Genomic DNA, 129,397 nt, shown 5'->3' on the forward strand with positions numbered 1-129,397 from the left:
TCATGTAGTTGGAACAGTGTTCCCTTATAATAAATAGTATACAACAGAGATTCTATTTTCATACAGACCACAAGAAGGTGGTGTTATAACAATTGGCAGCCTTTGCAGACTTAATTTGTATGCAATTATTGGGGAAAGTAATCACAATTAAATATCTTTGGTGGAAAATGCATAACATCCAAGCAGTGGCTATCAATAATACAATTTCTCTCCGTGCACAACCAATGTTCAGATGATGTCCTTTGTGTTCTCCAAAAGCTTGTTTAACCATTTGAATCATTAAGTGGATAGGACCAATTTTCATGCATTGTGTGTCTGTTGCTGTCATAAATGTTTTTTTGTTTGCAGCAAAATTTAAGTTTTTTTTTGATACCTTCCAGACATTGATTCTCTCACAATCTTTTCCATTTTTATGACTTTTCTTTTAACTCTGTCTGTTTTTTTTCCCTTGGTTAATCATTCTTTGATATTCCCTTCCTGGAATCGTTTTTCCTCACTGAGGAAACTGGGAGTCATGAACTATTTTCATAAAAGTGTGCAGTTGCTCATTAGTTGTCTTTTCTATTAAACTTCTTTCTGAGTCCACTCCAGTTAACTCTGCACAATGCCTACCTTCTTCGAGTTTATAGCACAGTTGTTTTCAACCCAAGTTTCTTACTCTTAACATGAATGCTAACTTCTATCATATTATGGTCACTGTAACCTTTAGAGTTTATTTTTACTTTGTGATCATGTATTAAACCTTCCTCAGTATATATTATCAGACGCAAAATAGCTTGATTCCCATTTGGATGTAGAACATATGATTCTAGAAAAGTGTCCTTCTGACTTCCTTAGGCAACTTGATTTTCCCAATCTACATGAAAATTAAAATCACCAGTGATAAATATACTGCCTGTTTTTTTACACACCTTATTTTCTCCCTGAACTATTCTGTCCCAAAGAAAGCTACTGTTGATGGGTCTGTGGACAACTCCCAGCAGCATCTTTACCCATTATTTTTATAAGCTCCCACTTATATGGATTTTACAACATATGTTTCAAAGATCATTTCCTGCTACTTATACTTATTCTATCTACAAATAACAAAACATACCCCAGCCCATCCCTTAATCGCCTTAGATCCCTTATTTCCCATTTCCGAGGACTTCATATTTCTCCCGTGATAATCTATCACAATGTAGCCAATTCCCGGACCTTCAGTCCCGTGATCGCCCAGGTTCCTTTGCAGGCACCCCCGGTCTTTGGATTCCTGTGTCCTACGTCTCTGTGAAACAGATCACAGGCACCCCGTAGGTACACGTTCCTCCGCAAACACGGTCTCTGCAAAATCCCTCACAGGCCAGCCCCGGTCTCTAGATACCTGAGTCCTACGTCTCTGTAGAAAAATCCACAGGCACCCCGTAGGTCCCCAGGCGTCCGGAAACACGGTCCCCGCAAGTTTTTCTTACCTGGGTTCGGTGCACCGAAATTACTCGATCGTTAACCGTCCCCACTGCCTCGGTTACACCCCTCCTTTGTTTTCTTGAGCCTCCCGGATATCACTCGCTCAAGCCGCGCGGGGCGACAAGCAAGGAATCAGGGACTGCTGAAATCAGCAGGGTGCACCTTCTCCGATGTCCTTCCTCAGCTCCCCCCGCGGCCGGAGTGTTGATCCCGGACGACGAGCCCCCAAGTTGTTAGAAACGAAAATCGCTTCTTAATAATCGCTCTAGACAAATTCAGGAAAACAAAGTTTTATTAGCAAGTCTGCAGAGTCGGGCAGCCTTCTGAGTAAAAGGCGCGCTGAGGCTTACAAAGTTTCTCATTATATACAGTACAAATCCCTCCCCTCCTTGGCTCTAACAAGCCATGAGGTTCACATTCTTAAAAACATCATTATTCTTCGATTTACACCCTTATCACAAAGTCTGCAACAAATGCCTCCAGACCCTCCCCTCCCTGGCTCTAACGAGCCATGAGGTTCACATTCTTAAAAACATCATTATTCTTTGATTTGCACCCTTATCACAAAGTCTTCAGAGTCTCCAAAGTTGTTTCTCTCACCCTGCAGTATTATCAGTCAAGGACTCATTCTTCCCTGCCTGTGTTAATGGTTTCATCAATCAAGGGCCTGTTTGTTTTTACTCTGCTCACAAATTGTCAGCATTCTGCACAATTTAAACTATTCTACTTTTGAGTATACAAAATGTTTTAGAAAAGAAACAAAAGTTTTGTCTTTTATTATAGATCAGTCTGTGGTCCAGGCACATCTTAAAGTTTAAACCGAAATTACCTCTCACAAGCCCCTCTGTTTCAGCCCCTCTGTTTCAGCCCCCTATTTCTCGCCCTCTGTTTCAGCCCCTCTGTTTCTCGCCCTCTGTTTCTCGCCCTCTGTTTCAGCCCCTCTGTTTCAGCCCCTCTGTTTCTCGCCCTCTGTTTCAGCCCCTCTGTTTCAGCCCCTCTGTTTCTCGCCCTCTGTTTCAGCCCCTCTGTTTCTCGCCCTCTGTTTCAGCCCCTCTGTTTCAGCCCCTCTGTTTCAGCCCCTCTGTTTCTAGCCCTCTGTTTCAGCCCCTCTGTTTCAGCCCCTCTGTTTCAGCCCCTCTGTTTCTAGCCCTCTGTTTCAGCCCCTCTGTTTCAGCCCCTCTGTTTCAGCCCCTCTGTTTCTAGCCCTCTGTTTCAGCCCCTCTGTTTCAGCCCCTCTGATTCTCGCCCTCTGTTTCAGCCCCTCTGTTTCTCGCTCTCTGTTTCAGCCCCTCTGTTTCAGCCCCTCTGTTTCAGCCCCACTGTTCCTGGCCCTCTGTTTCAGCCCCTCTGTTTCTCGCCCTCTGTTTCAGCCCCTCTGTTTCAGTCCCTGTGTTTCAGTCCCTCTGTTTCAGCCCCTCTGTTTCAGCCCCTCTGTTTCTCGCCCTCTGTTTCAGCACCTCTGTTTCTCGCCCTCTGTTTCAGCCCCTCTGTTTCAGCCCCACTGTTTCAAGCCCTCTGTTTATAGCCCTCTGTTTCAGCCACTCTGTTTCAGCCCCTCTGTTTCAGCCCCTCTGTTTGTCGCCCTCTGTTTCTCGGCCCCTGTTTCAGCCCCTCTGTTTCAGACCCTTGGTTTCTCGCCCACTGTTTCAGCCCCTATGTTTCAGCCCCTCTGTTTCAGCCCCACTGTTTCTCGCCCTCTGTTTCAGCCCCTCGGTTTCTCGCCCTCTGTTTCAGCCCCTCTGTTTCTCGCCCTCTGTTTCAGCCCCTCTGTTTCTCGCTCTCTGTTTCTCGCCCTCTGTTTCAGCCCCTCTGTTTCTCGCCCTCTGTTTCAGCCCCTCTGTTTCAGCCCCTCTGTTTCAGCCCTCTGTTTCTCGCCCTCTGTTTCAGCCCCTCTGTTTCAGCCCCTCTGTTTCTCGCCCTCTGTTTCAGCCCCTCTGTTTCAGCCCCTCTGTTTCAGCCCCTCTGTTTCAGCCCCTCTGTTTCTCGCCCCCTGTTTCAGCCCCTCTGTTTCAGCCCCTCTGATTCTCGCCCTCTGTTTCAGCCCCTCTGTTTCAGCCCCTCTGTTTCAGCCCCTCTGTTCAGCCCCTCGGTTTCTCGCCCTCTGTTTCAGCCCCTCGGTTTCTCGCCCTCTGTTTCAGCCCCTCTGTTTCATCCCCTCTGTTTCAGCCCCTCTGTTTCAGCCCCTCTGTTTCTCGCCCTCTGTTTCAGCCCCTCTGTTTCTCGCCCTCTGTTTCAGCCCCTCTGTTTCTCGCCCTCTGTTTCAGCCCCTCTGTTTCAGCCCCTCTGTTTCAGCCCCTCTGTTTCTCGCCCTCTGTATTAGCCCCTCTGTTTCTCGCCCTCTGTTTCAGCCCCTCTGTTTCAGCCCCTCTGTTTCAGCCCCTCTTTTTCTTGCCCTCTGTTTCAGCCCCACTGTTTCAGCCCCTCTGTTTCTCGCCCTCTGTTTCAGCCCCTCTGTTCCGGCCCCTCTTTTTCTCGCCCTCAGTTTCAGCCCCACTGTTTTAGCCCCACTGTTTCAGCCCCTCTGTTTCAGCCCCTCTGTTTCAGCTCCTCTGTTTCTCGCCCTCTGTTTCAGCCCCTCCGTTTCTCGCCCTCTGTTTCAGCCCCACTGTTGCAGCCCCTCTGTTTCTCGCCCTCTGTTTCAGCCCCTCATTCTCTCGCCCTCTGTCTCTCGCCCCCTGTTTCAGCCCCGCTGATTCAGCCCCTCAGTTTCTCGCCCGCTGTTTCAGCCCCTCTGTTTCAGCCGCTCTGTTTCTCGCCCTCTGTTTCAGCCCCTCTGTTTCTCGCCCTCTGTTTCTCACCCTCTGTTTCTCGCCCTCTGTTTCAGCCTCTCTGTTTCGGCCCCTCTGTTTCAGGCCCTCTGTTTCAGCCCCTCTGTTTCTCGACCACTGTTTCAGCCCCTCTGTTTCTCGCCCTCTGTATCAGCCCCTCTGTTTCAGCCCCTCTGTTTCAGCCCCTCTGTTTCTCGCCCTCTGTTTCAGCCCCTCTGTTTCTCGCCCTCTGTTTCAGCCCCTCTGTTTCAGCCCCTCTGTTTCAGCCCCTCTGTTTCTCGCCCCCTGTTTCTCCCCCTCTGTTTCAGCCCCTCTGTTTCAGCCCCTCTGTTTCTCGCTCCCTGTTCCAGCCCCTCTGTTTCAGCCCCTCTGTTTCTCGCCCCCTGTTTCAGCCCCTCTGTTTCAGCCCCTCTGTTTCTCGCCCTCTGTTTCAGCCCCTCTGTTTCTCGCCCTCTGTTTCTCGCCCTCTGTTTCTCGCCCTCTGTTTCAGCCCCTCTGTTTCAGTCCCTCTGTTTCTTGGCCTCTGTTTCAGCCCCTCTCTTTCTCGCCCTCTGTTTCAGCCCCTCTGTTTCAGCCCCTCTGTTTCAGCCCCTCTGTTTCTAGCCCTCTGTTTCAGCCCCTCTGTTTTAGCCCCTCTGTTTCAGCCCCTCTGTTTCAGCCCCTCTGTTTCAGCCCCCTATTTCTCGCCCTCTGTTTCAGCCCCTCTGTTTCAGCCCCCTATTTCTCGCCCTCTGTTTCAGCCCCTCTGTTTCTCGCCCTCTATTTCAGCCCCTCTGTTTCAGCCCCTCTGTTTCAGCCCTCTGTTTCTCGCCCTCTGTTTCAGCCCCTCTGTTTCAGCCCCTCTGTTTCTCGCCCACTGTTTCAGCCCCTCTGTTTCAGCCCCTCTGTTCAGCCCCTCTGTTTCAGCCCCTCTGTTTCTCGCCCCCTGTTTCAGCCCCTCTGTTTCAGCCCCTCTGTTTCTCGCCCTCTGTTTCAGCCCCTCGGTTTCTCGCCCTCTGTTTCAGCCCCTCTGTTTCAGCCCCTCTGTTTCAGCCCCACTGTTTCTCGCCCTCTGTTTCAGCCCCTCTGTTTCTCGCCCTCTGTTTCAGCCCCTCTGTTTCAGCCCCTCTGTTTCTCGCCCTCTGTTTCAGCCCCCCTGTTTCTCGCCCTCTGTTTCAGCCCATATGTTTCGGCCTCTCTGTTTCTCGCCCTCTGTTTCAGCCCCTCAGTTTCTCGCCCTCTTTTTTAGCCCCTCTGTTTCTCGCCCTCTGTTTCAGCCCCTCTGTTTCAGCTCCTCTGTTTCAGCCCCTCTTTTTCTCACCCACTGTTTCAGCCCCTCTGCTTCTCGCCCTCTGTTTCAGCCCCACTGTTTCAGCCCCTCTGTTTCTCGCCCTCTGTTTCAGCCCCTCTGTTCCGGCCCCTCTTTTTCTCGCCCTCTGTTTCAGCCCCACTGTTTCAGCCCCACTGTTTCAGCCCCTCTGTTTCAGCCCCTCTGTTTCAGCCCCTCTGTTTCTCGCCCTCTGTTTCAGCCCCTCGGTTTCTCGCCCTCTGTTTCAGCCCCTCTGTTTCAGCCCCTCAGTTTCTCGCCCTCTGTTTCAGCCCCACTGTTTCAGCCCCTCTGTTTCTCGCCCTCTGTTTCAGCCCCTCATTCTCTCGCCCTCTGTTTCAGCCCCTCTGTCTCTCGCCCCCTGTTTCAGCCCCGCTGATTCAGCCCCTCAGTTTCTCGCCCGCTGTTTCAGCCCCTCTGTTTCAGCCGCTCTGTTTCTCGCCCTCTGTTTCAGCCCCTCTGTTTCTCGCCCTCTGTTTCTCACCCTCTGTTTCTCGCCCTCCGTTTCAGCCTCTCGGTTTCGGCCCCTCTGTTTCAGGCCCTCTGTTTCAGCCCCTCTGTTTCTCGACCACTGTTTCAGCCCCTCTGTTTCTCGCCCTCTGTATCAGCCCCTCTGTTTCAGCCCCTCTGTTTCAGCCCCTCTGTTTCTCGCCCTCTGTTTCAGCCCCTCTGTTTCTCGCCCTCTGTTTCAGCCCCTCTGTTTCAGCCCCTCTGTTTCAGCCCCTCTGTTTCTCGCCCTCTGTTTCAGCCCCTCTGTTTCAGTCCCTGTGTTTCAGTCCCTCTGTTTCAGCCCCTCTGTTTCAGCCCCTCTGTTTCTCGCCCTCTGTTTCAGCACCTCTGTTTCTCGCCCTCTGTTTCAGCCCCTCTGTTTCAGCCCCACTGTTTCAAGCCCTCTGTTTATAGCCCTCTGTTTCAGCCACTCTGTTTCAGCCCCTCTGTTTCAGCCCCTCTGTTTGTCGCCCTCTGTTTCTCGGCCCCTGTTTCAGCCCCTCTGTTTCAGACCCTTGGTTTCTCGCCCACTGTTTCAGCCCCTATGTTTCAGCCCCTCTGTTTCAGCCCCACTGTTTCTCGCCCTCTGTTTCAGCCCCTCGGTTTCTCGCCCTCTGTTTCAGCCCCTCTGTTTCTCGCCCTCTGTTTCAGCCCCTCTGTTTCTCGCTCTCTGTTTCTCGCCCTCTGTTTCTCGCCCTCTGTTTCAGCCCCTCTGTTTCAGCCCCTCTGTTTCAGCCCTCTGTTTCTCGCCCTCTGTTTCAGCCCCTCTGTTTCAGCCCCTCTGTTTCTCGCCCTCTGTTTCAGCCCCTCTGTTTCAGCCCCTCTGTTTCAGCCCCTCTGTTTCAGCCCCTCTGTTTCTCGCCCCCTGTTTCAGCCCCTCTGTTTCAGCCCCTCTGATTCTCGCCCTCTGTTTCAGCCCCTCTGTTTCAGCCCCTCTGTTTCAGCCCCTCTGTTCAGCCCCTCGGTTTCTCGCCCTCTGTTTCAGCCCCTCGGTTTCTCGCCCTCTGTTTCAGCCCCTCTGTTTCATCCCCTCTGTTTCAGCCCCTCTGTTTCAGCCCCTCTGTTTCTCGCCCTCTGTTTCAGCCCCTCTGTTTCTCGCCCTCTGTTTCAGCCCCTCTGTTTCTCGCCCTCTGTTTCAGCCCCTCTGTTTCAGCCCCTCTGTTTCAGCCCCTCTGTTTCTCGCCCTCTGTATTAGCCCCTCTGTTTCTCGCCCTCTGTTTCAGCCCCTCTGTTTCAGCCCCTCTGTTTCAGCCCCTCTTTTTCTTGCCCTCTGTTTCAGCCCCACTGTTTCAGCCCCTCTGTTTCTCGCCCTCTGTTTCAGCCCCTCTGTTCCGGCCCCTCTTTTTCTCGCCCTCAGTTTCAGCCCCACTGTTTCAGCCCCACTGTTTCAGCCCCTCTGTTTCAGCCCCTCTGTTTCAGCTCCTCTGTTTCTCGCCCTCTGTTTCAGCCCCTCCGTTTCTCGCCCTCTGTTTCAGCCCCACTGTTGCAGCCCCTCTGTTTCTCGCCCTCTGTTTCAGCCCCTCATTCTCTCGCCCTCTGTCTCTCGCCCCCTGTTTCAGCCCCGCTGATTCAGCCCCTCAGTTTCTCGCCCGCTGTTTCAGCCCCTCTGTTTCAGCCGCTCTGTTTCTCGCCCTCTGTTTCAGCCCCTCTGTTTCTCGCCCTCTGTTTCTCACCCTCTGTTTCTCGCCCTCTGTTTCAGCCTCTCTGTTTCGGCCCCTCTGTTTCAGGCCCTCTGTTTCAGCCCCTCTGTTTCTCGACCACTGTTTCAGCCCCTCTGTTTCTCGCCCTCTGTATCAGCCCCTCTGTTTCAGCCCCTCTGTTTCAGCCCCTCTGTTTCTCGCCCTCTGTTTCAGCCCCTCTGTTTCTCGCCCTCTGTTTCAGCCCCTCTGTTTCAGCCCCTCTGTTTCAGCCCCTCTGTTTCTCGCCCCCTGTTTCTCCCCCTCTGTTTCAGCCCCTCTGTTTCAGCCCCTCTGTTTCTCGCTCCCTGTTCCAGCCCCTCTGTTTCAGCCCCTCTGTTTCTCGCCCCCTGTTTCAGCCCCTCTGTTTCAGCCCCTCTGTTTCTCGCCCTCTGTTTCAGCCCCTCTGTTTCTCGCCCTCTGTTTCTCGCCCTCTGTTTCTCGCCCTCTGTTTCAGCCCCTCTGTTTCAGTCCCTCTGTTTCTTGGCCTCTGTTTCAGCCCCTCTCTTTCTCGCCCTCTGTTTCAGCCCCTCTGTTTCAGCCCCTCTGTTTCAGCCCCTCTGTTTCTAGCCCTCTGTTTCAGCCCCTCTGTTTTAGCCCCTCTGTTTCAGCCCCTCTGTTTCAGCCCCTCTGTTTCAGCCCCCTATTTCTCGCCCTCTGTTTCAGCCCCTCTGTTTCAGCCCCCTATTTCTCGCCCTCTGTTTCAGCCCCTCTGTTTCTCGCCCTCTATTTCAGCCCCTCTGTTTCAGCCCCTCTGTTTCAGCCCTCTGTTTCTCGCCCTCTGTTTCAGCCCCTCTGTTTCAGCCCCTCTGTTTCTCGCCCTCTGTTTCAGCCCCTCTGTTTCAGCCCCTCTGTTCAGCCCCTCTGTTTCAGCCCCTCTGTTTCTCGCCCCCTGTTTCAGCCCCTCTGTTTCAGCCCCTCTGTTTCTCGCCCTCTGTTTCAGCCCCTCGGTTTCTCGCCCTCTGTTTCAGCCCCTCTGTTTCAGCCCCACTGTTTCTCGCCCTCTGTTTCAGCCCCTCTGTTTCTCGCCCTCTGTTTCAGCCCCTCTGTTTCAGCCCCTCTGTTTCTCGCCCTCTGTTTCAGCCCCCCTGTTTCTCGCCCTCTGTTTCAGCCCATATGTTTCGGCCTCTCTGTTTCTCGCCCTCTGTTTCAGCCCCTCAGTTTCTCGCCCTCTTTTTCAGCCCCTCTGTTTCTCGCCCTCTGTTTCAGCCCCTCAGTTTCAGCTCCTCTGTTTCAGCCCCTCTTTTTCTCACCCACTGTTTCAGCCCCTCTGCTTCTCGCCCTCTGTTTCAGCCCCACTGTTTCAGCCCCTCTGTTTCTCGCCCTCTGTTTCAGCCCCTCTGTTCCGGCCCCTCTTTTTCTCGCCCTCTGTTTCAGCCCCACTGTTTCAGCCCCACTGTTTCAGCCCCTCTGTTTCAGCCCCTCTGTTTCAGCCCCTCTGTTTCTCGCCCTCTGTTTCAGCCCCTCGGTTTCTCGCCCTCTGTTTCAGCCCCTCTGTTTCAGCCCCTCAGTTTCTCGCCCTCTGTTTCAGCCCCACTGTTTCAGACCCTCTGTTTCTCGCCCTCTGTTTCAGCCCCTCATTCTCTCGCCCTCTGTTTCAGCCCCTCTGTCTCTCGCCCCCTGTTTCAGCCCCGCTGATTCAGCCCCTCAGTTTCTCGCCCGCTGTTTCAGCCCCTCTGTTTCAGCCGCTCTGTTTCTCGCCCTCTGTTTCAGCCCCTCTGTTTCTCGCCCTCTGTTTCTCACCCTCTGTTTCTCGCCCTCCGTTTCAGCCTCTCGGTTTCGGCCCCTCTGTTTCAGGCCCTCTGTTTCAGCCCCTCTGTTTCTCGACCACTGTTTCAGCCCCTCTGTTTCTCGCCCTCTGTATCAGCCCCTCTGTTTCAGCCCCTCTGTTTCAGCCCCTCTGTTTCTCGCCCTCTGTTTCAGCCCCTCTGTTTCTCGCCCTCTGTTTCAGCCCCTCTGTTTCAGCCCCTCTGTTTCAGCCCCTCTGTTTCTCGCCCCCTGTTTCTCCCCCTCTGTTTCAGCCCCTCTGTTTCAGCCCCTCTGTTTCTCGCTCCCTGTTCCAGCCCCTCTGTTTCAGCCCCTCTGTTTCTCGCCCCCTGTTTCAGCCCCTCTGTTTCAGCCCCTCTGTTTCTCGCCCTCTGTTTCAGCCCCTCTGTTTCAGCCGCTCTGTTTCTCGCCCTCTGTTTCAGCCCCTCTGTTTCTCGCCCTCTGTTTCTCACCCTCTGTTTCTCGCCCTCCGTTTCAGCCTCTCGGTTTCGGCCCCTCTGTTTCAGGCCCTCTGTTTCAGCCCCTCTGTTTCTCGACCACTGTTTCAGCCCCTCTGTTTCTCGCCCTCTGTATCAGCCCCTCTGTTTCAGCCCCTCTGTTTCAGCCCCTCTGTTTCTCGCCCTCTGTTTCAGCCCCTCTGTTTCTCGCCCTCTGTTTCAGCCCCTCTGTTTCAGCCCCTCTGTTTCAGCCCCTCTGTTTCTCGCCCTCTGTTTCAGCCCCTCTGTTTCAGTCCCTGTGTTTCAGTCCCTCTGTTTCAGCCCCTCTGTTTCAGCCCCTCTGTTTCTCGCCCTCTGTTTCAGCACCTCTGTTTCTCGCCCTCTGTTTCAGCCCCTCTGTTTCAGCCCCACTGTTTCAAGCCCTCTGTTTATAGCCCTCTGTTTCAGCCACTCTGTTTCAGCCCCTCTGTTTCAGCCCCTCTGTTTGTCGCCCTCTGTTTCTCGGCCCCTGTTTCAGCCCCTCTGTTTCAGACCCTTGGTTTCTCGCCCACTGTTTCAGCCCCTATGTTTCAGCCCCTCTGTTTCAGCCCCACTGTTTCTCGCCCTCTGTTTCAGCCCCTCGGTTTCTCGCCCTCTGTTTCAGCCCCTCTGTTTCTCGCCCTCTGTTTCAGCCCCTCTGTTTCTCGCTCTCTGTTTCTCGCCCTCTGTTTCTCGCCCTCTGTTTCAGCCCCTCTGTTTCAGCCCCTCTGTTTCAGCCCTCTGTTTCTCGCCCTCTGTTTCAGCCCCTCTGTTTCAGCCCCTCTGTTTCTCGCCCTCTGTTTCAGCCCCTCTGTTTCAGCCCCTCTGTTTCAGCCCCTCTGTTTCAGCCCCTCTGTTTCTCGCCCCCTGTTTCAGCCCCTCTGTTTCAGCCCCTCTGATTCTCGCCCTCTGTTTCAGCCCCTCTGTTTCAGCCCCTCTGTTTCAGCCCCTCTGTTCAGCCCCTCGGTTTCTCGCCCTCTGTTTCAGCCCCTCGGTTTCTCGCCCTCTGTTTCAGCCCCTCTGTTTCATCCCCTCTGTTTCAGCCCCTCTGTTTCAGCCCCTCTGTTTCTCGCCCTCTGTTTCAGCCCCTCTGTTTCTCGCCCTCTGTTTCAGCCCCTCTGTTTCTCGCCCTCTGTTTCAGCCCCTCTGTTTCAGCCCCTCTGTTTCAGCCCCTCTGTTTCTCGCCCTCTGTATTAGCCCCTCTGTTTCTCGCCCTCTGTTTCAGCCCCTCTGTTTCAGCCCCTCTGTTTCAGCCCCTCTTTTTCTTGCCCTCTGTTTCAGCCCCACTGTTTCAGCCCCTCTGTTTCTCGCCCTCTGTTTCAGCCCCTCTGTTCCGGCCCCTCTTTTTCTCGCCCTCAGTTTCAGCCCCACTGTTTCAGCCCCACTGTTTCAGCCCCTCTGTTTCAGCCCCTCTGTTTCAGCTCCTCTGTTTCTCGCCCTCTGTTTCAGCCCCTCCGTTTCTCGCCCTCTGTTTCAGCCCCACTGTTGCAGCCCCTCTGTTTCTCGCCCTCTGTTTCAGCCCCTCATTCTCTCGCCCTCTGTCTCTCGCCCCCTGTTTCAGCCCCGCTGATTCAGCCCCTCAGTTTCTCGCCCGCTGTTTCAGCCCCTCTGTTTCAGCCGCTCTGTTTCTCGCCCTCTGTTTCAGCCCCTCTGTTTCTCGCCCTCTGTTTCTCACCCTCTGTTTCTCGCCCTCTGTTTCAGCCTCTCTGTTTCGGCCCCTCTGTTTCAGGCCCTCTGTTTCAGCCCCTCTGTTTCTCGACCACTGTTTCAGCCCCTCTGTTTCTCGCCCTCTGTATCAGCCCCTCTGTTTCAGCCCCTCTGTTTCAGCCCCTCTGTTTCTCGCCCTCTGTTTCAGCCCCTCTGTTTCTCGCCCTCTGTTTCAGCCCCTCTGTTTCAGCCCCTCTGTTTCAGCCCCTCTGTTTCTCGCCCCCTGTTTCTCCCCCTCTGTTTCAGCCCCTCTGTTTCAGCCCCTCTGTTTCTCGCTCCCTGTTCCAGCCCCTCTGTTTCAGCCCCTCTGTTTCTCGCCCCCTGTTTCAGCCCCTCTGTTTCAGCCCCTCTGTTTCTCGCCCTCTGTTTCAGCCCCTCTGTTTCTCGCCCTCTGTTTCTCGCCCTCTGTTTCTCGCCCTCTGTTTCAGCCCCTCTGTTTCAGTCCCTCTGTTTCTTGGCCTCTGTTTCAGCCCCTCTCTTTCTCGCCCTCTGTTTCAGCCCCTCTGTTTCAGCCCCTCTGTTTCAGCCCCTCTGTTTCTAGCCCTCTGTTTCAGCCCCTCTGTTTTAGCCCCTCTGTTTCAGCCCCTCTGTTTCAGCCCCTCTGTTTCAGCCCCCTATTTCTCGCCCTCTGTTTCAGCCCCTCTGTTTCAGCCCCCTATTTCTCGCCCTCTGTTTCAGCCCCTCTGTTTCTCGCCCTCTATTTCAGCCCCTCTGTTTCAGCCCCTCTGTTTCAGCCCTCTGTTTCTCGCCCTCTGTTTCAGCCCCTCTGTTTCAGCCCCTCTGTTTCTCGCCCTCTGTTTCAGCCCCTCTGTTTCAGCCCCTCTGTTCAGCCCCTCTGTTTCAGCCCCTCTGTTTCTCGCCCCCTGTTTCAGCCCCTCTGTTTCAGCCCCTCTGTTTCTCGCCCTCTGTTTCAGCCCCTCTGTTTCAGCCCCTCTGTTTCAGCCCCTCTGTTTCAGCCCCTCTGTTTCTCGCCCCCTGTTTCAGCCCCTCTGTTTCAGCCCCTCTGATTCTCGCCCTCTGTTTCAGCCCCTCTGTTTCAGCCCCTCTGTTTCAGCCCCTCTGTTCAGCCCCTCGGTTTCTCGCCCTCTGTTTCAGCCCCTCGGTTTCTCGCCCTCTGTTTCAGCCCCTCTGTTTCATCCCCTCTGTTTCAGCCCCTCTGTTTCAGCCCCTCTGTTTCTCGCCCTCTGTTTCAGCCCCTCTGTTTCTCGCCCTCTGTTTCAGCCCCTCTGTTTCTCGCCCTCTGTTTCAGCCCCTCTGTTTCAGCCCCTCTGTTTCAGCCCCTCTGTTTCTCGCCCTCTGTATTAGCCCCTCTGTTTCTCGCCCTCTGTTTCAGCCCCTCTGTTTCAGCCCCTCTGTTTCAGCCCCTCTTTTTCTTGCCCTCTGTTTCAGCCCCACTGTTTCAGCCCCTCTGTTTCTCGCCCTCTGTTTCAGCCCCTCTGTTCCGGCCCCTCTTTTTCTCGCCCTCAGTTTCAGCCCCACTGTTTCAGCCCCACTGTTTCAGCCCCTCTGTTTCAGCCCCTCTGTTTCAGCTCCTCTGTTTCTCGCCCTCTGTTTCAGCCCCTCCGTTTCTCGCCCTCTGTTTCAGCCCCACTGTTGCAGCCCCTCTGTTTCTCGCCCTCTGTTTCAGCCCCTCATTCTCTCGCCCTCTGTCTCTCGCCCCCTGTTTCAGCCCCGCTGATTCAGCCCCTCAGTTTCTCGCCCGCTGTTTCAGCCCCTCTGTTTCAGCCGCTCTGTTTCTCGCCCTCTGTTTCAGCCCCTCTGTTTCTCGCCCTCTGTTTCTCACCCTCTGTTTCTCGCCCTCTGTTTCAGCCTCTCTGTTTCGGCCCCTCTGTTTCAGGCCCTCTGTTTCAGCCCCTCTGTTTCTCGACCACTGTTTCAGCCCCTCTGTTTCTCGCCCTCTGTATCAGCCCCTCTGTTTCAGCCCCTCTGTTTCAGCCCCTCTGTTTCTCGCCCTCTGTTTCAGCCCCTCTGTTTCTCGCCCTCTGTTTCAGCCCCTCTGTTTCAGCCCCTCTGTTTCAGCCCCTCTGTTTCTCGCCCCCTGTTTCTCCCCCTCTGTTTCAGCCCCTCTGTTTCAGCCCCTCTGTTTCTCGCTCCCTGTTCCAGCCCCTCTGTTTCAGCCCCTCTGTTTCTCGCCCCCTGTTTCAGCCCCTCTGTTTCAGCCCCTCTGTTTCTCGCCCTCTGTTTCAGCCCCTCTGTTTCTCGCCCTCTGTTTCTCGCCCTCTGTTTCTCGCCCTCTGTTTCAGCCCCTCTGTTTCAGTCCCTCTGTTTCTTGGCCTCTGTTTCAGCCCCTCTCTTTCTCGCCCTCTGTTTCAGCCCCTCTGTTTCAGCCCCTCTGTTTCAGCCCCTCTGTTTCTAGCCCTCTGTTTCAGCCCCTCTGTTTTAGCCCCTCTGTTTCAGCCCCTCTGTTTCAGCCCCTCTGTTTCAGCCCCCTATTTCTCGCCCTCTGTTTCAGCCCCTCTGTTTCAGCCCCCTATTTCTCGCCCTCTGTTTCAGCCCCTCTGTTTCTCGCCCTCTATTTCAGCCCCTCTGTTTCAGCCCCTCTGTTTCAGCCCTCTGTTTCTCGCCCTCTGTTTCAGCCCCTCTGTTTCAGCCCCTCTGTTTCTCGCCCTCTGTTTCAGCCCCTCTGTTTCAGCCCCTCTGTTCAGCCCCTCTGTTTCAGCCCCTCTGTTTCTCGCCCCCTGTTTCAGCCCCTCTGTTTCAGCCCCTCTGTTTCTCGCCCTCTGTTTCAGCCCCTCGGTTTCTCGCCCTCTGTTTCAGCCCCTCTGTTTCAGCCCCACTGTTTCTCGCCCTCTGTTTCAGCCCCTCTGTTTCTCGCCCTCTGTTTCAGCCCCTCTGTTTCAGCCCCTCTGTTTCTCGCCCTCTGTTTCAGCCCCCCTGTTTCTCGCCCTCTGTTTCAGCCCATATGTTTCGGCCTCTCTGTTTCTCGCCCTCTGTTTCAGCCCCTCAGTTTCTCGCCCTCTTTTTCAGCCCCTCTGTTTCTCGCCCTCTGTTTCAGCCCCTCTGTTTCAGCTCCTCTGTTTCAGCCCCTCTTTTTCTCACCCACTGTTTCAGCCCCTCTGCTTCTCGCCCTCTGTTTCAGCCCCACTGTTTCAGCCCCTCTGTTTCTCGCCCTCTGTTTCAGCCCCTCTGTTCCGGCCCCTCTTTTTCTCGCCCTCTGTTTCAGCCCCACTGTTTCAGCCCCACTGTTTCAGCCCCTCTGTTTCAGCCCCTCTGTTTCAGCCCCTCTGTTTCTCGCCCTCTGTTTCAGCCCCTCGGTTTCTCGCCCTCTGTTTCAGCCCCTCTGTTTCAGCCCCTCAGTTTCTCGCCCTCTGTTTCAGCCCCACTGTTTCAGACCCTCTGTTTCTCGCCCTCTGTTTCAGCCCCTCATTCTCTCGCCCTCTGTTTCAGCCCCTCTGTCTCTCGCCCCCTGTTTCAGCCCCGCTGATTCAGCCCCTCAGTTTCTCGCCCGCTGTTTCAGCCCCTCTGTTTCAGCCGCTCTGTTTCTCGCCCTCTGTTTCAGCCCCTCTGTTTCTCGCCCTCTGTTTCTCACCCTCTGTTTCTCGCCCTCCGTTTCAGCCTCTCGGTTTCGGCCCCTCTGTTTCAGGCCCTCTGTTTCAGCCCCTCTGTTTCTCGACCACTGTTTCAGCCCCTCTGTTTCTCGCCCTCTGTATCAGCCCCTCTGTTTCAGCCCCTCTGTTTCAGCCCCTCTGTTTCTCGCCCTCTGTTTCAGCCCCTCTGTTTCTCGCCCTCTGTTTCAGCCCCTCTGTTTCAGCCCCTCTGTTTCAGCCCCTCTGTTTCTCGCCCCCTGTTTCTCCCCCTCTGTTTCAGCCCCTCTGTTTCAGCCCCTCTGTTTCTCGCTCCCTGTTCCAGCCCCTCTGTTTCAGCCCCTCTGTTTCTCGCCCCCTGTTTCAGCCCCTCTGTTTCAGCCCCTCTGTTTCTCGCCCTCTGTTTCAGCCCCTCTGTTTCTCGCCCTCTGTTTCTCGCCCTCTGTTTCTCGCCCTCTGTTTCAGCCCCTCTGTTTCAGTCCCTCTGTTTCTTGGCCTCTGTTTCAGCCCCTCTCTTTCTCGCCCTCTGTTTCAGCCCCTCTGTTTCAGCCCCTCTGTTTCAGCCCCTCTGTTTCTAGCCCTCTGTTTCAGCCCCTCTGTTTTAGCCCCTCTGTTTCAGCCCCTCTGTTTCAGCCCCTCTGGTTCAGCCCCCTATTTCTCGCCCTCTGTTTCAGCCCCTCTGTTTCAGCCCCCTATTTCTCGCCCTCTGTTTCAGCCCCTCTGTTTCTCGCCCTCTGTTTCAGCCCCTCTGTTTCAGCCCCTCTGTTTCAGCCCTCTGTTTCTCGCCCTCTGTTTCAGCCCCTCTGTTTCAGCCCCTCTGTTTCTCGCCCTCTGTTTCAGCCCCTCTGTTTCAGCCCCTCTGTTTCAGCCCTCTGTTTCTCGCCCTCTGTTTCAGCCCCTCTGTTTCAGCCCCTCTGTTTCTCGCCCTCTGTTTCAGCCCCTCTGTTTCAGCCCCTCTGTTCAGCCCCTCTGTTTCAGCCCCTCTGTTTCTCGCCCCCTGTTTCAGCCCCTCTGTTTCAGCCCCTCTGTTTCTCGCCCTCTGTTTCAGCCCCTCGGTTTCTCGCCCTCTGTTTCAGCCCCTCTGTTTCAGCCCCTCTGTTTCAGCCCACTGTTTCTCGCCCTCTGTTTCAGCCCCTCTGTTTCTCGCCCTCTGTTTCAGCCCCTCTGTTTCAGCCCCTCTGTTTCTCGCCCTCTGTTTCAGCCCCCCTGTTTCTCGCCCTCTGTTTCAGCCCATATTTTTCGGCCTCTCTGTTTCTCGCCCTCTGTTTCAGCCCCTCAGTTTCTCGCCCTCTTTTTCAGCCCCTCTGTTTCTCGCCCTCTGTTTCAGCCCCTCTGTTTCAGCTCCTCTGTTTCAGCCCCTCTTTTTCTCACCCACTGTTTCAGCCCCTCTGCTTCTCGCCCTCTGTTTCAGCCCCACTGTTTCAGCCCCTCTGTTTCTCGCCCTCTGTTTCAGCCCCTCTGTTCCGGCCCCTCTTTTTCTCGCCCTCTGTTTCAGCCCCACTGTTTCAGCCCCACTGTTTCAGCCCCTCTGTTTCAGCCCCTCTGTTTCAGCCCCTCTGTTTCTCGCCCTCTGTTTCAGCCCCTCGGTTTCTCGCCCTCTGTGTCAGCCCCACTGTTTCAGCCCCTCTGTTTCTCGCCCTCTGTTTCAGCCCCTCTGTCCCACGCCCTCTGTTTCAGCCCCTCTGTCTCTCGCCCCCTGTTTCAGCCCCGCTGATTCAGCCCCTCAGTTTCTCGCCCGCTGTTTCAGCCCCTCTGTTTCAGCCCCTCTGTTTCTCGCCCTCTGTTTCAGCCCCTCTGTTTCTCGCCCTCTGTTTCTCACCCTCTGTTTCTCGCCCTCTGTTTCAGCCTCTCTGTTTCGGCCTCTCTGTTTCAGCCCCTCTGTTTCAGCCCCTCTGTTTCTCGCCCACTGTTTCAGCCCCTCTGTTTCTCGCCCTCTGTATCAGCCCCTCTGTTTCAGCCCCTCTGTTTCAGCCCCTCTGTTTCTCGCCCTCTGTTTCAGCCCCTCTGTTTCTCGCCCTCTGTTTCAGCCCCTCTGAATCTCGCCCTCTGTTTCTCGCCCTCTGTTTCTCGCCCTCTGTTTCAGCCCCTCTGTTTCGGCCCCTCTGTTTCAGCCCCTCTGTTTCAGCCCCTCTGTTTCTCGCCCACTGTTTCAGCCCCTCTGTTTCTCGCCCTCTGTATCAGCCCCTCTGTTTCAGCCCCTCTGTTTCAGCCCCTCTGTTTCTCGCCCTCTGTTTCAGCCCCTCTGTTTATCGCCCTCTGTTTCAGCTCCTCTGTTTCTCGCCCTCTGTTTCTCGCCCTCTGTTTCTCGCCCTCTGTTTCAGCCCCTCTGTTTCAGACCCTCTGTTTCTTGCCCTCTGTTTCAGCCCCTCTCTTTCTCGCCCTCGGTTTCAGCCCCTCTGTTTCAGCCCCTCTGTTGCTCGCCCTCTGTTTCAGCCCCTCGGTTTCTCGCCCTCTGTTTCAGCCCCACTGTTTCAGCCCCTCTGTTTCTCGCCCTCTGTTTCAGCCCCTCTGTTTCAGCCCCTCTGTTTCAGCCCCTCTGTCTCTCGCCCCCTGTTTCAGCCCCTCTGATTCAGCCCCTCTGTTTCTCGCGCCCTTTTTCAGCCCCTCTGTTTCAGCCCCTCTGTTTCTCGCCCTCTGTTTCAGCCCCTCTGTTTCTCGCCCTCTGTTTCTCGCCCTCTGTTTCTCGCCCTGTGTTTCAGCCCCTCTGTTTCAGCCCCTCTGTTTCAGCCCCTCTGTTTCAGCCCCTCTGTTTCTCGCCCTCTGTTTCAGCTCCTCTGTTTCTCGCCCCCTGTTCCAGCCCCTCTGTTTCAGCCCCTCTGCTTCTCGCCCCCTGTTTCAGCCCCTCTGTTTCAGCCCCTCTGTTTCTCACCCTCTGTTTCATCCCCTCTGTTTCTCGCCCTCTGTTTCTCGCCCTCTGTTTCTCGCCCTCTGTTTCAGCCCCTCTGTTTCAGTCCCTGTGTTTCAGTCCCTCTGTTTCAGCCCCTCTGTTTCAGCCCCTCTGTTTCTCGCCCTCTGTTTCAGCCCCTCTGTTTCAGCCCCTCTGTTTCAGCCCCTCTGTTTCTAGCCCTCTGTTTCAGCCCATCTGTTTCAGCCCCTCTGTTTCAGCCCCTCTGTTTGTCGCCCTCTGTTTCTCGCCCCCTGTTTCAGCCCATCTGTTTCAGCCCCTTGGTTTCTCGCCCTCTGTTTCAGCCCCTCTGTTTCAGCCCCTCTGTTTCAGCCCCACTGTTTCTTGTCCTCTGTTTCAGACCCTCTGTTTCTCGCCCTCTGTTTCAGCCCCTCTGTTTCAGTCCCTGTGTTTCAGTCACTCTGTTTCAGCCCCTCTGTTTCAGCCCCTCTGTTTCTCGCCCTCTGTTTCAGCCCCTCTGTTTCTCGCCCCCTGTTTCAGCCCCTCTGTTTCAGCCCCTCTGTTTCAGCCCCTCTGTTTATAGCCCTCTGTTTCAGCCACTCTGTTTCAGCCCCTCTGTTTCAGCCCCTCTGTTTGTCGCCCTCTGTTTCTCGCCCCCTGTTTCAGCCACTCTGTTTCAGCCCCTTGGTTTCTCGCCCACTGTTTCAGCCCCTCTGTTTCAGCCCCTCTGTTTCAGCCCCACTGTTTCTCGCCCTCTGTTTCAGCCCCTCGGTTTCTCACCCACTGTTTCAGCCCCTCTGTTTCTCGCCCTCTGTTTCAGCCCCTCTGTTTCTCGCTCTCTGTTTCTCGCCCTCTGTTTCAGCCCCTCTGTTTCTCGCCCTCTGTTTCAGCCCCTCTGTTTCAGCCCCTCTGTTTCAGCCCTCTGTTTCTCGCCCTCTGTTTCAGCCCCTCTGTTTCAGCCCCTCTGTTTCTCGCCCTCTGTTTCAGCCCCTCTGTTTCAGCCCCTCTGTTTCAGCCCCTCTGTTTCTCGCCCCTTGTTTCAGCCCCTCTGTTTCAGCCCCTCTGTTTCTCGCCCTCTGTTTCAGCCCCTCTGTTTCTCGCCCTCTGTTTCAGCCCCTCTGTTTCTCGCCCTCTGTTTCTCGCCCTCTGTTTCTCGCCCTCTGTTTCAGCCCCTCTGTTTCAGTCCCTCTGTTTCTTGGCCTCTGTTTCAGCCCCTCTCTTTCTCGCCCTCTGTTTCAGCCCCTCTGTTTCAGCCCCTCTGTTTCAGCCCCTCTGTTTCTAGCCCTCTGTTTCAGCCCCTCTGTTTTAGCCCCTCTGTTTCAGCCCCTCTGTTTCAGCCCCTCTGTTTCAGCCCCCTATTTCTCGCCCTCTGTTTCAGCCCCTCTGTTTCAGCCCCCTATTTCTCGCCCTCTGTTTCAGCCCCTCTGTTTCTCGCCCTCTGTTTCAGCCCCTCTGTTTCAGCCCCTCTGTTTCAGCCCTCTGTTTCTCGCCCTCTGTTTCAGCCCCTCTGTTTCAGCCCCTCTGTTTCTCGCCCTCTGTTTCAGCCCCTCTGTTTCAGCCCCTCTGTTTCAGCCCTCTGTTTCTCGCCCTCTGTTTCAGCCCCTCTGTTTCAGCCCCTCTGTTTCTCGCCCTCTGTTTCAGCCCCTCTGTTTCAGCCCCTCTGTTCAGCCCCTCTGTTTCAGCCCCTCTGTTTCTCGCCCCCTGTTTCAGCCCCTCTGTTTCAGCCCCTCTGTTTCTCGCCCTCTGTTTCAGCCCCTCGGTTTCTCGCCCTCTGTTTCAGCCCCTCTGTTTCAGCCCCTCTGTTTCAGCCCCACTGTTTCTCGCCCTCTGTTTCAGCCCCTCTGTTTCTCGCCCTCTGTTTCAGCCCCTCTGTTTCAGCCCCTCTGTTTCTCGCCCTCTGTTTCAGCCCCCCTGTTTCTCGCCCTCTGTTTCAGCCCATATTTTTCGGCCTCTCTGTTTCTCGCCCTCTGTTTCAGCCCCTCAGTTTCTCGCCCTCTTTTTCAGCCCCTCTGTTTCTCGCCCTCTGTTTCAGCCCCTCTGTTTCAGCTCCTCTGTTTCAGCCCCTCTTTTTCTCACCCACTGTTTCAGCCCCTCTGCTTCTCGCCCTCTGTTTCAGCCCCACTGTTTCAGCCCCTCTGTTTCTCGCCCTCTGTTTCAGCCCCTCTGTTCCGGCCCCTCTTTTTCTCGCCCTCTGTTTCAGCCCCACTGTTTCAGCCCCACTGTTTCAGCCCCTCTGTTTCAGCCCCTCTGTTTCAGCCCCTCTGTTTCTCGCCCTCTGTTTCAGCCCCTCGGTTTCTCGCCCTCTGTGTCAGCCCCACTGTTTCAGCCCCTCTGTTTCTCGCCCTCTGTTTCAGCCCCTCTGTCCCACGCCCTCTGTTTCAGCCCCTCTGTCTCTCGCCCCCTGTTTCAGCCCCGCTGATTCAGCCCCTCAGTTTCTCGCCCGCTGTTTCAGCCCCTCTGTTTCAGCCCCTCTGTTTCTCGCCCTCTGTTTCAGCCCCTCTGTTTCTCGCCCTCTGTTTCTCACCCTCTGTTTCTCGCCCTCTGTTTCAGCCTCTCTGTTTCGGCCTCTCTGTTTCAGCCCCTCTGTTTCAGCCCCTCTGTTTCTCGCCCACTGTTTCAGCCCCTCTGTTTCTCGCCCTCTGTATCAGCCCCTCTGTTTCAGCCCCTCTGTTTCAGCCCCTCTGTTTCTCGCCCTCTGTTTCAGCCCCTCTGTTTCTCGCCCTCTGTTTCAGCCCCTCTGAATCTCGCCCTCTGTTTCTCGCCCTCTGTTTCTCGCCCTCTGTTTCAGCCCCTCTGTTTCGGCCCCTCTGTTTCAGCCCCTCTGTTTCAGCCCCTCTGTTTCTCGCCCACTGTTTCAGCCCCTCTGTTTCTCGCCCTCTGTATCAGCCCCTCTGTTTCAGCCCCTCTGTTTCAGCCCCTCTGTTTCTCGCCCTCTGTTTCAGCCCCTCTGTTTATCGCCCTCTGTTTCAGCTCCTCTGTTTCTCGCCCTCTGTTTCTCGCCCTCTGTTTCTCGCCCTCTGTTTCAGCCCCTCTGTTTCAGACCCTCTGTTTCTTGCCCTCTGTTTCAGCCCCTCTCTTTCTCGCCCTCGGTTTCAGCCCCTCTGTTTCAGCCCCTCTGTTGCTCGCCCTCTGTTTCAGCCCCTCGGTTTCTCGCCCTCTGTTTCAGCCCCACTGTTTCAGCCCCTCTGTTTCTCGCCCTCTGTTTCAGCCCCTCTGTTTCAGCCCCTCTGTTTCAGCCCCTCTGTCTCTCGCCCCCTGTTTCAGCCCCTCTGATTCAGCCCCTCTGTTTCTCGCGCCCTTTTTCAGCCCCTCTGTTTCAGCCCCTCTGTTTCTCGCCCTCTGTTTCAGCCCCTCTGTTTCTCGCCCTCTGTTTCTCGCCCTCTGTTTCTCGCCCTGTGTTTCAGCCCCTCTGTTTCAGCCCCTCTGTTTCAGCCCCTCTGTTTCAGCCCCTCTGTTTCTCGCCCTCTGTTTCAGCTCCTCTGTTTCTCGCCCCCTGTTCCAGCCCCTCTGTTTCAGCCCCTCTGCTTCTCGCCCCCTGTTTCAGCCCCTCTGTTTCAGCCCCTCTGTTTCTCACCCTCTGTTTCATCCCCTCTGTTTCTCGCCCTCTGTTTCTCGCCCTCTGTTTCTCGCCCTCTGTTTCAGCCCCTCTGTTTCAGTCCCTGTGTTTCAGTCCCTCTGTTTCAGCCCCTCTGTTTCAGCCCCTCTGTTTCTCGCCCTCTGTTTCAGCCCCTCTGTTTCAGCCCCTCTGTTTCAGCCCCTCTGTTTCTAGCCCTCTGTTTCAGCCCATCTGTTTCAGCCCCTCTGTTTCAGCCCCTCTGTTTGTCGCCCTCTGTTTCTCGCCCCCTGTTTCAGCCCATCTGTTTCAGCCCCTTGGTTTCTCGCCCTCTGTTTCAGCCCCTCTGTTTCAGCCCCTCTGTTTCAGCCCCACTGTTTCTTGTCCTCTGTTTCAGACCCTCTGTTTCTCGCCCTCTGTTTCAGCCCCTCTGTTTCAGTCCCTGTGTTTCAGTCACTCTGTTTCAGCCCCTCTGTTTCAGCCCCTCTGTTTCTCGCCCTCTGTTTCAGCCCCTCTGTTTCTCGCCCCCTGTTTCAGCCCCTCTGTTTCAGCCCCTCTGTTTCAGCCCCTCTGTTTATAGCCCTCTGTTTCAGCCACTCTGTTTCAGCCCCTCTGTTTCAGCCCCTCTGTTTGTCGCCCTCTGTTTCTCGCCCCCTGTTTCAGCCACTCTGTTTCAGCCCCTTGGTTTCTCGCCCACTGTTTCAGCCCCTCTGTTTCAGCCCCTCTGTTTCAGCCCCACTGTTTCTCGCCCTCTGTTTCAGCCCCTCGGTTTCTCACCCACTGTTTCAGCCCCTCTGTTTCTCGCCCTCTGTTTCAGCCCCTCTGTTTCTCGCTCTCTGTTTCTCGCCCTCTGTTTCAGCCCCTCTGTTTCTCGCCCTCTGTTTCAGCCCCTCTGTTTCAGCCCCTCTGTTTCAGCCCTCTGTTTCTCGCCCTCTGTTTCAGCCCCTCTGTTTCAGCCCCTCTGTTTCTCGCCCTCTGTTTCAGCCCCTCTGTTTCAGCCCCTCTGTTTCAGCCCCTCTGTTTCTCGCCCCTTGTTTCAGCCCCTCTGTTTCAGCCCCTCTGTTTCTCGCCCTCTGTTTCAGCCCCTCTGTTTCTCCCCCTCTGTTTCAGCCCCTCTGTTTCTCGCCCCCTGTTCCAGCCCCTCTGTTTCAGCCCTTCTGTTTCTCGCCCCCTGTTTCAGCCCCTCTGTTTCAGCCCCTCTGTTTCTCACCCTCTGTTTCAGCCCCTCTGTTTCTCGCCCTCTGTTTCTCGCCCTCTGTTTCTCGCCCTCTGTTTCAGCCCCTCTGTTTCAGTCCCTGTGTTTCAGTCCCTCTGTTTCAGCCCCTCTGTTTCAGCCCCTCTGTTTCTCGCCCTCTGTTTCAGCCCCTCTGTTTCAGCCCATCTGTTTCAGCCCCTCTGTTTCTCGCCCTCTGTTTCAGCCCATCTGTTTCAGCCCCTCTGTTTCAGCCCCTCTGTTTGTCGCCCTCTGTTTATCGCCCCCTGTTTCAGCCCATCTGTTTCAGCCCCTTGGTTTCTCGCCCTCTGTTTCAGCCCCTCTGTTTCAGCCCCTCTGTTTCAGCCCCACTGTTTCTTGCCCTCTGTTTCAGCCCCTCTGTTTCTCGCCCTTTGTTTCAGCCCCTCTGTTTCAGTCCCTGTGTTTCAGTACCTCTGTTTCAGCCCCTCTGTTTCTCGCCCCCTGTTTCAGCCCCTCTGTTTCAGCCCCTCTGTTTCTCACCCTCTGTTTCAGCCCCTCTGTTTGTCGCCCTCTGTTTCTCGCCCCCTGTTTCAGCCCATCTGTTTCAGCCCCTCTGTTTCAGCCCCACTGTTTCTCGCCCTCTGTTTCAGCCCCTCTGTTTCTCGCCCCCTGTTTCAGCCCCTCTGTTTCTCGCCCCCTGTTTCAGCCCCTCTGTTTCAGCCCCTCTGTTTCTCACCCTCTGTTTCAGCCCCTCTGTTTGTCGCCCTCTGTTTCTCGCCCTCTGTTTCAGCCCCTCTGTTTCAGCCCCTCTGTTTCAGCCCCACTGTTTCTCGCCCTCTGTTTCAGCCCCTCTGTTTCTCGCCCCCTGTTTCAGCCCCTCTGTTTCAGCCCCTCTGTTTCAGCCCCTCTGTTTATAGCCATCTGTTTCAGCCACTCTGTTTCAGCCCCTCTGTTTCTCGCCCTTTGTTTCAGCCCCTCTGTTTCAGTCCCTGTGTTTCAGTACCTCTGTTTCAGCCCCTCTGTTTCTCGCCCCCTGTTTCAGCCCCTCTGTTTCAGCCCCTCTGTTTCTCACCCTCTGTTTCAGCCCCTCTGTTTGTCGCCCTCTGTTTCTCGCCCCCTGTTTCAGCCCATCTGTTTCAGCCCCTCTGTTTCAGCCCCACTGTTTCTCGCCCTCTGTTTCAGCCCCTCTGTTTCTCGCCCCCAGTTTCAGCCCCTCTGTTTCTCGCCCCCTGTTTCAGCCCCTCTGTTTCAGCCCCTCTGTTTCTCACCCTCTGTTTCAGCCCCTCTGTTTGTCGCCCTCTGTTTCTCGCCCTCTGTTTCAGCCCCTCTGTTTCAGCCCCTCTGTTTCAGCCCCACTGTTTCTCGCCCTCTGTTTCAGCCCCTCTGTTTCTCGCCCCCTGTTTCAGCCCCTCTGTTTCAGCCCCTCTGTTTCAGCCCCTCTGTTTATAGCCATCTGTTTCAGCCACTCTGTTTCAGCCCCTCTGTTTCAGCCCCTCTGTTTGTCGCCCTCTGTTTCTCGCCCCCTGTTTCAGCCCCTCTGTTTCAGCCCCTTGGTTTCTCGCCCACTGTTTCAGCCCCTCTGTTTCAGCCCCTCTGTTTCAGCCCCACTGTTTCTCGCCCTCTGTTTCAGCCCTTCGGTTTCTCGCCCTCTGTTTCAGCCCCTCTGTTTCTCGCCCTCTGTTTCAGCCCCTCTGTTTCTCGCTCTCTGTTTCTCGCCCTCTGTTTCAGCCCCTCTGTTTCTCGCCCTCTGTTTCAGCCCCTCTGTTTCAGCCCCTCTGTTTCAGCCCTCTGTTTCTCGCCCTCTGTTTCAGACCCTCTGTTTCAGCCCCTCTGTTTCTCGCCCTCTGTTTCAGCCCCTCTGTTTCAGCCCCTCTGTTTCAGCCCCTCTGTTTCAGCCCCTCTGTTTCTCGCCCCCTGTTTCAGCCCCTCTGTTTCAGCCCCTCTGTTTCTCGCCCTCTGTTTCAGCCCCTTGGTTTCTCGCCCTCTGTTTCAGCCCCTCTGTTTCAGCCCCTCTGTTTCAGCCCCACAGTTTCTCGCCCTCTGTTTCAGCCCCTCTGTTTCTCGCCCTCTGTTTCAGACCCTCTGTTTCAGCCCCTCTGTTTCTCGCCCTCTGTTTCAGCCCCTCTGTTTCAGCCCCTCAGTTTCAGCCCCTCTGTTTCTAGCCCTCTGTTTCAGCCCCTCTGTTTCAGCCCCTCTGTTTCAGCCCCTCTGTTTCTCGCCCTCTGTTTCTCGCCCCCTGTTTCAGCCGCACGCTTTCAGCCCCTCGGTTTCTCGCCCTCTGTTTCAGCCCCTCTGTTTCAGCCCCTCTGTTTCAGCCCCTCTGTTTCTCGCCCTCTGTTTCAGCCCCTCTGTTTCAGCCCCTCTGTTTCAGCCCCACTGTTTCTTGACCTCTGTTTCAGCCCCTCTGTTTCTCGCCCTCTGTTTCAGCCCCTCTGTTTCAGCCCCTCTGTTTCAGCCCCTCTGTTTCTCGCCCTCTGTTTCAGCCCATCTGTTTCAGCCCCTCTGTTTCAGCCCCACTGTTTCTTGCCCTTTGTTTCAGCCCCTCTGTTTCTCGCCCTTTGTTTCAGCCCCTCTGTTTCAGTCCCTGTGTTTCAGTCCCTCTGTTTCAGCCCCTCTGTTTCTCGCCCCCTGTTTCAGCCCCTCTGTTTCAGCCCCTCTGTTTCTCACCCTCTGTTTCAGCCCCTCTGTTTGTCGCCCTCTGTTTCTCGCCCCCTGTTTCAGCCCATCTGTTTCAGCCCCTTGGTTTCTCGCCCTCTGTTTCAGCCCCTCTGTTTCAGCCCCTCTGTTTCAGCCCCACTGTTTCTCGCCCTCTGTTTCAGCCCCTCTGTTTCTCGCCCCCTGTTTCAGCCCCTCTGTTTCAGCCCCTCTGTTTCAGCCCCTCTGTTTATAGCCCTCTGTTTCAGCCACTCTGTTTCAGCCCCTCTGTTTCAGCCCCTCTGTTTGTCGCCCTCTGTTTCTCGCCCCCTGTTTCAGCCCCTCTGTTTCAGCCCCTTGGTTTCTCGCCCACTGTTTCAGCCCCTCAGTTTCAGCCCCTCTGTTTCAGCCCCACTCTTTCTCGCCCTCTGTTTCAGCCCTTCGGTTTCTCGCCCTCTGTTTCAGCCCCTCTGTTTCTCGCCCTCTGTTTCAGCCCCTCTGTTTCTCGCTCTCTGTTTCTCGCCCTCTGTTTCAGCCCCTCTGTTTCTCGCCCTCTGTTTCAGCCCCTCTGTTTCAGCCCCTCTGTTTCAGCCCTCTGTTTCTCGCCCTCTGTTTCAGCCCCTCTGTTTCTCGCCCTCTGTTTCAGCCCCTCTGTTTCAGCCCCTCTGTTTCAGCCCCTCTGTTTCAGCCCCTCTGTTTCTCGCCCCCTGTTTCAGCCGCTCTGTTTCAGCCCCTCTGTTTCTCGCCCTCTGTTTCAGCCCCTCGGTTTCTCGCCCTCTGTTTCAGCCCCTCTGTTTCAGCCCCTCTGTTTCAGCCCCACAGTTTCTCGCCCTCTGTTTCAGCCCCTCTGTTTCTCGCCCTCTGTTTCAGACCCTCTGTTTCAGCCCCTCTGTTTCTCGCCCTCTGTTTCAGCCCCTCTGTTTCAGCCCCTCTGTTTCAGCCCCTCTGTTTCTAGCCCTCTGTTTCAGCCCCTCTGTTTCAGCCCCTCTGTTTCAGCCCCTCTGTTTCCCGCCCTCTGTTTCTCGCCCCCTGTTTCAGCCCCTCGCTTTCAGCCCCTCGGTTTCTCGCCCTCTGTTTCAGCCCCTCTGTTTCAGCCCCTCTGTTTCAGCCCCTCTGTTTCTCGCCCTCTGTTTCAGCCCCTCTGTTTCAGCCCCTCTGTTTCAGCCCCACTGTTTCTTGACCTCTGTTTCAGCCCCTCTGTTTCTCGCCCTCTGTTTCAGCCCCTCTGTTTCAGCCCCTCTGTTTCAGCCCCTCTGTTTCTCGCCCTCTGTTTCAGCCCCTCTGTTTCAGCCCCTCTGTTTCTCGCCCTCTGTTTCAGCCCCTCTGTTTCTCGCCCTCTGTTTCAGCCCCTCTGTTTCTCACCCTCTGTTTCAGCCCCTCTGTTTCAGCCCCTCTGTTTCAGCCCCTCTGTTTCTCGCCCTCTGTTTCAGCCCCTCTGTTTCTCGCCCTCTGTTTCAGCCCCTCTGTTTCAGCCCCTCTGTTTCTCGCCCTCTGTTTCAGCCCCTCTGTTTCTCGCCCTCTGTTTCAGCCCCTCTGTTTCTCACCCTCTGTTTCAGCCCCTCTGTTTCAGCCCCTCTGTTTCAGCCCCTCTGTTTCTCGATCTCTGTATCAGCCCCTCAGTTTCTCGCCCTCTGTTTCAGCCCCACTGTTTCAGCCCCTCTGTTTCTCGCCCTCTGTTTCAGCCCCTCTGTCTCACGCCCTCTGTTTCAGCCCCTCTGTCTCTCGCCCCCTGTTTCAGCCCCGCTGATTCAGCCCCTCAGTTTCTCGCCCGCTGTTTCAGCCCCTCTCTTTCAGCCCCTCTGTTTCTCGCCCTCTGTTTCAGCCCCTCTGTTTCTCATCCTCTGTTTCTCACCCTCTGTTTCTCGCCCTCTGTTTCAGCCTCTCTGTTTCGGCCCCTCTGTTTCAGCCCCTCTGTTTCAGCCCCTCTGTTTCTCGACCACTGTTTCAGCCCCTCTGTTTCTCGCCCTCTGTATCAGCCCCTCTGTTTCAGCCCCTCTGTTTCTCGCCCTCTGTTTCAGCCCCCCTGTTTCTCGCCCTCTGTTTCAGCCCATATGTTTCGGCCTCTCTGTTTCTCGCCCTCTGTTTCAGCCCCTCAGTTTCTCGCCCTCTTTTTCAGCCCCTCTGTTTCTCGCCCTCTGTTTCAGCCCCTCTGTTTCAGCTCCTCTGTTTCAGCCCCTCTTTTTCTCACCCACTGTTTCAGCCCCTCTGCTTCTCGCCCTCTGTTTCAGCCCCACTGTTTCAGCCCCTCTGTTTCTCGCCCTCTGTTTCAGCCCCTCTGTTCCGGCCCCTCTTTTTCTCGCCCTCTGTTTCAGCCCCACTGTTTCAGCCCCACTGTTTCAGCCCCTCTGTTTCAGCCCCTCTGTTTCAGCCCCTCTGTTTCTCGCCCTCTGTTTCAGCCCCTCGGTTTCTCGCCCTCTGTGTCAGCCCCTCTGTTTCAGCCCCTCAGTTTCTCGCCCTCTGTTTCAGCCCCACTGTTTCAGCCCCTCTGTTTCTCGCCCTCTGTTTCAGCCCCTCTGTCTCTCGCCCTCTGTTTCAGCCCCTCTGTCTCTCGCCCCCTGTTTCAGCCCCGCTGATTCAGCCCCTCAGTTTCTCGCCCGCTGTTTCAGCCCCTCTGTTTCAGCCCCTCTGTTTCTCGCCCTCTGTTTCAGCCCCTCTGTTTCTCGCCCTCTGTTTCTCACCCTCTGTTTCTCGCCCTCTGTTTCAGCCTCTCTGTTTCGGCCCCTCTGTTTCAGCCCCTCTGTTTCTCGCCCTCTGTTTCAGCCCCTCTGTTTCTCGCCCCCTGTTTCAGCCCCTCTGTTTCAGCCCCTCTGTTTCAGCCCCTCTGTTTATAGCCCTCTGTTTCAGCCACTCTGTTTCAGCCCCTCTGTTTCTCGCCCTCTGTTTCAGCCCCTCTGAATCTCGCCCTCTGTTTCTCGCCCTCTGTTTCTCGCCCTCTGTTTCAGCCCCTCTGTTTCGGCCCCTCTGTTTCAGCCCCTCGGTTTCAGCCCCTCTGTTTCTCGCCCACTGTTTCAGCCCCTCTGTTTCTCGCCCTCTGTATCAGCCCCGCTGTTTCAGCCCCTCTGTTTCAGCCCCTCTGTTTCTCGCCCTCTGTTTCTCGCCCTCTGTTTCTCGCCCTCTGTTTCAGCCCCTCTGTTTCAGACCCTCTGTTTCTTGCCCTCTGTTTCAGCCCCTCTCTTTCTCGCCCTCTGTTTCAGCCCCTCTGTTTCAGCCCCTCTGTTGCTCGCCCTCTGTTTCAGCCCCTCGGTTTCTCGCCCTCTGTTTCAGCCCCACTGTTTCAGCCCCTCTGTTTCTCGCCCTCTGATTCAGCCCCTCTGTTTCAGCCCCTCGGTTTCAGCCCCTCTGTCTCTCGCCACCTGTTTCAGCCCCTCTGATTCAGCCCCTCTGTTTCTCGCGCCCTTTTTCAGCCCCTCTGTTTCAGCCCCTCTGTTTCTCGCCCTCTGTTTCAGCCCCTCTGTTTCTCGCCCTCTGTTTCAGCCCCTCTGTTTCAGCCCCTCTGTTTCAGCCCCTCTCTTTCAGCCCCTCTGTTTCTCGCCCCCTGTTTCAGCCCCTCTGTTTCAGCCCCTCTGTTTCTCGCCCTCTGTTTCAGCCCCTTGGTTTCTCGCCCTCTGTTTCAGCCCCTCTGTTTCAGCCCCTCTGTTTCAGCCCCACAGTTTCTCGCCCTCTGTTTCAGCCACTCTGTTTCTCGCCCTCTGTTTCAGACCCTCTGTTTCAGCCCCTCTGTTTCTCGCCCTCTGTTTCAGCCCCTCTGTTTCAGCCCCTCAGTTTCAGCCCCTCTGTTTCTAGCCCTCTGTTTCAGCCCCTCTGTTTCAGCCCCTCTGTTTCAGCCCCTCTGTTTCTCGCCCTGTGTTTCTCGCCCCCTGTTTCAGCCGCACGCTTTCAGCCCCTCGGTTTCTCGCCCTCTGTTTCAGCCCCTCTGTTTCAGCCCCTCTGTTTCAGCCCCTCTGTTTCTCGCCCTCTGTTTCAGCCCCTCTGTTTCAGCCCCTCTGTTTCAGCCCCACTGTTTCTTGACCTCTGTTTCAGCCCCTCTGTTTCTCGCCCTCTGTTTCAGCCCCTCTGTTTCAGCCCCTCTGTTTCAGCCCCTCTGTTTCTCGCCCTCTGTTTCAGCCCATCTGTTTCAGCCCCTCTGTTTCAGCCCCTCTGTTTGTCGCCCTCTGTTTCTCGCCCCCTGTTTCAGCCCATCTGTTTCAGCCCCTTGGTTTATCGCCCTCTGTTTCAGCCCCTCTGTTTCAGCCCCTCTGTTTCAGCCCCACTGTTTCTTGCCCTCTGTTTCAGCCCCTCTGTTTCTCGCCCTTTGTTTCAGCCCCTCTGTTTCAGTCCCTGTGTTTCAGTCCCTCTGTTTCAGCCCCTCTGTTTCTCGCCCCCTGTTTCAGCCCCTCTGTTTCAGCCCCTCTGTTTCTCACCCTCTGTTTCAGCCCCTCTGTTTGTCGCCCTCTGTTTCTCGGCCCCTGTTTCAGCCCATCTGTTTCAGCCCCTTGGTTTCTCGCCCTCTGTTTCAGCCCCTCTGTTTCAGCCCCTCTGTTTCAGCCCCACTGTTTCTCGCCCTCTGTTTCAGCCCCTCTGTTTCTCGCCCCCTGTTTCAGCCCCTCTGTTTCAGCCCCTCTGTTTATAGCCCTCTGTTTCAGCCACTCTGTTTCAGCCCCTCTGTTTCAGCCCCTCTGTTTGTCGCCCTCTGTTTCTCGCCCCCTGTTTCAGCCCCTCTGTTTCAGCCCCTTGGTTTCTCGCCCACTGTTTCAGCCCCTCTGTTTCAGCCCCTCTGTTTCAGCCCCACTGTTTCTCGCCCTCTGTTTCAGCCCTTCGGTTTCTCGCCCTCTGTTTCAGCCCCTCTGTTTCTCGCCCTCTGTTTCAGCCCCTCTGTTTCTCGCTCTCTGTTTCTCGCCCTCTGTTTCAGCCCCTCTGTTTCTCGCCCTCTGTTTCAGCCCCTCTGTTTCAGCCCCTCTGTTTCAGCCCTCTGTTTCTCGCCCTCTGTTTCAGCCCCTCTGTTTCTCGCCCTCTGTTTCAGCCCCTCTGTTTCAGCCCCTCTGTTTCAGCCCCTCTGTTTCTCGCCCCCTGTTTCAGCCGCTCTGTTTCAGCCCCTCTGTTTCTCGCCCTCTGTTTCAGCCCCTCGGTTTCTCGCCCTCTGTTTCAGCCCCTCTGTTTCAGCCCCTCTGTTTCAGCCCCACAGTTTCTCGCCCTCTGTTTCAGCCCCTCTGTTTCTCGCCCTCTGTTTCAGACCCTCTGTTTCAGCCCCTCTGTTTCTCGCCCTCTGTTTCAGCCCCTCTGTTTCAGCCCCTCAGTTTCAGCCCCTCTGTTTCTAGCCCTCTGTTTCAGCCCCTCTGTTTCAGCCCCTCTGTTTCAGCCCCTCTGTTTCCCGCCCTCTGTTTCTCGCCCCCTGTTTCAGCCCCTCACTTTCAGCCCCTCGGTTTCTCGCCCTCTGTTTCAGCCCCTCTGTTTCAGCCCCTCTGTTTCAGCCCCTCTGTTTCTCGCCCTCTGTTTCAGCCCCTCTGTTTCAGCCCCTCTGTTTCAGCCCCACTGTTTCTTGACCTCTGTTTCAGCCCCTCTGTTTCTCGCCCTCTGTTTCAGCCCCTCTGTTTCAGCCCCTCTGTTTCAGCCCCTCTGTTTCTCGCCCTCTGTTTCAGCCCCTCTGTTTCAGCCCCTCTGTTTCTCGCCCTCTGTTTCAGCCCCTCTGTTTCTCGCCCTCTGTTTCAGCCCCTCTGTTTCTCACCCTCTGTTTCAGCCCCTCTGTTTCAGCCCCTCTGTTTCAGCCCCTCTGTTTCTCGCCCTCTGTTTCAGCCCCTCTGTTTCTCGCCCTCTGTTTCAGCCCCTCTGTTTCAGCCCCTCTGTTTCTCGCCCTCTGTTTCAGCCCCTCTGTTTCTCGCCCTCTGTTTCAGCCCCTCTGTTTCTCACCCTCTGTTTCAGCCCCTCTGTTTCAGCCCCTCTGTTTCAGCCCCTCTGTTTCTCGATCTCTGTATCAGCCCCTCAGTTTCTCGCCCTCTGTTTCAGCCCCACTGTTTCAGCCCCTCTGTTTCTCGCCCTCTGTTTCAGCCCCTCTGTCTCACGCCCTCTGTTTCAGCCCCTCTGTCTCTCGCCCCCTGTTTCAGCCCCGCTGATTCAGCCCCTCAGTTTCTCGCCCGCTGTTTCAGCCCCTCTCTTTCAGCCTCTCTGTTTCTCGCCCTCTGTTTCAGCCCCTCTGTTTCTCATCCTCTGTTTCTCACCCTCTGTTTCTCGCCCTCTGTTTCAGCCTCTCTGTTTCGGCCCCTCTGTTTCAGCCCCTCTGTTTCAGCCCCTCTGTTTCTCGACCACTGTTTCAGCCCCTCTGTTTCTCGCCCTCTGTATCAGCCCCTCTGTTTCAGCCCCTCTGTTTCTCGCCCTCTGTTTCAGCCCCCCTGTTTCTCGCCCTCTGTTTCAGCCCATATGTTTCGGCCTCTCTGTTTCTCGCCCTCTGTTTCAGCCCCTCAGTTTCTCGCCTTCTTTTTCAGCCCCTCTGTTTCTCGCCCTCTGTTTCAGCCCCTCTGTTTCAGCTCCTCTGTTTCAGCCCCTCTTTTTCTCACCCACTGTTTCAGCCCCTCTGCTTCTCGCCCTCTGTTTCAGCCCCACTGTTTCAGCCCCTCTGTTTCTCGCCCTCTGTTTCAGCCCCTCTGTTCCGGCCGCTCTTTTTCTCGCCCTCTGTTTCAGCCCCACTGTTTCAGCCCCACTGTTTCAGCACCTCTGTTTCAGCCCCTCTGTTTCAGCCCCTCTGTTTCTCGCCCTCTGTTTCAGCCCCTCGGTTTCTCGCCCTCTGTGTCAGCCCCTCTGTTTCAGCCCCTCAGTTTCTCGCCCTCTGTTTCAGCCCCACTGTTTCAGCCCCTCTGTTTCTCGCCCTCTGTTTCAGCCCCTCTGTTCCGGCCCCTCTTTTTCTCGCCCTCTGTTTCAGCCCCACTGTTTCAGCCCCACTGTTTCAGCCCCTCTGTTTCAGCCCCTCTGTTTCAGCCCCTCTGTTTCTCGCCCTCTGTTTCAGCCCCTCGGTTTCTCGCCCTCTGTGTCAGCCCCTCTGTTTCAGCCCCTCAGTTTCTCGCCCTCTGTTTCAGCCCCACTGTTTCAGCCCCTCTGTTTCTCGCCCTCTGTTTCAGCCCCTCTGTCTCTCGCCCTCTGTTTCAGCCCCTCTGTCTCTCGCCCCCTGTTTCAGCCCCGCTGATTCAGCCCCTCAGTTTCTCGCCCGCTGTTTCAGCCCCTCTGTTTCAGCCCCTCTGTTTCTCGCCCTCTGTTTCAGCCCCTCTGTTTCTCGCCCTCTGTTTCTCACCCTCTGTTTCTCGCCCTCTGTTTCAGCCTCTCTGTTTCGGCCCCTCTGTTTCAGCCCCTCTGTTTCAGCCCCTCTGTTTCTCGCCCACTGTTTCAGCCCCTCTGTTTCTCGCCCTCTGTATCAGCCCCTCTGTTTCAGCCCCTCTGTTTCAGCCCCTCTGTTTCTCGCCCTCTGTTTCAGCCCCTCTGTTTCTCGCCCTCTGTTTCAGTCCCTCTGAATCTCGCCCTCTGTTTCTCGCCCTCTGTTTCTCGCCCTCTGTTTCAGCCCCTCTGTTTCGGCCCCTCTGTTTCAGCCCCTCTGTTTCAGCCCCTGTGTTTCTCGCCCACTGTTTCAGCCCCTCTGTATCAGCCCCTCTGTTTCAGCCCCTCTGTTTCAGCCCCTCTGTTTCTCGCCCTCTGTTTCAGCCCCTCTGTTTCTCGCCCTCTGTTTCAGCCCCTCTGTTTCTCGCCCTCTGTTTCTCGCCCTCTGTTTCTCGCCCTCTGTTTCAGCCCCTCTGTTTCAGACCCTCTGTTTCTTGCCCTCTGTTTCAGCCCCTCTCTTTCTCGCCCTCTGTTTCAGCCCCTCTGTTTCAGCCCCTCTGTTGCTCGCCCTCTGTTTCAGCCCCTCGGTTTCTCGCCCTCTGTTTCAGCCCCACTGTTTCAGCCCCTCTGTTTCTCACCCTCTGTTTCAGCCCCTCTGTTTGTCGCCCTCTGTTTCTCGCCCCCTGTTTCAGCCCATCTGTTTCAGCCCCTTGGTTTCTCGCCCTCTGTTTCAGCCCCTCTGTTTCAGCCCCTCTGTTTCAGCCCCACTGTTTCTCGCCCTCTGTTTCAGCCCCTCTGTTTCTCGCCCCCTGTTTCAGCCCCTCTGTTTCAGCCCCTCTGTTTCAGCCCCTCTGTTTATAGCCCTCTGTTTCAGCCACTCTGTTTCAGCCCCTCTGTTTCAGCCCCTCTGTTTGTCGCCCTCTGTTTCTCGCCCCCTGTTTCAGCCCCTCTGTTTCAGCCCCTTGGTTTCTCGCCCACTGTTTCAGCCCCTCAGTTTCAGCCCCTCTGTTTCAGCCCCACTCTTTCTCGCCCTCTGTTTCAGCCCTTCGGTTTCTCGCCCTCTGTTTCAGCCCCTCTGTTTCTCGCCCTCTGTTTCAGCCCCTCTGTTTCTCGCTCTCTGTTTCTCGCCCTCTGTTTCAGCCCCTCTGTTTCTCGCCCTCTGTTTCAGCCCCTCTGTTTCAGCCCCTCTGTTTCAGCCCTCTGTTTCTCGCCCTCTGTTTCAGCCCCTCTGTTTCTCGCCCTCTGTTTCAGCCCCTCTGTTTCAGCCCCTCTGTTTCAGCCCCTCTGTTTCAGCCCCTCTGTTTCTCGCCCCCTGTTTCAGCCGCTCTGTTTCAGCCCCTCTGTTTCTCGCCCTCTGTTTCAGCCCCTCGGTTTCTCGCCCTCTGTTTCAGCCCCTCTGTTTCAGCCCCTCTGTTTCAGCCCCACAGTTTCTCGCCCTCTGTTTCAGCCCCTCTGTTTCTCGCCCTCTGTTTCAGACCCTCTGTTTCAGCCCCTCTGTTTCTCGCCCTCTGTTTCAGCCCCTCTGTTTCAGCCCCTCAGTTTCAGCCCCTCTGTTTCTAGCCCTCTGTTTCAGCCCCTCTGTTTCAGCCCCTCTGTTTCAGCCCCTCTGTTTCCCGCCCTCTGTTTCTCGCCCCCTGTTTCAGCCCCTCGCTTTCAGCCCCTCGGTTTCTCGCCCTCTGTTTCAGCCCCTCTGTTTCAGCCCCTCTGTTTCAGCCCCTCTGTTTCTCGCCCTCTGTTTCAGCCCCTCTGTTTCAGCCCCTCTGTTTCAGCCCCACTGTTTCTTGACCTCTGTTTCAGCCCCTCTGTTTCTCGCCCTCTGTTTCAGCCCCTCTGTTTCAGCCCCTCTGTTTCAGCCCCTCTGTTTCTCGCCCTCTGTTTCAGCCCCTCTGTTTCAGCCCCTCTGTTTCTCGCCCTCTGTTTCAGCCCCTCTGTTTCTCGCCCTCTGTTTCAGCCCCTCTGTTTCTCACCCTCTGTTTCAGCCCCTCTGTTTCAGCCCCTCTGTTTCAGCCCCTCTGTTTCTCGCCCTCTGTTTCAGCCCCTCTGTTTCTCGCCCTCTGTTTCAGCCCCTCTGTTTCAGCCCCTCTGTTTCTCGCCCTCTGTTTCAGCCCCTCTGTTTCTCGCCCTCTGTTTCAGCCCCTCTGTTTCTCACCCTCTGTTTCAGCCCCTCTGTTTCAGCCCCTCTGTTTCAGCCCCTCTGTTTCTCGATCTCTGTATCAGCCCCTCAGTTTCTCGCCCTCTGTTTCAGCCCCACTGTTTCAGCCCCTCTGTTTCTCGCCCTCTGTTTCAGCCCCTCTGTCTCACGCCCTCTGTTTCAGCCCCTCTGTCTCTCGCCCCCTGTTTCAGCCCCGCTGATTCAGCCCCTCAGTTTCTCGCCCGCTGTTTCAGCCCCTCTCTTTCAGCCCCTCTGTTTCTCGCCCTCTGTTTCAGCCCCTCTGTTTCTCATCCTCTGTTTCTCACCCTCTGTTTCTCGCCCTCTGTTTCAGCCTCTCTGTTTCGGCCCCTCTGTTTCAGCCCCTCTGTTTCAGCCCCTCTGTTTCTCGACCACTGTTTCAGCCCCTCTGTTTCTCGCCCTCTGTATCAGCCCCTCTGTTTCAGCCCCTCTGTTTCTCGCCCTCTGTTTCAGCCCCCCTGTTTCTCGCCCTCTGTTTCAGCCCATATGTTTCGGCCTCTCTGTTTCTCGCCCTCTGTTTCAGCCCCTCAGTTTCTCGCCCTCTTTTTCAGCCCCTCTGTTTCTCGCCCTCTGTTTCAGCCCCTCTGTTTCAGCTCCTCTGTTTCAGCCCCTCTTTTTCTCACCCACTGTTTCAGCCCCTCTGCTTCTCGCCCTCTGTTTCAGCCCCACTGTTTCAGCCCCTCTGTTTCTCGCCCTCTGTTTCAGCCCCTCTGTTCCGGCCCCTCTTTTTCTCGCCCTCTGTTTCAGCCCCACTGTTTCAGCCCCACTGTTTCAGCCCCTCTGTTTCAGCCCCTCTGTTTCAGCCCCTCTGTTTCTCGCCCTCTGTTTCAGCCCCTCGGTTTCTCGCCCTCTGTGTCAGCCCCTCTGTTTCAGCCCCTCAGTTTCTCGCCCTCTGTTTCAGCCCCACTGTTTCAGCCCCTCTGTTTCTCGCCCTCTGTTTCAGCCCCTCTGTCTCTCGCCCTCTGTTTCAGCCCCTCTGTCTCTCGCCCCCTGTTTCAGCCCCGCTGATTCAGCCCCTCAGTTTCTCGCCCGCTGTTTCAGCCCCTCTGTTTCAGCCCCTCTGTTTCTCGCCCTCTGTTTCAGCCCCTCTGTTTCTCGCCCTCTGTTTCTCACCCTCTGTTTCTCGCCCTCTGTTTCAGCCTCTCTGTTTCGGCCCCTCTGTTTCAGCCCCTCTGTTTCTCGCCCTCTGTTTCAGCCCCTCTGTTTCTCGCCCCCTGTTTCAGCCCCTCTGTTTCAGCCCCTCTGTTTCAGCCCCTCTGTTTATAGCCCTCTGTTTCAGCCACTCTGTTTCAGCCCCTCTGTTTCTCGCCCTCTGTTTCAGCCCCTCTGAATCTCGCCCTCTGTTTCTCGCCCTCTGTTTCTCGCCCTCTGTTTCAGCCCCTCTGTTTCGGCCCCTCTGTTTCAGCCCCTCGGTTTCAGCCCCTCTGTTTCTCGCCCACTGTTTCAGCCCCTCTGTTTCTCGCCCTCTGTATCAGCCCCTCTGTTTCAGCCCCTCTGTTTCAGCCCCTCTGTTTCTCGCCCTCTGTTTCTCGCCCTCTGTTTCTCGCCCTCTGTTTCAGCCCCTCTGTTTCAGACCCTCTGTTTCTTGCCCTCTGTTTCAGCCCCTCTCTTTCTCGCCCTCTGTTTCAGCCCCTCTGTTTCAGCCCCTCTGTTGCTCGCCCTCTGTTTCAGCCCCTCGGTTTCTCGCCCTCTGTTTCAGCCCCACTGTTTCAGCCCCTCTGTTTCTCGCCCTCTGATTCAGCCCCTCTGTTTCAGCCCCTCTGTTTCAGCCCCTCTGTCTCTCGCCACCTGTTTCAGCCCCTCTGATTCAGCCCCTCTGTTTCTCGCGCCCTTTTTCAGCCCCTCTGTTTCAGCCCCTCTGTTTCTCGCCCTCTGTTTCAGCCCCTCTGTTTCTCGCCCTCTGTTTCAGCCCCTCTGTTTCAGCCCCTCTGTTTCAGCCCCTCTCTTTCAGCCCCTCTGTTTCTCGCCCCCTGTTTCAGCCCCTCTGTTTCAGCCCCTCTGTTTCTCGCCCTCTGTTTCAGCCCCTTGGTTTCTCGCCCTCTGTTTCAGCCCCTCTGTTTCAGCCCCTCTGTTTCAGCCCCACAGTTTCTCGCCCTCTGTTTCAGCCACTCTGTTTCTCGCCCTCTGTTTCAGACCCTCTGTTTCAGCCCCTCTGTTTCTCGCCCTCTGTTTCAGCCCCTCTGTTTCAGCCCCTCAGTTTCAGCCCCTCTGTTTCTAGCCCTCTGTTTCAGCCCCTCTGTTTCAGCCCCTCTGTTTCAGCCCCTCTGTTTCTCGCCCTGTGTTTCTCGCCCCCTGTTTCAGCCGCACGCTTTCAGCCCCTCGGTTTCTCGCCCTCTGTTTCAGCCCCTCTGTTTCAGCCCCTCTGTTTCAGCCCCTCTGTTTCTCGCCCTCTGTTTCAGCCCCTCTGTTTCAGCCCCTCTGTTTCAGCCCCACTGTTTCTTGACCTCTGTTTCAGCCCCTCTGTTTCTCGCCCTCTGTTTCAGCCCCTCTGTTTCAGCCCCTCTGTTTCAGCCCCTCTGTTTCTCGCCCTCTGTTTCAGCCCATCTGTTTCAGCCCCTCTGTTTCAGCCCCTCTGTTTGTCGCCCTCTGTTTCTCGCCCCCTGTTTCAGCCCATCTGTTTCAGCCCCTTGGTTTATCGCCCTCTGTTTCAGCCCCTCTGTTTCAGCCCCTCTGTTTCAGCCCCACTGTTTCTTGCCCTCTGTTTCAGCCCCTCTGTTTCTCGCCCTTTGTTTCAGCCCCTCTGTTTCAGTCCCTGTGTTTCAGTCCCTCTGTTTCAGCCCCTCTGTTTCTCGCCCCCTGTTTCAGCCCCTCTGTTTCAGCCCCTCTGTTTCTCACCCTCTGTTTCAGCCCCTCTGTTTGTCGCCCTCTGTTTCTCGGCCCCTGTTTCAGCCCATCTGTTTCAGCCCCTTGGTTTCTCGCCCTCTGTTTCAGCCCCTCTGTTTCAGCCCCTCTGTTTCAGCCCCACTGTTTCTCGCCCTCTGTTTCAGCCCCTCTGTTTCTCGCCCCCTGTTTCAGCCCCTCTGTTTCAGCCCCTCTGTTTATAGCCCTCTGTTTCAGCCACTCTGTTTCAGCCCCTCTGTTTCAGCCCCTCTGTTTGTCGCCCTCTGTTTCTCGCCCCCTGTTTCAGCCCCTCTGTTTCAGCCCCTTGGTTTCTCGCCCACTGTTTCAGCCCCTCTGTTTCAGCCCCTCTGTTTCAGCCCCACTGTTTCTCGCCCTCTGTTTCAGCCCTTCGGTTTCTCGCCCTCTGTTTCAGCCCCTCTGTTTCTCGCCCTCTGTTTCAGCCCCTCTGTTTCTCGCTCTCTGTTTCTCGCCCTCTGTTTCAGCCCCTCTGTTTCTCGCCCTCTGTTTCAGCCCCTCTGTTTCAGCCCCTCTGTTTCAGCCCTCTGTTTCTCGCCCTCTGTTTCAGCCCCTCTGTTTCTCGCCCTCTGTTTCAGCCCCTCTGTTTCAGCCCCTCTGTTTCAGCCCCTCTGTTTCTCGCCCCCTGTTTCAGCCGCTCTGTTTCAGCCCCTCTGTTTCTCGCCCTCTGTTTCAGCCCCTCGGTTTCTCGCCCTCTGTTTCAGCCCCTCTGTTTCAGCCCCTCTGTTTCAGCCCCACAGTTTCTCGCCCTCTGTTTCAGCCCCTCTGTTTCTCGCCCTCTGTTTCAGACCCTCTGTTTCAGCCCCTCTGTTTCTCGCCCTCTGTTTCAGCCCCTCTGTTTCAGCCCCTCAGTTTCAGCCCCTCTGTTTCTAGCCCTCTGTTTCAGCCCCTCTGTTTCAGCCCCTCTGTTTCAGCCCCTCTGTTTCCCGCCCTCTGTTTCTCGCCCCCTGTTTCAGCCCCTCACTTTCAGCCCCTCGGTTTCTCGCCCTCTGTTTCAGCCCCTCTGTTTCAGCCCCTCTGTTTCAGCCCCTCTGTTTCTCGCCCTCTGTTTCAGCCCCTCTGTTTCAGCCCCTCTGTTTCAGCCCCACTGTTTCTTGACCTCTGTTTCAGCCCCTCTGTTTCTCGCCCTCTGTTTCAGCCCCTCTGTTTCAGCCCCTCTGTTTCAGCCCCTCTGTTTCTCGCCCTCTGTTTCAGCCCCTCTGTTTCAGCCCCTCTGTTTCTCGCCCTCTGTTTCAGCCCCTCTGTTTCTCGCCCTCTGTTTCAGCCCCTCTGTTTCTCACCCTCTGTTTCAGCCCCTCTGTTTCAGCCCCTCTGTTTCAGCCCCTCTGTTTCTCGCCCTCTGTTTCAGCCCCTCTGTTTCTCGCCCTCTGTTTCAGCCCCTCTGTTTCAGCCCCTCTGTTTCTCGCCCTCTGTTTCAGCCCCTCTGTTTCTCGCCCTCTGTTTCAGCCCCTCTGTTTCTCACCCTCTGTTTCAGCCCCTCTGTTTCAGCCCCTCTGTTTCAGCCCCTCTGTTTCTCGATCTCTGTATCAGCCCCTCAGTTTCTCGCCCTCTGTTTCAGCCCCACTGTTTCAGCCCCTCTGTTTCTCGCCCTCTGTTTCAGCCCCTCTGTCTCACGCCCTCTGTTTCAGCCCCTCTGTCTCTCGCCCCCTGTTTCAGCCCCGCTGATTCAGCCCCTCAGTTTCTCGCCCGCTGTTTCAGCCCCTCTCTTTCAGCCTCTCTGTTTCTCGCCCTCTGTTTCAGCCCCTCTGTTTCTCATCCTCTGTTTCTCACCCTCTGTTTCTCGCCCTCTGTTTCAGCCTCTCTGTTTCGGCCCCTCTGTTTCAGCCCCTCTGTTTCAGCCCCTCTGTTTCTCGACCACTGTTTCAGCCCCTCTGTTTCTCGCCCTCTGTATCAGCCCCTCTGTTTCAGCCCCTCTGTTTCTCGCCCTCTGTTTCAGCCCCCCTGTTTCTCGCCCTCTGTTTCAGCCCATATGTTTCGGCCTCTCTGTTTCTCGCCCTCTGTTTCAGCCCCTCAGTTTCTCGCCTTCTTTTTCAGCCCCTCTGTTTCTCGCCCTCTGTTTCAGCCCCTCTGTTTCAGCTCCTCTGTTTCAGCCCCTCTTTTTCTCACCCACTGTTTCAGCCCCTCTGCTTCTCGCCCTCTGTTTCAGCCCCACTGTTTCAGCCCCTCTGTTTCTCGCCCTCTGTTTCAGCCCCTCTGTTCCGGCCGCTCTTTTTCTCGCCCTCTGTTTCAGCCCCACTGTTTCAGCCCCACTGTTTCAGCACCTCTGTTTCAGCCCCTCTGTTTCAGCCCCTCTGTTTCTCGCCCTCTGTTTCAGCCCCTCGGTTTCTCGCCCTCTGTGTCAGCCCCTCTGTTTCAGCCCCTCAGTTTCTCGCCCTCTGTTTCAGCCCCACTGTTTCAGCCCCTCTGTTTCTCGCCCTCTGTTTCAGCCCCTCTGTTCCGGCCCCTCTTTTTCTCGCCCTCTGTTTCAGCCCCACTGTTTCAGCCCCACTGTTTCAGCCCCTCTGTTTCAGCCCCTCTGTTTCAGCCCCTCTGTTTCTCGCCCTCTGTTTCAGCCCCTCGGTTTCTCGCCCTCTGTGTCAGCCCCTCTGTTTCAGCCCCTCAGTTTCTCGCCCTCTGTTTCAGCCCCACTGTTTCAGCCCCTCTGTTTCTCGCCCTCTGTTTCAGCCCCTCTGTCTCTCGCCCTCTGTTTCAGCCCCTCTGTCTCTCGCCCCCTGTTTCAGCCCCGCTGATTCAGCCCCTCAGTTTCTCGCCCTCTGTTTCAGCCCCTCTGTTTCTCGCCCTCTGTTTCTCACCCTCTGTTTCAGCCCCACTGTTTCAGCCCCTCTGTTTCTCGCCCTCTGTTTCAGCCCCTCTGTCTCTCGCCCTCTGTTTCAGCCCCTCTGTCTCTCGCCCCCTGTTTCAGCCCCGCTGATTCAGCCCCTCAGTTTCTCGCCCTCTGTTTCAGCCCCTCTGTTTCTCGCCCTCTGTTTCTCACCCTCTGTTTCTCGCCCTCTGTTTCAGCCTCTCTGTTTCGGCCCCTCTGTTTCAGCCCCTCTGTTTCAGCCCCTCTGTTTCTCGCCCACTGTTTCAGCCCCTCTGTTTCTCGCCCTCTGTATCAACCCCTCTGTTTCAGCCCCTCTGTTTCAGCCCCTCTGTTTCTCGCCCTCTGTTTCAGCCCCTCTGTTTCTCGCCCTCTGTTTCAGACCCTCTGAATCTCGCCCTCTGTTTCTCGCCCTCTGTTTCTCGCCCTCTGTTTCAGCCCCTCTGTTTCGGCCCCTCTGTTTCAGCCCCTCTGTTTCAGCCCCTGTGTTTCTCGCCCACTGTTTCAGCCCCTCTGTATCAGCCCCTCTGTTTCAGCCCCTCTGTTTCAGCCCCTCTGTTTCTCGCCCTCTGTTTCAGCCCCTCTGTTTCTCGCCCTCTGTTTCAGCCCCTCTGTTTCTCGCCCTCTGTTTCTCGCCCTCTGTTTCTCGCCCTCTGTTTCAGCCCCTCTGTTTCAGACCCTCTGTTTCTTGCCCTCTGTTTCAGCCCCTCTCTTTCTCGCCCTCTGTTTCAGCCCCTCTGTTTCAGCCCCTCTGTTGCTCGCCCTCTGTTTCAGCCCCTCGGTTTCTCGCCCTCTGTTTCAGCCCCACTGTTTCAGCCCCTCTGTTTCTCGCCCTCTGATTCAGCCCCTCTGTTTCAGCCCCTCTGTTTCAGCCCCTCTGTCTCTCGCCACCTGTTTCAGCCCCTCTGATTCAGCCCCTCTGTTTCTCGCGCCCTTTTTCAGCCCCTCTGTTTCAGCCCCTCTGTTTCTCGCCCTCTGTTTCAGCCCCTCTGTTTCTCGCCCTCTGTTTCTCGCCCTGTGTTTCAGCCCCTCTGTTTCAGCCCCTCTGTTTCAGCCCCTCTGTTTCAGCCCCTCTGTTTCTCGCCCTCTGTTTCAGCCCCTCTGTTTCTCGCCCCCTGTTCCAGCCCCTCTGTTTCAGCCCCTCTGCTTCTCGCCCCCTGTTTCAGCCCCTCTGTTTCAGCCCCTCTGTTTCTCACCCTCTGTTTCATCCCCTCTGTTTCTCACCCTCTGTTTCATCCCCTCTGTTTCTCGCCCTCTGTTTCAGCCCCACTGTTTCTTGCCCTCTGTTTCAGCCCCTCTGTTTCTCGCCCTTTGTTTCAGCCCCTCTGTTTCAGTCCCTGTGTTTCAGTCCCTCTGTTTCAGCCCCTCTGTTTCTCGCCCCCTGTTTCAGCCCCTCTGTTTCAGCCCCTCTGTTTCTCACCCTCTGTTTCAGCCCCTCTGTTTGTCGCCCTCTGTTTCTCGCCCCCTGTTTCAGCCCATCTGTTTCAGCCCCTTGGTTTCTCGCCCTCTGTTTCAGCCCCTCTGTTTCAGCCCCTCTGTTTCAGCCCCACTGTTTCTCGCCCTCTGTTTCAGCCCCTCTGTTTCTCGCCCCCTGTTTCAGCCCCTCTGTTTCAGCCCCTCTGTTTCAGCCCCTCTGTTTATAGCCCTCTGTTTCAGCCACTCTGTTTCAGCCCCTCTGTTTCAGCCCCTCTGTTTGTCGCCCTCTGTTTCTCGCCCCCTGTTTCAGCCCCTCTGTTTCAGCCCCTTGGTTTCTCGCCCACTGTTTCAGCCCCTCTGTTTCAGCCCCTCTGTTTCAGCCCCTCTGTTTCTCGCCCACTGTTTCAGCCCCTCTGTTTCTCGCCCTCTGTATCAGCCCCTCTGTTTCAGCCCCTCTGTTTCAGCCCCTCTGTTTCTCGCCCTCTGTTTCAGCCCCCCTGTTTCTCGCCCTCGGTTTCAGCCCCTCTGAATCTCGCCCTCTGTTTCTCGCCCTCTGTTTCTCGCCCTCTGTTTCAGCCCCTCTGTTTCGGCCCCTCTGTTTCAGCCCCTCTGTTTCAGCCCCTCTGTTTCTCGCCCACTGTTTCAGCCCCTCTGTTTCTCGCCCTCTGTATCAGCCCCTCTGTTTCAGCCCCTCTGTTTCAGCCCCTCTGTTTCTCGCCCTCTGTTTCAGCCCCTCTGTTTCTCGCCCTCTGTTTCTCGCCCTCTGTTTCTCGCCCTCTGTTTCAGCCCCTCTGTTTCAGACCCTCTGTTTCTTGCCCTCTGTTTCAGCCCCTCTCTTTCTCGCCCTCTGTTTCAGCCCCTCTGTTTCAGCCCCTCTGTTGCTCGCCCTCTGTTTCAGCCCCTCGGTTTCTCGCCCTCTGTTTCAGCCCCACTGTTTCAGCCCCTCTGTTTCTCGCCCTCTGTTTCAGCCCCTCTGTTTCAGCCCCTCTGTTTCAGCCCCTCTGTCTCTCGCCCCTCTGTTTCAGCCCCTCTGTTTCTCGCCCACTGTTTCAGCCCCTCTGTTTCTCGCCCTCTGTATCAGCCCCTCTGTTTCAGCCCCTCTGTTTCAGCCCCTCTGTTTCTCGCCCTCTGTTTCAGCCCCTCTGTTTCTCGCCCTCTGTATCAGCCCCTCTGTTTCAGCCCCTCTGTTTCAGCCCCTCTGTTTCTCGCCCTCTGTTTCAGCCCCTCTGTTTCTCGCCCTCTGTTTCAGCCCCTCTGAATCTCGCCCTCTGTTTCTCGCCCTCTGTTTCTCGCCCTCTGTTTCAGCCCCTCTGTTTCGGCCCCTCTGTTTCAGCCCCTCTGTTTCAGCCCCTCTGTTTCTCGCCCACTGTTTCAGCCCCTCTGTTTCTCGCCCTCTGTATCAGCCCCTCTGTTTCAGCCCCTCTGTTTCAGCCCCTTTATTTCAGCCCCTCTGTTTCAGCCCCTCTGTCTCTCGCCCTCTGTTTCAGCCCCTCTGTTTCTCGCCCCCTGTTTCAGCCCCTCTGATTCAGCCCCTCTGTTTCTCGCCCCCTGTTTCAGCCCCTCTGTTTGAGCCCCTCTGTTTCTCGCCCTCTGTTTCAACCCCTCGGTTTCTCGCCCTCTGTTTTAGCCCCTCTGTTTCAGCCCCTCTGTTTCTCACCCTCTGTTTCAGCCCCTTGGTTTCTCGCCCTCTGTTTCAGCCCCTCTGTTTCAGCCCCTCTGTTTCAGCCCCTCGGTTTCTCGCCCTCTGTTTCAGCCCCTCTGTTTCAGCCCCTCTGTTTCAGCCCCTCTGTTTCTCGCCCTCTGTTTCAGCCCCTCTGTTTCAGCCCCTCTGTTTCTCGCCCACTGTTTCAGCCCCTCTGTTTCTCGCCCTCTGTATCAGCCCCTCTGTTTCAGCCCCTCTGTTTCAGCCCCTCTGTTTCTCGCCCTCTGTTTCAGCCCCTCTGTTTCTCGCCCTCTGTTTCAGCCCCTCTGTTTCTCGCCCTCTGTTTCTCGCTCTCTGTTTCTCGCCCTCTGTTTCAGCCCCTCTGTTTCAGACCCTCTGTTTCTTGCCCTCTGTTTCAGCCCCTCTCTTTCTCGCCCTCTGTTTCAGCCCCTCTGTTTCAGCCCCTCTGTTGCTCGCCCTCTGTTTCAGCCCCTCGGTTTCTCGCCCTCTGTTTCAGCCCCACTGTTTCAGCCCCTCTGTTTCTCGCCCTCAGTTTCAGCCCCTCTGTTTCAGCCCCTCTGTTTCAGCCCCTCTGTCTCTCGCCCCCTGTTTCAGCCCCTCTGATTCAGCCCCTCTGTTTCTCGCGCCCTTTTTCAGCCCCTCTGTTTCAGCCCCTCTGTTTCTCGCCCTCTGTTTCAGCCCCTCTGTTTCTCGCCCTCTGTTTCTCGCCCTCTGTTTCTCGCCCTGTGTTTCAGCCCCTCTGTTTCAGCCCCTCTGTTTCAGCCCCTCTGTTTCAGCCCCTCTGTTTCTCGCCCTCTGTTTCAGCCCCTCTGTTTCTCGCCCCCTGTTCCAGCCCCTCTGTTTCAGCCCCTCTGCTTCTCGCCCCCTGTTTCAGCCCCTCTGTTTCAGCCCCTCTGTTTCTCACCCTCTGTTTCATCCCCTCTGTTTCTCGCCCTCTGTTTCTCGCCCTCTGTTTCTCGCCCTCTGTTTCAGCCCCTCTGTTTCAGTCCCTGTGTTTCAGTCCCTCTGTTTCAGCCCCTCTGTTTCAGCCCCTCTGTTTCTCGCCCTCTGTTTCAGCCCCTCTGTTTCAGCCCCTCTGTTTCAGCCCCTCTGTTTCTAGCCCTCTGTTTCAGCCCATCTGTTTCAGCCCCTCTGTTTCAGCCCCTCTGTTTGTCGCCCTCTGTTTCTCGCCCCCTGTTTCAGCCCATCTGTTTCAGCCCCTTGGTTTCTCGCCCTCTGTTTCAGCCCCTCTGTTTCAGCCCCTCTGTTTCAGCCCCACTGTTTCTTGCCCTCTGTTTCAGACCCTCTGTTTCTCGCCTTCTGTTTCAGCCCCTCTGTTTCAGTCCCTGTGTTTCAGTCACTCTGTTTCAGCCCCTCTGTTTCAGCCCCTCTGTTTCTCGCCCTCTGTTTCAGCCTCTCTGTTTCGGCCCCTCTGTTTCAGCCCCTCTGTTTCAGCCCCTCTGTTTCTCGCCCACTGTTTCAGCCCCTCTGTTTCTCGCCCTCTGTATCAGCCCCTCTGTTTCAGCCCCTCTGTTTCAGCCCTTCTGTTTCTCGCCCTCTGTTTCAGCCCCTCTGTTTCTCGCCCTCTGTTTCAGCCCCTCTGAATCTCGCCCTCTGTTTCTCGCCCTCTGTTTCTCGCCCTCTGTTTCAGCCCCTCTGTTTCGGCCCCTCTGTTTCAGCCCCTCTGTTTCAGCCCCTCTGTTTCTCGCCCACTGTTTCAGCCCCTCTGTTTCTCGCCCTCTGTATCAGCCCCTCTGTTTCAGCCCCTCTGTTTCAGCCCCTTTATTTCAGCCCCTCTGTTTCAGCCCCTCTGTCTCTCGCCCTCTGTTTCAGCCCCTCTGTTTCTCGCCCCCTGTTTCAGCCCCTCTGATTCAGCCCCTCTGTTTCTCGCCCCCTGTTTCAGCCCCTCTGTTTGAGCCCCTCTGTTTCTCGCCCTCTGTTTCAACCCCTCGGTTTCTCGCCCTCTGTTTTAGCCCCTCTGTTTCAGCCCCTCTGTTTCTCACCCTCTGTTTCAGCCCCTTGGTTTCTCGCCCTCTGTTTCAGCCCCTCTGTTTCAGCCCCTCTGTTTCAGCCCCTCGGTTTCTCGCCCTCTGTTTCAGCCCCACTGTTTCAGCCCTTCTGTTTCTCGCCCTCTGTTTCAGCCCCTCTGTTTCAGCCCCTCTGTTTCAGCCCCTCTGTTTCTCGCCCCCTGTTTCAGCCCCTCTGTTTCAGCCCCTGTGTTTCAGCCCCTCTGTTTCAGCCCCTCTGTTTCTCGCCCTCTGTTTCAGCCCCTCTGTTTCAGCCCCTCTGTTTCAGCCCCTCTGTTTCAGCCCTTCGGTTTCTCGCCCTCTGTTTCAGCCCCTCTGTTTCTCGCCCTCTGTTTCAGCCCCTCTGTTTCAGCCCTTCTGTTTCAGCCCCTCTGTTTCAGCCCCTCTGTTTCTCGCCCTCTGTTTCAGCCCCTCTGTTTCTCGCCATCTGTTTCAGCCCCTCTGTTTCAGCCCCTCTGTTTCAGCCCCTCTGTTTCTCTTCCTCTGTTTCAGCCCCTCTGTTTCAGCCCCTCTGTTTCAGCCCCTCTGTTTCAGTCCCTCTGTTTCAGCCCCTCTGTTTCTCGCCCACTGTTTCAGCCCCTCTGTTTCTCGCCCTCTGTATCAGCCCCTCTGTTTCAGCCCCTCTGTTTCAGCCCCTCTGTTTCTCGCCCTCTGTTTCAGCCCCTCTGTTTCTCGCCCTCTGTTTCAGCCCCTCTGAATCTCGCCCTCTGTTTCTCGCCCTCTGTTTCTCGCCCTCTGTTTCAGCCCCTCTGTTTCAGCCCCTCTGTTTCAGCCCCTCTGTTTCAGCCCCTCTGTTTCTCGCCCACTGTTTCAGCCCCTCTGTTTCTCGCCCTCTGTATCAGCCCCTCTGTTTCAGCCCCACTGTTTCAGCCCCTCTGTTTCTCGCCCTCTGTTTCCGCCCCTCTGTTTCTCGCCCTCTGTTTCAGCGCCTCTGTTTCTCGCCCTCTGTTTCTCGCCCTCTGTTTCTCGCCCTCTGTTTCAGCCCCTCTGTTTCAGACCCTCTGTTTCTTGCCCTCTGTTTCAGCCCCTCTCTTTCTCGCCCTCTGTTTAACCCCTCTGTTTCAGCCCCTCTGTTGCTCGCCCTCTGTTTCAGCCCCTCGGTTTCTCGCCCTCTGTTTCAGCCCCACTGTTTCAGCCCCTCTGTTTCTCGCCCTCTGTTTCAGCCCCTCTGTTTCAGCCCCTCTGTTTCAGCCCCTCTGTCTCTCGCCCCCTGTTTCAGCCCCTCTGATTCAGCCCCTCTGTTTCTCGCGCCCTTTTTCAGCCCCTCTGTTTCAGCCCCTCTGTTTCTCGCCCTCTGTTTCAGCCCCTCTGTTTCTCGCCCTCTGTTTCTCGCCCTCTGTTTCTCGCCCTGTGTTTCAGCCCCTCTGTTTCAGCCCCTCTGTTTCAGCCCCTCTGTTTCAGCCCCTCTGTTTCTCGCCCTCTGTTTCAGCCCCTCTGTTTCTCGCCCCCTGTTCCAGCCCCTCTGTTTCAGCCCCTCTGCTTCTCGCCCCCTGTTTCAGCCCCTCTGTTTCAGCCCCTCTGCTTCTCGCCCCCTGTTTCAGCCCCTCTGTTTCAGCCCCTCTGTTTCTCACCCTCTGTTTCATCCCCTCTGTTTCTCGCCCTCTGTTTCTCGCCCTCTGTTTCTCGCCCTCTGTTTCAGCCCCTCTGTTTCAGCCCCTCTGTTTCAGCCCCACTGTTTCTTGCCCTCTGTTTCAGCCCCTCTGTTTCTCGCCCTTTGTTTCAGCCCCTCTGTTTCAGTCCCTGTGTTTCAGTCCCTCTGTTTCAGCCCCTCTGTTTCTCGCCCCCTGTTTCAGCCCCTCTGTTTCAGCCCCTCTGTTTCTCACCCTCTGTTTCAGCCCCTCTGTTTGTCGCCCTCTGTTTCTCGCCCCCTGTTTCAGCCCATCTGTTTCAGCCCCTTGGTTTCTCGCCCTCTGTTTCAGCCCCTCTGTTTCAGCCACTCTGTTTCAGCCCCACTGTTTCTCGCCCTCTGTTTCAGCCCCTCTGTTTCTCGCCCCCTGTTTCAGCCCCTCTGTTTCAGCCCCTCTGTTTCAGCCACTCTGTTTATAGCCCTCTGTTTCAGCCACTCTGTTTCAGCCCCTCTGTTTCAGCCCCTCTGTTTGTCGCCCTCTGTTTCTCGCCCCCTGTTTCAGCCCCTCTGTTTCAGCCCCTTGGTTTCTCGCCCACTGTTTCAGCCCCTCTGTTTCAGCCCCTCTGTTTCAGCCCCACTGTTTCTCGCCCTCTGTTTCAGCCCTTCGGTTTTTCGCCCTCTGTTTCAGCCCCTCTGTTTCTCGCCCTCTGTTTCAGCCCCTCTGTTTCTCGCTCTCTGTTTCTCGCCCTCTGTTTCAGCCCCTCTGTTTCTCGCCCTCTGTTTCAGCCCCTCTGTTTCAGCCCCTCTGTTTCAGCCCTCTGTTTCTCGCCCTCTGTTTCAGCCCCTCTGTTTCAGCCCCTCTGTTTCTCGCCCTCTGTTTCAGCCCCTCGGTTTCAGCCCCTCTGTTTCAGCCCCTCTGTTTCAGCCCCTCTGTTTCTCGCCCCCTGTTTCAGCCGCTCTGTTTCAGCCCCTCTGTTTCTCGCCCTCTGTTTCAGCCCCTCGGTTTCTCGCCCTCTGTTTCAGCCCCTCTGTTTCAGCCCCACAGTTTCTCGCCCTCTGTTTCAGCCCCTCTGTTTCTCGCCCTCTGTTTCAGACCCTCTGTTTCAGCCCCTCTGTTTCTCGCCCTCTGTTTCAGCCCCTCTGTTTCAGCCCCTCAGTTTCAGCCCCTCTGTTTCTAGCCCTCTGTTTCAGCCCCTCTGTTTCAGCCCCTCTGTTTCAGCCCCTCTGTTTCTCGCCCTCTGTTTCTCGCCCCCTGTTTCAGCCCCTCGCTTTCAGCCCCTCGGTTTCTCGCCCTCTGTTTCAGCCCCTCTGTTTCAGCCCCTCTGTTTCAGCCCCTCTGTTTCTCGCCCTCTGTTTCAGCCCCTCTGTTTCAGCCCCTCTGTTTCAGCCCCACTGTTTCTTGACCTCTGTTTCAGCCCCTCTGTTTCTCGCCCTCTGTTTCAGCCCCTCTGTTTCAGCCCCTCTGTTTCAGCCCCTCTGTTTCTCGCCCTCTGTTTCAGCCCCTCTGTTTCAGCCCCTCTGTTTCAGCCCCTCTGTTTCAGCCCCTCTGTTTCTCGCCCTCTGTTTCAGCCCCTCTTTTTCTCACCCTCTGTTTCAGCCCCTCTGTTTCAGCCCCTCTGTTTCAGCCCCTCTGTTTCTCGCCCTCTGTTTCAGCCCCTCTGTTTCAGCCCCTCTGTTTCAGCCCCTCTGTTTCAGCCCCTCTGTTTCTCGCCCTCTGTTTCAGCCCCTCTTTTTCTCACCCTCTGTTTCAGCCCCTCTGTTTCAGCCCCTCTGTTTCAGCCCCTCTGTTTCTCGCCCTCTGTATCAGCCCCTCTGTTTCTCGCCCTCTGTTTCAGCCCCTCTGTTTCAGCCCCTCTGTTTCTCGCCCTCTGTTTCAGCCCCTCTGTTTCTCGCCCTCTGTTTCAGCCCCTCTGTTTCTCACCCTCTGTTTCAGCCCCTCTGTTTCAGCCCCTCTGTTTCAGCCCCGCTGTTTCTCGCCCTCTGTATCAGCCCCTCAGTTTCTCGCCCTCTGTTTCAGCCCCACTGTTTCAGCCCCTCTGTTTCTCGCCCTCTGTTTCAGCCCCTCTGTCTCACGCCCTCTGTTTCAGCCCCTCTGTGTCTCGCCCCGTGTTTCAGCCCCGCTGATTCAGCCCCTCAGTTTCTCGCCCACTGTTTCAGCCCCTCTCTTTCAGCCCCTCTGTTTCTCGCCCTCTGTTTCAGCCCCTCTGTTTCTCATCCTCTGTTTCTCACCCTCTGTTTCTCGCCCTCTGTTTCAGCCTCTCTGTTTCGGCCCCTCTGTTTCAGCCCCTCTGTTTCAGCCCCTCTGTTTCTCGACCACTGTTTCAGCTCCTCTGTTTCTCGCCCTCTGTATCAGCCCCTCTGTTTCAGCCCCTCTGTTTCTCGCCCTCTGTTTCAGCCCCCCTGTTTCTCGCCCTCTGTTTCAGCCCATATGTTTCGGCCTCTCTGTTTCTCGCCCTCTGTTTCAGCCCCTCAGTTTCTCGCCCTCTTTTTCAGCCCCTCTGTTTCTCGCCCTCTGTTTCAGCCCCTCTGTTTCAGCTCCTCTGTTTCAGCCCCTCTTTTTCTCACCCACTGTTTCAGCCCCTCTGCTTCTCGCCCTCTGTTTCAGCCCCACTGTTTCAGCCCCTCTGTTTCTCGCCCTCTGTTTCAGCCCCTCTGTTCCGGCCGCTCTTTTTCTCGCCCTCTGTTTCAGCCCCACTGTTTCAGCCCCACTGTTTCAGCCCCTCTGTTTCAGCCCCTCTGTTTCAGCCCCTCTGTTTCTCGCCCTCTGTTTCAGCCCCTCGGTTTCTCGCCCTCTGTGTCAGCCCCTCTGTTTCAGCCCCTCAGTTTCTCGCCCTCTGTTTCAGCCCCACTGTTTCAGCCCCTCTGTTTCTCGCCCTCTGTTTCAGCCCCTCTGTCTCTCGCCCTCTGTTTCAGCCCCTCTGTCTCTCGCCCCCTGTTTCAGCCCCGCTGATTCAGCCCCTCAGTTTCTCGCCCGTAGTTTCAGCCCCTCTGTTTCAGCCCCTCTGTTTCTCGCCCTCTGTTTCAGCCCCTCTGTTTCTCGCCCTCTGTTTCTCACCCTCTGTTTCTCGCCCTCTGTTTCAGCCTCTCTGTTTCGGCCCCTCTGTTTCAGCCCCTCTGTTTCAGCCCCTCTGTTTCTCGCCCACTGTTTCAGCCCCTCTGTTTCTCGCCCTCTGTATCAGCCCCTCTGTTTCAGCCCCTCTGTTTCAGCCCCTCTGTTTCTCGCCCTCTGTTTCAGCCCCTCTGTTTCTCGCCCTCTGTTTCAGCCCCTCTGAATCTCGCCCTCTGTTTCTCGCCCTCTGTTTCTCGCCCTCTGTTTCAGCCCCACTGTTTCAGCCCCTCTGTTTCTCGCCCTCTGTTTCAGCCCCTCTGTCTCTCGCCCTCTGTTTCAGCCCCTCTGTCTCTCGCCCCCTGTTTCAGCCCCTCTGATTCAGCCCCTCTGTTTCTCGCGCCCTTTTTCAGCCCCTCTGTTTCAGCCCCTCTGTTTCTCGCCCTCTGTTTCAGCCCCTCTGTTTCTCGCCCTCTGTTTCTCGCCCTCTGTTTCTCGCCCTGTGTTTCAGCCCCTCTGTTTCAGCCCCTCTGTTTCAGCCCCTCTGTTTCAGCCCCTCTGTTTCTCGCCCTCTGTTTCAGCCCCTCTGTTTCTCGCCCCCTGTTCCAGCCCCTCTGTTTCAGCCCCTCTGCTTCTCGCCCCCTGTTTCAGCCCCTCTGTTTCAGCCCCTCTGTTTCTCACCCTCTGTTTCATCCCCTCTGTTTCTCGCCCTCTGTTTCTCGCCCTCTGTTTCTCGCCCTCTGTTTCAGCCCCTCTGTTTCAGTCCCTGTGTTTCAGTCCCTCTGTTTCAGCCCCTCTGTTTCAGTCCCTCTGTTTCTCGCCCTCTGTTTCAGCCCCTCTGTTTCAGCCCCTCTGTTTCAGCCCCTCTGTTTCTAGCCCTCTGTTTCAGCCCATCTGTTTCAGCCCCTCTGTTTCAGCCCCTCTGTTTGTCGCCCTCTGTTTCTCGCCCCCTGTTTCAGCCCATCTGTTTCAGCCCCTTGGTTTCTCGCCCTCTGTTTCAGCCCCTCTGTTTCAGCCCCACTGTTTCTTGCCCTCTGTTTCAGACCCTCTGTTTCTCGCCCTCTGTTTCAGCCCCTCTGTTTCAGTCCCTGTGTTTCAGTCACTCTGTTTCAGCCCCTCTGTTTCAGCCCCTCTGTTTCTCGCCCTCTGTTTCAGCCCCTCTGTTTCTCGCCCCCTGTTTCAGCCCCTCTGTTTCAGCCCCTCTGTTTCAGCCCCTCTGTTTATAGCCCTCTGTTTCAGCCCCTCTGTTTCAGCCCCTCTGTTTCAGCCCCTCTGTTTGTCGCCCTCTGTTTCTCGCCCCCTGTTTCAGCCCCTCTGTTTCAGCCCCTTGGATTCTCGCCCACTGTTTCAGCCCCTCTGTTTCAGCCCCTCTGTTTCAGCCCCACTGTTTCTCGCCCTCTGTTTCAGCCCCTCGGTTTCTCGCCCTCTGTTTCAGCCCCTCTGTTTCTCGCCCTCTGTTTCAGCCCCTCTCTTTCTCGCTCTCTGTTTCTCGCCCTCTGTTTCAGCCCCTCTGTTTCTCGCCCTCTGTTTCAGCCCCTCTGTTTCAGCCCCTCTGTTTCAGCCCTCTGTTTCTCGCCCTCTGTTTCAGCCCCTCTGTTTCAGCCCCTCTGTTTCTCGCCCTCTGTTTCAGCCCCTCTGTTTCAGCCCCTCTGTTTCAGCCCCTCTGTTTCAGCCCCTCTGTTTCTCGCCCCTTGTTTCAGCCCCTCTGTTTCAGCCCCTCTGTTTCTCACCCTCTGTTTCAGCCCCTCTGTTTCTCCCCCTCTGTTTCAGCCCCTCTGTTTCAGCCCCTCTGTTTCAGCCACTCTGTTTATAGCCCTCTGTTTCAGCCACTCTGTTTCAGCCCCTCTGTTTCAGCCCCTCTGTTTGTCGCCCTCTGTTTCTCGCCCCCTGTTTCAGCCCCTCTGTTTCAGCCCCTTGGTTTCTCGCCCACTGTTTCAGCCCCTCTGTTTCAGCCCCTCTGTTTCAGCCCCACTGTTTCTCGCCCTCTGTTTCAGCCCTTCGGTTTCTCGCCCTCTGTTTCAGCCCCTCTGTTTCTCGCCCTCTGTTTCAGCCCCTCTGTTTCTCGCTCTCTGTTTCTCGCCCTCTGTTTCAGCCCCTCTGTTTCTCGCCCTCTGTTTCAGCCCCTCTGTTTCAGCCCCTCTGTTTCAGCCCTCTGTTTCTCGCCCTCTGTTTCAGCCCCTCTGTTTCAGCCCCTCTGTTTCTCGCCCTCTGTTTCAGCCCCTCTGTTTCAGCCCCTCTGTTTCAGCCCCTCTGTTTCAGCCCCTCTGTTTCTCGCCCCCTGTTTCAGCCGCTCTGTTTCAGCCCCTCTGTTTCTCGCCCTTTGTTTCAGCCCCTCGGTTTCTCGCCCTCTGTTTCAGCCCCTCTGTTTCAGCCCCTCTGTCTCAGCCCCACAGTTTCTCGCCCTCTGTTTCAGCCCCTCTGTTTCTCGCCCTCTGTTTCAGACCCTCTGTTTCAGCCCCTCTGTTTCTCGCCCTCTGTTTCAGCCCCTCTGTTTCAGCCCCTCAGTTTCAGCCCCTCTGTTTCTAGCCCTCTGTTTCAGCCCCTCTGTTTCAGCCCCTCTGTTTCAGCCCCTCTGTTTCTCGCCCTCTGTTTCTCGCCCCCTGTTTCAGCCCCTCGCTTTCAGCCCCTCGGTTTCTCGCCCTCTGTTTCAGCCCCTCTGTTTCAGCCCCTCTGTTTCAGCCCCTCTGTTTCTCGCCCTCTGTTTCAGCCCCTCTGTTTCAGCCCCTCTGTTTCAGCCCCACTGTTTATGACCTCTGTTTCAGCCCCTCTGTTTCTCGCCCTCTGTTTCAGCCCCTCTGTTTCAGCCCCTCTGTTTCAGCCCCTCTGTTTCTCGCCCTCTGTTTCAGCCCCTCTGTTTCAGCCCCTCTGTTTCAGCCCCTCTGTTTCAGCCCCTCTGTTTCTCGCCCTCTGTTTCAGCCCCTCTTTTTCTCACCCTCTGTTTCAGCCCCTCTGTTTCAGCCCCTCTGTTTCAGCCCCTCTGTTTCTCGCCCTCTGTATCAGCCCCTCTGTTTCTCGCCCTCTGTTTCAGCCCCTCTGTTTCAGCCCCTCTGTTTCTCGCCCTCTGTTTCAGCCCCTCTGTTTCTCGCCCTCTGTTTCAGCCCCTCTGTTTCTCACCCTCTGTTTCAGCCCCTCTGTTTCAGCCCCGCTGTTTCTCGCCCTCTGTATCAGCCCCTCAGTTTCTCGCCCTCTGTTTCAGCCCCACTGTTTCAGCCCCTCTGTTTCTCGCCCTCTGTTTCAGCCCCTCTGTCTCACGCCCTCTGTTTCAGCCCCTCTGTCTCTCGCCCCGTGTTTCAGCCCCGCTGATTCAGCCCCTCAGTTTCTCGCCCGCTGTTTCAGCCCCTCTCTTTCAGCCCCTCTGTTTCTCGCCCTCTGTTTCAGCCCCTCTGTTTCTCATCCTCTGTTTCTCACCCTCTGTTTCTCGCCCTCTGTTTCAGCCTCTCTGTTTCGGCCCCTCTGTTTCAGCCCCTCTGTTTCAGCCCCTCTGTTTCTCGACCACTGTTTCAGCCCCTCTGTTTCTCGCCCTCTGTATCAGCCCCTCTGTTTCAGCCCCTCTGTTTCTCGCCCTCTGTTTCAGCCCCCCTGTTTCTCGCCCTCTGTTTCAGCCCATATGTTTCGGCCTCTCTGTTTCTCGCCCTCTGTTTCAGCCCCTCTGTTTCAGCCCCTCTGTTTCAGCCCCTCTGTTTCTCGCCCCCTGTTTCAGCCGCTCTGTTTCAGCCCCTCTGTTTCTCGCCCTCTGTTTCAGCCCCTCGGTTTCTCGCCCTCTGTTTCAGCCCCTCTGTTTCAGCCCCACAGTTTCTCGCCCTCTGTTTCAGCCCCTCTGTTTCTCGCCCTCTGTTTCAGACCCTCTGTTTCAGCCCCTCTGTTTCTCGCCCTCTGTTTCAGCCCCTCTGTTTCAGCCCCTCAGTTTCAGCCCCTCTGTTTCTAGCCCTCTGTTTCAGCCCCTCTGTTTCAGCCCCTCTGTTTCAGCCCCTCTGTTTCTCGCCCTCTGTTTCTCGCCCCCTGTTTCAGCCCCTCGCTTTCAGCCCCTCGGTTTCTCGCCCTCTGTTTCAGCCCCTCTGTTTCAGCCCCTCTGTTTCAGCCCCTCTGTTTCTCGCCCTCTGTTTCAGCCCCTCTGTTTCAGCCCCTCTGTTTCAGCCCCACTGTTTCTTGACCTCTGTTTCAGCCCCTCTGTTTCTCGCCCTCTGTTTCAGCCCCTCTGTTTCAGCCCCTCTGTTTCAGCCCCTCTGTTTCTCGCCCTCTGTTTCAGCCCCTCTGTTTCAGCCCCTCTGTTTCAGCCCCTCTGTTTCAGCCCCTCTGTTTCTCGCCCTCTGTTTCAGCCCCTCTTTTTCTCACCCTCTGTTTCAGCCCCTCTGTTTCAGCCCCTCTGTTTCAGCCCCTCTGTTTCTCGCCCTCTGTTTCAGCCCCTCTGTTTCAGCCCCTCTGTTTCAGCCCCTCTGTTTCAGCACCTCTGTTTCTCGCCCTCTGTTTCAGCCCCTCTTTTTCTCACCCTCTGTTTCAGCCCCTCTGTTTCAGCCCCTCTGTTTCAGCCCCTCTGTTTCTCGCCCTCTGTATCAGCCCCTCTGTTTCTCGCCCTCTGTTTCAGCCCCTCTGTTTCAGCCCCTCTGTTTCTCGCCCTCTGTTTCAGCCCCTCTGTTTCTCGCCCTCTGTTTCAGCCCCTCTGTTTCTCACCCTCTGTTTCAGCCCCTCTGTTTCAGCCCCTCTGTTTCAGCCCCGCTGTTTCTCGCCCTCTGTATCAGCCCCTCAGTTTCTCGCCCTCTGTTTCAGCCCCACTGTTTCAGCCCCTCTGTTTCTCGCCCTCTGTTTCAGCCCCTCTGTCTCACGCCCTCTGTTTCAGCCCCTCTGTGTCTCGCCCCGTGTTTCAGCCCCGCTGATTCAGCCCCTCAGTTTCTCGCCCACTGTTTCAGCCCCTCTCTTTCAGCCCCTCTGTTTCTCGCCCTCTGTTTCAGCCCCTCTGTTTCTCATCCTCTGTTTCTCACCCTCTGTTTCTCGCCCTCTGTTTCAGCCTCTCTGTTTCGGCCCCTCTGTTTCAGCCCCTCTGTTTCAGCCCCTCTGTTTCTCGACCACTGTTTCAGCTCCTCTGTTTCTCGCCCTCTGTATCAGCCCCTCTGTTTCAGCCCCTCTGTTTCTCGCCCTCTGTTTCAGCCCCCCTGTTTCTCGTCCTCTGTTTCAGCCCATATGTTTCGGCCTCTCTGTTTCTCGCCCTCTGTTTCAGCCCCTCAGTTTCTCGCCCTCTTTTTCAGCCCCTCTGTTTCTCGCCCTCTGTTTCAGCCCCTCTGTTTCAGCTCCTCTGATTCAGCCCCTCTTTTTCTCACCCACTGTTTCAGCCCCTCTGCTTCTCGCCCTCTGTTTCAGCCCCACTGTTTCAGCCCCTCTGTTTCTCGCCCTCTGTTTCAGCCCCTCTGTTCCGGCCCCTCTTTTTCTCGCCCTCTGTTTCAGCCCCACTGTTTCAGCCCCACTGTTTCAGCCCCTCTGTTTCAGCCCCTCTGTTTCAGCCCCTCTGTTTCTCGCCCTCTGTTTCAGCCCCTCGGTTTCTCGCCCTCTGTGTCAGCCCCTCTGTTTCAGCCCCTCAGTTTCTCGCCCTCTGTTTCAGCCCCACTGTTCAGCCCCTCTGTTTCTCGCCCTCTGTTTCAGCCCCTCTGTCTCTCGCCCTCTGTTTCAGCCCCTCTGTCTCTCGCCCCCTGTTTCAGCCCCGCTGATTCAGCCCCTCAGTTTCTCGCCCGTAGTTTCAGCCCCTCTGTTTCAGCCCCTCTGTTTCTCGCCCTCTGTTTCAGCCCCTCTGTTTCTCGCCCTCTGTTTCTCACCCTCTGTTTCTCGCCCTCTGTTTCAGCCTCTCTGTTTCGGCCCCTCTGTTTCAGCCCCTCTGTTTCAGCCCCTCTGTTTCTCGCCCACTGTTTCAGCCCCTCTGTTTCTCGCCCTCTGTATCAGCCCCTCTGTTTCAGCCCCTCTGTTTCAGCCCCTCTGTTTCTCGCCCTCTGTTTCAGCCCCTCTGTTTCTCGCCCTCTGTTTCAGCCCCTCTGAATCTCGCCCTCTGTTTCTCGCCCTCTGTTTCTCGCCCTCTGTTTCAGCCCCTCTGTTTCGGCCCCTCTGTTTCAGCCCCTCTGTTTCAGCCCCTCTGTTTCTCGCCCACTGTTTCAGCCCCTCTGTTTCTCGCCCTCTGTATCAGCCCCTCTGTTTCAGCCCCTCTGTTTCAGCCCCTCTGTTTCTCGCCCTCTGTTTCAGCCACTCTGTTTCTCGCCCTCTGTTTCAGCCCCTCTGTTTCTCGCCCTCTGTTTCTCGCCCTCTGTTTCTCGCCCTCTGTTTCAGCCCCTCTGTTTCAGACCCTCTGTTTCTTGCCCTCTGTTTCAGCCCCTCTCTTTCTCGCCCTCTGTTTCAGCCCCTCTGTTTCAGCCCCTCTGTTGCTCGCCCTCTGTTTCAGCCCCTCGGTTTCTCGCCCTCTGTTTCAGCCCCACTGTTTCAGCCCCTCTGTTTCTCGCCCTCTGTTTCAGCCCCTCTGTTTCAGCCCCTCTGTTTCAGCCCCTCTGTCTCTCGCCCCCTGTTTCAGCCCCTCTGATTCAGCCCCTCTGTTTCTCGCGCCCTTTTTCAGCCCCTCTGTTTCAGCCCCTCTGTTTCTCGCCCTCTGTTTCAGCCCCTCTGTTTCTCGCCCTCTGTTTCTCGCCCTCTGTTTCTCGCCCTGTGTTTCAGCCCCTCTGTTTCAGCCCCTCTGTTTCAGCCCCTCTGTTTCAGCCCCTCTGTTTCTCGCCCTCTGTTTCAGCCCCTCTGTTTCTCGCCCCCTGTTCCAGCCCCTCTGTTTCAGCCCCTCTGCTTCTCGCCCCCTGTTTCAGCCCCTCTGTTTCAGCCCCTCTGTTTCTCACCCTCTGTTTCATCCCCTCTGTTTCTCGCCCTCTGTTTCTCGCCCTCTGTTTCTCGCCCTCTGTTTCAGCCCCTCTGTTTCAGTCCCTGTGTTTCAGTCCCTCTGTTTCAGCCCCTCTGTTTCAGTCCCTCTGTTTCTCGCCCTCTGTTTCAGCCCCTCTGTTTCAGCCCCTCTGTTTCAGCCCCTCTGTTTCTAGCCCTCTGTTTCAGCCCATCTGTTTCAGCCCCTCTGTTTCAGCCCCTCTGTTTGTCGCCCTCTGTTTCTCGCCCCCTGTTTCAGCCCATCTGTTTCAGCCCCTTGGTTTCTCGCCCTCTGTTTCAGCCCCTCTGTTTCAGCCCCACTGTTTCTTGCCCTCTGTTTCAGACCCTCTGTTTCTCGCCCTCTGTTTCAGCCCCTCTGTTTCAGTCCCTGTGTTTCAGTCACTCTGTTTCAGCCCCTCTGTTTCAGCCCCTCTGTTTCTCGCCCTCTGTTTCAGCCCCTCTGTTTCTCGCCCCCTGTTTCAGCCCCTCTGTTTCAGCCCCTCTGTTTCAGCCCCTCTGTTTATAGCCCTCTGTTTCAGCCCCTCTGTTTCAGCCCCTCTGTTTCAGCCCCTCTGTTTGTCGCCCTCTGTTTCTCGCCCCCTGTTTCAGCCCCTCTGTTTCAGCCCCTTGGTTTCTCGCCCACTGTTTCAGCCCCTCTGTTTCAGCCCCTCTGTTTCAGCCCCACTGTTTCTCGCCCTCTGTTTCAGCCCCTCGGTTTCTCGCCCTCTGTTTCAGCCCCTCTGTTTCTCGCCCTCTGTTTCAGCCCCTCTCTTTCTCGCTCTCTGTTTCTCGCCCTCTGTTTCAGCCCCTCTGTTTCTCGCCCTCTGTTTCAGCCCCTCTGTTTCAGCCCCTCTGTTTCAGCCCTCTGTTTCTCGCCCTCTGTTTCAGCCCCTCTGTTTCAGCCCCTCTGTTTCTCGCCCTCTGTTTCAGCCCCTCTGTTTCAGCCCCTCTGTTTCAGCCCCTCTGTTTCAGCCCCTCTGTTTCTCGCCCCTTGTTTCAGCCCCTCTGTTTCAGCCCCTCTGTTTCTCACCCTCTGTTTCAGCCCCTCTGTTTCTCCCCCTCTGTTTCAGCCCCTCTGTTTCAGCCCCTCTGTTTCAGCCACTCTGTTTATAGCCCTCTGTTTCAGCCACTCTGTTTCAGCCCCTCTGTTTCAGCCCCTCTGTTTGTCGCCCTCTGTTTCTCGCCCCCTGTTTCAGCCCCTCTGTTTCAGCCCCTTGGTTTCTCGCCCACTGTTTCAGCCCCTCTGTTTCAGCCCCTCTGTTTCAGCCCCACTGTTTCTCGCCCTCTGTTTCAGCCCTTCGGTTTCTCGCCCTCTGTTTCAGCCCCTCTGTTTCTCGCCCTCTGTTTCAGCCCCTCTGTTTCTCGCTCTCTGTTTCTCGCCCTCTGTTTCAGCCCCTCTGTTTCTCGCCCTCTGTTTCAGCCCCTCTGTTTCAGCCCCTCTGTTTCAGCCCTCTGTTTCTCGCCCTCTGTTTCAGCCCCTCTGTTTCAGCCCCTCTGTTTCTCGCCCTCTGTTTCAGCCCCTCTGTTTCAGCCCCTCTGTTTCAGCCCCTCTGTTTCAGCCCCTCTGTTTCTCGCCCCCTGTTTCAGCCGCTCTGTTTCAGCCCCTCTGTTTCTCGCCCTTTGTTTCAGCCCCTCGGTTTCTCGCCCTCTGTTTCAGCCCCTCTGTTTCAGCCCCTCTGTCTCAGCCCCACAGTTTCTCGCCCTCTGTTTCAGCCCCTCTGTTTCTCGCCCTCTGTTTCAGACCCTCTGTTTCAGCCCCTCTGTTTCTCGCCCTCTGTTTCAGCCCCTCTGTTTCAGCCCCTCAGTTTCAGCCCCTCTGTTTCTAGCCCTCTGTTTCAGCCCCTCTGTTTCAGCCCCTCTGTTTCAGCCCCTCTGTTTCTCGCCCTCTGTTTCTCGCCCCCTGTTTCAGCCCCTCGCTTTCAGCCCCTCGGTTTCTCGCCCTCTGTTTCAGCCCCTCTGTTTCAGCCCCTCTGTTTCAGCCCCTCTGTTTCTCGCCCTCTGTTTCAGCCCCTCTGTTTCAGCCCCTCTGTTTCAGCCCCACTGTTTATGACCTCTGTTTCAGCCCCTCTGTTTCTCGCCCTCTGTTTCAGCCCCTCTGTTTCAGCCCCTCTGTTTCAGCCCCTCTGTTTCTCGCCCTCTGTTTCAGCCCCTCTGTTTCAGCCCCTCTGTTTCAGCCCCTCTGTTTCAGCCCCTCTGTTTCTCGCCCTCTGTTTCAGCCCCTCTTTTTCTCACCCTCTGTTTCAGCCCCTCTGTTTCAGCCCCTCTGTTTCAGCCCCTCTGTTTCTCGCCCTCTGTATCAGCCCCTCTGTTTCTCGCCCTCTGTTTCAGCCCCTCTGTTTCAGCCCCTCTGTTTCTCGCCCTCTGTTTCAGCCCCTCTGTTTCTCGCCCTCTGTTTCAGCCCCTCTGTTTCTCACCCTCTGTTTCAGCCCCTCTGTTTCAGCCCCGCTGTTTCTCGCCCTCTGTATCAGCCCCTCAGTTTCTCGCCCTCTGTTTCAGCCCCACTGTTTCAGCCCCTCTGTTTCTCGCCCTCTGTTTCAGCCCCTCTGTCTCACGCCCTCTGTTTCAGCCCCTCTGTCTCTCGCCCCGTGTTTCAGCCCCGCTGATTCAGCCCCTCAGTTTCTCGCCCGCTGTTTCAGCCCCTCTCTTTCAGCCCCTCTGTTTCTCGCCCTCTGTTTCAGCCCCTCTGTTTCTCATCCTCTGTTTCTCACCCTCTGTTTCTCGCCCTCTGTTTCAGCCTCTCTGTTTCGGCCCCTCTGTTTCAGCCCCTCTGTTTCAGCCCCTCTGTTTCTCGACCACTGTATCAGCCCCTCTGTTTCAGCCCCTCTGTTTCTCGCCCTCTGTTTCAGCCCCCCTGTTTCTCGCCCTCTGTTTCAGCTCATATGTTTCGGCCTCTCTGTTTCTCGCCCTCTGTTTCAGCCCCTCAGTTTCTCGCCCTCTTTTTCAGCCCCTCTGTTTCTCGCCCTCTGTTTCAGCCCCTCTGTTTCAGCTCCTCTGTTTCAGCCCCTCTTTTTCTCACCCACTGTTTCAGCCCCTCTGCTTCTCGCCCTCTGTTTCAGCCCCACTGTTTCAGCCCCTCTGTTTCTCGCCCTCTGTTTCAGCCCCTCTGTTCCGGCCGCTCTTTTTCTCGCCCTCTGTTTCAGCCCCACTGTTTCAGCCCCACTGTTTCAGCACCTCTGTTTCAGCCCCTCTGTTTCAGCCCCTCTGTTTCTCGCCCTCTGTTTCAGCCCCTCGGTTTCTCGCCCTCTGTGTCAGCCCCTCTGTTTCAGCCCCTCAGTTTCTCGCCCTCTGTTTCAGCCCCACTGTTTCAGCCCCTCTGTTTCTCGCCCTCTGTTTCAGCCCCTCTGTCTCTCGCCCTCTGTTTCAGCCCCTCTGTCTCTCGCCCCCTGTTTCAGCCCCGCTGATTCAGCCCCTCAGTTTCTCGCCCGTAGTTTCAGCCCCTCTGTTTCAGCCCCTCTGTTTCTCGCCCTCTGTTTCAGCCCCTCTGTTTCTCGCCCTCTGTTTCTCACCCTCTGTTTCTCGCCCTCTGTTTCAGCCTCTCTGTTTCGGCCCCTCTGTTTCAGCCCCTCTGTTTCAGCCCCTCTGTTTCTCGCCCACTGTTTCAGCCCCTCTGTTTCTCGCCCTCTGTATCAGCCCCTCTGTTTCAGCCCCTCTGTTTCAGCCCCTCTGTTTCTCGCCCTCTGTTTCAGCCCCTCTGTTTCTCGCCCTCTGTTTCAGCCCCTCTGAATCTCGCCCTCTGTTTCTCGCCCTCTGTTTCTCGCCCTCTGTTTCAGCCCCTCTGTTTCGGCCCCTCTGTTTCAGCCCCTCTGTTTCAGCCCCTCTGTTTCTCGCCCACTGTTTCAGCCCCTCTGTTTCTCGCCCTCTGTATCAGCCCCTCTGTTTCAGCCCCTCTGTTTCAGCCCCTCTGTTTCTCGCCCTCTGTTTCAGCCCCTCTGTTTCTCGCCCTCTGTTTCAGCCCCTCTGTTTCTCGCCCTCTGTTTCTCGCCCTCTGTTTCTCGCCCTCTGTTTCAGCCCCTCTGTTTCAGACCCTCTGTTTCTTGCCCTCTGTTTCAGCCCCTCTCTTTCTCGCCCTCTGTTTCAGCCCCTCTGTTTCAGCCCCTCTGTTGCTCGCCCTCTGTTTCAGCCCCTCGGTTTCTCGCCCTCTGTTTCAGCCCCACTGTTTCAGCCCCTCTGTTTCTCGCCCTCTGTTTCAGCCCCTCTGTTTCAGCCCCTCTGTTTCAGCCCCTCTGTCTCTCGCCCCCTGTTTCAGCCCCTCTGATTCAGCCCCTCTGTTTCTCGCGCCCTTTTTCAGCCCCTCTGTTTCAGCCCCTCTGTTTCTCGCCCTCTGTTTCAGCCCCTCTGTTTCTCGCCCTCTGTTTCTCGCCCTCTGTTTCTCGCCCTGTGTTTCAGCCCCTCTGTTTCAGCCCCTCTGTTTCAGCCCCTCTGTTTCAGCCCCTCTGTTTCTCGCCCTCTGTTTCAGCCCCTCTGTTTCTCGCCCCCTGTTCCAGCCCCTCTGTTTCAGCCCCTCTGCTTCTCGCCCCCTGTTTCAGCCCCTCTGTTTCAGCCCCTCTGTTTCTCGCCCTCTGTTTCAGCCCCTCTGTTTCAGCCCCTCTGTTTCAGCCCCTCTGTTTCTAGCCCTCTGTTTCAGCCCATCTGTTTCAGCCCCTCTGTTTCAGCCCCTCTGTTTGTCGCCCTCTGTTTCTCGCCCCCTGTTTCAGCCCATCTGTTTCAGCCCCTTGGTTTCTCGCCCTCTGTTTCAGCCCCTCTGTTTCAGCCCCACTGTTTCTTGCCCTCTGTTTCAGACCCTCTGTTTCTCGCCCTCTGTTTCAGCCCCTCTGTTTCAGTCCCTGTGTTTCAGTCACTCTGTTTCAGCCCCTCTGTTTCAGCCCCTCTGTTTCTCGCCCTCTGTTTCAGCCCCTCTGTTTCTCGCTCCCTGTTTCAGCCCCTCTGTTTCAGCCCCTCTGTTTCAGCCCCTCTGTTTATAGCCCTCTGTTTCAGCCCCTCTGTTTCAGCCCCTCTGTTTCAGCCCCTCTGTTTGTCGCCCTCTGTTTCTCGCCCCCTGTTTCAGCCCCTCTGTTTCAGCCCCTTGGTTTCTCGCCCACTGTTTCAGCCCCTCTGTTTCAGCCCCTCTGTTTCAGCCCCACTGTTTCTCGCCCTCTGTTTCAGCCCCTCGGTTTCTCGCCCTCTGTTTCAGCCCCTCTGTTTCTCGCCCTCTGTTTCAGCCCCTCTGTTTCTCGCTCTCTGTTTCTCGCCCTTTGTTTCAGCCCCTCTGTTTCTCGCCCTCTGTTTCAGCCCCTCTGTTTCAGCCCCTCTGTTTCAGCCCTCTGTTTCTCGCCCTCTGTTTCAGCCCCTCTGTTTCAGCCCCTCTGTTTCTCGCCCTCTGTTTCAGCCCCTCTGTTTCAGCCCCTCTGTTTCAGCCCCTCTGTTTCTCGCCCCTTGTTTCAGCCCCTCTGTTTCAGCCCCTCTGTTTCTCGCCCTCTGTTTCAGCCCCTCTGTTTCTCCCCCTCTGTTTCAGCCCCTCTGTTTCTCGCCCCCTGTTCCAGCCCCTCTGTTTCAGCCCTTCTGTTTCTCGCCCCCTGTTTCAGCCCCTCTGTTTCAGCCCCTCTGTTTCTCACCCTCTGTTTCAGCCCCTCTGTTTCTCGCCCTCTGTTTCTCGCCCTCTGTTTCTCGCCCTCTGTTTCAGCCCCTCTGTTTCAGTCCCTGTGTTTCAGTCCCTCTGTTTCAGCCCCTCTGTTTCAGCCCCTCTGTTTCTCGCCCTCTGTTTCAGCCCCTCTGTTTCAGCCCCTCTGTTTCAGCCCCTCTGTTTCTCGCCCTCTGTTACAGCCCATCTGTTTCAGCCCCTCTGTTTCAGCCCCTCTGTTTGTCGCCCTCTGTTTCTCGCCCCCTGTTTCAGCCCATCTGTTTCAGCCCCTTGGTTTCTCGCCCTCTGTTTCAGCCCCTCTGTTTCAGCCCCTCTGTTTCAGCCCCACTGTTTCTTGCCCTCTGTTTCAGCCCCTCTGTTTCTCGCCCTTTGTTTCAGCCCCTCTGTTTCAGTCCCTGTGTTTCAGTCCCTCTGTTTCAGCCCCTCTGTTTCTCGCCCCCTGTTTCAGCCCCTCTGTTTCAGCCCCTCTGTTTCTCACCCTCTGTTTCAGCCCCTCTGTTTGTCGCCCTCTGTTGCTCGCCCCCTGTTTCAGCCCATCTGTTTCAGCCCCTTGGTTTCTCGCCCTCTGTTTCAGCCCCTCTGTTTCAGCCCCTCTGTTTCAGCCCCACTGTTTCTCGCCCTCTGTTTCAGCCCCTCTGTTTCTCGCCCCCTGTTTCAGCCCCTCTGTTTCAGCCCCTCTGTTTCAGCCCCTCTGTTTATAGCCATCTGTTTCAGCCACTCTGTTTCAGCCCCTCTGTTTCAGCCCCTCTGTTTGTCGCCCTCTGTTTCTCGCCCCCTGTTTCAGCCCCTCTGTTTCAGCCCCTTGGTTTCTCGCCCACTGTTTCAGCCCCTCTGTTTCAGCCCCTCTGTTTCAGCCCCACTGTTTCTCGCCCTCTGTTTCAGCCCTTCGGTTTCTCGCCCTCTGTTTCAGCCCCTCTGTTTCTCGCCCTCTGTTTCAGCCCCTCTGTTTCTCGCTCTCTGTTTCTCGCCCTCTGTTTCAGCCCCTCTGTTTCTCGCCCTCTCTTTCAGCCCCTCTGTTTCAGCCCTCTGTTTCTCGCCCTCTGTTTCAGACCCTCTGTTTCAGCCCCTCTGTTTCTCGCCCTCTGTTTCAGCCCCTCTGTTTCAGCCCCTCTGTTTCAGCCCCTCTGTTTCAGCCCCTCTGTTTCTCGCCCCCTGTTTCAGCCCCTCTGTTTCAGCCCCTCTGTTTCTCGCCCTCTGTTTCAGCCCCTCGGTTTCTCGCCCTCTGTTTCAGCCCCTCTGTTTCAGCCCCTCTGTTTCAGCCCCACAGTTTCTCGCCCTCTGTTTCAGCCCCTCTGTTTCTCGCCCTCTGTTTCAGACCCTCTGTTTCAGCCCCTCTGTTTCTCGCCCTCTGTTTCAGCCCCTCTGTTTCAGCCCCTCAGTTTCAGCCCCTCTGTTTCTAGCCCTCTGTTTCAGCCCCTCTGTTTCAGCCCCTCTGTTTCAGCCCCTCTGTTTCTCGCCCTCTGTTTCTCAACCCCTGTTTCAGCCGCACGCTTTCAGCCCCTCGGTTTCTCGCCCTCTGTTTCAGCCCCTCTGTTTCAGCCCCTCTGTTTCAGCCCCTCTGTTTCTCGCCCTCTGTTTCAGCCCCTCTGTTTCAGCCCCACTGTTTCTTGACCTCTGTTTCAGCCCCTCTGTTTCTCGCCCTCTGTTTCAGCCCCTCTGTTTCAGCCCCTCTGTTTCAGCCCCTCTGTTTCTCGCCCTCTGTTTCAGCCCATCTGTTTCAGCCCCTCTGTTTCAGCCCCTCTGTTTGTCGCCCTCTGTTTCTCGCCCCCTGTTTCAGCCCATCTGTTTCAGCCCCTTGGTTTCTCGCCCTCTGTTTCAGCCCCTCTGTTTCAGCCCCTCTGTTTCAGCCCCACTGTTTCTTGCCCTCTGTTTCAGCCCCTCTGTTTCTCGCTTTTTGTTTCAGCCCCTCTGTTTCAGTCCCTGTGTTTCAGTCCCTCTGTTTCAGCCCCTCTGTTTCTCGCCCCCTGTTTCAGCCCCTCTGTTTCAGCTACTCTGTTTCTCACCCTCTGTTTCAGCCCCTCTGTTTGTCGCCCTCTGTTTCTCGCCCCCTGTTTCAGCCCATCTGTTTCAGCCCCTTGGTTTCTCGCCCTCTGTTTCAGCCCCTCTGTTTCAGCCCCTCTGTTTCAGCCCCACTGTTTCTCGCCCTCTGTTTCAGCCCCTCTGTTTCTCGCCCCCTGTTTCAGCCACTCTGTTTCAGCCCCTCTGTTTCAGCCCCTCTCTTTATAGCCCTCTGTTTCAGCCACTCTGTTTCAGCCCCTCTGTTTCAGCCCCTCTGTTTGTCGCCCTCTGTTTCTCGCCCCCTGTTTCAGCCGCTGTGTTTCAGCCCCTTGGTTTCTCGCCCACTGTTTCAGCCCCTCTGTTTCAGCCCCTCTGTTTCAGCCCCACTGTTTCTCGCCCTCTGTTTCAGCCCTTCGGTTTCTCGCCCTCTGTTTCAGCCCCTCTGTTTCTCGCCCTCTGTTTCAGCCCCTCTGTTTCTCGCTCTCTGTTTCTCGCCCTCTGTTTCAGCCCCTCTGTTTCTCGCCCTCTGTTTCAGACCCTCTGTTTCAGCCCCTCTGTTTCAGCCCACTGTTTCTCGCCCTCTGTTTCAGCCCCTCTGTTTCAGCCCCTCTGTTTCTCGCCCTCTGTTTCAGCCCCTCTGTTTCAGCCCCTCTGTTTCAGCCCCTCTGTTTCTCGCCCCCTGTTTCAGCCGCTCTGTTTCAGCCCCTCTGTTTCTCGCCCTCTGTTTCAGCCCCTCGGTTTCTCGCCCTCTGTTTCAGCCCCTCTGTTTCAGCCCCTCTGTTTCAGCCCCACAGTTTCTCGCCCTCTGTTTCAGCCCCTCTGTTTCTCGCCCTCTGTTTCAGACCCTCTGTTTCAGCCCCTCTGTTTCTCGCCCTCTGTTTCAGCCCCTCTGTTTCAGCCCCTCAGTTTCAGCCCCTCTGTTTCTAGCCCTCTGTTTCAGCCCCTCTGTTTCAGCCCCTCTGTTTCAGACCCTCTGTTTCAGACCCTCTGTTTCTCGCCCCCTGTTTCAGCCCCTCGCTTTCAGCCCCTCGGTTTCTCGCCCTCTGTTTCAGCCCCTCTGTTTCAGCCCCTCTGTTTCAGCCCCTCTGTTTCTCGCCCTCTGTTTCAGCCCCTCTGTATCAGCCCCTCTGTTTCAGCCCCACTGTTTCTTGACCTCTGTTTCAGCCCCTCTGTTTCTCGCCCTCTGTTCAGCCCCTCTGTTTCAGCCCCTCTGTTTCAGCCCCTCTGTTTCTCGCCCTCTGTTTCAGCCCCTCTGTTTCAGCCCCTCTGTTTCTCGCCCTCTGTTTCAGCCCCTCTGTTTCTCGCCCTCTGTTTCAGCCCCTCTGTTTCTCACCCTCTGTTTCAGCCCCTCTGTTTCAGCCCCTCTGTTTCAGCCCCTCTGTTTCTCGCCCTCTGTATCAGCCCCTCTGTTTCTCGCCCTCTGTTTCAGCCCCTCTGTTTCAGCCCCTCTGTTTCTCGCCCTCTGTTTCAGCCCCTCTGTTTCTCGCCCTCTGTTTCAGCCCCTCTGTTTCTCACCCTCTGTTTCAGCCCCTCTGTTTCAGCCCCTCTGTTTCAGCCCCTCTGTTTCTCGCCCTCTGTATCAGCCCCTCAGTTTCTCGCCCTCTGTTTCAGCCCCACTGTTTCAGCCCCTCTGTTTCTCGCCCTCTGTTTCAGCCCCTCTGTCTCACGCCCTCTGTTTCAGCCCCTCTGTCTCTCGCCCCCTGTTTCAGCCCCGCTGATTCAGCCCCTCAGTTTCTCGCCCGCTGTTTCAGCCCCTCACTTTCAGCCCCTCTGTTTCTCGCCCTCTGTTTCAGCCCCTCTGTTTCTCATCCTCTGTTTCTCACCCTCTGTTTCTCGCCCTCTGTTTCAGCCTCTCTGTTTCGGCCCCTCTGTTTCAGCCCCTCTGTTTCAGCCCCTCTGTTTCTCGACCACTGTTTCAGCCCCTCGGTTTCTCGCCCTCTGTATCAGCCCCTCTGTTTCAGCCCCTCTGTTTCAGCCCCTCTGTTTCTCGCCCTCTGTTTCAGCCCCTCGGTTTCTCGCCCTCTGTTTCAGCCCCTCTGTTTCTCGCCCCCTGTTCCAGCCCCTCTGTTTCAGCCCCTCTGTTTCTCGCCCCCTGTTTCAGCCCCTCTGTTTCAGCCCCTCTGTTTCTCGCCCTCTGTTTCAGCCCCTCTGTTTCTCGCCCTCTGTTTCTCGCCCTCTGTTTCTCACCCTCTGTTTCAGCCCCTCTGTTTCAGCCCCTCTGTTTCTTGCCCTCTGTTTCAGCCCCTCTCTTTCTCGCCCTCTGTTTCAGCCCCTCGGTTTCAGCCCCTCTGTTTCAGCCCCTCTGTTTCTAGCCCTCTGTTTCAGCCCCTCTGTTTTAGCCCCTCTGTTTCAGCCCCTCTGTTTCAGCCCCTCTGTTTCAGCCCCCTATTTCTCGCCCTCTGTTTCAGCCCCTCTGTTTCTCGCCCTCTGTTTCTCGCCCTCTGTTTCAGCCCCTCTGTTTCTCGCCCTCTGTTTCCGCCCCTCTGTTTCAGCCCCTCTGTTTCAGCCCTCTGTTTCTCGCCCTCTGTTTCAGCCCCTCTGTTTCAGCCCCTCTGTTTCTCGCCCTCTGTTTCAGCCCCTCTGTTTCAGCCCCTCTGTTTCAGACCCTCTGTTTCTCGCTCCCTGTTTCAGCCCCTCTGTTTCTACCCCTCTGTTTCTCGCCCTCTGTTTCAGCCCCTCGGTTTCTCGCCCTCTGTTTCAGCCCCTCTGTTTCAGCCCCACTGTTTCTCGCCCTCTGTTTCAGCCCCTCTGTTTCTCGCCCTCTGTTTCAGCCCCTCTGTTTCAGCCCCTCTGTTTCTCGCCCTCTGTTTCAGCCCCCCTGTTTCTCGCCCTCTGTTTCAGCCCCTATGTTTCAGCCTCTCTGTTTCTCGCCCTCTGTTTCAGCCCCTCAGTTTCTCGCCCTCTCTTTCAGCCCCTCTGTTTCTCGCCCTCTGTTTCAGCCCCTCTGTTTCAGTTCCTCTGTTTCAGCCCCTCTTTTTCTCACCCACTGTTTCAGCCCCTCTGCTTCTCGCCCTCTGTTTCAGCCCCTCTGTTTCAGCCCATCTGTTTCACACCCTCTGTTTCAGCCCCTCTGTTTCAGCCCCTCTGTTTCAGCCCCTCTCTTTCAGCCCCTCTGTTTCAGCCCCCTATTTCTCGCTCTCTGTTTCAGCCCCTCTGTTTCTCGCCCTCTGTTTCTCGCCCTCTGTTTCAGCCCCTCTGTTTCTCGCCCTCTGTTTCAGCCCCTCTGTTTCAGCCCCTCTGTTTCAGCCCTCTGTTTCTCGCCCTCTGATTCAGCCCCTCTGTTTCAGCCCCTCTGTTTCTCGCCCTCTGTTTCAGCCCCTCTGTTTCAGCCCCTCTGTTTCAGCCCCTCTGTTTTAGCCCCTCTGTTTCTCGCCCCCTGTTTCAGCCCCTCTGTTTCTGCCCCTCTGTTTCTCGCCCTCTGTTTCAGACCCTCGGTTTCTCGCCCTCTGTTTCAGCCCGTCTGTTTCAGCCCCTCTGTTTCAGCCCCACTGTTTCTCGCCCTCTGTTTCAGCCCCTCTGTTTCTCGCCCTCTGTTTCAGCCCCTCTGTTTCAGCCCCTCTGTTTCTCGCCCTCTGTTTCAGCCCCCCTGTTTCTCGCCCTCGGTTTCAGCCCCTATGTTTCAGCCTCTCTGTTTCTCGCCCTCTGTTTCAGCCCCTCAGTTTCTCGCCCTCTGTTTCTCGCCCTCTGTTTCAGCCCCTCTGTTTCAGCTCCTCTGTTTCAGCCCCGCTTTTTCTCACCCACTGTTTCAGCCCCTCCTCTTCTCGCCTTCTTTTCAGCCCCTCTATTTCAGCCCCTCTGTTTCACACCCTCTGTTTCAGCCCCTCTGTTTCAGCCCCTCTGTTTCAGCCCCTCTGTTTCACGCTTTCTGTTTCAGCCCCTCTGTTTCAGCCGCTCTGTTTCAGCCCCTCTGTTTCTCGCCCCCTGTTTCTCGCCACCTGTTTCTTGCCCTCTGTTTCTCGCCCTCTGTTTCAGCCCCTCTGTTTCTCGCCGTCTGTTCCAGCCCCTCTGTTTCAGCCCCTCTGTTTCAGCCCCTCTGTTTCTCACCCTCTGTTTCAGCCCCTCTCTTTCTCGCCCTCTGTTTCAGCCCCTCTGTTTCTCGCCCTCTGTTTCAGCCCCTCTGTTTCAGTCCCTGTGTTTCAGTCCCTCTGTTTCAGCCCCTCTGTTTCAGCCCCTCTGTTTCTCGCCCTCTGTTTCAGCCCCTCTGTTTCTCGCCCTCTGTTTCAGCCCCTCTGTTTCAGCCCCTCTGTTTCAGCCCCTCTGTTTCTAGCCCTCTGTTTCAGCCCCTCTGTTTCAGCCCCTCTGTTTCAGCCCCTCTGTTTCTAGCCCTCTGTTTCAGCCCCTCTGTTTCAGCCCCTCTGTTTCTCGCCCTCTGTATCAGCCCCTCTGTTTCTCGCCCTCTGTTTCAGCCCCTCTGTTTCAGCCCCTTTGTTTCAGCCCCACTGTTTCTTGCCCTCTGTTTCAGCCCCTCTGTTTCTCGCCCTCTGTTTCAGCCCCCTGTTTCAGTCCCTGTGTTTCAGTCCCTCTGTTTCAGCCCCTCTGTTTCAGCCCCTCTGTTTCTCGCCCTCTGTTTCAGCCCCTCTGTTTCTCGCCCTCTGTTTCAGCCCCTCTGTTTCTCGCCCTCTGTTTCAGCCCCTCTGTTTCTCGCCCTCTGTTTCAGCCCCTCTGTTTCAGCCCCACTGTTTCAGCCCCTCTGTTTATAGCCCTCTGTTTCAGCCACTCTGTTTCAGCCCCTCTGTTTCAGCCCCTCTGTTTGTCGCCCTCTGTTTCTCGCCCCCTGTTTCAGCCCCTCTGTTTCAGCCCCTTGGTTTCTCGCTCACTGTTTCAGCCCCTCTGTTTCAGCCCCTCTGTTTCAGCCCCACTGTTTCTCGCCCTCTGTTTCAGCCCCTCGGTTTCTCGCCCTCTGTTTCAGCCCCTCTGTTTCAGCCCCTCTGTTTCTCGCCCTCTGTTTCAGCCCCTCTGTTTCAGCCCCTCTGTTTCAGCCCTCTGTTTCTCGCCCTCTGTTTCAGCCCCTCTGTTTCAGCCCCTCTGTTTCTCGCCCTCTGTTTCAGCCCCTCTGTTTCAGCCCCTCTGTTTCAGCCCCTCTGTTTCAGCCCCTCTGTTTCTCGCCCCCTGTTTCAGCCCCTCTGTTTCAGCCCCTCTGTTTCTCGCCCTCTGTTTCAGCCCCTCTGTTTCAGCCCCTCTGTTTCAGCCCCTCTGTTCAGCCCCTCGGTTTCTCGCCCTCTGTTTCAGCCCCTCGGTTTCTCGCCCTCTGTTTCAGCCCCTCTGTTTCAGCCCTTCTGTTTCAGCCCCTCTGTTTCAGCCCCTCTGTTTCCCGCCCTCTGTTTCAGCCCCTCTGTTTCAGCCCCTCTGTTTCTCGCCCTCTGTTTCAGCCCCTCTGTTTCTCGCCCTCTGTTTCAGCCCCTCTGTTTCTCACCCTCTGTTTAAGCCCCTCTGTTTCAGCCCCTCTGTTTCAGCCCCTCTGTTTCTCGCCCTCTGTATCAGCCCCTCTGTTTCTCGCTATCTGTTTCAGCCCCTCTGTTTCAGCCCCTCTGTTTCAGCCCCTCTTTTTCTCGCCCTCTGCTTCAGCCCCACTGTTTCAGCCCCTCTGTTTCTCGCCCTCTGTTTCAGCCCCTCTGTTCCGGCCCCTCTTTTTCTCGCCCTCTGTTTCAGCCCCTCGGTTTCTGGCCCTCTGTTTCAGCCCCTCTGTTTCAGCCCCACTGTTTCAGCCCCTCTGTCTCTCGCCCACTGTTTCAGCCCCTCTGTCTCTCGCCCTCTGTTTCAGCCCCTCTGTCTCTCGCCCCCTGATTCAGCCCTGCTGATTCAGCCCCTCAGTTTCTCGCCCGCTGTTTCAGCCCCTCTGTTTCAGCCCCTCTGTTTCTCGCCCTCTGTTTCAGCCCCTCTGTTTCTCGCCCTCTGTTTCAGCCCCTCTGTTTCTCGCCCTCTGTTTCAGCCTCTCTGTTTCGGCCCCTCTGTTTCAGGCCCTCTGTTTCAGCCCCTCTGTTTCTCGCCCACTGTTTCAGCCCCTCTGTTTCTCGCCCTCTGTATCAGCCCCTCTGTTTCAGCCCCTCTGTTTCAGCCCCTCTGTTTCTCGCCCTCTGTTTCAGCCCCTCTGTTTCTCGCCCTCTGTTTCAGCCCCTCTGTTTCAGCCCCTCTGTTTCAGCCCCTCTGTTTCTCGCCCCCTGTTTCTCCCCCTCTGTTTCAGCCCCTCTGTTTCAGCCCCTCTGTTTCTCGCCCCCTGTTCCAGCCCCTCTGTTTCAGCCCCTCTGTTTCTCGCCCCCTGTTTCAGCCCCTCTGTTTCAGCCCCTCTGTTTCTCGCCCTCTGTTTCAGCCCCTCTGTTTCTCGCCCTCTGTTTCTCGCCCTCTGTTTCAGCCCCTCTGTTTCAGCCCCTCTGTTTCTTGGCCTCTGTTTCAGCCCCTCTCTTTCTCGCCCTCTGTTTCAGCCCCTCTGTCTCAGCCCCTCTGTTTCAGCCCCTCTGTTTCTAGCCCTCTGTTTCAGCCCCTCTGTTTTAGCCCCTCTGTTTCAGCCCCTCTGTTTCAGCCCCTCTGTTTCAGCCCCCTATTTCTCGCCCTCTGTTTCAGCCCCTCTGTTTCTCGCCCTCTGTTTCACGCCCTCTGTTTCAGCCCCTCTGTTTCAGCCCCTCTGTTTCTCGCCCTCTGTTTCAGCCCCTCTGTTTCTCGCCCTCTGTTTCAGCCCCTCTGTTTCAGCCCCTCTGTTTCAGCCCCTCTGTTTCTAGCCCTCTGTTTCAGCCCCTCTGTTTCTCGCCCTCTGTTTCAGCCCCTCTGTTTCTCGACCTCTGTTTCAGCCCCTCTGTTTCTCGCCCTCTGTTTCAGCCCCTCTGTTTCAGCCCCTCTGTTTCAGCCCCTTTGTTTCTCGCCCCCTGTTTCTCCCCCTCTGTTTCAGCCCCTCTGTTTCAGCCCCTCTGTTTCTCGCCCCCTGTTCCAGCCCCTCTGTTTCAGCCCCTCTGTTTCTCGCCCCCTGTTTCAGCCCCTCTGTTTCAGCCCCTCTGTTTCTCGCCCTCTGTTTCAGCCCCTCTGTTTCTCGCCCTCTGTTTCTCGCCCTCTGTTTCAGCCCCTCTGTTTCAGCCCCTCTGTTTCTTGGCCTCTGTTTCAGCCCCTCTCTTTCTCGCCCTCTGTTTCAGCCCCTCTGTTTCAGGCCCTCTGTTTCAGCCCCTCTGTTTCTCGCCCTCTGTTTCTCGCCCTCTGTTTCAGCCCCTCTGTTTCAGCCCCTCTGTTTCTCGCCCTCTGTTTCAGCCCCTCTGTTTCTCGCCCTCTGTTTCAGCCCCTCTGTTTCAGCCCCTCTGTTTCAGCCCCTCTGTTTCTAGCCCTCTGTTTCAGCCCCTCTGTTTCAGCCCCTCTGTTTCAGCCCCTCTGTTTCTCGCCCTCTGTTTCAGCCCCTCTGTTTCAGTTCCTCTGTTTCAGCCCCTCTTTTTCTCACCCACTGTTTCAGCCCCTCTGCTTCTCGCCCTCTGTTTCAGCCCCTCTGTTTCAGCCCATCTGTTTCACACCCTCTGTTTCAGCCCCTCTGTTTCAGCCCCTCTGTTTCAGCCCCTCTCTTTCAGCCCCTCTGTTTCAGCCCCCTATTTCTCGCTCTCTGTTTCAGCCCCTCTGTTTCTCGCCCTCTGCTTCTCGCCCTCTGTTTCAGCCCCTCTGTTTCTCGCCCTCTGTTTCAGCCCCTCTGTTTCAGCCCCTCTGTTTCAGCCCTCTGTTTCTCGCCCTCTGATTCAGCCCCTCTGTTTCAGCCCCTCTGTTTCTCGCCCTCTGTTTCAGCCCCTCTGTTTCAGCCCCTCTGTTTCAGCCCCTCTGTTTTAGCCCCTCTGTTTCTCGCCCCCTGTTTCAGCCCCTCTGTTTCTGCCCCTCTGTTTCTCGCCCTCTGTTTCAGACCCTCGGTTTCTCGCCCTCTGTTTCAGCCCGTCTGTTTCAGCCCCTCTGTTTCAGCCCCACTGTTTCTCGCCCTCTGTTTCAGCCCCTCTGTTTCTCGCCCTCTGTTTCAGCCCCTCTGTTTCAGCCCCTCTGTTTCTCGCCCTCTGTTTCAGCCCCCCTGTTTCTCGCCCTCGGTTTCAGCCCCTATGTTTCAGCCTCTCTGTTTCTCGCCCTCTGTTTCAGCCCCTCAGTTTCTCGCCCTCTGTTTCTCGCCCTCTGTTTCAGCCCCTCTGTTTCAGCTCCTCTGTTTCAGCCCCGCTTTTTCTCACCCACTGTTTCAGCCCCTCCTCTTCTCGCCTTCTTTTCAGCCCCTCTATTTCAGCCCCTCTGTTTCACACCCTCTGTTTCAGCCCCTCTGTTTCAGCCCCTCTGTTTCAGCCCCTCTGTTTCACGCTTTCTGTTTCAGCCCCTCTGTTTCAGCCGCTCTGTTTCAGCCCCTCTGTTTCTCGCCCCCTGTTTCTCGCCACCTGTTTCTTGCCCTCTGTTTCTCGCCCTCTGTTTCAGCCCCTCTGTTTCTCGCCGTCTGTTCCAGCCCCTCTGTTTCAGCCCCTCTGTTTCAGCCCCTCTGTTTCTCACCCTCTGTTTCAGCCCCTCTCTTTCTCGCCCTCTGTTTCAGCCCCTCTCTTTCTCGCCCTCTGTTTCAGCCCCTCTGTTTCTCGCCCTCTGTTCCAGCCCCTCTGTTTCAGCCCCTCTGTTTCAGCCCCTCTGTTTCTCACCCTCTGTTTCAGCCCCTCTCTTTCTCGCCCTCTGTTTCAGCCCCTCTGTTTCTCGCCCTCTGTTTCAGCCCCTCTGTTTCAGTCCCTGTGTTTCAGTCCCTCTGTTTCAGCCCCTCTGTTTCAGCCCCTCTGTTTCTCGCCCTCTGTTTCAGCCCCTCTGTTTCTCGCCCTCTGTTTCAGCCCCTCTGTTTCAGCCCCTCTGTTTCAGCCCCTCTGTTTCTAGCCCTCTGTTTCAGCCCCTCTGTTTCAGCCCCTCTGTTTCAGCCCCTCTGTTTCTAGCCCTCTGTTTCAGCCCCTCTGTTTCAGCCCCTCTGTTTCTCGCCCTCTGTATCAGCCCCTCTGTTTCTCGCCCTCTGTTTCAGCCCCTCTGTTTCAGCCCCTTTGTTTCAGCCCCACTGTTTCTTGCCCTCTGTTTCAGCCCCTCTGTTTCTCGCCCTCTGTTTCAGCCCCCTGTTTCAGTCCCTGTGTTTCAGTCCCTCTGTTTCAGCCCCTCTGTTTCAGCCCCTCTGTTTCTCGCCCTCTGTTTCAGCCCCTCTGTTTCTCGCCCTCTGTTTCAGCCCCTCTGTTTCTCGCCCTCTGTTTCAGCCCCTCTGTTTCTCGCCCTCTGTTTCAGCCCCTCTGTTTCAGCCCCACTGTTTCAGCCCCTCTGTTTATAGCCCTCTGTTTCAGCCACTCTGTTTCAGCCCCTCTGTTTCAGCCCCTCTGTTTGTCGCCCTCTGTTTCTCGCCCCCTGTTTCAGCCCCTCTGTTTCAGCCCCTTGGTTTCTCGCTCACTGTTTCAGCCCCTCTGTTTCAGCCCCTCTGTTTCAGCCCCACTGTTTCTCGCCCTCTGTTTCAGCCCCTCGGTTTCTCGCCCTCTGTTTCAGCCCCTCTGTTTCAGCCCCTCTGTTTCTCGCCCTCTGTTTCAGCCCCTCTGTTTCAGCCCCTCTGTTTCAGCCCTCTGTTTCTCGCCCTCTGTTTCAGCCCCTCTGTTTCAGCCCCTCTGTTTCTCGCCCTCTGTTTCAGCCCCTCTGTTTCAGCCCCTCTGTTTCAGCCCCTCTGTTTCAGCCCCTCTGTTTCTCGCCCCCTGTTTCAGCCCCTCTGTTTCAGCCCCTCTGTTTCTCGCCCTCTGTTTCAGCCCCTCTGTTTCAGCCCCTCTGTTTCAGCCCCTCTGTTCAGCCCCTCGGTTTCTCGCCCTCTGTTTCAGCCCCTCGGTTTCTCGCCCTCTGTTTCAGCCCCTCTGTTTCAGCCCTTCTGTTTCAGCCCCTCTGTTTCAGCCCCTCTGTTTCCCGCCCTCTGTTTCAGCCCCTCTGTTTCAGCCCCTCTGTTTCTCGCCCTCTGTTTCAGCCCCTCTGTTTCTCGCCCTCTGTTTCAGCCCCTCTGTTTCTCACCCTCTGTTTAAGCCCCTCTGTTTCAGCCCCTCTGTTTCAGCCCCTCTGTTTCTCGCCCTCTGTATCAGCCCCTCTGTTTCTCGCTATCTGTTTCAGCCCCTCTGTTTCAGCCCCTCTGTTTCAGCCCCTCTTTTTCTCGCCCTCTGCTTCAGCCCCACTGTTTCAGCCCCTCTGTTTCTCGCCCTCTGTTTCAGCCCCTCTGTTCCGGCCCCTCTTTTTCTCGCCCTCTGTTTCAGCCCCTCGGTTTCTGGCCCTCTGTTTCAGCCCCTCTGTTTCAGCCCCACTGTTTCAGCCCCTCTGTCTCTCGCCCACTGTTTCAGCCCCTCTGTCTCTCGCCCTCTGTTTCAGCCCCTCTGTCTCTCGCCCCCTGTTTCAGCCCTGCTGATTCAGCCCCTCAGTTTCTCGCCCGCTGTTTCAGCCCCTCTGTTTCAGCCCCTCTGTTTCTCGCCCTCTGTTTCAGCCCCTCTGTTTCTCGCCCTCTGTTTCAGCCCCTCTGTTTCTCGCCCTCTGTTTCAGCCTCTCTGTTTCGGCCCCTCTGTTTCAGGCCCTCTGTTTCAGCCCCTCTGTTTCTCGCCCACTGTTTCAGCCCCTCTGTTTCTCGCCCTCTGTATCAGCCCCTCTGTTTCAGCCCCTCTGTTTCAGCCCCTCTGTTTCTCGCCCTCTGTTTCAGCCCCTCTGTTTCTCGCCCTCTGTTTCAGCCCCTCTGTTTCAGCCCCTCTGTTTCAGCCCCTCTGTTTCTCGCCCCCTGTTTCTCCCCCTCTGTTTCAGCCCCTCTGTTTCAGCCCCTCTGTTTCTCGCCCCCTGTTCCAGCCCCTCTGTTTCAGCCCCTCTGTTTCTCGCCCCCTGTTTCAGCCCCTCTGTTTCAGCCCCTCTGTTTCTCGCCCTCTGTTTCAGCCCCTCTGTTTCTCGCCCTCTGTTTCTCGCCCTCTGTTTCAGCCCCTCTGTTTCAGCCCCTCTGTTTCTTGGCCTCTGTTTCAGCCCCTCTCTTTCTCGCCCTCTGTTTCAGCCCCTCTGTCTCAGCCCCTCTGTTTCAGCCCCTCTGTTTCTAGCCCTCTGTTTCAGCCCCTCTGTTTTAGCCCCTCTGTTTCAGCCCCTCTGTTTCAGCCCCTCTGTTTCAGCCCCCTATTTCTCGCCCTCTGTTTCAGCCCCTCTGTTTCTCGCCCTCTGTTTCACGCCCTCTGTTTCAGCCCCTCTGTTTCAGCCCCTCTGTTTCTCGCCCTCTGTTTCAGCCCCTCTGTTTCTCGCCCTCTGTTTCAGCCCCTCTGTTTCAGCCCCTCTGTTTCAGCCCCTCTGTTTCTAGCCCTCTGTTTCAGCCCCTCTGTTTCTCGCCCTCTGTTTCAGCCCCTCTGTTTCTCGACCTCTGTTTCAGCCCCTCTGTTTCTCGCCCTCTGTTTCAGCCCCTCTGTTTCAGCCCCTCTGTTTCAGCCCCTTTGTTTCTCGCCCCCTGTTTCTCCCCCTCTGTTTCAGCCCCTCTGTTTCAGCCCCTCTGTTTCTCGCCCCCTGTTCCAGCCCCTCTGTTTCAGCCCCTCTGTTTCTCGCCCCCTGTTTCAGCCCCTCTGTTTCAGCCCCTCTGTTTCTCGCCCTCTGTTTCAGCCCCTCTGTTTCTCGCCCTCTGTTTCTCGCCCTCTGTTTCAGCCCCTCTGTTTCAGCCCCTCTGTTTCTTGGCCTCTGTTTCAGCCCCTCTCTTTCTCGCCCTCTGTTTCAGCCCCTCTGTTTCAGCCCCTCTGTTTCAGCCCCTCTGTTTCTCGCCCTCTGTTTCTCGCCCTCTGTTTCAGCCCCTCTGTTTCAGCCCCTCTGTTTCTCGCCCTCTGTTTCAGCCCCTCTGTTTCTCGCCCTCTGTTTCAGCCCCTCTGTTTCAGCCCCTCTGTTTCAGCCCCTCTGTTTCTAGCCCTCTGTTTCAGCCCCTCTGTTTCAGCCCCTCTGTTTCAGCCCCTCTGTTTCTAGCCCTCTGTTTCAGCCCCTCTGTTTCAGCCCCTCTGTTTCAGCCCCTCTTTTTCAGCCCCTCTGTTTCAGCCCCCTATTTCTCGCCCTCTGTTTCAGCCCCTCTGTTTCAGTCCCTGTGTTTCAGTCCCTCTGTTTCAGCCCCTCTGTTTCAGCCCCTCTGTTTCTCGCCCTCTGTTTCAGCCCCTCTGTTTCTCGCCCTCTGTTTCAGCCCCTCTGTTTCAGCCCCTCTGTTTCAGCCCCTCTGTTTCTCGCCCTCTGTTTCAGCCCCTCTGTTTCAGACCCTCTGTTTCAGCCCCTCTGTTTCTCGCCCTCTGTTTCAGCCCCTCTGTTTCAGCCCCTCTGTTTCAGCCCCTCTGTTTCTAGCCCTCTGTTTCAGCCCCTCTGTTTCAGCCCCTCTGATTCTCGCCCTCTGTTTCAGCCCCTCTGTTTCTCGCCCTCTGTTTCAGCCCCTCTGTTTCAGCCCCTCTGTTTCAGCCCCACTGTTCCTGGCCCTCTGTTTCAGCCCCTCTGTTTCTCGCCCTCTGTTTCAGCCCCTCTGTTTCAGCCCCTCTGATTCTCGCCCTCTGTTTCAGCCCCTCTGTTTCTCGCCCTCTGTTTCAGCCCCTCTGTTTCAGCCCCTCTGTTTCAGCCCCACTGTTCCTGGCCCTCTGTTTCAGCCCCTCTGTTTCTCGCCCTCTGTTTCAGCCCCTCTGTTTCAGTCCCTGTGTTTCAGTCCCTCTGTTTCAGCCCCTCTGTTTCAGCCCCTCTGTTTCTCGCCCTCTGTTTCAGCACCTCTGTTTCTCGCCCTCTGTTTCAGCCCCTCTGTTTCAGCCCCACTGTTTCAAGCCCTCTGTTTATAGCCCTCTGTTTCAGCCACTCTGTTTCAGCCCCTCTGTTTCAGCCCCTCTGTTTGTCGCCCTCTGTTTCTCGCCCCCTGTTTCAGCCCCTCTGTTTCAGCCCCTTGGTTTCTCGCCCACTGTTTCAGCCCCTCTGTTTCAGCCCCTCTGTTTCAGCCCCACTGTTTCTCGCCCTCTGTTTCAGCCCCTCGGTTTCTCGCCCTCTGTTTCAGCCCCTCTGTTTCTCGCCCTCTGTTTCAGCCCCTCTGTTTCTCGCTCTCTGTTTCTCGCCCTCTGTTTCAGCCCCTCTGTTTCTCACCCTCTGTTTCAGCCCCTCTGTTTCAGCCCCTCTGTTTCAGCCCTCTGTTTCTCGCCCTCTGTTTCAGCCCCTCTGTTTCAGCCCCTCTGTTTCTCGCCCTCTGTTTCAGCCCCTCTGTTTCAGCCCCTCTGTTTCAGCCCATCTGTTTCAGCCCCTCTGTTTCTCGCTCCCTGTTTCAGCCCCTCTGTTTCAGCCCCTCTGTTTCTCGCCCTCTGTTTCAGCCCCTCTGTTTCAGCCCCTCTGTTTCAGCACCTCTGTTCAGCCCCTCGGTTTCTCGCCCTCTGTTTCAGCCCCTCGGTTTCTCGCCCTCTGTTTCAGCCCCTCTGTTTCAGCCCCTCTGTTTCAGCCCCTCTGTTTCCGCCCCTCTGTTTCTCGCCCTCTGTTTCAGCCCCTCTGTTTCTCGCCCTCTGTTTCAGCGCCTCTGTTTCTCGCCCTCTGTTTCAGCCCCTCTGTTTCAGCCCCTCTGTTTCAGCCCCTCTGTTTCTCGCCCTCTGTATCAGCCCCTCTGTTTCTCGCCCTCTGTTTCAGCCCCTCTGTTTCAGCCCCTCTGTTTCAGCCCCTCTTTTTCTTGCCCTCTGTTTCAGCCCCACTGTTTCAGCCCCTCTGTTTCTCGCCCTCTGTTTCAGCCCCTCTGTTCCGGCCCCTCTTTTTCTCGCCCTCTGTTTCAGCCCCACTGTTTCAGCCCCACTGTTTCAGCCCCTCTGTTTCAGCCCCTCTGTTTCAGCTCCTCTGTTTCTCGCCCTCTGTTTCAGCCCCTCGGTTTCTCGCCCTCTGTTTCAGCCCCTCTGTTTCAGCCCCTCAGTTTCTCGCCCTCTGTTTCAGCCCCACTGTTTCAGCCCCTCTGTTTCTCGCTCTCTGTTTCAGCCCCTCTGTCTCTCGCCCTCTGTTTCAGCCCCTCTGTCTCTCGCCCCCTGTTTCAGCCCCGCTGATTCAGCCCCTCAGTTTCTCGCCCGCTGTTTCAGCCCCTCTGTTTCAGCCGCTCTGTTTCTCGTCCTCTGTTTCAGCCCCTCTCTTTCTCGCCCTCTGTTTCTCACCCTCTGTTTCTCGCCCTCTGTTTCAGCCTCTCTGTTTCGGCCCCTCTGTTTCAGGCCCTCTGTTTCAGCCCCTCTGTTTCTCGACCACTGTTTCAGCCCCTCTGTTTCTCGCCCTCTGTATCAGCCCCTCTGTTTCAGCCCCTCTGTTTCAGCCCCTCTGTTTCTCGCCCTCTGTTTCAGCCCCTCTGTTTCTCGCCCTCTGTTTCAGCCCCTCTGTTTCAGCCCCTCTGTTTCAGCCCCTCTGTTTCTCGCCCCCTGTTTCTCCCCCTCTGTTTCAGCCCCTCTGTTTCAGCCCCTCTGTTTCTCGCTCCCTGTTCCAGCCCCTCTGTTTCAGCCCCTCTGTTTCTCGCCCCCTGTTTCAGCCCCTCTGTTTCAGCCCCTCTGTTTCTCGCCCTCTGTTTCAGCCCCTCTGTTTCTCGCCCTCTGTTTCTCGCCCTCTGTTTCTCGCCCTCTGTTTCAGCCCCTCTGTTTCAGTCCCTCTGTTTCTTGGCCTCTGTTTCAGCCCCTCTCTTTCTCGCCCTCTGTTTCAGCCCCTCTGTTTCAGCCCCTCTGTTTCAGCCCCTCTGTTTCTAGCCCTCTGTTTCAGCCCCTCTGTTTTAGCCCCTCTGTTTCAGCCCCTCTGTTTCAGCCCCTCTGTTTCAGCCCCCTATTTCTCGCCCTCTGTTTCAGCCCCTCTGTTTCAGCCCCCTATTTCTCGCCCTCTGTTTCAGCCCCTCTGTTTCTCGCCCTCTGTTTCAGCCCCTCTGTTTCAGCCCCTCTGTTTCAGCCCTCTGTTTCTCGCCCTCTGTTTCAGCCCCTCTGTTTCAGCCCCTCTGTTTCTCGCCCTCTGTTTCAGCCCCTCTGTTTCAGCCCCTCTGTTCAGCCCCTCTGTTTCAGCCCCTCTGTTTCTCGCCCCCTGTTTCAGCCCCTCTGTTTCAGCCCCTCTGTTTCAGCCCCTCTGTTTCTCGCCCCCTGTTTCAGCCCCTCTGTTTCAGCCCCTCTGTTTCAGCCCCACAGTTTTCTCGCCCTCTGTTTCAGCCCCTCTGTTTCTCGCCCTCTGTTTCAGCCCCTCTGTTTCAGCCCCTCTGTTTCTCGCCCTCTGTTTCAGCCCCCCTGTTTCTCGCCCTCTGTTTCAGCCCATATGTTTCGGCCTCTCTGTTTCTCGCCCTCTGTTTCAGCCCCTCAGTTTCTCGCCCTCTTTTTCAGCCCCTCTGTTTCTCGCCCCCTGTTTCAGCCCCTCTGTTTCAGCTCCTCTGTTTCAGCCCCTCTTTTTCTCACCCACTGTTTCAGCCCCTCTGCTTCTCGCCCTCTGTTTCAGCCCCACTGTTTCAGCCCCTCTGTTTCTCGCCCTCTGTTTCAGCCCCTCTGTTCCGGCCCCTCTTTTTCTCGGCCTCTGTTTCAGCCCCACTGTTTCAGCCCCACTGTTTCAGCCCCTCTGTTTCAGCCCCTCTGTTTCAGCCCCTCTGTTTCTCGCCCTCTGTTTCAGCCCCTCGGTTTCTCGCCCTCTGTGTCAGCCCCTCTGTTTCAGCCCCTCTGTTTCTCGCCCTCTGTTTCAGCCCCACTGTTTCAGCCCCTCTGTTTCTCGCCCTCTGTTTCAGCCCCTCTGTCTCTCGCCCTCTGTCTCAGCCCCTCTGTCTCTCGCACCCTGTTTCAGCCCCGCTGATTCAGCCCCTCAGTTTCTCGCCCGCTGTTTCAGCCCCTCTGTTTCAGCCCCTCTGTTTCTCGCCCTCTGTTTCAGCCCCTCTGTTTCTCGCCCTCTGTTTCTCACCCTCTGTTTCTCGCCCTCTGTTTCAGCCTCTCTGTTTCGGCCCCTCTGTTTCAGCCCCTCTGTTTCAGCCCCTCTGTTTCTCGCCCACTGTTTCAGCCACTCTGTTTCTCGCCCTCTGTATCAGCCCCTCTGTTTCAGCCCCTCTGTTTCAGCCCCTCTGTTTCTCGCCCTCTGTTTCAGCCCCTCTGTTTCTCGCCCTCTGTTTCAGCCCCTCTGTTTCTCGCCCTCTGTTTCTCGCCCTCTGTTTCTCGCCCTCTGTTTCAGCCCCTCTGTTTCAGACCCTCTGTTTCTTGCCCTCTGTTTCAGCCCCTCTCTTTCTCGCCCTCTGTTTCAGCCCCTCTGTTTCAGCCCCTCTGTTTCAGCCCCTCTGTTTCTAGCCCTCTGTTTCAGCCCCTCTGTTTTAGCCCCTCTGCTTCAGCCCCTCTGTTTCAGCCCCTCTGTTTCAGCCCCCTATTTCTCGCCCTCTGTTTCAGCCCCTCTGTTTCTTGCCCTCTGTTTCTCGCCCTCTGTTTCAGCCCCTCTGTTTCTCGCCGTCTGTTTCAGCCCCTCTGTTTCAGCCCCTCTGTTTCAGCCCCTCTGTTTCTCGCCCTCTGTTTCAGCCCCTCTGTTTCAGCCCCTCTGTTTCTCGCCCTCTGTTTCACCCCTCGGTTTCTCGCCCTCTGTTTCAGCCCCTCTGTTTCAGCCCCACAGTTTTCTCGCCCTCTGTTTCAGCCCCTCTGTTTCTCGCCCTCTGTTTCAGCCCCTCTGTTTCAGCCCCTCTGTTTCTCGCCCTCTGTTTCAGCCCCCCTGTTTCTCGCCCTCTGTTTCAGCCCATATGTTTCGGCCTCTCTGTTTCTCGCCCTCTGTTTCAGCCCCTCAGTTTCTCGCCCTCTTTTTCAGCCCCTCTGTTTCTCGCCCCCTGTTTCAGCCCCTCTGTTTCAGCTCCTCTGTTTCAGCCCCTCTTTTTCTCACCCACTGTTTCAGCCCCTCTGCTTCTCGCCCTCTGTTTCAGCCCCACTGTTTCAGCCCCTCTGTTTCTCGCCCTCTGTTTCAGCCCCTCTGTTCCGGCCCCTCTTTTTCTCGGCCTCTGTTTCAGCCCCACTGTTTCAGCCCCACTGTTTCAGCCCCTCTGTTTCAGCCCCTCTGTTTCAGCCCCTCTGTTTCTCGCCCTCTGTTTCAGCCCCTCGGTTTCTCGCCCTCTGTGTCAGCCCCTCTGTTTCAGCCCCTCTGTTTCTCGCCCTCTGTTTCAGCCCCACTGTTTCAGCCCCTCTGTTTCTCGCCCTCTGTTTCAGCCCCTCTGTCTCTCGCCCTCTGTCTCAGCCCCTCTGTCTCTCGCACCCTGTTTCAGCCCCGCTGATTCAGCCCCTCAGTTTCTCGCCCGCTGTTTCAGCCCCTCTGTTTCAGCCCCTCTGTTTCTCGCCCTCTGTTTCAGCCCCTCTGTTTCTCGCCCTCTGTTTCTCACCCTCTGTTTCTCGCCCTCTGTTTCAGCCTCTCTGTTTCGGCCCCTCTGTTTCAGCCCCTCTGTTTCAGCCCCTCTGTTTCTCGCCCACTGTTTCAGCCACTCTGTTTCTCGCCCTCTGTATCAGCCCCTCTGTTTCAGCCCCTCTGTTTCAGCCCCTCTGTTTCTCGCCCTCTGTTTCAGCCCCTCTGTTTCTCGCCCTCTGTTTCAGCCCCTCTGTTTCTCGCCCTCTGTTTCTCGCCCTCTGTTTCTCGCCCTCTGTTTCAGCCCCTCTGTTTCAGACCCTCTGTTTCTTGCCCTCTGTTTCAGCCCCTCTCTTTCTCGCCCTCTGTTTCAGCCCCTCTGTTTCAGCCCCTCTGTTTCAGCCCCTCTGTTTCTAGCCCTCTGTTTCAGCCCCTCTGTTTTAGCCCCTCTGCTTCAGCCCCTCTGTTTCAGCCCCTCTGTTTCAGCCCCCTATTTCTCGCCCTCTGTTTCAGCCCCTCTGTTTCTTGCCCTCTGTTTCTCGCCCTCTGTTTCAGCCCCTCTGTTTCTCGCCGTCTGTTTCAGCCCCTCTGTTTCAGCCCCTCTGTTTCAGCCCCTCTGTTTCTCGCCCTCTGTTTCAGCCCCTCTGTTTCAGCCCCTCTGTTTCAGCCCCTCTGTTTCTCGCCCCCTGTTTCAGCCCCTCTGTTTCAGCCCCTCTGTTTCTCGCCCTCTGTTTCAGCTACTCGGTTTCTCGCCCTCTGTTTCAGCCCCTCTGTTTCAGCCCCTCTGTTTCAGCCCCACTGTTTCTCGCCCTCTGTTTCAGCCCCTCTGTTTCTCGCCCTCTGTTTCAGCCCCTCTGTTCCAGCCCCTCTGTTTCTCGCCCTCTGTTTCAGCCCCCCTGTTTCTCGCCCTCTGTTTCAGCCCCTATGTTTCAGCCCCTCTGTTTCTCGCCCTCTGTTTCAGCCACTCTGTTTCAGCTCCTCTGTTTCAGGCCCTCTTTTTCTCACCCACTGTTTCAGCCCCTCTGCTTCTCGCACTCTGTTTCAGCCCCTCTGTTTCAGCCCCTCTGTTTCACACCCTCTGTTTCAGCCCCTCTGTTTCATCCGCCTATTTCTCGCCCTCTGTTTCAGCTCCTCTGTTTCTTGCCCTCTGTTTCTCGCCCTCTGTTTCAGCCCCTCTCTTTCTCGCCCTCTGTTTCAGTCCCTCTGTTTCAGCCCCTCTGTTTCAGCCCCTCTGTTTCTAGCCCTCTGTTTCAGCCCCTCTGTTTTAGCCCCTCTGTTTCAGCCCCTCTGTTTCAGCCCCTCTGTTTCAGCCCCCTATTTCTCGCCCTCTGTTTCAGCCCCTCTGTTTCTTGCCCTCTGTTTCTCGCCCTCTGTTTCAGCCCCTCTGTTTCAGCCCCTCTGTTTCAGCCCCACTGTTCCTGGCCCTCTGTTTCAGCCCCTCTGTTTCTCGCCCTCTGTTTCAGCCCCTCTGTTTCAGCCCCTCTGATTCTCGCCCTCTGTTTCAGCCCCTCTGTTTCTCGCCCTCTGTTTCAGCCCCTCTGTTTCAGCCCCTCTGTTTCAGCCCCACTGTTCCTGGCCCTCTGTTTCAGCCCCTCTGTTTCTCGCCCTCTGTTTCAGCCCCTCTGTTTCAGTCCCTGTGTTTCAGTCCCTCTGTTTCAGCCCCTCTGTTTCAGCCCCTCTGTTTCTCGCCCTCTGTTTCAGCACCTCTGTTTCTCGCCCTCTGTTTCAGCCCCTCTGTTTCAGCCCCACTGTTTCAAGCCCTCTGTTTATAGCCCTCTGTTTCAGCCACTCTGTTTCAGCCCCTCTGTTTCAGCCCCTCTGTTTGTCGCCCTCTGTTTCTCGCCCCCTGTTTCAGCCCCTCTGTTTCAGCCCCTTGGTTTCTCGCCCACTGTTTCAGCCCCTCTGTTTCAGCCCCTCTGTTTCAGCCCCACTGTTTCTCGCCCTCTGTTTCAGCCCCTCTGTTTCTCGCTCTCTGTTTCTCGCCCTCTGTTTCAGCCCCTCTGTTTCTCACCCTCTGTTTCAGCCCCTCTGTTTCAGCCCCTCTGTTTCAGCCCTCTGTTTCTCGCCCTCTGTTTCAGCCCCTCTGTTTCAGCCCCTCTGTTTCTCGCCCTCTGTTTCAGCCCCTCTGTTTCAGCCCCTCTGTTTCAGCCCATCTGTTTCAGCCCCTCTGTTTCTCGCTCCCTGTTTCAGCCCCTCTGTTTCAGCCCCTCTGTTTCTCGCCCTCTGTTTCAGCCCCTCTGTTTCAGCCCCTCTGTTTCAGCACCTCTGTTCAGCCCCTCGGTTTCTCGCCCTCTGTTTCAGCCCCTCGGTTTCTCGCCCTCTGTTTCAGCCCCTCTGTTTCAGCCCCTCTGTTTCAGCCCCTCTGTTTCCGCCCCTCTGTTTCTCGCCTTCTGTTTCAGCCCCTCTGTTTCTCGCCCTCTGTTTCAGCCCCTCTGTTTCTCGCCCTCTGTTTCAGCCCCTCTGTTTCAGCCCCTCTGTTTCAGCCCCTCTGTTTCTCGCCCTCTGTATCAGCCCCTCTGTTTCTCGCCCTCTGTTTCAGCCCCTCTGTTTCAGCCCCTCTGTTTCAGCCCCTCTTTTTCTTGCCCTCTGTTTCAGCCCCACTGTTTCAGCCCCTCTGTTTCTCGCCCTCTGTTTCAGCCCCTCTGTTCCGGCCCCTCTTTTTCTCGCCCTCTGTTTCAGCCCCACTGTTTCAGCCCCACTGTTTCAGCCCCTCTGTTTCAGCCCCTCTGTTTCAGCTCCTCTGTTTCTCGCCCTCTGTTTCAGCCCCTCGGTTTCTCGCCCTCTGTTTCAGCCCCTCTGTTTCAGCCCCTCAGTTTCTCGCCCTCTGTTTCAGCCCCACTGTTTCAGCCCCTCTGTTTCTCGCTCTCTGTTTCAGCCCCTCTGTCTCTCGCCCTCTGTTTCAGCCGCTCTGTCTCTCGCCCCCTGTTTCAGCCCCGCTGTTTCAGCCCCTCAGTTTCTCGCCCGCTGTTTCAGCCCCTCTGTTTCAGCCGCTCTGTTTCTCGCCCTCTGTTTCAGCCCCTCTCTTTCTCGCCCTCTGTTTCTCACCCTCTGTTTCTCGCCCTCTGTTTCAGCCTCTCTGTTTCGGCCCCTCTGTTTCAGGCCCTCTGTTTCAGCCCCTCTGTTTCTCGACCACTGTTTCAGCCCCTCTGTTTCTCGCCCTCTGTATCAGCCCCTCTGTTTCAGCCCCTCTGTTTCAGCCCCTCTGTTTCTCGCCCTCTGTTTCAGCCCCTCTGTTTCTCGCCCTCTGTTTCAGCCCCTCTGTTTCAGCCCCTCTGTTTCAGCCCCTCTGTTTCTCGCCCCCTGTTTCTCCCCCTCTGTTTCAGCCCCTCTGTTTCAGCCCCTCTGTTTCTCGCTCCCTGTTCCAGCCCCTCTGTTTCAGCCCCTCTGTTTCTCGCCCCCTGTTTCAGCCCCTCTGTTTCAGCCCCTCTGTTTCTCGCCCTCTGTTTCAGCCCCTCTGTTTCTCGCCCTCTGTTTCTCGCCCTCTGTTTCTCGCCCTCTGTTTCAGCCCCTCTGTTTCAGTCCCTCTGTTTCTTGGCCTCTGTTTCAGCCCCTCTCTTTCTCGCCCTCTGTTTCAGCCCCTCTGTTTCAGCCCCTCTGTTTCAGCCCCTCTGTTTCTAGCCCTCTGTTTCAGCCCCTCTGTTTTAGCCCCTCTGTTTCAGCCCCTCTGTTTCAGCCCCTCTGTTTCAGCCCCCTATTTCTCGCCCTCTGTTTCAGCCCCTCTGTTTCAGCCCCCTATTTCTCGCCCTCTGTTTCAGCCCCTCTGTTTCTCGCCCTCTGTTTCAGCCCCTCTGTTTCAGCCCCTCTGTTTCAGCCCCTCTGTTTCTCGCCCTCTGTATCAGCCCCTCTGTTTCTCGCCCTCTGTTTCAGCCCCTCTGTTTCAGCCCCTCTGTTTCAGCCCCTCTTTTTCTTGCCCTCTGTTTCAGCCCCACTGTTTCAGCCCCTCTGTTTCTCGCCCTCTGTTTCAGCCCCTCTGTTCCGGCCCCTCTTTTTCTCGCCCTCTGTTTCAGCCCCACTGTTTCAGCCCCACTGTTTCAGCCCCTCTGTTTCAGCCCCTCTGTTTCAGCTCCTCTGTTTCTCGCCCTCTGTTTCAGCCCCTCGGTTTCTCGCCCTCTGTTTCAGCCCCTCTGTTTCAGCCCCTCAGTTTCTCGCCCTCTGTTTCAGCCCCACTGTTTCAGCCCCTCTGTTTCTCGCTCTCTGTTTCAGCCCCTCTGTCTCTCGCCCTCTGTTTCAGCCGCTCTGTCTCTCGCCCCCTGTTTCAGCCCCGCTGTTTCAGCCCCTCAGTTTCTCGCCCGCTGTTTCAGCCCCTCTGTTTCAGCCGCTCTGTTTCTCGCCCTCTGTTTCAGCCCCTCTCTTTCTCGCCCTCTGTTTCTCACCCTCTGTTTCTCGCCCTCTGTTTCAGCCTCTCTGTTTCGGCCCCTCTGTTTCAGGCCCTCTGTTTCAGCCCCTCTGTTTCTCGACCACTGTTTCAGCCCCTCTGTTTCTCGCCCTCTGTTTCAGCCCCTCTGTTTCAGCCCCTCTGTTTCAGCCCCTCTGTTTCTCGCCCCCTGTTTCTCCCCCTCTGTTTCAGCCCCTCTGTTTCAGCCCCTCTGTTTCTCGCTCCCTGTTCCAGCCCCTCTGTTTCAGCCCCTCTGTTTCTCGCCCCCTGTTTCAGCCCCTCTGTTTCAGCCCCTCTGTTTCTCGCCCTCTGTTTCAGCCCCTCTGTTTCTCGCCCTCTGTTTCTCGCCCTCTGTTTCTCGCCCTCTGTTTCAGCCCCTCTGTTTCAGTCCCTCTGTTTCTTGGCCTCTGTTTCAGCCCCTCTCTTTCTCGCCCTCTGTTTCAGCCCCTCTGTTTCAGCCCCTCTGTTTCAGCCCCTCTGTTTCTAGCCCTCTGTTTCAGCCCCTCTGTTTTAGCCCCTCTGTTTCAGCCCCTCTGTTTCAGCCCCTCTGTTTCAGCCCCCTATTTCTCGCCCTCTGTTTCAGCCCCTCTGTTTCAGCCCCCTATTTCTCGCCCTCTGTTTCAGCCCCTCTGTTTCTCGCCCTCTGTTTCAGCCCCTCTGTTTCAGCCCCTCTGTTTCAGCCCTCTGTTTCTCGCCCTCTGTTTCAGCCCCTCTGTTTCAGCCCCTCTGTTTCTCGCCCTCTGTTTCAGCCCCTCTGTTTCAGCCCCTCTGTTCAGCCCCTCTGTTTCAGCCCCTCTGTTTCTCGCCCCCTGTTTCAGCCCCTCTGTTTCAGCCCCTCTGTTTCTCGCCCTCTGTTTCAGCTACTCGGTTTCTCGCCCTCTGTTTCAGCCCCTCTGTTTCAGCCCCTCTGTTTCAGCCCCACTGTTTCTCGCCCTCTGTTTCAGCCCCTCTGTTTCTCGCCCTCTGTTTCAGCCCCTCTGTTTCAGCCCCTCTGTTTCTCGCCCTCTGTTTCAGCCCCCCTGTTTCTCGCCCTCTGTTTCAGCCCATATGTTTCGGCCTCTGTGTTTCTCGCCCTCTGTTTCAGCCCCTCAGTTTCTCGCCCTCTTTTTCAGCCCCTCTGTTTCTCGCCCTCTGTTTCAGCCCCTCTGTTTCAGCTCCTCTGTTTCAGCCCCTCTTTTTCTCACCCACTGTTTCAGCCCCTCTGCTTCTCGCCCTCTGTTTCAGCCCCTCTGTTCCGGCCCCTCTTTTTCTCGGCCTCTGTTTCAGCCCCACTGTTTCAGCCCCACTGTTTCAGCCCCTCTGTTTCAGCCCCTCTGTTTCAGCCCCTCTGTTTCTCGCCCTCTGTTTCAGCCCCTCGGTTTCTCGCCCTCTGTGTCAGCCCCTCTGTTTCAGCCCCTCTGTTTCTCGCCCTCTGTTTCAGCCCCACTGTTTCAGGCCCTCTGTTTCTCGCCCTCTGTTTCAGCCCCACTGTTTCAGCCCCACTGTTTCAGCCCCTCTGTTTCAGCCCCTCTGTTTCAGCCCCTCTGTTTCTCGCCCTCTGTTTCAGCCCCTCTGTTTCAGCCCCTCTGTTTCAGCCCATCTGTTTCAGCCCCTCTGTTTCTCGCTCCCTGTTTCAGCCCCTCTGTTTCAGCCCCTCTGTTTCTCGCCCTCTGTTTCAGCCCCTCTGTTTCAGCCCCTCTGTTTCAGCACCTCTGTTCAGCCCCTCGGTTTCTCGCCCTCTGTTTCAGCCCCTCGGTTTCTCGCCCTCTGTTTCAGCCCCTCTGTTTCAGCCCCTCTGTTTCAGCCCCTCTGTTTCCGCCCCTCTGTTTCTCGCCCTCTGTTTCAGCCCCTCTGTTTCTCGCCCTCTGTTTCAGCCCCTCTGTTTCTCGCCCTCTGTTTCAGCCCCTCTGTTTCAGCCCCTCTGTTTCAGCCCCTCTGTTTCTCGCCCTCTGTATCAGCCCCTCTGTTTCTCGCCCTCTGTTTCAGCCCCTCTGTTTCAGCCCCTCTGTTTCAGCCCCTCTTTTTCTTGCCCTCTGTTTCAACCCCACTGTTTCAGCCCCTCTGTTTCTCGCCCTCTGTTTCAGCCCCTCTGTTCCGGCCCCTCTTTTTCTCGCCCTCTGTTTCAGCCCCACTGTTTCAGCCCCACTGTTTCAGCCCCTCTGTTTCAGCCCCTCTGTTTCAGCTCCTCTGTTTCTCGCCCTCTGTTTCAGCCCCTCAGTTTCTCGCCCTCTGTTTCAGCCCCACTGTTTCAGCCCCTCTGTTTCTCGCTCTCTGTTTCAGCCCCTCTGTCTCTCGCCCTCTGTTTCAGCCCCTCTGTCTCTCGCCCCCTGTTTCAGCCCCGCTGATTCAGCCCCTCAGTTTCTCGCCCGCTGTTTCAGCCCCTCTGTTTCAGCCGCTCTGTTTCTCGCCCTCTGTTTCAGCCCCTCTCTTTCTCGCTCTCTGTTTCTCACCCTCTGTTTCTCGCCCTCTGTTTCAGCCTCTCTGTTTCGGCCCCTCTGTTTCAGGCCCTCTGTTTCAGCCCCTCTGTTTCTCGACCACTGTTTCAGCCCCTCTGTTTCTCGCCCTCTGTATCAGCCCCTCTGTTTCAGCCCCTCTGTTTCAGCCCCTCTGTTTCTCGCCCTCTGTTTCAGCCCCTCTGTTTCTCGCCCTCTGTTTCAGCCCCTCTGTTTCAGCCCCTCTGTTTCAGCCCCTCTGTTTCTCGCCCCCTGTTTCTCCCCCTCTGTTTCAGCCCCTCTGTTTCAGCCCCTCTGTTTCTCGCTCCCTGTTCCAGCCCCTCTGTTTCAGCCCCTCTGTTTCTCGCCCCCTGTTTCAGCCCCTCTGTTTCAGCCCCTCTGTTTCTCGCCCTCTGTTTCAGCCCCTCTGTTTCTCGCCCTCTGTTTCTCGCCCTCTGTTTCTCGCCCTCTGTTTCAGCCCCTCTGTTTCAGTCCCTCTGTTTCTTGGCCTCTGTTTCAGCCCCTCTCTTTCTCGCCCTCTGTTTCAGCCCCTCTGTTTCAGCCCCTCTGTTTCAGCCCCTCTGTTTCTAGCCCTCTGTTTCAGCCCCTCTGTTTTAGCCCCTCTGTTTCAGCCCCTCTGTTTCAGCCCCTCTGTTTCAGCCCCCTATTTCTCGAACTCTGTTTCAGCCCCTCTGTTTCAGCCCCCTATTTCTCGCCCTCTGTTTCAGCCCCTCTGTTTCTCGCCCTCTGTTTCAGCCCCTCTGTTTCAGCCCCTCTGTTTCAGCCCTCTGTTTCTCGCCCTCTGTTTCAGCCCCTCTGTTTCAGCCCCTCTGTTTCTCGCCCTCTGTTTCAGCCCCTCTGTTTCAGCCCCTCTGTTCAGCCCCTCTGTTTCAGCCCCTCTGTTTCTCGCCCCCTGTTTCAGCCCCTCTGTTTCAGCCCCTCTGTTTCTCGCCCTCTGTTTCAGCTACTCGGTTTCTCGCCCTCTGTTTCACCCCCTCTGTTTCAGCCCCTCTGTTTCAGCCCCACTGTTTCTCGCCCTCTGTTTCAGCCCCTCTGTTTCTCGCCCTCTGTTTCAGCCCCTCTGTTTCAGCCCCTCTGTTTCTCGCCCTCTGTTTCAGCCCCCCTGTTTCTCGCCCTCTGTTTCAGCCCATATGTTTCGGCCTCTCTGTTTCTCGCCCTCTGTTTCAGCCCCTCAGTTTCTCGCCCTCTTTTTCAGCCCCTCTGTTTCTCGCCCTCTGTTTCAGCCCCTCTGTTTCAGCACCTCTGTTTCAGCCCCTCTTTTTCTCACCCACTGTTTCAGCCCCTCTGCTTCTCGCCCTCTGTTTCAGCCCCTCTGTTCCGGCCCCTCTTTTTCTCGGCCTCTGTTTCAGCCCCACTGTTTCAGCCCCACTGTTTCAGCCCCTCTGTTTCAGCCCCTCTGTTTCAGCCCCTCTGTTTCTCGCCCTCTGTTTCAGCCCCTCGGTTTCTCGCCCTCTGTGTCAGCCCCTCTGTTTCAGCCCCTCTGTTTCTCGCCCTCTGTTTCAGCCCCACTGTTTCAGCCCCTCTGTTTCTCGCCCTCTGTTTCAGCCCCTCTGTCTCTCGCCCTCTGTCTCAGCCCCTCTGTCTCTCGCCCCCTGTTTCAGCCCCGCTGATTCAGCCCCTCAGTTTCTTGCCCGCTGTTTCAGCCCCTCTGTTTCAGCCCCTCTGTTTCTCGCCCTCTGTTTCAGCCCCTCTGTTTCTCGCCCTCTGTTTCTCACCCTCTGTTTCTCGCCCTCTGTTTCAGCCTCTCTGTTTCGGCCCCTCTGTTTCAGCCCCTCTGTTTAAGCCCCTCTGTTTCTCGCCCACTGTTTCAGCCACTCTGTTTCTCGCCCTCTGTATCAGCCCCTCTGTTTCAGCCCCTCTGTTTCAGCCCCTCTGTTTCTCGCCCTCTGTTTCAGCCCCTCTGTTTCTCGCCCTCTGTTTCAGCCCCTCTGTTTCTCGCCCTCTGTTTCTCGCCCTCTGTTTCTCGCCCTCTGTTTCAGCCCCTCTGTTTCAGACCCTCTGTTTCTTGCCCTCTGTTTCAGCCCCTCTCTTTCTCGCCCTCTGTTTCAGCCCCTCTGTTTCAGCCCCTCTGTTTCAGCCCCTCTGTTTCTAGCCCTCTGTTTCAGCCCCTCTGTTTTAGCCCCTCTGCTTCAGCCCCTCTGTTTCAGCCCCTCTGTTTCAGCCCCCTATTTCTCGCCCTCTGTTTCAGCCCCTCTGTTTCTTGCCCTCTGTTTCTCGCCCTCTGTTTCAGCCCCTCTGTTTCTCGCCGTCTGTTTCAGCCCCTCTGTTTCAGCCCCTCTGTTTCAGCCCTCTGTTTCTCGCCCTCTGTTTCAGCCCCTCTGTTTCAGCCCCTCTGTTTCTCGCCCTCTGTTTCAGCCCCTCTGTTTCAGCCCCTCTGTTTCAGCCCCTCTGTTTCTCGCCCCCTGTTTCAGCCCCTCTGTTTCAGCCCCTCTGTTTCTCGCCCTCTGTTTCAGCTACTCGGTTTCTCGCCCTCTGTTTCAGCCCCTCTGTTTCAGCCCCTCTGTTTCAGCCCCACTGTTTCTCGCCCTCTGTTTCAGCCCCTCTGTTTCTCGCCCTCTGTTTCAGCCCCTCTGTTCCAGCCCCTCTGTTTCTCGCCCTCTGTTTCAGCCCCCCTGTTTCTCGCCCTCTGTTTCAGCCCCTATGTTTCAGCCCCTCTGTTTCTCGCCCTCTGTTTCAGCCACTCTGTTTCAGCTCCTCTGTTTCAGCCCCTCTTTTTCTCACCCACTGTTTCAGCCCCTCTGCTTCTCGCACTCTGTTTCAGCCCCTCTGTTTCAGCCCCTCTGTTTCACACCCTCTGTTTCAGCCGACCTCTGTTTCAGCCGCCTATTTCTCGCCCTCTGTTTCAGCCCCTCTGTTTCAGCCCCTCTGTTTCTAGCCCTCTGTTTCAGCCCCTCTGTTTTAGCCCCTCTGTTTCAGCCCCTCTGTTTCAGCCCCTCTGTTTCAGCCTCCTATTTCTCGCCCTCTGTTTCAGCCCCTCTGTTTCTTGCCCTCTGTTTCTCGCCCTCTGTTTCAGCCCCTCTGTTTCTCGCCCTCTGTTTCAGCCCCTCTGTTTCAGCCCCTCTGTTTCAGCCCTCTGTTTCTCGCCCTCTGTTTCAACCCCTCTGTTTCAGACCCTCTGTTTCTCGCCCTCTGTTTCAGCTACTCGGTTTCTCGCCCTCTGTTTCAGCCCCTCTGTTTCAGCCCCTCTGTTTCAGCCCCTCTGTTTCTCGCCCCCTGTTTCAGCCCCTCTGTTTCAGCCCCTCTGTTTCTCGCCCTCTGTTTCAGCTACTCGGTTTCTCGCCCTCTGTTCCAGCCCCTCTGTTTCAGCCCCTCTGTTTCAGCCCCACTGTTTCTCGCCCCCTGTTTCAGCCCCTCTGTTTCTCGCCCTCTGTTTCAGCCCCCCTGTTTCTCGCCCTCTGTTTCAGCCCCTATGTTTCAGCCTCTCTGTTTCTCGCCCTCTGTTTCAGCTCCTCAGTTTCTCGCCCTCTGTTTCAGCCCCTCTGTTTCTCGCCCTCTGTTTCAGCCACTCTGTTTCAGCTCCTCTGTTTCAGCCCCTCTTTTTCTCACCCACTGTTTCAGCCCCTCTGCTTCTCGCCCTCTGTTTCAGCCCCTCTGTTTCAGCCCCTCTGTTTCACACCCTCTGTTTCAGCCCCTCTGTTTCAGCCCCTCTGTTTCAGCCGCTCTGTTTCTTGCTTTCTGTTTCAGCCCCTCTGTTTCCAGCCCTCTGTTTCAGCCCCTCTGTTTCAGCCCCTCTGTTTCTAGCCCTCTGTTTCAGCCCCTCTGTTTCAGCCCCTCTGTTTCAGCCCCTCTGTTTCTCGCCCTCTGTTTCTCGCCCCCTGTTTCAGCCCCTCTGTCTCAGCCCCTCGGTTTCTCGCCCTCTGTTTCAGCCCCTCTGTTTCAGCCCCTCTGTTTCTCGCCCTCTGTTTCAGCCCCTCTGTTTCTCGCCCTCTGTTTCAGCCCCTCTGTTTCAGCCCCTCTGTTTCTAGCCCTCTGTTTCAGCCCCTCTGTTTCAGCCCCTCTGTTTCAGCCCCTTTGTTTCTAGCCCTCTGTTTCAGCCCCTCTGTTTCAGCCCCTCTGTTTCAGCCCCTCTGTTTCTAGCCCTCTGTTTCAGCCCCTCTGTTTCAGCCCCTCTGTTTCTCGCCCTCTGTTTCAGCCCCTCTGTTTCTCGCCCTCTGTTTCAGCCCCTCTGTTTCAGCCCCTCTGTTTCAGCCCCTCTGTTTCTCGCCCTCTGTTTCAGCTACTCGGTTTCTCGCCCTCTGTTCCAGCCCCTCTGTTTCAGCCCCTCTGTTTCAGCCCCACTGTTTCTCGCCCCCTGTTTCAGCCCCTCTATTTCTCGCCCTCTGTTTCAGCCCCCCTGTTTCTCGCCCTCTGTTTCAGCCCCTATGTTTCAGCCTCTCTGTTTCTCGCCCTCTGTTTCAGCTCCTCAGTTTCTCGCCCTCTGTTTCAGCCCCTCTGTTTCTCGCCCTCTGTTTCAGCCACTCTGTTTCAGCTCCTCTGTTTCAGCCCCTCTTTTTCTCACCCACTGTTTCAGCCCCTCTGCTTCTCGCCCTCTGTTTCAGCCCCTCTGTTTCAGCCCCTCTGTTTCACACCCTCTGTTTCAGCCCCTCTGTTTCAGCCCCTCTGTTTCAGCCGCTCTGTTTCTTGCTTTCTGTTTCAGCCCCTCTGTTTCCAGCCCTCTGTTTCAGCCCCTCTGTTTCAGCCCCTCTGTTTCTAGCCCTCTGTTTCAGCCCCTCTGTTTCAGCCCCTCTGTTTCAGCCCCTCTGTTTCTCGCCCTCTGTTTCTCGCCCCCTGTTTCAGCCCCTCTGTCTCAGCCCCTCGGTTTCTCGCCCTCTGTTTCAGCCCCTCTGTTTCAGCCCCTCTGTTTCTCGCCCTCTGTTTCAGCCCCTCTGTTTCTCGCCCTCTGTTTCAGCCCCTCTGTTTCAGCCCCTCTGTTTCTAGCCCTCTGTTTCAGCCCCTCTGTTTCAGCCCCTCTGTTTCAGCCCCTCTGTTTCTAGCCCTCTGTTTCAGCCCCTCTGTTTCAGCCCCTCTGTTTCAGCTCCTCTGTTTCTAGCCCTCTGTTTCAGCCCCTCTGTTTCAGCCCCTCTGTTTCTCGCCCTCTGTTTCAGCCCCTCTGTTTCTCGCCCTCTGTTTCAGCCCCTCTGTTTCAGCACCTTTGTTTCAGCCCCACTGTTCCTTGCCCTCTGTTTCAGCCCCTCTGTTTCTCGCCCTCTGTTTCAGCCCCTCTGTTTCAGTCCCTGTGTTTCAGTCCCTCTGTTTCAGCCCCTCTGTTTCAGCCCCTCTGTTTCTCGCCCTCTGTTTCAGCCCCTCTGTTTCTCGCCCTCTGTTTCAGCCCCTCTGTTTCTCGCGCTCTGTTTCAGCCCCTCTGTTTCAGCGCCTCTGTTTCTAGCCCTCTGTTTCAGCCCCTCTGTTTCAGCCCCTCTGTTTCAGCCCCTCTGTTTCTAGCCCTCTGTTTCAGCCCCTCTGTTTCAGCCCCTCTGTTTCAGCCCCTCTGTTTCTAGCCCTCTGTTTCTCGCCCTCTGTTTCAGCCCCTCTGTTTCTCGCCCTCTGTTTCAGCCCCTCTGTTTCTCGCCCTCAGTTTCAGCCCCTCTGTTTCAGCCCCTCTGTTTCAGCCCCACTGTTCCTTGCCCTCTGTTTCAGCCCCTCTGTTTCTCGCCCTCTGTTTCAGCCCCTCTGTTTCAGTCCCTGTGTTTCAGTCCCTCTGTTTCAGCCCCTCCGTTTGAGCCCCTCTGTTTCTCGCCCTCTGTTTCAGCCCCTCTGTTTCTCGCCCTCTGTTTCAGCCACTCTGTTTCAGCCCCACTGTTTCAGCCCCTCTGTTTATAGCCCTCTGTTTCAGCCACTCTGTTTCAGCCCCTCTGTTTCAGCCCCTCTGTTTGTCGCCCTCTGTTTCTCACTCCCTGTTTCAGCCCCTCTGTTTCAGCCCCTTGGTTTCTCGCCCACTGTTTCAGCCCCTCTGTTTCAGCCCCTCTGTTTCAGCCGCACTGTTTCTCGCCCTCTGTTTCAGCCCCTCTGTTTCTCGCCCTCTGTTTCAGCCCCTCTGTTTCTCGCTCTCTGTTTCAGCCCCTCTGTTTCTCGCTCTCTGTTTCTCGCCCTCTGTTTCAGCCCCTCTGTTTCTCGCCCTCTGTTTCAGCCCCTCTGTTTCAGCCCCTCTGTTTCAGCCCTCTGTTTCTCGCCCTCTGTTTCAGCCCCTCTGTTTCAGCCCCTCTGTTTCTCGCCCTCTGTTTCAGCCCCTCTGTTTCAGCCCCTCTGTTTCAGCTCCTCTGTTTCAGCCCCTCTGTTTCTCGCCCCCTGTTTCAGCCTCTCTATTTCTCGCCCTCTGTTTCAGCCCCTCTGTTTCAGCCCCTCTGTTTCAGCCCCTCTGTTCAGCCCCTCGGTTTCTCGCCCTCTGTTTCAGCCCCTCGGTTTCTCGCCCTCTGTTTCAGCCCCTCTGTTTCAGCCCCTCTGTTTCAGCCCCTCTGTTTCAGCCCCTCTGTTTCTCGCCCTCTGTTTCAGCCCCTCTGTTTCAGCCCCTCTGTTTCTCGCCCTCTGTTTCAGCCCCTCTGTTTCTCGCCCTCTGTTTCAGCCCCTCTGTTTCAGCCCCTCTGTTTCAGCCCCTCTGTTTCTCGCCCTCTGTATCAGCCCCTCTGTTTCTCGCCCTCTGTTTCAGCCCCTCTGTTTCAGCCCCTCTGTTTCAGCCCCTCTTTTTCTCGCCCTCTGTTTCAGCACCTCTGTTTCAGCCCCTCTGTTTCTCGCCCTCTGTTTCAGCCCCTCTGTTCCGGCCCCTCTTTTTCTCGCCCTCTGTTTCAGCCCCACTGTTTCAGCCCCACTGTTTCAGCCCCTCTGTTTCAGCCCCTCTGTTTAAGCTCCTCTGTTTCTCGCCCTCTGTTTCAGCCCCTCGGTTTCTCGCCCTCTGTTTCAGCCCCTCTGTTTCAGCCCCTCTGTTTCTCGCCCTCTGTATCAGCCCCTCTGTTTCAGCCCCTCTGTTTCAGCCCCTCTGTTTCTCGCCCTCTGTTTCAGCCCCTCTGTTTCTCGCCCTCTGTTTCAGCCCCTCTGTTTCAGCCCCTCTGTTTCAGCCCCTCTGTTTCTCGCCCCCTGTTTCTCCCCCTCTGTTTCAGCCCCTCTGTTTCAGCCCCTCTGTTTCTCGCCCCCTGTTCCAGCCACTCTGTTTCAGCCCCTCTGTTTCTCGCCCCCTGTTTCAGCCCCTCTGTTTCAGCCCCTCTGTTTCTCACCCTCTGTTTCAGCCCCTCTGTTTCTCGCCCTCTGTTTCTCGCCCTCTGTTTCTCGCCCTCTGTTTCAGCCCCTCTGTTTCAGCCCCTCTGTTTCTTGGCCTCTGTTTCAGCCCCTCTCTTTCTCGCCCTCTGTTTCAGCCCCTCTGTTTCAGCCCCTCTGTTTCAGCCCCTCTGTTTCTAGCCCTCTGTTTCAGCCCCTCTGTTTTAGCCCCTCTGTTTCAGCCCCTCTGTTTCAGCCCCTCTGTTTCAGCCCCATATTTCTCGCCCTCTGTTTCAGCCCCTCTGTTTCAGCCCCCTATTTCTCGCCCTGTGTTTCAGCCCCTCTGTTTCTCGCCCTCTGTTTCAGCCCCTCTGTTTCAGCCCCTCTGTTTCAGCCCTCTGTTTCTCGCCCTCTGTTTCAGCCCCTCTGTTTCAGCCCCTCTGTTTCTCGCCCTCTGTTTCAGCCCCTCTGTTTCAGCCCCTCTGTTCAGCCCCTCTGTTTCAGCCCCTCTGTTTCTCGCCCCCTGTTTCAGACCCTCTGTTTCAGCCCCTCTGTTTCTCGCCCTCAGTTTCAGCTACTCGGTTTCTCGCCCTCTTTTTCAGCCCCTCTGTTTCAGCCCCTCTGTTTCAGCCCCACTGTTTCTCGCCCTCTGTTTCAGCCCCTCTGTTTCTCGCCCTCTGTTTCAGCCCCTCTGTTTCAGCCCCTCTGTGTCTCGCCCTCTGTTTCAGCCCCCCTGTTTCTCGCCCTCTGTTTCAGCCCCTATGTTTCGGCCTCTCTGTTTCTCGCCCTCTGTTTCAGCCCCTCAGTTTCTCGCCCTCTGTTTCAGCCCCTCTGTTTCTCGCCCTCTGTTTCAGCCCCTCTGTTTCAGCTCCTCTGTTTCAGCCCCTCTTTTTCTCACCCACTGTTTCAGCCCCTCTGCTTCTCGCCCTCTGTTTCAGCCCCACTGTTTCAGCCCCTCTGTTTCTCGCCCTCTGTTTCAGCCCCTCTGTTCCGGCCCCTCTTTTTCTCGCCCTCTGTTTCAGCCCCACTGTTTCAGCCCCTCTGTTTCAGCCCCTCTGTTTCAGCCCCTCTGTTTCTCGCCTTCTGTTTCAGCCCCTCGGTTTCTCGCCCTCTGTTTCAGCCCCTCTGTTTCAGCCCCTCAATTTCTCGGCCTCTGTTTCAGCCCCACTGTTTCAGCCCCTCTGTTTCTCGCCCTCTGTTTCAGCCCCTCTGTCTCTCGCCCTCTGTATCAGCCCCTCTGTCTCTCGCCCCCTGTTTCAGCCCCGCTGATTCAGCCCCTCAGTTTCTCGCCCGCTGTTTCAGCCCCTCTGTTTCAGCCCCTCTGTTTCTCGCCCTCTGTTTCAGCCCCTCTGTTTCTCGCCCTCTGTTTCTCACCCTCTGTTTCTCGCCCTCTGTTTCAGCCCCTCTGTTTCTCGCCCTCTGTTTCTCACCCTCTGTTTCTCGCCCTCTGTTTCAGCCCCTCTGTTTCAGCCCCTCTGTTTCTAGCCCTCTGTTTCAGCCCCTCTGTTTCAGCCCCTCTGTTTCAGCCCCTCTGTTTCTAGCCCTCTGTTTCAGCCCCTCTGTTTCAGCCCCTCTGTTTCAGCACCTCTGTTTCTAGCCCTCTGTTTCTCGCCCTCTGTTTCAGCCCCTCTGTTTCTCGCCCTCTGTTTCAGCCCCTCTGTTTCTCGCCCTCAGTTTCAGCCCCTCTGTTTCAGCCCCTCTGTTTCAGCCCCACTGTTCCTTGCCCTCTGTTTCAGCCCCTCTGTTTCTCGCCCTCTGTTTCAGCCCCTCTGTTTCAGTCCCTGTGTTTCAGTCCCTCTGTTTCAGCCCCTCCGTTTCAGCCCCTCTGTTTCTCGCCCTCTGTTTCAGCCCCTCTGTTTCTCGCCCTCTGTTTCAGCCACTCTGTTTCAGCCCCACTGTTTCAGCCCCTCTGTTTATAGCCCTCTGTTTCAGCCACTCTGTTTCAGCCCCTCTGTTTCAGCCCCTCTGTTTGTCGCCCTCTGTTTCTCGCCCCCTGTTTCAGCCCCTCTGTTTCAGCCCCTTGGTTTCTCGCCCACTGTTTCAGCCCCTCTGTTTCAGCCCCTCTGTTTCAGCCCCTCTGTTTCAGCCCCTCTGTTTCTCGCCCTCTGTTTCAGCCCCTCTGTTTCAGCCCCTCTGTTTCTCGCCCTCTGTTTCAGCCCCTCTGTTTCTCGCCCTCTGTTTCAGCCCCTCTGTTTCAGCCCCTCTGTTTCAGCCCCTCTGTTTCTCGCCCTCTGTATCAGCCCCTCTGTTTCTCGCCCTCTGTTTCAGCCCCTCTGTTTCAGCCCCTCTGTTTCAGCCCCTCTTTTTCTCGCCCTCTGTTTCAGCCCCACTGTTTCAGCCCCTCTGTTTCTCGCCCTCTGTTTCAGCCCCTCTGTTTCAGCCCCTCTGTTTCTCGCCCTCTGTTTCAGCCCCTCTGTTTCTCGCCCTCTGTTTCAGCCCCTCTGTTTCAGCCCCTCTGTTTCAGCCCCTCTGTTTCTCGCCCTCTGTATCAGCCCCTCTGTTTCTCGCCCTCTGTTTCAGCCCCTCTGTTTCAGCCCCTCTGTTTCAGCCCCTCTTTTTCTCGCCCTCTGTTTCAGCCCCACTGTTTCAGCCCCTCTGTTTCTCGCCCTCTGTTTCAGCCCCTCTGTTCCGGCCCCTCTTTTTCTCGCCCTCTGTTTCAGCCCCACTGTTTCAGCCCCACTGTTTCAGCCCCTCTGTTTCAGCCCCTCTGTTTAAGCTCCTCTGTTTCTCGCCCTCTGTTTCAGCCCCTCGGTTTCTCGCCCTCTGTTTCAGCCCCTCTGTTTCAGCCCCTCTGTTTCTCGCCCTCTGTATCAGCCCCTCTGTTTCAGCCCCTCTGTTTCAGCCCCTCTGTTTCTCGCCCTCTGTTTCAGCCCCTCTGTTTCTCGCCCTCTGTTTCAGCCCCTCTGTTTCAGCCCCTCTGTTTCAGCCCCTCTGTTTCTCGCCCCCTGTTTCTCCCCCTCTGTTTCAGCCCCTCTGTTTCAGCCCCTCTGTTTCTCGCCCCCTGTTCCAGCCACTCTGTTTCAGCCCCTCTGTTTCTCGCCCCCTGTTTCAGCCCCTCTGTTTCAGCCCCTCTGTTTCTCACCCTCTGTTTCAGCCCCTCTGTTTCTCGCCCTCTGTTTCTCGCCCTCTGTTTCTCGCCCTCTGTTTCAGCCCCTCTGTTTCAGCCCCTCTGTTTCTTGGCCTCTGTTTCAGCCCCTCTCTTTCTCGCCCTCTGTTTCAGCCCCTCTGTTTCAGCCCCTCTGTTTCAGCCCCTCTGTTTCTAGCCCTCTGTTTCAGCCCCTCTGTTTTAGCCCCTCTGTTTCAGCCCCTCTGTTTCAGCCCCTCTGTTTCAGCCCCTCTGTTTCAGCCCTCTGTTTCTCGCCCTCTGTTTCAGCCCCTCTGTTTCAGCCCCTCTGTTTCTCGCCCTCTGTTTCAGCCCTTCTGTTTCAGCCCCTCTGTTCAGCCCCTCTGTTTCAGCCCCTCTGTTTCTCGCCCCCTGTTTCAGCCCCTCTGTTTCAGCCCCTCTGTTTCTCGCCCTCAGTTTCAGCTACTCGGTTTCTCGCCCTCTGTTTCAGCCCCTCTGTTTCAGCCCCTCTGTTTCAGCCCCACTGTTTCTCGCCCTCTGTTTCAGCCCCTCTGTTTCTCGCCCTCTGTTTCAGCCCCTCTGTTTCAGCCCCTCTGTTTCTCGCCCTCTGTTTCAGCCCCCCTGTTTCTCGCCCTCTGTTTCAGCCCCTATGTTTCGGCCTCTCTGTTTCTCGCCCTCTGTTTCAGCCCCTCAGTTTCTCGCCCTCTGTTTCAGCCCCTCTGTTTCTCGCCCTCTGTTTCAGCCCCTCTGTTTCAGCTCCTCTGCTTCAGCCCCTCTTTTTCTCACCCACTGTTTCAGCCCCTCTGCTTCTCGCCCTCTGTTTCAGCCCCACTGTTTCAGCCCCTCTGTTTCTCGCCCTCTGTTTCAGCCCCTCTGTTCCGGCCCCTCTTTTTCTCGCCCTCTGTTTCAGCCCCACTGTTTCAGCCCCTCTGTTTCAGCCCCTCTGTTTCAGCCCCTCTGTTTCTCGCCTTCTGTTTCAGCCCCTCGGTTTCTCGCCCTCTGTTTCAGCCCCTCTGTTTCAGCCCCTCAATTTCTCGCCCTCTGTTTCAGCCCCACTGTTTCAGCCCCTCTGTTTCTCGCCCTCTGTTTCAGCCCCTCTGTCTCTCGCCCTCTGTATCAGCCCCTCTGTCTCTCGCCCCCTGCTTCAGCCCCGCTGATTCAGCCCCTCAGTTTCTCGCCCGCTGTTTCAGCCCCTCTGTTTCAGCCCCTCTGTTTCTCGCCCTCTGTTTCAGCCCCTCTGTTTCTCGCCCTCTGTTTCTCACCCTCTGTTTCTCGCCCTCTGTTTCAGCCCCTCTGTTTCTCGCCCTCTGTTTCTCACCCTCTGTTTCTCGCCCTCTGTTTCAGCCCCTCTGTTTCAGCCCCTCTGTTTCTAGCCCTCTGTTTCAGCCCCTCTGTTTCAGCCCCTCTGTTTCAGCCCCTCTGTTTCTAGCCCTCTGTTTCAGCCCTTCTGTTTCAGCCCCTCTGTTTCAGCACCTCTGTTTCTAGCCCTCTGTTTCTCGCCCTCTGTTTCAGCCCCTCTGTTTCTCGCCCTCTGTTTCAGCCCCTCTGTTTCTCGCCCTCAGTTTCAGCCCCTCTGTTTCAGCCCCTCTGTTTCAGCCCCACTGTTCCTTGCCCTCTGTTTCAGCCCCTCTGTTTCTCGCCCTCTGTTTCAGCCCCTCTGTTTCAGTCCCTGTGTTTCAGTCCCTCTGTTTCAGCCCCTCCGTTTCAGCCCCTCTGTTTCTCGCCCTCTGTTTCAGCCCCTCTGTTTCTCGCCCTCTGTTTCAGCCACTCTGTTTCAGCCCCACTGTTTCAGCCCCTCTGTTTATAGCCCTCTGTTTCAGCCACTCTGTTTCAGCCCCTCTGTTTCAGCCCCTCTGTTTGTCGCCCTCTGTTTCTCGCCCCCTGTTTCAGCCCCTCTGTTTCAGCCCCTTGGTTTCTCGCCCACTGTTTCAGCCCCTCTGTTTCAGCCCCTCTGTTTCAGCCCCACTGTTTCTCGCCCTCTGTTTCAGCCCCTCGGTTTCTCGCCCTCTGTTTCAGCCCCTCTGTTTCTCGCTCTCTGTTTCAGCCCCTCTGTTTCTCGCTCTCTGTTTCTCGCCCTCTGTTTCAGCCCCTCTGTTTCTCGCCCTCTGTTTCAGCCCCTCTGTTTCAGCCCCTCTGTTTCAGCCCTCTGTTTCTCGCTCTCTGTTTCAGCCCCTCTGTTTCTCGCTCTCTGTTTCTCGCCCTCTGTTTCAGCCGCTCTGTTTCTCGCCCTCTGTTTCAGCCCCTCTGTTTCAGCCCCTCTGTTTCAGCCCTCTGTTTCTCGCTCTCTGTTTCAGCCCCTCTGTTTCAGCCCCTCTGTTTCTCGCCCTCTGTTTCAGCCCCTCTGTTTCAGCCCCTCTGTTTCAGCCCCTCTGTTTCAGCCCCTCTGTTTCTCGCCCCCTGTTTCAGCCTCTCTATGTCTCGCCCTCTGTTTCAGCCCCTCTGTTTCAGCCCCTCTGTTTCAGCCCCTCTGTTCAGCCCCTCGGTTTCTCGCCCTCTGTTGCAGCCCCTCGGTTTATCGCCCTCTGTTTCAGCCCCTCTGTTTCAGCCCCTCTGTTTCAGCCCCTCTGTTTCAGCCCCACTGTTTCTCGCCCTCTGTTTCAGCCCCTCTGTTTCAGCCCCTCTGTTTCTCGCCCTCTGTTTCAGCCCCTCTGTTTCTCGCCCTCTGTTTCAGCCCCTCTGTTTCAGCCCCTCTGTTTCAGCCCCTCTGTTTCTCGCCCTCTGTATCAGCCCCTCTGTTTCTCGCCCTCTGTTTCAGCCCCTCTGTTTCAGCCCCTCTGTTTCAGCCCCTCTTTTTCTCGCCCTCTGTTTCAGCCCCTCTGTTTCAGCCCCTCTGTTTCTCGCGCTCTGTTTCAGCCCCTCTGTTCCGGCCCCTCTTTTTCTCGCCCTCTGTTTCAGCCCCACTGTTTCAGCCCCACTGTTTCAGCCCCTCTGTTTCAGCCCCTCTGTTTCAGCTCCTCTGTTTCTCGCCCTCTGTTTCAGCCTCACGGTTTCTCGCCCTCTGTTTCAGCCCCTCTGTTTCAGCCCCTCTGTTTCTCGCCCTCTGTATCAGCCCCTCTGTTTCAGCCCCTCTGTTTCAGCCCCTCTGTTTCTCGCCCTCTGTTTCAGCCCCTCTGCTTCTCGCCCTCTGTTTCAGCCCCTCTGTTTCAGCCCCTCTGTTTCAGCCCCTCTGTTTCTCGCCCCCTGTTTCTCCCCCTCTGTTTCATCCCCTCTGTTTCAGCCCCTCTGTTTCTCGCCCCCTGTTCCAGCCCCTCTGTTTCAGCCCCTCTGTTTCTCGCCCCCTGTTTCAGCCCCTCTGTTTCAGCCCCTCTGTTTCTCACCCTCTGTTTCAGCCCCTCTGTTTCTCGCCCTCTGTTTCTCGCCCTCTGTTTCTCGCCCTCTGTTTCAGCCCCTCTGTTTCAGCCCCTCTGTTTCTTGGCCTCTGTTTCAGCCCCTCTCTTTCTCGCCCTCTGTTTCAGCCCCTCTGTTTCAGCCCCTCTGTTTCAGCCCCTCTGTTTCTAGCCCTCTGTTTCAGCCCCTCTGTTTTAGCCCCTCTGTTTCAGCCCCTCTGTTTCAGCCCCTCTGTTTCAGCCCCATATTTCTCGCCCTCTGTTTCAGCCCCTCTGTTTCAGCCCCCTATTTCTCGCCCTCTGTTTCAGCCCCTCTGTTTCTCGCCCTCTGTTTCAGCCCCTCTGTTTCAGCCCCTCTGTTTCAGCCCTCTGTTTCTCGCCCTCTGTTTCAGCCCCTCTGTTTCAGCCCCTCTGTTTCTCGCCCTCTGTTTCAGCCCCTCTGTTTCAGCCCCTCTGTTCAGCCCCTCTGTTTCAGCCCCTCGGTTTCTCGCCCCCTGTTTCAGCCCCTCTGTTTCAGCCCCTCTGTTTCTCGCCCTCTGTTTCAGCTACTCGGTTTCTCGCACTCTGTTTCAGCCCCTCTGTTTCAGCCCCTCTGTTTCAGCCCCACTGTTTCTCGCCCTCTGTTTCAGCCCCTCTGTTTCTCGCCCTCTGTTTCAGCCCCTCTGTTTCAGCCCCTCTGTTTCTCGCCCTCTGTTTCAGCCCCCCTGTTTCTCGCCCTCTGTTTCAGCCCCTATGTTTCGGCCTCTCTGTTTCTCGCCCTCTGTTTCAGCCCCTCAGTTTCTCGCCCTCTGTTTCAGCCCCTCTGTTTCTCGCCCTCTGTTTCAGCCCCTCTGTTTCAGCTCCTCTGTTTCAGCCCCTCTTTTTCTCACCCACTGTTTCAGCCCCTCTGCTTCTCGCCCTCTGTTTCAGCCCCACTGTTTCAGCCCCTCTGTTTCTCGCCCTCTGTTTCAGCCCCTCTGTTCTGGCCCCTCTTTTTCTCGCCCTCTGTTTCAGCCCCACTGTTTCAGCCCCTCTGTTTCAGCCCCTCTGTTTCAGCCCCTCTGTTTCTCGCCTTCTGTTTCAGCCCCTCGGTTTCTCGCCCTCTGTTTCAGCCCCTCTGTTTCAGCCCCTCAATTTCTCGCCCTCTGTTTCAGCCCCACTGTTTCAGCCCCTCTGTTTCTCGCCCTCTGTTTCAGCCCCTCTGTCTCTCGCCCTCTGTTTCAGCCCCTCTGTCTCTCGCCCCCTGTTTCAGCCCCGCTGATTCAGCCCCTCAGTTTCTCGCCCGCTGTTTCAGCCCCTCTGTTTCAGCCCCTCTGTATCTCGCCCTCTGTTTCAGCCCCTCTGTTTCTCGCCCTCTGTTTCTCACCCTCTGTTTCTCGCCCTCTGTTTCAGCCTCTCTGTTTCGGCCCCTCTGTTTCAGCCCCTCTGTTTCAGCCCCTCTGTTTCTCGCCCACTGTTTCAGCCCCTCTGTTTCTCGCCCTCTGTATCAGCCCCTCTGTTTCAGCCCCTCTGTTTCAGCCCCTCTGTTTCTCGCTCTCTGTTTCAGCCCCTCTGTTTCTCGCCCTCTGTTTCAGCCCCTCTGTTTCAGCCCCTCTGTTTCAGCCCCTCTGTTTCTCGCCCCCTGTTCCAGCCCCTCTGTTTCAGCCCCTCTGTTTCTCGCCCTCTGTTTCAGCCCCTCTGTTTCTCGCCCTCTGTTTCTCGCCCTCTGTTTCTCGCCCTCTGTTTCAGCCCCTCTGTTTCAGCCCCTCTGTTTCTCGCCCTCAGTTTCAGCCCCTCTGTTTCAGCCCCTCTGTTTCAGCCCCACTGTTCCTTGCCCTCTGTTTCAGCCCCTCTGTTTCTCGCCCTCTGTTTCAGCCACTCTGTTTCAGCCCCACTGTTTCAGCCCCTCTGTTTATAGCCCTCTGTTTCAGCCACTCTGTTTCAGCCCCTCTGTTTCAGCCCCTCTGTTTGTCGCCCTCTCTTTCTCGCCCCCTGTTTCAGCCCCTCTGTTTCAGCCCCTTGGTTTCTCGCCCACTGTTTCAGCCCCTCTGTTTCAGCCCCTCTGTTTCAGCCCCTCTGTTTCTCGCCCTCTGTTTCAGCCCCTCTGTTTTAGCCCCTCTGTTTCAGCCCCTCTGTTTCAGCCCCTCTGTTTCAGCCCCCTATTTCTCGCCCTCTGTTTCAGCCCCTCTGTTTCTTGCCCTCTGTTTCAGCCCCTCTGTTTCAGCCCCTCTGTTTCAGCCCTCTGTTTCTCGCCCTCTGTTTCAGCCCCTCTGTTTCAGCCCCTCTGTTTCTCGCCCTCTGTTTCAGCCCCTCTGTTTCAGCCCCTCTGTTTCAGCCCCTCTGTTTCAGCCCCTCTGTTTCTCGCCCCCTGTTTCAGCCCCTCTGTTTCAGCCCCTCGGTTTCTCGCCCTCTGTTTCAGCCCCTCTGTTTCAGCCCCTCTGTTTCTCGCCCTCTGTTTCAGCCCCTCTGTTTCTCCCCCTCTGTTTCAGCCCCTCTGTTTCAGCCCCTCGGTTTCAGGCCCTCGGTTCAGCCCCTCGGTTTCTCGCCCTCTGTTTCAGCCCCTCTGTTTCAGCCCCTCTGTTTCAGCCCCTCTGTTTCTCGCCCTCTGTTTCAGCCCCTCTGTTTCAGCCCCTCTGTTTCTCGCCCTCTGTTTCAGCCCCTCTGTTTCAGCCCCTCTGTTTCTCGCCCCCTGTTTCAGCCAATCTGTTTCAGCCCCTCTGTGTCTCGCCCTCTGTTTCAGCCCCTCTGTTTCTCGCACTGTTTCTTCCCCTCTGTTTCAGCCCCTCTGTTTCAGCCCCTCTGTTTCTCGCCCTCTGTTTCAGCCCCTCTGTTTCAGCCCCTCTGATTCAGCCCTTCGGTTTGAGCCCCTCTGTTTCTAGCCCTCTGTTTCAGCCCCTCTGTTTCAGCCCCACTGTTTCAGCCCCTCTGTTTCTCGCCCTCTGTTTCTCGCACCCTGTTTCAGCCCCTTGGTTTCAGCCCCTCGGATTCTCGCCCTCTGTTTCAGCCCCTCTGTTTCAGCCACTCTGTTTCAGCCCCTCTGTTTCAGCCCCTCTGTTTCTCGCCCTCTGTTTCAGACCCTCTGTTTCAGCCCCTCTGTTTCAGCCCCTCTGTTCAGCCCCTCGGTTTCTCGCCCTCTGTTTCAGCCCCTCTGTTTCTCGCCCTCTGTTTCTCGCCCTCTGTTTCAGCCCCTCTGTTTCAGCCCCTCTGTTTCTCGCCCTCTGTTCCAGCCCCTCTGTTTCAGCCCCTCTGTTTCTCGACCTCTGTTTCAGCCCCTCAGTTTCTCGCCCTCTGTTTCAGCCCCTCTGTTTCAGCCCCTCTGTTTCTTGCCCTCTGTTTCAGCCCCTCTCTTTCTCGCCCTCTGTTTCAGCCCCTCTGTTTCAGCCCCTCTGTTTCAGCCCCTCTGTTTCTAGCCCTCTGTTTCAGCCCCTCTGTTTTAGCCCCTCTGTTTCAGCCCCTCTGTTTCAGCCCCTCTGTTTCAGCCCCCTATTTCTCGCCCTCTGTTTCAGCCCCTCTGTTTCTTGCCCTCTGTTTCAGCCCCTCTGTTTCAGCCCCTCTGTTTCAGCCCTCTGTTTCTCGCCCTCTGTTTCAGCCCCTCTGTTTCAGCCCCTCTGTTTCTCGCCCTCTGTTTCAGCCCCTCTGTTTCAGCCCCTCTGTTTCAGCCCCTCTGTTTCAGCCCCTCTGTTTCACACCCTCTGTTTCAGCCCCTCTGTTTCAGCCCCTCTGTTTCAACCCTCTGTTTCTCGCTTTCTGTTTCAGCCCCTCTGTTTCTAGCCCTCTGTTTCAGCCCCTCTGTTTCAGCCCCTCTGTTTCTAGCCCTCTGTTTCAGACCCTCTGTTTCAGCCCCTCTGTTTCAGCCCCTCTGTTTCTCGCCCTCTGTTTCTCGCCCCCTGTTTCAGCCCCTCTGTTTCAGCCCCTCGGTTTCTCGCCCTCTGTTTCAGCCCCTCTGTTTCAGCCCCTCTATTTCTCGCCCTCTGTTTCAGCCCCTCTGTTTCTCCCCCTCTGTTTCAGCCCCTCTGTTTCAGCCCCTCGGTTTCAGCCCCTCGGTTCAGCCCCTCGGTTTCTCGCCCTCTGTTTCAGCCCCTCTGTTTCAGCCCCTCTGTTTCAGCCCCTCTGTTTCTCGCCCTCTGTTTCAGCCCCTCTGTTTCAGCCCCTCTGTTTCTCGCCCTCTGTTTCAGCCCCTCTGTTTCAGCCCCTCTGTTTCTCGCCCCCTGTTTCAGCCAATCTGTTTCAGCCCCTCTGTGTCTCGGCCTCTGTTTCAGCCCCTCTGTTTCTCGCACTGTTTCTCCCCCTCTGTTTCAGCCCCTCTGTTTCAGCCCCTCTGTTTCTCACCCTCTGTTTCAGCCCCTCTGTTTCAGCCCCTCTGATTCAGCCCTTCGGTTTGAGCCCCTCTGTTTCTAGCCCTCTGTTTCAGCCCCTCTGTTTCAGCCCCTCTGTTTCAGCCCCTCTGTTTCTCGCCCTCTGTTTCTCGCACCCTGATTCAGCCCCTTGGTTTCAGCCCCTCGGTTTCTCGCCCTCTGTTTCAGCCCCTCTGTTTCAGCCACTCTGTTTCAGCCCCTCTGTTTCAGCCCCTCTGTTTCTCGCCCTCTGTTTCAGACCCTCTGTTTCAGCCCCTCTGTTTCAGCCCCTCTGTTCAGCCCCTCGGTTTCTCGCCCTCTGTTTCAGCCCCTCTGTTTCTCGCCCTCTGTTTCTCGCCCTCTGTTTCAGCCCCTCTGTTTCAGCCCCTCTGTTTCTCGCCCTCTGTTTCAGCCCCTCTGTTTCAGCCCCTCTGTTTCTCGCCCTCTGTTTCAGCCCCTCTGTTTCTCGCCCTCTGTTTCAGCCCCTCTGTTTCTCACCCTCTGTTTCAGCCCCTCTGTTTCAGCCCCTCTGTTTCAGCCCCTCTGTTCAGCCCCTCGGTTTCTCGCCCTCTGTTTCAGCCCCTCTGTTTCAGCCCCTCTGTTTCTCGCCCTCTGTTTCAGCCCCTCTGTTTCAGCCCCTCTGTTTCTCGCCCTCTGTTTCAGCCCCTCTGTTTCTCGCCCTCTGTGTCAGCCCCTCTGTTTCTCACCCTCTGTTTCAGCCCCTCTGTTTCAGCCCCTCTGTTTCAGCCCCTCTGTTCAGCCCCTCTGTTTCTCGCCCTCTGGTTCTCACCCTCTGTTTCAGCCCCTCTGTTTCAGCCCCTCTTTTTCTCGCCCTCTCTTTCAGCCCCTCCGTTTCAGAACATCTGTTTCAGCCCCTCTGTTTCAGCCCCTCTTTTTCTCGCCCTCTGTTTCAGCCCCACTGTTTCAGCCCCTCTGTTTCTATCCCTCTGTTTCAGCCCCTCTGTTTCAGCCCCTCGGTTTCTCGCCCTCTGTTTCAGCCCCTCTGTTTCTCGCCCTCTGTTTCAGCCCCTCTGTTTCAGCCCCTCTGTTTCAGCCCCTCTGTTTCAGCCCCTCTGTTTCTCGCCTCCTGTTTCAGCCCCTATGTTTCAGCCTCTCTGTTTCTCGCCCTCTGTTTCAGCCCCTCAGTTTCTCGCCCTCTGTTTCAGCCCCTCTGTTTCTCGCCCTCTGTTTCAGCCCCTCTGTTTCAGCTCCTCTGTTTCAGCCCCTCTTTTTCTCACCCACTGTTTCAGACCCTCTGCTTCTCGCCCTCTGTTTCAGCCCCTCTGTTTCAGCCCCTCCGTTTCACACCCTCTGTTTCAGCCCCTCTGTTTCAGCCCCTCTGTTTCAGCCCCTCTGTTTCTCGCTTTCTGTTTCAGCCCCTCTGTTTCTAGCCCTCTGTTTCAGCCCCTCTGTTTCAGCCCCTCTGTTTCTAGCCCTCTGTTTCAGCCCCTCTGTTTCAGCCCCTCTGTTTCAGCCCCTCTGTTTCTCGCCCTCTGTTTCTCGCACCCTGTTTCAGCCCCTGTGTTTCAGCCCCTCGGTTTCTCGCCCTCTGTTTCAGCCCCTCTGTTTCAGCCCCTCTGTTTCAGCCCCACTGTTTCTCGCCCTCTGTTTCAGCCCCTCTGTTTCACCCCCTCTGTTTCAGCCCCTCGGTTCAGCCCCTCGGTTTCTCGCCCTCTGTTTCAGCACCCCCGGTTTCAGCCCCTCTGTTTCAGCCCCTCTGTTTCTCGCCCTCTGTTTCAGCCCCTCTGTTTCAGCCCCTCTGTTTCTCGCCCTCTGTTTCAGCCCCTCTGTTTCAGCCCCTCTGTTTCTCGCCCCCTGTTTCAGCCAATCTGTTTCAGCCCCTCTGTGTCTCGCCCTCTGTTTCAGCCCCTCTGTTTCTCGCCCTGTTTCTCCCCCTCTGTTTCAGCCCCTCTGTTTCAGCCCCTCTGTTTCTCGCCCTCTGTTTCAGCCCCTCTGTTTCAGCCCCTCTGATTCAGCCCTTCTGTTTCAGCCCCTCTGTTTCTAGCCCTCTGTTTCAGCCCCTCTGTTTCAGCCCCTCTCTTTCTCGCCCTCTGTTTCTCGCACCCTGTTTCAGCCCCTCGCTTTCAGCCCCTCGGTTTCTCGCCCTCTGTTTCAGCCCCTCTGTTTCAGCCCCTCTGTTTCTCGCCCTCTGTTTCAGACCCTCTGTTTCAGCCCCTCTGTTTCAGCCCCTCTGTTCAGCCCCTCGGTTTCTCGCCCTCTGTTTCAGCCCCTCGGTTTCTCGCCCTCTGTTTCAGCCCCTCTGTTTCAGCCCCTCTGTTTCTCGCCCTCTGTTTCAGCCCCTCTGTTTCAGCCCCTCTGTTTCTCGCACTCTGTTTCAGCCCCTCTGTTTCTCGCCCTCTGTTTCAGCCCCTCTGTTTCTCACCCTCTGTTTCAGCCCCTCTGTTTCAGCCCCTCTGTTTCAGCCGCTCTATTTCTCGCCCTCTGTATCAGCCCATCTGGTTCTCACCCTCTGTTTCAGCCAATCTGTTTCAGCCCCTCTTTTTCTCGCCCTCTCTTTCAGCCGCTCCGTTTCAGAACCTCTGATTCAGCCCCTCTGTTTCAGCCCCTCTTTTTCTCTCCCTCTGTTTCAGCCCCACTGTTTCAGCCCCTCTGTTTCTATCCCTCTATTTCAGCCCCTCTGTTTCAGCCCCTCGGTTTCTCGCCCTCTGTTTCAGCCCCTCTGTTTCTCGCCCTCTGTTTCAGCCCCTCTGTTTCAGCCCCACTGTTTCAGCCCCTCTGTTTCTCGCCCTCTGTTTCAGCCCCTCTGTTTCAGCCCCTCTGATTCAGCCCTTCTGTTTCAGCCCCTCTGTTTCTAGCCCTCTGTTTCAGCCCCTCTGTTTCAGCCCCTCTGTTTCAGCCCCTCTGTTTCTCGCACCCTGTTTCAGCCTCTCGGTTTCAGCCCCTCGGTTTCTCGCCCTCTGTTTCAGCCCCTCTGTTTCAGCCCCTCTGTTTCTCGCCCTCTGTTTCAGACCCTCTGTTTCAGCCCCTCTGTTTCAGCCCCTCTGTTCAGCCCCTCGGTTTCTCGCCCTCTGTTTCAGCCCCTCTGTTTCTCGCCCTCTGTTTCTCGCCCTCTGTTTCAGCCCCTCTGTTTCAGCCCCTCTGTTTCTCGCCCTCTGTTCCAGTCCCTCTGTTTCAGCCCCTCTGTTTCTCGACCTCTGTTTCAGCCCCTCAGTTTCTCGCCCTCTGTTTCAGCCCCTCTGTTTCAGCCCCTCTGTTTCTTGCCCTCTGTTTCAGCCCCTCTCTTTCTCGCCCTCTGTTTCAGCCCGTCTGTTTCAGCCCCTCTGTTTCAGCCCCTCTGTTTCTAGCCCTCTGTTTCAGCCCCTCTGTTTTAGCCCCTCTGTTTCAGCCCCTCTGTTTCAGCCCCTCTGTTTCAGCCCCCTATTTCTCGCCCTCTGTTTCAGCCCCTCTGTTTCTTGCCCTCTGTTTCAGCCCCTCTGTTTCAGCCCCTCTGTTTCAGCCCTCTGTTTCTCGCCCTCTGTTTCAGCCCCTCTGTTTCAGCCCGTCTGTTTCTCGCCCTCTGTTTCAGCCCCTCTGTTTCAGCCCCTCTGTTTCAGCCCCTCTGTTTCAGCCCCTCTGTTTCTCGCCCCCTGTTTCAGCCCCTCTGTTTCAGCCCCTCTGTTTCTCGCCCTCTGTTTCAGCTACTCGGTTTCTCGCCCTCTGTTTCAGCCCCTCTGTTTCAGCCCCTCTGTTTCAGCCCCACTGTTTCTCGTCCTCTGTTTCAGCCCCTCTGTTTCTCGCCCTCTGTTTCAGCCCCTCTGTTTCAGCCCCTCTGTTTCTCGCCCTCTGTTTCAGCCCCCCTGTTTCTCGCCCTCTGTTTCAGCCCCTATGTTTCAGCCTCTCTGTTTCTCGCCCTCTGTTTCAGCTCCTCAGTTTCTCGCCCTCTGTTTCAGCCCCTCTGTTTCTCGCCCTCTGTTTCAGCCACTCTGTTTCAGCTCCACTGTTTCAGCCCCTCTTTTTCTCACCCACTGTTTCAGCCCCTCTGCTTCTCGCCCTCTGTTTCAGCCCCTCTGTTTCAGCCCCTCTGTTTCACACCCTCTGTTTCAGCCCCTCTGTTTCAGCCCCTCTGTTTCTCGCTTTCTGTTTCAGCCCCTCTGTTTCTAGCCCTCTGTTTCAGCCCCTCTGTTTCAGCCCCTCTGTTTCTAGCCCTCTGTTTCAGCCCCTCTGTTTCAGCCCCTCTGTTTCAGCCCCTCTGTTTCTCGCCCTCTGTTTCTCGCCCCCTGTTTCAGCCCCTCTGTTTCAGCCCCTCGGTTTCTCGCCCTCTGTTTCAACCCCTCTGTTTCAGCCCCTCTGTTTCTCGCCCTCTGTTTCAGCCCCTCTGTTTCTCCCCCTCTGTTTCAGCCCCTCTGTTTCAGCCCCTCGGTTTCAGCCCCTCGGTTCAGCCCCTCGGTTTCTCGCCCTCTGTTTCAGCCCCTCTGTTTCAGCCCCTCTGTTTCAGCCCCTCTGTTTCTCGCCCTCTGTTTCAGCCCCTCTGTTTCAGCCCCTCTGTTTCTCGCCCTCTGTTTCAGCCCCTCTGTTTCAGCCCCTCTGTTTCTCGCCCCCTGTTTCAGCCAATCTGTTTCAGCCCCTCTGTGTCTCGCCCTCTGTTTCAGCCCCTCTGTTTCTCGCACTGTTTCTCCCCCTCTGTTTCAGCCCCTCTGTTTCAGCCCCTCTGTTTCTCACCCTCTGTTTCAGCCCCTCTGTTTCAGCCCCTCTGATTCAGCCCTTCGGTTTGAGCCCCTCTGTTTCTAGCCCTCTGTTTCAGCCCCTCTGTTTCAGCCCCTCTGTTTCAGCCCCTCTGTTTCTCGCCCTCTGTTTCTCGCACCCTGATTCAGCCCCTTGGTTTCAGCCCCTCGGTTTCTCGCCCTCTGTTTCAGCCCCTCTGTTTCAGCCACTCTGTTTCAGCCCCCCTGTTTCAGCCCCTCTGTTTCTCGCCCTCTGTTTCAGACCCTCTGTTTCAGCCCCTCTGTTGCAGCCCCTCTGTTCAGCCCCTCGGTTTCTCGCCCTCTGTTTCAGCCCCTCTGTTTCTCGCCCTCTGTTTCTCGCCCTCTGTTTCAGCCCCTCTGTTTCAGCCCCTCTGTTTCTCGCCCTCTGTTTCAGCCCCTCTGTTTCAGCCCCTCTGTTTCTCGCCCTCTGTTTCAGCCCCTCTGTTTCTCGCCCTCTGTTTCAGCCCCTCTGTTTCTCACCCTCTGTTTCAGCCCCTCTGTTTCAGCCCCTCTGTTTCAGCCCCTCTGTTCAGCCCCTCGGTTTCTCGCCCTCTGTTTCAGCCCCTCTGTTTCAGCCCCTCTGTTTCTCGCCCTCTGTTTCAGCCCCTCTGTTTCAGCCCCTCTGTTTCTCGCCCTCTGTTTCAGCCCCTCTGTTTCTCGCCCTCTGTTTCAGCCCCTCTGTTTCTCACCCTCTGTTTCAGCCCCTCTGTTTCAGCCCCTCTGTTTCAGCCCCTCTGTTCAGCCCCTCTGTTTCTCGCCCTCTGGTTCTCACCCTCTGTTTCAGCCCCTCTGTTTCAGCCCCTCTTTTTCTCGCCCTCTCTTTCAGCCCCTCCGTTTCAGAACATCTGTTTCAGCCCCTCTGTTTCAGCCCCTCTTTTTCTCGCCCTCTGTTTCAGCCCCACTGTTTCAGCCCCTCTGTTTCTATCCCTCTGTTTCAGCCCCTCTGTTTCAGCCCCTCGGTTTCTCGCCCTCTGTTTCAGCCCCTCTGTTTCTCGCCCTCTGTTTCAGCCCCTCTGTTTCAGCCCCTCTGTTTCAGCCCCTCTGTTTCAGCCCCTCTGTTTCTCGCCTCCTGTTTCAGCCCCTATGTTTCAGCCTCTCTGTTTCTCGCCCTCTGTTTCAGCCCCTCAGTTTCTCGCCCTCTGTTTCAGCCCCTCTGTTTCAGCCCCTCTGTTTCAGCCCCTCTGTTTCTCGCTTTGTGTTTCAGCCCCTCTGTTTCTAGCCCTCTGTTTCAGCCCCTCTGTTTCAGCCCCTCTGTTTCTAGCCCTCTGTTTCAGCCCCTCTGTTTCAGCCCCTCTGTTTCAGCCCCTCTGTTTCTCGCCCTCTGTTTCTCGCACCCTGTTTCAGCCCCTCTGTTTCAGCCCCTCGGTTTCTCGCCCTCTGTTTCAGCCCCTCTGTTTCAGCCCCTCTGTTTCAGCCCCACTGTTTCTCGCCCTCTGTTTCAGCCCCTCTGTTTCTCCCCCTCTGTTTCAGCCCCTCTGTTTCACCCCCTCTGTTTCAGCCCCTCGGTTCAGCCCCTCGGTTTCTCGCCCTCTGTTTCAGCCCCTCTGTTTCAGCCCCTCTGTTTCAGCCCCTCTGTTTCTCGCCCTCTGTTTCAGCCCCTCTGTTTCAGCCCCTCTGTTTCTCGCCCTCTGTTTCAGCCCCTCTGTTTCAGCCCCTCTGTTTCTCGCCCCCTGTTTCAGCCAATCTGTTTCAGCCCCTCTGTGTCTCGCCCTCTGTTTCAGCCCCTCTGTTTCTCGCCCTGTTTCTCCCCCTCTGTTTCAGCCCCTCTGTTTCAGCCCCTCTGTTTCTCGCCCTCTGTTTCAGCCCCTCTGTTTCAGCCCCTCTGATTCAGCCCTTCTGTTTCAGCCCCTCTGTTTCTAGCCCTCTGTTTCAGCCCCTCTGTTTCAGCCCCTCTGTTTCAGCCCCTCTCTTTCTCGCCCTCTGTTTCTCGCACCCTGTTTCAGCCCCTCGCTTTCAGCCCCTCGGTTTCTCGCCCTCTGTTTCAGCCCCTCTGTTTCAGCCCCTCTGTTTCTCGCCCTCTGTTTCAGACCCTCTGTTTCAGCCCCTCTGTTTCAGCCCCTCTGTTCAGCCCCTCGGTTTCTCGCCCTCTGTTTCAGCCCCTCGGTTTCTCGCCCTCTGTTTCAGCCCCTCTGTTTCAGCCCCTCTGTTTCAGCCCCTCTGTTTCTCGCCCTCTGTTTCAGCCCCTCTGTTTCAGCCGCTCTATTTCTCGCCCTCTGTATCAGCCCATCTGGTTCTCACCCTCTGTTTCAGCCAATCTGTTTCAGCCCCTCTTTTTCTCGCCCTCTCTTTCAGCCGCTCCGTTTCAGAACCTCTGATTCAGCCCCTCTGTTTCAGCCCCTCTTTTTCTCGCCCTCTGTTTCAGCCCCACTGTTTCAGCCCCTCTGTTTCTATCCCTCTATTTCAGCCCCTCTGTTTCAGCCCCTCTGTTTCAGCCCCTCTGTTTCTCGCCTCCTGTTTCAGCCCCTCTGTTTCAGCCCCTCTGTTTCAGCCCCTCTGTTTCAGCCCTTCTGTTTCTCGCCCTCTGTTTCAGCCCCTCTGTTTCAGCCCCTCTGTTTCTCGCCCCCTGTTTCAGCCCCTCTGTTTCAGCCCCTCTGTTTCAGCCCCTCTGTTTCTAGCCCTCTGTTTCAGCCCCTCTGTTTCTCGCCCTCTGTTTCTCGCCCCCTGTTTCAGCCCCTCTGTTTCAGCCCCTTGGTTTCTCGCCCTCTGTTTCAGCCCCTCTGTTTCAGCCCCTCTGTTTCAGCCCCTCTGTTTCAGCCCCTCGGTTTCTCGCCCTCTGTTTCAGCCCCTCGGTTTCTCGCCCTCTGTTTCAGCCCTTCTGTTTCAGCCCCTCTGTTTCAGCCCCTCTGTTTCTCGCCCTCTGTTTCTCACCCTCTGTTTCTCGCCCCCTGTTTCAGCCCCTCTGTTTCAGCCCTTCTGATTCTCGCCCTCTTTTTCAGCCCCTCTGTTTCTCGCCCTCTGTTTCAGCCCCTCTGTTTCAGCACCACTGTATCAGCCCCTCTTTTTCAGCCCCTCGGTTTCTCGCCCTCTGTTTCAGCCCCTCTGTTTCTCGCCCTCTTTTTCAGCCCCTCGGTTTCTCGCCCCCTGTTTCAGCCCCTCTGTTTCAGCCCCTCTGTTTCTCGCCCCCTGTTTCAGCCCCTCTGTTTCAGCCCCTCTGTTTCTCACCCTCTGTTTCAGCCCCTCGGTTTCTCGCCCTCTGTTTCAGCCCCTCTGTTTCAGCCCCTCTGTTTCAGCCCCTCTGTTTCTCGCCCCCTGTTTCAGCCCCTCTGATTCAGCCCCTCTGTTTCTCGCCCCCTGTTTCAGCCCCTCTGTTTCAGCCCCTCTGTTTCTCACCCTCTGTTTCAGCCCCTCGGTTTCTCGCCCTCTGTTTCAGCCCCTCTGTTTCAGCCCCTCTGTTTCTCGCCTCCTGTTTCAGCCCCTCTGTTTCAGCCCCTCTGTTTCAGCCCCTCTGTTTCAGCCCTTCTGTTTCTCGCCCTCTGTTTCAGCCCCTCTGTTTCAGCCCCTCTGTTTCTCGCCCCCTGTTTCAGCCCCTCTGTTTCAGCCCCTCTGTTTCAGCCCCTCTGTTTCTAGCCCTCTGTTTCAGCCCCTCTGTTTCTCGCCCTCTGTTTCTCGCCCCCTGTTTCAGCCCCTCTGTTTCAGCCCCTCGGTTTCTCGCCCTCTGTTTCAGCCCCTCTGTTTCAGCCCCTCTGTTTCTCGCCCCCTGTTTCAGCCCCTCTGTTTCAGCCCCTCTGTTTCAGCCCCTCTGTTTCAGCCCTTCTGTTTCTCGCCCTCTGTTTCAGCCCCTCTGTTTCAGCCCCTCTGTTTCTCGCCCCCTGTTTCAGCCCCTCTGTTTCAGCCCCTCTGTTTCAGCCCCTCTGTTTCAGCCACTCTGTTTCTAGCCCTCTGTTTCAGCTCCTCTGTTTCTCGCCCTCTGTTTCTCGCCCCCTGTTTCAGCCCCTCTGTTTCAGCCCCTCGGTTTCTCGCCCTCTGTTTCAGCCCCTCTGTTTCAGCCCCTCTGTTTCTCGCCCTCTGTTTCAGCCCCTCTGTTTCAGCCCCTCTGTTTCAGCCCCTCTGTTCAGCCCCTCGGTTTCTCGCCCTCTGTTTCAGCCCCTCGGTTTCTCGCCCTCTGTTTCAGCCCCTCTGTTTCAGCCCCTCTGTTTCAGCCCCTCTGTTTCTCGCCCTCTGTTTCAGCCCCTCTGTTTCAGCCCCTCTGTTTCTCGCCCCCTGTTTCAGCCCCTCTGTTTCAGCCCCTCTGTTTCACGCCCTCTGTTTCAGCCCCTCTGTTTCTCGCCCTCTGTTTCTCGCCCTCTGTTTCAGCCCCTCTGTTTCAGCCCCTCTGTTCCAGCCCCTCTGTTTCAGCCCCTTTGTTTCAGCCCCTCTTTTTCTCGCCCTCTGTTTCAGCCCCTCTGTTTCAGCCCCTCTGTTTCAGCCCCTCTGTTTCTCGCCCTCTGTTTCAGCCCCTCGGTTTCTCGCCCCCTGTTTCAGCCCCTCTGTTTCAGCCCCTCTGTTTCTCGCCCTCTGTTTCAGCCCCTCTGTTTCTCGCCCTCTGTTTCTCGCCCTCTGTTTCAGCCCCTCTATTTCAGCCCCTCTGTTTCAGCCATTCTGTTTCAGCCCCTCGGTTTCTCGCCCTCTGTTTCAGCCCCTCTGTTTTTCGCCCTCTGTTTCAGCTCTTCTGTTTCAGCCCCTCTGTTTCAGCCCCTCTGTTTCTCGCCCTCTGTTTCTCGCCCTCTGTTTCTCGACTTCTGTTTCAGCCCCTCTGTTTCAGCACCACTGTATCAGCCCCTCTTTTTCAGCGCCTCGGTTTCTCGCCCTCTGTTTCAGCCCCTCTGTTTCTCGCCCTCTTTTTCAGCCCCTCTGTTTCTCGCCCTCTGTTTCAGCCCCTCTGTTTCTCGCCCTCTGTTTCAGCCCCTCTGTTTCAGCCCCTCTGTTTCAGCCCCTCTGTTTCAGCCCCTCTGTTTCTCGCCCCCTGTTTCAGCCCCTCTGTTTCAGCCCTTCTGTTTCAGCCCCTCTGTTTCAGCCCTTCTGTTTCTCGCCCTCTGTTTCAGCCCCTCTGTTTCAGCCCCTCTGTTTCTCGCCCCCTGTTTCAGCCCCTCTGTTTCAGCCCCTCTGTTTCAGCCCCTCTGTTTCAGCCCCTCTGTTTCTAGCCCTCTGTTTCAGCCCCTCTGTTTCTCGCCCTCTGTTTCTCGCCCCCTGTTTCAGCCCCTCTGTTTCAGCCCCTCTGTTTCTCGCCCCCTGTTTCAGCCCCTCTGTTTCAGCCCCTCTGTTTCTCACCCTCTGTTTCAGCCCCTCGGTTTCTCGCCCTCTGTTTCAGCCCCTCTGTTTCAGCCCCTCTGTTTCAGCCCCTCTGTTTCTCGCCCCCTGTTTCAGCCCCTCTGATTCAGCCCCTCTGTTTCTCGCCCCCTGTTTCAGCCCCTCTGTTTCAGCCCCTCTGGTTCTCACCCTCTGTTTCAGCCCCTCGGTTTCTCGCCCTCTGTTTCAGCCCCTCTGTTTCAGCCCCTCTGTTTCTCGCCTCCTGTTTCAGCCCCTCTGTTTCAGCCCCTCTGTTTCAGCCCCTCTGTTTCAGCCCTTCTGTTTCTCGCCCTCTGTTTCAGCCCCTCTGTTTCAGCCCCTCTGTTTCTCGCCCCCTGTTTCAGCCCCTCTGTTTCAGCCCCTCTGTTTCAGCCCCTCTGTTTCTAGCCCTCTGTTTCAGCCCCTCTGTTTCTCGCCCTCTGTTTCTCGCCCCCTGTTTCAGCCCCTCTGTTTCAGCCCCTCGGTTTCTCGCCCTCTGTTTCAGCCCCTCTGTTTCAGCCCCTCTGTTTCAGCCCCTCTGTTTCAGCCCCTCGGTTTCTCGCCCTCTGTTTCAGCCCCTCGGTTTCTCGCCCTCTGTTTCAGCCCTTCTGTTTCAGCCCCTCTGTTTCAGCCCCTCTGTTTCTCGCCCTCTGTTTCTCACCCTCTGTTTCTCGCCCCCTGTTTCAGCCCCTCTGTTTCAGCCCTTCTGATTCTCGCCCTCTTTTTCAGCCCCTCTGTTTCTCGCCCTCTGTTTCAGCCCCTCTGTTTCAGCACCACTGTATCAGCCCCTCTTTTTCAGCCCCTCGGTTTCTCGCCCTCTGTTTCAGCCCCTCTGTTTCTCGCCCTCTTTTTCAGCCCCTCTGTTTCTCGCCCTCTGTTTCAGCCCCTCTGTTTCTCGCCCTCTGTTTCAGCCCCTCTGTTTCAGCACCTCTGTTTCAGCCCCTCTGTTTCAGCCCCTCTGTTTCTCGCCCCCTGTTTCAGCCCCTCTGTTTCAGCCCCTCTGTTTCAGCCCCTCTGTTTCAGCCCTTCTGTTTCTCGCCCTCTGTTTCAGCCCCTCTGTTTCAGCCCCTCTGTTTCTCGCCCCCTGTTTCAGCCCCTCTGTTTCAGCCCCTCTGTTTCAGCCCCTCTGTTTCAGCCCCTCTGTTTCTAGCCCTCTGTTTCAGCCCCTCTGTTTCTCGCCCTCTGTTTCTCGCCCCCTGTTTCAGCCCCTCTGTTTCAGCCCCTCGGTTTCTCGCCCTCTGTTTCAGCCCCTCTGTTTCAGCCCCTCTGTTTCAGCCCCTCTGTTTCTCGCCCTCTGTTTCAGCCCCTCTGTTTCTCGCCCTCTGTTTCAGCCCTTCTGTTTCAGCCCCTCTGTTTCAGCCCCTCTGTTTCTCGCCCTCTGTTTCTCACCCTCTGTTTCTCGCCCCCTGTTTCAGCCCCTCTGTTTCAGCCCTTCTGTTTCTCGCCCTCTGTTTCAGCCCCTCTGTTTCAGCCCCTCTGTTTCAGCCCTTCTGTTTCTCGCCCTCTGTTTCAGCCCCTCTGTTTCAGCCCCTCTGTTTCTCGCCCCCTGTTTCAGCCCCTCTGTTTCAGCCCCTCTATTTCAGCCCCTCTGTTTCAGCCCCTCTGTTTCTAGCCCTCTGTTTCAGCCCCTCTGTTTCTCGCCCTCTGTTTCTCGCCCCCTGTTTCAGCCCCTCTGTTTCAGCCCCTCTGTTTCTCGCCCCCTGTTTCAGCCCCTCTGTTTCAGCCCCTCTGTTTCTCACCCTCTGTTTCAGCCCCTCGGTTTCTCGCCCTCTGTTTCAGCCCCTCTGTTTCAGCCCCTCTGTTTCAGCCCCTCTGTTTCTCGCCCCCTGTTTCAGCCCCTCTGATTCAGCCCCTCTGTTTCTCGCCCCCTGTTTCAGCCCCTCTGTTTCAGCCCCTCTGTTTCTCACCCTCTGTTTCAGCCCCTCGGTTTCTCGCCCTCTGTTTCAGCCCCTCTGTTTCAGCCCCTCTGTTTCTCGCCTCCTGTTTCAGCCCCTCTGTTTCAGCCCCTCTGTTTCAGCCCCTCTGTTTCAGCCCTTCTGTTTCTCGCCCTCTGTTTCAGCCCCTCTGTTTCAGCCCCTCTGTTTCTCGCCCCCTGTTTCAGCCCCTCTGTTTCAGCCCCTCTGTTTCAGCCCCTCTGTTTCTAGCCCTCTGTTTCAGCCCCTCTGTTTCTCGCCCTCTCTTTCTCGCCCCCTGTTTCAGCCCCTCTGTTTCAGCCCCTCGGTTTCTCGCCCTCTGTTTCAGCCCCTCTGTTTCAGCCCCTCTGTTTCAGCCCCTCTGTTTCAGCCCCTCGGTTTCTCGCCCTCTGTTTCAGCCCCTCTGTTTCTCGCCCTCTGTTTCAGCCCTTCTGTTTCAGCCCCTCTGTTTCAGCCCCTCTGTTTCTCGCCCTCTGTTTCTCACCCTCTGTTTCTCGCCCCCTGTTTCAGCCCCTCTGTTTCAGCCCTTCTGTTTCTCGCCCTCTTTTTCAGCCCCTCTGTTTCTCGCCCTCTGTTTCAGCCCCTCTGTTTCAGCACCACTGTATCAGCCCCTCTTTTTCAGCCCCTCGGTTTCTCGCCCTCTGTTTCAGCCCCTCTGTTTCTCGCCCTCTTTTTCAGCCCCTCTGTTTCTCGCCCTCTGTTTCAGCCCCTCTGTTTCTCGCCCTCTGTTTCAGCCCCTCTGTTTCAGCACCTCTGTTTCAGCCCCTCTGTTTCAGCCCCTCTGTTTCTCGCCCCCTGTTTCAGCCCCTCTGTTTCAGCCCCTCTGTTTCAGCCCCTCTGTTTCAGCCCTTCTGTTTCTCGCCCTCTGTTTCAGCCCCTCTGTTTCAGCCCCTCTGTTTCTCGCCCCCTGTTTCAGCCCCTCTGTTTCAGCCCCTCTGTTTCAGCCCCTCTGTTTCAGCCCCTCTGTTTCAGCCCCTCTGTTTCTAGCCCTCTGTTTCAGCCCCTCTGTTTCTCGCCCTCTGTTTCTCGCCCCCTGTTTCAGCCCCTCTGTTTCAGCCCCTCGGTTTCTCGCCCTCTGTTTCAGCCCCTCTGTTTCAGCCCCTCTGTTTCAGCCCCTCTGTTTCAGCCCCTCTGTTTCAGCCCCTCGGTTTCTCGCCCTCTGTTTCAGCCCCTCTGTTTCTCGCCCTCTGTTTCAGCCCTTCTGTTTCAGCCCCTCTGTTTCAGCCCTTCTGTTTCTCGCCCTCTGTTTCAGCCCCTCTGTTTCAGCCCCTCTGTTTCAGCCCTTCTGTTTCTCGCCCTCTGTTTCAGCCCATCTGTTTCAGCCCCTCTGTTTCTCGCCCCCTGTTTCAGCCCCTCTGTTTCAGCCCCTCTATTTCAGCCCCTCTGTTTCAGCCACTCTGTTTCAGCCCCTCGGTTTCTCGCCCTCTGTTTCAGCCCCTCTGTTTTTCGCCCTCTGTTTCAGCTCTTCTGTTTCAGCCCCTCTGTTTCAGCCCCTCTGTTTCTCGCCCTCTGTTTCTCGCCCTCTGTTTCTCGCCTTCTGTTTCAGCCCCTCTGTTTCAGCACCACTGTATCAGCCCCTCTTTTTCAGCCCCTCGGTTTCTCGCCCTCTGTTTCAGCCCCTCTGTTTCTCGCCCTCTTTTTCAGCCCCTGTTTCTCGCCCTCTGTTTCAGCACCTCTGTTTCTCGCCCTCTGTTTCAGCCCCTCTGTTTCAGCACCTCTGTTTCAGCCCCTCTGTTTCAGCCCCTCTGTTTCTCGCCCCTGTTTCAGCCCCTCTGTTTCAGCCCCTCTGTTTCAGCCCCTCTGTTTCAGCCCTTCTGTTTCTCGCCCTCTGTTTCAGCCCCTCTGTTTCAGCCCCTCTGTTTCTCGCCCCCTGTTTCAGCCCCTCTGTTTCAGCCCCTCTGTTTCAGCCCCTCTGTTTCAGCCCCTCTGTTTCTAGCCCTCTGTTTCAGCCCCTCTGTTTCTCGCCCTGTGTTTCTCGCCCCCTGTTTCAGCCCCTCTGTTTCAGCCCCTCGGTTTCTCGCCCTCTGTTTCAGCCCCTCTGTTTCAGCCCCTCTGTTTCTCGCCCTCTGTTTCAGCCCCTCTGTTTCAGCCCCTCTGTTTCAGCCCCTCTGTTCAGCCCCTCGGTTTCTCGCCCTCTGTTTCAGCCCCTCGGTTTCTCGCCCTCTGTTTCAGCCCCTCTGTTTCAGCCCCTCTGTTTCAGCCCCTCTGTTTCTCGCCCTCTGTTTCAGCCCCTCTGTTTCAGCCCCTCTGTTTCTCGCCCCCTGTTTCAGCCCCTCTGTTTCAGCCCCTCTGTTTCACGCCCTCTGTTTCAGCCCCTCTGTTTCTCGCCCTCTGTTTCTCGCCCTCTGTTTCAGCCCCTCTGTTTCAGCCCCTCTGTTCCAGCCCCTCTGTTTCAGCCCCTTTGTTTCAGCCCCTCTTTTTCTCGCCCTCTGTTTCAACCCCTCTGTTTCAGCCCCTCTGTTTCAGCCCCTCTGTTTCTCGCCCTCTGTTTCAGCCCCTCGGTTTCTCGCCCCCTGTTTCAGCCCCTCTGTTTCAGCCCCTCTGTTTCTCGCCCTCTGTTTCAGCCCCTCTGTTTCTCGCCCTCTGTTTCTCGCCCTCTGTTTCAGCCCCTCTATTTCAGCCCCTCTGTTTCAGCCACTCTGTTTCAGCCCCTCGGTTTCTCGCCCTCTGTTTCAGCCCCTCTGTTTTTCGCCCTCTGTTTCAGCTCTTCTGTTTCAGCCCCTCTGTTTCAGCCCCTCTGTTTCTCGCCCTCTGTTTCTCGCCCTCTGTTTCTCGCCTTCTGTTTCAGCCCCTCTGTTTCAGCACCACTGTATCAGCCCCTCTTTTTCAGCCCCTCGGTTTCTCGCCCTCTGTTTCAGCCCCTCTGTTTCTCGCCCTCTTTTTCAGCCCCTCTGTTTCTCGCCCTCTGTTTCAGCCCCTCTGTTTCTCGCCCTCTGTTTCAGCCCCTCTGTTTCAGCCCCTCTGTTTCAGCCCCTCTGTTTCTCGCCCCCTGTTTCAGCCCCTCTGTTTCAGCCCTTCTGTTTCAGCCCCTCTGTTTCAGCCCCTCTGTTTCTCGCCCTCTGTTTCAGCCCCTCTGTTTCAGCCCCTCTGTTTCTCGCCCCCTGTTTCAGCCCCTCTGTTTCAGCCCCTCTGTTTCAGCCCCTCTGTTTCAGCCCCTCTGTTTCTAGCCCTCTGTTTCAGCCCCTCTGTTTCTCGCCCTCTGTTTCTCGCCCCCTGTTTCAGCCCCTCTGTTTCAGCCCCTCGGTTTCTCGCCCTCTGTTTCAGCCCCTCTGTTTCAGCCCCTCTGTTTCATCCCCTCTGTTTCAGCCCCTCTGTTTCTCGCCCTCTGTTTCAGCCCCTCTGTTTCAGCCCCTCTGTTTCAGCCCCTCTGTTCAGCCCCTCGGTTTCTCGCCCTCTGTTTCAGCCCCTCGGTTTCTCGCCCTCTGTTTCAGCCCCTCTGTTTCAGCCCCTCTGTTTCAGCCCCTCTGTTTCTCGCCCTCTGTTTCAGCCCCTCTGTTTCAGCCCCTCTGTTTCTCGCCCCCTGTTTCAGCCCCTCTGTTTCAGCCCCTCTGTTTCTCGCCCTCTGTTTCAGCCCCTCTGTTTCTCGCCCTCTGTTTCTCGCCCTCTGTTTCAGCCCCTCTGTTTCAGCCCCTCTGTTCCAGCCCCTCTGTTTCAGCCCCTCTGTTTCAGCCCCTCTGTTTCAGCCCCTCTTTTTCTCGCCCTCTGTTTCAGCCCCTCTGTTTCAGCCCCTCTGTTTCAGCCGCTCTGTTTCTCGCCCTCTGTTTCAGCCCCTCGGTTTCTCGCCCTCTGTTTCAGCCCCTCTGTTTCAGCCCCTCTTTTTCTCGCCCTCTGTTTCAGCCCCTCTGTTTCAGCCCCTCTGTTTCAGCCCCTCTGTTTCTCGCCCTCTGTTTCAGCCCCTCGGTTTCTCGCCCTCTGTTTCAGCGCCTCTGTTTCAGCCCCTCTGTTTCAGCCCCTCTGTTTCAGCCCCTCTGTCACTCGCCCTCAGTTTCAGCCACTCTGTTTCTCGCCCCCTGTTTCAGCCCCTCTGATTCAGCCCCTCTGTTTCTCGCCCCCTGTTTCAGCCCCTCTGTTTCAGCCCCTCTGTTTCTCACCCTCTGTTTCAGCCCCTCGGTTTCTCACCCTCTGTTTCAGCCCCTCTGTTTCAGCCCCTCTGTTTCAGCCCCTCTGTTTCTCGCCCCCTGTTTCAGCCCCTCTGATTCAGCCCCTCTGTTTCTCGCCCCCTGTTTCAGCCCCTCTGTTTCAGCCCCTCTGTTTCTCACCCTCTGTTTCAGCCCCTCGGTTTCTCGCCCTCTGTTTCAGCCCCTCTGTTTCAGCCCCTCTGTTTCAGCCCCTCTGTTTCTCGCCCCCTGTTTCAGCCCCTCTGTTTCAGCCCCTCTGTTTCAGCCCCTCTGTTTCAGCCCTTCTGTTTCTCGCCCTCTGTTTCAGCCCCTCTGTTTCAGCCCCTCTGTTTCTCGCCCCCTGTTTCAGACCCTCTGTTTCAGCCCCTCTGTTTCAGCCCCTCTGTTTCTAGCCCTCTGTTTCAGCCCCTCTGTTTCTCGCCCTCTGTTTCTCGCCCCCTGTTTCAGCCCCTCTGTTTCAGCCCCTCGGTTTCTCGCCCTCTGTTTCAGCCCCTCTGTTTCAGCCCCTCTGTTTCAGCCCCTCTGTTTCAGCCCCTCTGTTTCAGCCCCTCGGTTTCTCGCCCTCTGTTTCAGCCCCTCTGTTTCTCGCCCTCTGTTTCAGCCCTTCTGTTTCAGCCCCTCTGTTTCAGCCCCTCTGTTTCTCGCCCTCTGTTTCTCACCCTCTGTTTCTCGCCCCCTGTTTCAGCCCCTCTGTTTCAGCCCTTCTGTTTCTCGCCCTCTTTTTCAGCCCCTCTGTTTCTCGCCCTCTGTTTCAGCCCCTCTGTTTCAGCACCACTGTATCAGCCCCTCTTTTTCAGCCCCTCGGTTTCTCGCCCTCTGTTTCAGCCCCTCTGTTTCTCGCCCTCTTTTTCAGCCCCTCTGTTTCTCGCCCTCTGTTTCAGCCCCTCTGTTTCTCGCCCTCTGTTTCAGCCCCTCTGTTTCAGCACCTCTGTTTCAGCCCCTCTGTTTCAGCCCCTCTGTTTCTCGCCCCCTGTTTCAGCCCCTCTGTTTCAGCCCCTCTGTTTCAGCCCCTCTGTTTCAGCCCATCTGTTTCTCGCCCTCTGTTTCAGAGCCTCTGTTTCAGCGCCTCTGTTTCAGCCCCTCGGTTTCAGCCCCTCTGTCTCTCGCCCTCTGTTTCAGCCCCTCTGTTTCTCGCTCCCTGTTTCAGCCCCTCTGATTCAGCCCCTCTGTTTCTCGCCCTCTGTTACAGCCCCTCGGTTTCTCGCCCTCTGTTTCAGCGCCTCTGTTTCAGCGCCTCTGTTTCAGCCCCTCGGTTTCAGCCCCTCTGACTCTCGCCCTCTGTTTCAGCCCCTCTGTTTCTCGCTCCCTGTTTCAGCCCCTCTGATTCAGCCCCTCTGTTTCTCGCCCCCTGTTTCAGCCCCTCTGTTTCAGCCCCTCTGTTTCTCACCCTCTGTTTCAGCCCCTCGGTTTCTCGCCCTCTGTTTCAGCCCCTCTGTTTCAGCCCCTCTGTTTCAGCCCCTCTGTTTCTCGCCCCCTGTTTCAGCCCCTCTGATTCAGCCCCTCTGTTTCTCGCCCCCTGTTTCAGCCCCTCTGTTTCAGCCCCTCTGTTTCTCACCCTCTGTTTCAGCCCCTCGGTTTCTCGCCCTCTGTTTCAGCCCCTCTGTTTCAGCCCCTCTGTTTCTCGCCCCCTGTTTCAGCCCCTCTGTTTCAGCCCCTCTGTTTCAGCCCCTCTGTTTCAGCCCTTCTGTTTCTCGCCCTCTGTTTCAGCCCCTCTGTTTCAGCCTCTCTGTTTCTCGCCCCCTGTTTCAGCCCCTTCTGTTTCAGCCCCTCTGTTTCAGCCCCTCTGTTTCTAGCCCTCTGTTTCAGCCCCTCTGTTTCTCGCCCTCTGTTTCTCGCCCCCTGTTTCAGCCCCTCTGTTTCAGCCCCTCGGTTTCTCGCCCTCTGTTTCAGCCCCTCTGTTTCAGCCCCTCTGTTTCAGCCCCTCTGTTTCAGCCCCTCTGTTTCAGCCCCTCGGTTTCTCGCCCTCTGTTTCAGCCCCTCCGTTTCTCGCCCTCTGTTTCAGCCCTTCTGTTTCAGCCCCTCTGTTTCAGCCCCTCTGTTTCTCGCCCTCTGTTTCTCACCCTCTGTTTCTCGCCCCCTGTTTCAGCCCCTCTGTTTCAGCCCTTCTGTTTCAGCCCCTCTTTTTCAGCCCCTCTGTTTCTCGCCCTCTGTTTCAGCCCCTCTGTTTCAGCACCACTGTATCAGCCCCTCTTTTTCAGCCCCTCGGTTTCTCGCCCTCTGTTTCAGCCCCTCTGTTTCTCGCCCTCTTTTTCAGCCCCTCTGTTTCTCGCCCTCTGTTTCAGCCCCTCTGTTTCTCGCCCTCTGTTTCAGCCCCTCTGTTTCAGCACCTCTGTTTCAGCCCCTCTGTTTCAGCCCCTCTGTTTCTCGCCCCCTGTTTCAGCCCCTCTGTTTCAGCCCCTCTGTTTCAGCCCCTCTGTTTCAGCCCTTCTGTTTCTCGCCCTCTGTTTCAGCCCCTCTGTTTCAGCCCCTCTGTTTCTCGCCCCCTGTTTCAGCCCCTCTGTTTCAGCCCCTCTGTTTCAGCCCCTCTGTTTCAGCCCCTCTGTTTCAGCCCCTCTGTTTCTCACCCTCTGTTTCAGCCCCTCGGTTTCTCACCCTCTTTTTCAGCCCCTCTGTTTCAGCCCCTCTGTTTCAGCCCCTCTGTTTCAGCCCCTCTTTTTCTCGCCCTCTGTTTCAGCCCCACTGTTTCAGCCCCTCTGTTTCTCGCCCTCTGTTTCAGCCCCTCTGTTTCAGCCCCTCTTTTTCTCGCCCTCTGTTTCAGCCCCTCTGTTTCAGCCCCCCTGTTTCAGCCCCTCTGTTTCTCGCCCTCTGTTACAGCCCCTCGGTTTCTCGCCCTCTGTTTCAGCGCCTCTGTTTCAGCGCCTCTGTTTCAGCCCCTCGGTTTCAGCCCCTCTGTCTCTCGCCCTCTGTTTCAGCCCCTCTGTTTCTCGCTCCCTGTTTCAGCCCCTCTGATTCAGCCCCTCTGTTTCTCGCCCCCTGTTTCAGCCCCTCTGTTTCAGCCCCTCTGTTTCTCACCCTCTGTTTCAACCCCTCGGTTTCTCGCCCTCTGTTTTAGCCCCTCTGTTTCAGCCCCTCTGTTTCAGCCCCTCTGTTTCAGCCCCTCTGTTTCTCACCCTCTGTTTCAGCCCCTCGGTTTCTCGCCCTCTGTTTCAGCCCCTCTGTTTCAGCCCCTCTGATTCAGCCCCTCTGTTTCTCGCCCCCTGTTTCAGCCCCTCTGTTTCAGCCCTTCTGTTTCTCGCCCTCTGTTTCAGCCCCTCTGTTTCAGCCCCTCTGTTTCAGCCCCTCTGTTTCTCGCCCTCTGTTTCAGCCCCTCTGTTTCTCGCCCCCTGTTTCAGCCCCTCTGTTTCAGCCCCTCTGTTTCTCGCCCTCCGTTTCAGCCCCTCTGTTTCTCGCACTCTGTTTCTCGCCCTCTGTTTCAGCCCCTCTATTTCAGCCCCTCTGTTTCAGCCACTCTGTTTCAGCCCCTCGGTTTCTCGCCCTCTGTTTCAGCCCCTCTGTTTTTCGCCCTCTGTTTCAGCTCTTCTGTTTCAGCCCCTCTGTTTCAGCCCCTCTGTTTCTCGCCCTCTGTTTCTCGCCCTCTGTTTCTCGCCTTCTGTTTCAGCCCCTCTGTTTCAGCACCTCTGTATCAGCCCCTCTTTTTCAGCCCCTCGGTTTCTCGCCCTCTGTTTCAGCCCCTCTGTTTCTCGCCCTCTTTTTCAGCCCCTCTGTTTCAGCCCCTCTGTTTCTCGCCCTCTGTTTCAGCCCCTCTGTTTCAGCCCCTCTGTTTCAGCCCCTCTGTTTCTCGCCCTCTGTTTCTCGCCCTCTGTTTCAGCCCCTCTGTTTCAGCCCCTCTGTTTCAGCCCCTCTGTTTGAGCCCTTCTGTTTCTCGCCCTCTGTTTCAGCCCCTCTGTTTCAGCCCCTCGGTTTCTCGCCCCCTGTTTCAGCCCCTCTGTTTCAGACCCTCTGTTTCAGCCCCTCTGTTTCAGCCCCTCTGTTTCTAGCCCTCTGTTTCAGCCCCTCTGTTTCTCGCCCTCTGTTTCTCGCCCCCTGTTTCAGCCCCTCTGTTTCAGCCCCTCCGTTTCTCGCCCTCTGTTTCAGCCCCTCTGTTTCAGCCCCTCTGTTTCTCGCCCTCTGTTTCAGCCCCTCTGTTTCAGCCCCTCTGTTTCAGCCCCTCTGTTTCAGCCCCTCTGTTTCAGCCCCTCTGTTCAGCCCCTCGGTTTCTCGCCCTCTGTTTCAGCCCCTCGGTTTCTCGCCCTCTGTTTCAGCCCCTCTGTTTCAGCCCCTCTGTTTCAGCCCCGCTTTTTCTCGCCCTCTGTTTCAGCCCCTCTGTTTCAGCCCCTCTGTTTCTCGCCCCCTGTTTCAGCCCCTCTGTTTCAGCCCCTCTGTTTCTCGCCCTCTGTTTCAGCCCCTCTGTTTCTCGCCCTCTGTTTCTCGCCCTCTGTTTCAGCCCCTCTGTTTCAGCCCCTCTGTTCCAGCCCCTCTGTTTCAGCCCCTCTGTTTCAGCCCCTCTGTTTCTAGCCCTCTGTTTCAGCTCCTCTGTTTCAGCCCCTCTATTTCAGCCCCTCTGTTTCTCGCCCTCTGTTTCTCGCCCCCTGTTTCAGCCCCACTGTTTCAACCCCTCGGTTTCTCGCACTCTGTTTCATCCCCTCTGTTTCAGCCCCTTTGTTTCAGCCCCTCTGTTTCAGCCCCTCTGTTTCTCGCCCTCTGTTTCTGCCCCTCTGTTTCAGCCCCACTGTTTCAGCCCCTCTGTTTCTCGCCCTCTGTTTCAGCCCCTCTGTTTCAGCCCTTCTTTTTCTCGCCCTCTGTTTCAGCCCCTCTGTTTCAGCCCCTCTGTTTCAGCCCCTCTGTTTCTCGCCCTCTGTTTCAGCCCCTCGGTTTCTCGCCCTCTGTTTCAGCGCCTCTGTTTCAGCCCCTCTGTTTCAGCACCACTGTATCAGCCCCTCTTTTTCAGCCCCTCGGTTTCTCGCCCTCTGTTTCAGCCCCTCTGTTTCTCGCCCTCTTTTTCAGCCCCTCTGTTTCTCGCCCTCTGTTTCAGCCCCTCTGTTTCTCGCCCTCTGTTTCAGCCCCTCTGTTTCAGCACCTCTGTTTCAGCCCCTCTGTTTCAGCCCCTCTGTTTCTCGCCCCCTGTTTCAGCCCCTCTGTTTCAGCCCCTCTGTTTCAGCCCCTCTGTTTCAGCCCTTCTGTTTCTCGCCCTCTGTTTCAGCCCCTCTGTTTCAGCCCCTCTGTTTCTCGCCCCCTGTTTCAGCCCCTCTGTTTCAGCCCCTCTGTTTCAGCCCCTCTGTTTCAGCCCCTCTGTTTCTCACCCTCTGTTTCAGCCCCTCGGTTTCTCACCCTCTTTTTCAGCCCCTCTGTTTCAGCCCCTCTGTTTCAGCCCCTCTGTTTCAGCCCCTCTTTTTCTCGCCCTCTGTTTCAGCCCCACTGTTTCAGCCCCTCTGTTTCTCGCCCTCTGTTTCAGCCCCTCTGTTTCAGCCCCTCTTTTTCTCGCCCTCTGTTTCAGCCCCTCTGTTTCAGCCCCTCTGTTTCAGCCCCTCTGTTTCTCGCCCTCTGTTACAGCCCCTCGGTTTCTCGCCCTCTGTTTCAGCGCCTCTGTTTCAGCGCCTCTGTTTCAGCCCCTCGGTTTCAGCCCCTCTGTCTCTCGCCCTCTGTTTCAGCCCCTCTGTTTCTCGCTCCCTGTTTCAGCCCCTCTGATTCAGCCCCTCTGTTTCTCGCCCCCTGTTTCAGCCCCTCTGTTTCAGCCCCTCTGTTTCTCACCCTCTGTTTCAACCCCTCGGTTTCTCGCCCTCTGTTTTAGCCCCTCTGTTTCAGCCCCTCTGTTTCAGCCCCTCTGTTTCAGCCCCTCTGTTTCTCACCCTCTGTTTCAGCCCCTCGGTTTCTCGCCCTCTGTTTCAGCCCCTCTGTTTCAGCCCCTCTGATTCAGCCCCTCTGTTTCTCGCCCCCTGTTTCAGCCCCTCTGTTTCAGCCCTTCTGTTTCTCGCCCTCTGTTTCAGCCCCTCTGTTTCAGCCCCTCTGTTTCTCGCCCTCTGTTTCAGCCCCTCTGTTTCTCGCCCCCTGTTTCAGCCCCTCTGTTTCAGCTCCTCTGTTTCTCGCCCTCCGTTTCAGCCCCTCTGTTTCTCGCCCTCTGTTTCTCGCCCTCTGTTTCAGCCCCTCTATTTCAGCCCCTCTGTTTCAGCCACTCTGTTTCAGCCCCTCGGTTTCTCGCCCTCTGTTTCAGCCCCTCTGTTTTTCGCCCTCTGTTTCAGCTCTTCTGTTTCAGCCCCTCTGTTTCAGCCCCTCTGTTTCTCGCCCTCTGTTACTCGCCCTCTGTTTCTCGCCTTCTGTTTCAGCCCCTCTGTTTCAGCACCTCTGTATCAGCCCCTCTTTTTCAGCCCCTCGGTTTCTCGCCCTCTGTTTCAGCCCCTCTGTTTCTCGCCCTCTTTTTCAGCCCCTCTGTTTCAGCCCCTCTGTTTCTCGCCCTCTGTTTCAGCCCCTCTGTTTCAGCCCCTCTGTTTCAGCCCCTCTGTTTCTCGCCCTCTGTTTCTCGCCCTCTGTTTCAGCCCCTCTGTTTCAGCCCCTCTGTTTCAGCCCCTCTGTTTGAGCCCTTCTGTTTCTCGCCCTCTGTTTCAGCCCCTCTGTTTCAGCCCCTCGGTTTCTCGCCCCCTGTTTCAGCCCCTCTGTTTCAGACCCTCTGTTTCAGCCCCTCTGTTTCAGCCCCTCTGTTTCTAGCCCTCTGTTTCAGCCCCTCTGTTTCTCGCCCTCTGTTTCTCGCCCCCTGTTTCAGCCCCTCTGTTTCAGCCCCTCCGTTTCTCGCCCTCTGTTTCAGCCCCTCTGTTTCAGCCCCTCTGTTTCTCGCCCTCTGTTTCAGCCCCTCTGTTTCAGCCCCTCTGTTTCAGCCCCTCTGTTTCAGCCCCTCTGTTTCAGCCCCTCTGTTCAGCCCCTCGGTTTCTCGCCCTCTGTTTCAGC

The 129,397-nt window shown here is 56.6% G+C and overlaps 1 protein-coding gene across 1 annotated transcript in view; it reads right to left on the reverse strand.

The window, feature by feature from the left end:
• Positions 1-1,520, reverse strand: part of LOC140481831 (endogenous retrovirus group 3 member 1 Env polyprotein-like) — a 5,156-nt gene extending 3,636 nt beyond the window's left edge. Inside the window, exon 1 of the mRNA XM_072578359.1 lies at positions 1,452-1,520. The gene's annotated coding sequence lies outside the window, so the exon portion shown is untranslated. The remainder of the gene's footprint in view (positions 1-1,451) is intronic.
• Between the last annotated feature and the right edge of the window lie 127,877 nt (positions 1,521-129,397).

Source organism: Chiloscyllium punctatum, chromosome 10 (assembly GCF_047496795.1).
Source record: "Chiloscyllium punctatum isolate Juve2018m chromosome 10, sChiPun1.3, whole genome shotgun sequence".
Taxonomy (NCBI): Eukaryota; Metazoa; Chordata; class Chondrichthyes; order Orectolobiformes; family Hemiscylliidae; genus Chiloscyllium; species Chiloscyllium punctatum.